This window comes from Ascaphus truei, chromosome 13, assembly GCF_040206685.1.
Source record: "Ascaphus truei isolate aAscTru1 chromosome 13, aAscTru1.hap1, whole genome shotgun sequence".
Taxonomy (NCBI): domain Eukaryota; kingdom Metazoa; phylum Chordata; class Amphibia; order Anura; family Ascaphidae; genus Ascaphus; species Ascaphus truei.
Genome location: NC_134495.1, coordinates 23,194,255 through 23,313,945, shown reverse-complemented (window position 1 = coordinate 23,313,945; position 119,691 = coordinate 23,194,255). Strand labels below are relative to the sequence as shown.

Here is a 119,691-nt window from a genome sequence, read left to right as displayed (position 1 = left end):
GAGACCACGGGACTCAAGATCCCCTTAGACCTCCGTGCTTGGCAAATCTATCGAAAACATCCCCACACCACTGGGTAGGCTGATCCCTTCGATTCTCACAGTCGGCAGATGCTCGGCAGCAGCGGCCTGGAAGCAGATAAAAGCTCCAACAAGAGGCACAGTCGTCAAAAGGGTCAATGCAGTCATGACCATGGAGAGACTCACAGCGATGCTCCATAAAAAACTGCCTCAGTTCCAAAAAACCTGGGACCCGTGGCTGGAATCTTGACCCCCGTGGCTGGCCTGGGTCCATGTCACAGGGGCTTCCCCCTCTAAACCCCCACCCCCCTTCCTCCTCCCCCCTTACACCCTTCCCTCCCTGTCTGTTTGTTTCCCCCCTCCTCCACCCCCCCCCCTCCTACTCGTTAAAAAGTTAAAATGTTTATTGGAAACTACCTGTACCAACTACAGTCATGTGCTCATGACGACCTTGTATTTTTGTTTATATATTTCCAATAAAAAAATATTGGAACAAAAAAAACACTTTCCACTCGCACAGACGAAACTAAAGTATATTTAATTCTGACCTACATGTTCCATGCTTTTCTCTGTACTAACGGTGATCCTGCCATCTTCCATTTTTTGCATTGCACGCTGATGCACAGAACTAGTTTTCATTTCTCCTATCTATACTCTGCTCACTCACAGGGTTATTATTTTTACCCTTTTATCTTTATCTTATCCTCACACATTTGTTTGTTTCATTATCTTTCCTTCTTCTGAAATGACTAAATCAAAAAGAACAAGCACTGTATTTTGCACTCTGGAGTCAGGTGTGAGTATAATGTATCAATTAAAAAGTAATGTTTAATTCAATGTCTAATGAAATATAAAGAGTTATAACAAAACAGTGTAAAAAAAAAACTTTAAAAATAGTCCTCCCAAAGGCAGTTTGGTATTATCCAAAGTGGGTGCAGCCAATGGGAACGAGACATCCCCCTCCCCAGTCATTAGATATAGTTATATGTGTCCTCGATGTACCCAGAGTTGTTAATAAGGAACTAATTATATCAATTACTCAATAAGTCACTGTTTACAGAATAAATGCTCAATTTGAATAGTCGACAGTATGTCTAAAGAGATCACAACTATAAGAGTGGAGACTAAAAGCAAATCAAGTGGATAAATAACCGAATTATTAAAAAAAAAAAAAAAACACCCCAAATACATACAAAAAATCCCCACCCCAAATAAATACAAAAAACACACCCACCTCCAAATACGTAGAACCCCCACAATCCAAATAAATACAAAAAAATCACAACCACAAATACTTGGAACCCCACCAAATACATACACAGAAAGAAAAAAACACCCCCCAAATACATACAAAACACATACTTAGGGAGATGGTCTCAAGCCCCGGCTCTCCAACACTGTGCGGGCTTCTCTCAATGTCCCAGGCCGGGCCTCTCTCCCATGCTGGTGCGTTCTGATGTTAGAGGGGGGGCCCTTCACTGGTCAGTGAGGGAGGCCCACAGCTGGGGAGAGTCAGGGCTCGGTGGCTGGACAAAGCAGTTGGGCCCGATCTCTGGCCGGGCCAAACATCTTTGTCCAGATGCCAGTCCTCTTGTTGCCGCTGGGCCCTGGCTCTTCCCAGCTGCAGGCTTCCTTAACTGTACCGCGCGAGCTGACGCCGGTGCGCACAGGGCCTCTCTCTGATGCCGGTGTGTGCCGGACCTGGGCCCAACTTCTGGCATGAGAGAGAGGCTCGGCACGCACCGGCGTCAGAGACTCCCGCGATACAGTGAGGGAGGCCTGCAGTTGGGGAGAGCCGGGGACCGGGGGCAACGAGAGGACTGGCAGCTATACAAAGAAGAACTTCCAGTGCCGGCCAGGCCCCCCGCAGCCACTGGGCCCGAGACGCTTCTCTCGGCTTCCCCCCCCCCCCCCCCATCGGTGGCCCTGCTTACTTCTTGTTGTAGTGGGCAAAATAAAGTGCTTGTGCTTTTTTGATTTAGTTGTTTTGATTCCTGTATTTATTTATAGAGAGAGAAAGTTCCTCCAGCTGTTTTTGCCCCCTTCTGGCAGTTACAACCCTGATATGAACTTTGAGGTCCTTGCATGGTGACTATCTGCAGCTCGATCAGGGTCTCTGTTCTGTAGCTGTCGGGAACACCATGTTCAATGGTGTCCGTAAACCCAAAAATATAGCACTTTGTAATTGCAGGTAACCCAAGGTGCAAGTAAGGGCGTCACAACCCTTCAGTTGTATCTTAATATATAAAATCGAATGGTTAGTGCTATCTGCGGTGAATCTGATTGGTCCTCAGCCTCTGGCCAATCAGATTGTTGGGTCTGACGTCACCCAACTGCCACTCTCTTCCCCCTAGGCCACACACACAAACACACACACACACACACACACACACACACACTCACACTCACACTCACACTCACACTCACACAAACACACTCACACACTCTCACACACACTCTCTTTCTCTCCCCGTGCTCCCTTCCACGCCCCCCCTCCCAGGTGCTGCACTCCGCTCCCCCCCCCTCCCTGGTGCTCCACTCCCCCCCTCCCCGGTGCTCCCTTCCGCTCCCCCCCTCCCCGGTGCTTCACTCCCCCCCTCCCCGGTGCACCACTCACCCCCTCCCCGGTGCTGCACTCCGCTCCCCCCCTCCCCGGTGCTGCACTCCGCTCCCCCCCTCCCCGGTGCTCCACTACCTCTCTCCCCGGTACTCCACTCCCCCCCTCCCCGGTGCTCCACTCCCCCCCTCCCCGGGGCTGCACTCCGCTCCCCCCCTCCCCGGTGCTGCACTCCGCTCCCCCCCTCTCCGGTGCTGCACTCCGCTCCACCCCTCCCCGGTGCTGCACCCCTCCCCGGTGCTGCACTCCTCCCCGGTGCTGCACTCCTCCCCGGTGCTGCACTCACCTCCGCTCCATTCACCTCCCTCCCTCCCCGGCGGGGGGACAGGCAGCCGCACGCGGCGCCTAAGATGGCGGCGCCCGGAAGGACACCCTTCCTCCCTGGCGGAGGAACTAAGATGGCGGTGCCCGGAAGGACACCCTTCCTCCCTCGCGGAGGAACTAAGATGGCGGCGGACGTAAGGAGAGATGGTGTGTGTGTGTGTGTCACTGTGTCACTGTGTCACTGTCCACTTTTTTGGTGATTTGTCGACCAGTGTGTGTGTGTGTGTGTGTGTGTGTGTGTGTGTGTGTGTGTGTGTCATCCCCCCTCCTGTCCACTGTCATCCCCCTCCTGTCCACTGTCCCCCCCCTGCTGTCTACCGTCCCCCCTCCTGTCCACTGCCCCCACCCCTCCTGTCCACTGCCCCCGCCCCTCCTGTCCACTGTCCCCCCTCCTGTCCACTGCCCCCCTCCTGTCCACTGTCACCCCCCTCCTGTCCACTGTCACCCCCCCCCTCCTGTCCACTGTCACCCCCCCTCCTGTCCACTGTCACCCCCCCTCCTGTCCACTTTCACCCCCCCTCCTGTCCACTGTCACCCTCCCCTCCTGTTCACTGTCATCCCCCCTCCTGTCCACTGTCATCCCCCCTCCTGTCCACTGTCCGCCCTCCTCCTGTCCACTGTCCCGTCCTGTCCACTGTCCCCCCCCTCCTGTCCCCCCCCTCCCCACTGTCCCCCCCCCTCCTCCCCACTGTCCACTGTACCCACCTCCCCACTGTCCCCCCACCTCCCCACTCTCCTCCCCTCCTCCACACTGTCCTCCCCTCCTCCCCACTGTCCTCCCCACTGTCCCCCCCCTCCTGTCCACTGTTCCCCCCCTCCTGTCCACTGTCCCCCCCCTCCTGTCCACTGTCCCCCCCCCTCCTGTCCACTGTCCCCCCCCCTCCTGTCCACTGTCCCCCCCCCCTCCTGTCCACTGCCGTCCGTCCCCTCCTGTTCACTGTCGTCCGTTCCCTCCTGTCCACTGCCATCCATCCCCTCCTGTTCACTGTCGTCCATTCCCTCCTGTCCACTGTCGTGTCCCCTCCTGTCCACTGTCGTCCGTCCCCTCCTGTCCACTGTCCCGTCCCCTCCTGTCCACTGTCCCCTCCTGTCCACTGTCCTCTCCTGTCCACTGTCCCGTCCCCTCCTGTCCACTGTCCCGTCCCCTCCTGTCCACTGTCCTGTCCCCTCCTGTCCACTGTCCCCGTCCCCTCCTGTCCACTGTCCCCATCCCCTCCCGTCCACTGTCCCCGTCCACTGTCCCCGTCCCCTCCTGTCCACTGTCCCCGTCCCCTCCTGTCCACTGTCCTCCGACCCCTCATGTCCACTTTCCCCCGTCCACTCCGGTCCACTGTCCCGTCCCCCTCCTGTCCACTGTCCTGTCCCCCTCCTGTCCACTGTCCCGTCCCCCTCCTGTCCACTGTCCCATCCCCCTCCTGTCCACTGTCCTGTCCCCCTCCTGTCCACTGTCCCGTCCCCCTCCTGTCCACTGTCCCGTCCCCCTCCTGTCCACTGTCCCGTCCCCCTCATGTCCACTGTCCCATCCCCCTCCTGTCCACTGTCCCGTCCCCCTCCTGTCCACTGTCCCATCCCCCTCCTGTCCACTGTCCCGTCCCCCTCCTGTCCACTGTCCCGTCCCCCTCCTGTCCACTGTCCCGTCCCCCTCCTGTCCACTGTCCCCATCCCCTCCTGTCCACTGTCCCCATCCCCTCCTTTCCACTGTCCCCGTCCCCTCCTGTCCACTGTCCCCATCCCCTCCTGTCCACTGTCCCGTCCCCTCCTGTCCACTGTCTCCCATCTCCTCCTGTCCACTGTCTCCCGTCCCCTCCTGTCCACTGTCTACCGTCCCCTCCTGTCCTCTGTCCCTTCCCCCTCCTGTCCACTGTCCCGTCCCCCTCCTGTCCACTGTCCTGTCCCCCTCCCTTCCACTGTCCCGTCCCCCTCCTGTCCACTGTCCCGTCCCCCTCCTGTCCACTGTCCACGTCCCCTCCTGTCCACTGTCCCCGACCCCTCCTGTCCACTGTCCCCATCCCCTCCTGTCCACTGTCCCCGTCCCCTCCTGTCCACTGTCCCGTCCCCTCCTGTCCACTGTCCCGTACCCTCCTGTCCACTGTCTCCATCCCCTCCTGTCCACTGTCTCCCCCCCCTCCTGTCCACTGTCCCGTCCCCCTCCTGTCCACTGTCCCGTCCCCCTCCTGTCCACTGTCCCCGTCCCCTCCTGTCCACTGTCCCCGTCCCCTCCTGTCCACTGTCCCCGTCCCCTCCTGTCCACTGTCCCGTCCCCTCCTGTCCACTGTCCCGTCCCCTCCTGTCCACTGTCTCCTGTCCCCTCCTGTCCACTGTCTCCTGTCCCCTCCTGTCCACTGTCTCCCGTCCCCTCCTGCCCACTGTCCCATCCCCCTCCTGTCCACTCTCCCGTCCCCCTCCTGTCCACTGTCCCGTCCCCCTCCTGTCCACTGTCCCGTCCCCCTCCTGTCCACTGTCCACGTCCCCTCCTGTCCACTGTCCCCATCCCCTCCTGTCCACTGTCCCGTCCCCCTCCTGTCCACTGTCCACGTCCCCTCCTGTCCACTGTCCCCGTCCCCTCCTGTCCACTGTACCCTCCTGTCCACTGTCCCGTCCCCTCCTGTCCACTGTTCCGTCCCCTCCTGTCCACTGTCTCCCCCCCTCCTGTCCACTGTCTCCCCCCCTCCTGTCCACTGTCTCCCCCCCCCTCCTGTCCACTGTCTCCCCCCTCCTGTCCACTGTCTCCCCCCCTCATGTCCACTGCCCCCCCTCCTGTCCACTTTCCCCCCCCTCCTGTCCACTGTCCCCCCCTCCTGTCCACTGCCCCACCTCCTGTCCACTGCCCCCCCTCTCCTGTCCACTGTCCCCCCCCCTCCTGTCCACTGTCCCGTCCACTGCCCCCCGTCCACTGTCCCCCCCCGTCCACTGCCCCCCCCCGTCCACTGCCCCCCCCGTCCACTGTCCCCCCCGTCCACTGCCCCCCCCGTCCACTGCCCCCCCCGTCCACTGCCCCCCCCGTCCACTGTCCCCCCCCATCCACTGCCCCCCCCCGTCCACTGCCCCCCCCCGTCCACTGTCCCCCCCGTCCACTGTCCCCCCCCGTCCACTGTCCCCCCCGTCCACTGTCCCCCCCCTGTCCACTGTCCCCCCCCCTCCCCTCCTCCTGTCCACTGTCCCCCCCCCTCCCCTCCCCCCCTTCCCCCCCCCTCTGCCCCCCCCCCCTTTCCTTAACTCACGGGCAATGCCGGGTCTCTCAGCTAGTAGTCTATAAACCCCAACCCTATAAAAATGTAGGGGTCGGGTAATGTTCAGGATAATACATTTATTTTAATAATTTTATTTCATGTAGCCCTTGTCTCCCAACGGGACTCAAAGTGCTTCACAATGACACAATTACAAATATATGTAGTGTGTAGGATTTCTACAGAGAGACCCTGGGTAGATGAGGTAACAATCTATGTTTTTGCCTGAGCTACAAGGAGATAAAGTGACTTGCCCAAGGTCACAAGGCGCTGACACTCAGGACGGCAAACAGATTTCCCGCGGCCCAGGACTAGAGTTATGCCCCCCCCCCCCCCACCCCCTGGTGTTGGCAGTACTGCGAGCCCCCTCTATTTCCCCCCCCCCCTCCTCTTTCCATGTATTTCTCTCCCCTCCGTCTCACTCCCTCTCTTCCTAACGCAACCCCTCTCACCTCTCTATCCCCCCCTCCATCAATTACCCAACTATCACTCAATCCCTTCCCCCGGCATGTATTTCTCTCCGCTGCGTCTCTCTTACTCCCTCTTTTCCTCAATCACTCCCTCATTCACCCCCTCTTACAACCCCGCTCTCCCCTCACTCTTCCCCCCCTCCATCAATTACCCCACTCCTCACTCATTCCTTCCCCCTCACCCAATCCCCCCCTACAAAATATGTATTAAAAAATCAACCCCCCCCCCTCACGAATACAAAAAAGATTCCCACCCCCGAATACATAAAAAAATCCCCCACCCCCAAAAAAACTTTTTTGACCCCCTGAGGATCCCGTAGCCGGTGAGAAGGAGTCCTTTCCCCGACGTGCCACCGTACCTGTATGCGCGCGCAGATGCGGAAGTGCAGACGAAGGCCCCATTGACCGCGAGGATCGGCTGATCTAAGTCTGAGGCGCGGGGCAGTATATCTGAGGACTTTTCCTTCTGGAGGATTTCGGGTGATCCGGAGTGGCGAGAGTGTGCCCTTAAAGCACTCAATGCTTTTGATACTTCGGAGAATGTGAGTGTGTCCTTTCCCCATTTTAGTTTCATTTGCATGTGTATTAAACTGTGTTACGCTATGTCCTCTTTACGTATTCTTTAAGAAAGAGTTGCAAGCGACCAGTTATTCTCCTGTTACGATCCATGTGAGTGATTTGTTCACTACGACACACGAGCACATTGTTCACTTGGTATTATTGGTTTTTAGTATTTATTTAGTTAGCATTATATTGCGCTTCTTTTTTCACTATAGGTACCTATACAGAAAGTGCACCAACTGTTCTTACACTTTATATAGTGGGCCGTGCGGTCACACACACTGGAGTGGGAGGCGTTATATCCTCGTGGACATCTGGGTGGTTGGGTGCCTGAGTGCCCCATCAGGTACTGTGGACACAGTGTGGGTTACACAGTGGTGGGTCATTGCCCTGCGTGGTTGGATGGTTAGCTGTAACCAGTAGTATTATTGTTATCATTGTTTGGCATTTCGTATATGTTCATAGTAAAGCTTCATTGTTCTGTTGCATCAATGTGTGTGTTGTACATATATGGTCCTGCATGGGGTGATCCCGCGCAGGTGGAGGCGCTGTTACATAACGAATCAGGTACACCCCAGGCTCCCCGTGGCGGAGGTTCAGGTCTCTTGCGAGCCACAGTTAAAACATCACACACACCGTAGACGCCTTATCTCCCAGGGGGTGGGGGAAAGTGCGCTACACACATCCCACCATACTATACAAACAAACTATGGGTAACACTGGGACAGTGAGATAGATATGATTTATGAGCCACCAAGTCTCTCCTTCCCTCTGTAGAGTGACAAAATGACTGAAGAGACCAATGGAACACCGAGTCACACAGGGATAGTCAGTGGGATCCCATAGGATGGAGGTAAAGGTAAGTAAGTATGACACATCAAGTCTGACCAACCTGGGATTAAATGGAATTGTTTGGCGTCTGTGACACAGGCTTAGTTGTTGTTTTGTGTATTATGATAGACAGGCATTCTACCAATACCCCTAGTACAGCCCTACAGCGATAGAGGTACATATACAATCTCCCATGGAGGATACAGAGTGAAGTAAACAGGTTTTTCTTCCAGTATCTCAAGTCTCCCTATAGACTTAAACCTACTGGGGTTTTTTTTTAAAGCAGTTAGATAAAAAAAAATCTGTGGCATCAAACACATAAAAGAGGATGAACCGCAACAGGAAGAGATCGCTGCATCTGGTGGTGTCGCCACAAAGGAATATACAATTAAACAGATTTCCACCGATCACCTACAAAAGACAACGAGACCCTGAGAGGCACAATTGTCCACAGTAAGTCCTGATTGCGAGAGGGTTCATGTGTTTGTGAGTTTGTCTTTTCCAATTCTTTGTGCACTCCCAGTCCCAGAACAGGGACAGTTTATTATATCTGCTAAAGCCTTGGAATAGCCAAATGAAAAAGGTCAGAGCGACATCTTTAATAGGTGACACACCTAAAAGTCAGCGACATCTATAATAGGTGACATACCTAAAAGTCAGCGACATCTATAATAGGTGACACAGCTAAAGGTCAGCGCGACATCTATAATAGGTGACACACCTAAAAGAGCGACATCAATAATAGGTGATACAGCTAAAGGTCAGAGCGACATCTATAATAGGTGATACAGCTAAAAGAGCGACATCTATAATAGGTGATACAGCTAAAAGAGCGACATCTATAATAGGTGATACAGCTAAAAGAGCGACATCTATAATAGGTGAGACATCTAAAAGTCAGAGCGACATCTATAATAGGTGATACAGCTAAAAGAGCGACATCTATAATAGGTGATACAGCTAAAAGAGCGACATCTATAATAGGTGATACAGCTAAAAGAGCGACATCTATAATAGGTGATACAGCTAAAAGTCAGAGCGACATTTATAATAGGTGATACAGCTAAAAGAGCGACATCTATAATAGGTGATACAGCTAAAAGTCAGAGCGACATTTATAATAGGTGCCACAGTTAAAGGTCAGTGCGACATCTACGTATAATAGGTGACAGATCTAGGCAACGTTTAAGATTTCTTTCTTACCTCTAGTTGGTGTTTCTTTTTATTTATATATATATAAATATATATCTATATATATAGATATATATAGAAAAAAGAGAAATTCTCTATTAGAATTCGCTGGGAGGTTGCTGACCTCAAAGAAGAAGCAGCCCAGACGTTCCAATTTCCATACAAAATCATCTATTATATATGTGAAGGAACACAAACTTCCTATCCATTTTATACACACAATTTTTATTTATATTCTGGTTTTTATTGATATACATTTTATTTTTGTGTTTTTTCATATACAATTTTCATTCTTTCTTTTTTTCTTTATTATTTTTTTCACATTTTCACACTCACCATTTTATTATTACTACCATCCGAGTTCCCAATATAATTTTGTACAATGTATTTTTACAGGTCATCTGTGCTAATTATTTTTGACCATCTGTGTGTTGTTAGGAATCTGCTGTCATAATTTACATTCAATATATATATATATATATATATATATATATATATATATATATATATATATATATATATTTATATGTGACTTTGTATTCAGATGTTGAACCTGTGGCAATGCACTAATGCCGGCACACGTTTTAACAGCTATTTTTAGGAGAGATGTGTTAAAAACCCATCTAGTTAATTCCTATAACTTATTCTATATTACTTTACGTTGGGAAACAGTGCCAGAAGTCGGCTCATTCCAGTTTCCCCCAAAATGTTGCCCTCATTAGTAGTAAAACTAAAAGCAAACGGAAAACTTTGGAACAAGAGATAAGACCCCAAGAATCCATATGTTGCTTTCCCCTACACATTTTCCTTCCCTTACATTATCTGTGGGAGTGTGCAAACACGTTTTATGTTTTTAATGACCCTATGTAATTATTCTTTCCACCCTCAAGGACGTGGTCCCTCCTTTCTGGGAGTGTTTTTCAAGAGACTTCAGCTCTGCTTTCTCAATGTGATTTAAGGAAATGAATGGGGGGAACAGAACTACTGGCGTGTCTGAGTTTGTTCTTCTGGGATTCACCGATCCCGAGGAACTTAAGATGCCCCTCTTTTTGTTGTTCTCAACAGTTTATGCTCTAACAGTCCTGGGTAACATCGGTATGGCAGTCATAATATGGACCACTCCTCGGTTTCACATTGCCATGTACATATTCCTGTTTAACTTGTCTCTGGTTGATGTCTGTTTCGCTACCACCATCAGTCCTATGATGCTGGCCAACTTGTTAAGGGAGACCGCAAGCATCTCACTGATGGGCTGCTCCTCTCAGATGTGTTTTGCGGTGGCCTTCGGGAGCTCAGAATGCTTTCTCCTTGCCTTTATGGCGTACGACAGATATGTGGCAGTATGCAGCCCATTGCATTACACCATGGTAATGAACAAGCGCCGTTGTCTTCAGCTAGTGGTTACATCACATCTCAGTGGCTTCCTTCACTCCATCATCCACACTGTGTTCACTTTCCGCTCTCCCTTCTGCCGGGCGGACATTCACCACTTCTTTTGTGACATACAACCGCTCTTAAAGCTTTCCTGCAAGGAAACATTCACCAGCGAGATTCTTCTGTTCACCTTCACTGGTTCCATCACCACTTGCTGTCTTCTGGCCATTGTCGTGTCTTACGTCTTCATCTTGGAGGCTATCTTAAAAATCCGTTCCTCAGGCGGAAGGAGCAGAACATTCTCCACCTGCAGCTCCCACCTGGTATCTGTCTCGTTGTTCTACGGCTGTGTTCTTTTCATGTATTTGAGGCCCAACTCCAGCTACCAGGATCAGGATCTGTCAGCTTCTGTGTTTTATTCACTTGTCATACCCATGTTGAACCCATTCATATACAGCCTAAGAAATAGGGACGTGAAAATGGTCCTGAGGAAAACCCTGTTCGTGAAGAAGCTTTGTAGTAGCACTTGACCCGGTAGGGACAGAATGTGAACTCTTGGCTCTCCTTCCTCCTGGAGGGGCCAGCAACTTATTGTAGAACAAACCTAAAAAGAAACTTAAAGCAGCCGTCTGCACAGAATGCCATTTTTATTTCATTTGTCACCATATTTTTTATATTTACTATAAAATATCTTATCTTCCGCTTTAAAATCAGAAACATGAGCGGTTAAAATATGAAGTATCCGGGAGGTCAAAATGGAGCTCTCTCTGGAGCACAATGCAGTCCGAGGTTACCATGGTAACCTTGGACACAACAGTATAAGAAAACCAATGATTTGCAACACTGAAAAACTAAATAAAGAGCAGAGCATGCTGGGAAGGCAAGATACTAACGTTATATGAGATAAACTCATACGGGCATCTGGGAAGGACTCTTTTAAATCTTTTAAAATTTGAAGTTTCTGTCAATCATGTTGTGTATGTCTCTGCAGAACAGTTTATTGCAGCCTCATCCTGAATAAAAGCACATGGGTGTTTCTAACAAACAATACTCTTAATCAACACCGTGAAAATTGGGTAACACGCAGTTAATGATGCAACAACATCCAAGTGTCCAACATCCAAGTGAATGAGTGTTAATACATTGGTAACTGTGCTTCCCATAGGGAGTGGTAATTCTGCTTACTAAATGTATGTATGTCCTTTATTTATATAGCGCCATTCATGTGCATTGAGCATCACAGCAGTAATACATGTGATAATCATATAAATAACAAATAATACAAGTAACACATAAAGGGAAAAAGCGCTTTCAGACATAAGTGACATTTAGGAAAAGGAGTCCCTGCCCCGAAGAGCTTACAATCTAAAAGGGGATTTTATTGTGGTGAGACGCCTTTCACTGTAAATATAGAACAGCAACGAAGAAGTGTTTACGGTACATCTATCTACAACAATACTTTTGTACCTTGTAAAGAATCTGCACATTACCTCATTAATAAATATTCCTACATGTGACCTTATAAAAAAATATTTATCACTCTTATCATTTTATCATAGTGGAGGTAGAAGAAACGGTGGTGTTATGTTTCTTCTCTTGTGTAGGATTAAGGGCCATATTTACTAAGTGATGCAAAGTCGTATCCTACCATCAAGCGCTTGTCAAAAACGAAATGATGAATATTTCCTAATAATCAATGTTATGTTTAGCTCAGTTGTGGGAGGAACACACTGAATAGGCTAAAGATACTGTAGCTTCTGTGCCTGTGTTACTGTATCACCTGTTGTTGGGAATATATGTGTTGTTGTTGTGAATTTGTGTTGTCACTGCAATTAATGGAATTTTCGTCATTGTAGCATTGGTTTATGTAGAGAAGTTGCATTGAACATGAGCTACTTCCTTCAAATCCTTGCTGAGATCAGGTGAGATCAGCTGAGATTGAGGTCTTAATAATTACCCTCAAAATGACATGGTTGGGTCTGTCCAGTAAACCTATTTTCCCAGAAGCATGGACGTTAAAACCCACAAGTTTTTTTCATCTTGATATGTTCTAGAGAGATCTAGAACCTTTCTAGAAAACCAGTGCCAATGCCAGAACAGTACATCTAGCCCTTGGTGTAAGAGTCCAGGCATTGACTCGATCTCCAGAGCAAACACAGACAGAGTTCATTTAAAACATTGGCAATGTGTTGGGCTCTGGAGTCAACCCCGGAGATACTAAAGCTGCAGCTTACTATCACTCAGGGACTATTCCCCAGTACCATTAAGATAGTGTTTGCAGCTGAGTGATCATGATGCAACAACGCCAGTTAACCTCTATAACTGTAACACTGCAGGCTCCTTACCAATGGAGATCTTTGTTCTGGAGAAAAAAAGACAATTAACTATGCAACAAATTAATGGCATGGGAAGAGCTTAAAAATACAGGTCCATATGTACCTAATCTATGTTACACCATGGCACCTTCTGGCTCTCGAATACACCTTTTGACCCATTCACTTGCATGGACTGTAAGGTTTCATCCAGCACCGCCAGGTATGTTAAGGCACCACATTGCTTAGTAAATACTTTGCAGTTCATTCATTAAGATGCCAATTGGCTTGGAAAGGTGTAGAACGTCTCCTGGCACAGAGTAAAGATTACCAGTAATTAGGAAATCTGGTAAAACTAGATCACTTGGAAACTGCAAACGTGAGTCAACAGTTTGGAAGTGCCAAAACATTCAAATCTAAAAAAATGCCATATGTCCCTATGAGGAGAAGCAAGACATGTACAATATTTTAGGCTCACTCCTTGTGCAAAAGAGGAGCATATTGAGATTATTCCCAGAAAGTGACTTCATACATTGATACAATATGGCGCACACACTACAGGCATACCCCGGTTTAAGGACACTCACTTTAAGTACACTCGCGAGTAAGGACATATCGACCAATAGGCAAACGGCAGCTCACGCATGCACCTGTCAGCACGTCCTGAACAGCAATACCAGCTCCCTACCTGTACTGAAGCTGTGCGCAAGCGGGGAGACTATAGAGCCTGTTACACATGTGTTATTTACATCAGTTATGCATGAGAGTGGGGGGGGGGGGAGAGAGGGTGGGGGAGGAAAGAGGATGGGGGAGAGGGAGGAGAGAGAGGGAGAATAGAGGAGGGAGAGGGGGAAGAGAGGATGGGGGGGAGAGGGATGATGGGGGGGAGAGGGAGGATGGGGGAGAGGGAAAAAAGCAAAAAAAAAGGGGGCGCAGTTTGATTTAATTTGTTTTCTAAATATTTTTTAATGTGTCCCAGTTTTTACATTTGAAAATCTGGTCACCCTAGTTATGATGACAAATAATACATGGTTACAAGTACATAGTTACATAAGTGAATAGGGTATATACAAGACATTGCATGCACAGTAAGAGATAATATATATTATATGCGTATATTCAGTAACAGTTACAGACCAGATTAAAATGTGAGACAGCTTTAGATTTGAAAGAACTTAAACTGGTGGTGGATGTGAGAGTCTCCGGTAGGTTGTTCCAGTTTTGGGGTGCGTGGTAAGAGAAGGAGGAGCGGCCGGATACTTTGTTGAGCCTTGGGACCATGAACAGTCTTTTGGAGTCAGATCTCAGATGATAAGTGCTGCATGTGGTAGGGGTGAGGAACTTGTTCAGATAGACGGGTAGCTTGCCCAGAAAGTATTTGAAGGCAAGACAGGAAAGGTGAACTTTGCGCCTAGACTCAAGTAATGACCAATCTAGTTCTTTGAGCATTTGCAGTGATGTGTGTTGTACAGTAGTTGCATTGGAGAACAAAACGGCATATTGAATTGCAGAGGGTATCAAGTTTGCTAAGGTGGGTTTGGGATGCCGAGCTGTATACTATGTCCCCATAGCCAATAATTGGCATTAGCATCTGGGGACCAGCTGATAGGTCTTCCCCACTGAAGTCATGTCTAGGAATGAGGAGATAGATGATGTTGAGGACAATGCAATAAATGAGGACCCCAACCATTAAACACCAAATCCGTTCCATGCACACAAAAATGATGCCTTGTTGCGTATTTACTACATATCCAAAATCGGGACGGTGTAACATGGATTTTATTAGGCAGGTGTATTATGCTCTTACACATACACATAGACTTGCATAATATGAAGTACAATTAGAAACATAATTGACACGTTTATAACATTTACTCTGATGGTAATTGAGGTGACCTGCAGTTATCACAGTGTTCCAAAGGTCTAATCAGCTGAATACACTCACCCTTTCCAATGTATTTATCATACTCAAGATATCAGAATAAACGACACCCAACTCTACCTGCTATAAATATAGAAAATACGTAATAATGAGAACTTGCATTCATGAAATAGAAGAACAACACTGAGTGAATATTAAGAACTTTATTGAACACTTAATTGGGTCAGTGGGTATGTTTTTTGGTAGCTGCGCTGTATATAAAAGGAACTTTTAGTCTCTCCCTGTCCATGGAGGGTCCCTTCCCCCCAAAGAGCCTTCCATCCCCACCTAACCCGTCTCCTGCTCCTTTCTCTTTCCTTTAAGTTTCCAGCAGGGAAGGCAGAAAAACTGAAAGTTGGAGCGTTCAAGGAGGACAGATAGTTAAAATAGTTGGTAAAATCTAAATACCTACAACATGTTAGACCAGATTACATTGAAATTTGAGAGGGTGTTGGTATGTTATGTTATTTTTCTGAATCTGAAAATCAAAGTGCTGTACCAATATGGCTTATTGAATTACCCTTGATGTCAATATATCAAGCTATTTTGCTCATATTCCATCTTATTCACATCTTGCGGAGATAAGGACACATTTGAAGGGTCACATATTATAAAGAGATCATTAACCTTTACAGTGCTGAGGGTCTGGTGGCTCCAGAGTATCGCCGGACCTTCGTCACCTCCGAGTCAGGCAATAGTTTCAAGAGTCATCACGCAACACGACCGGGGCAGAATGCCAGAAATGGAAATGGAAATGGAGAGAGCTCCAATCAGCCTGGCCATTCCATCAGAGCCTGATCTGCCCCTACGAAAACAGCAAGTCCCCCCCCGTCCCCCCCCCCCGACGTACCCGGTACATCAAAAGAGCCTCCAACGTCCCACAGCCCATGCCATATCCTGTACGTCATTAGGGCACTGGAAAGGTTAAATGATGCATCTGAAGCGTAACCAACAAAAACATATCCGGCAGTTCTGACGGGACATAAACTTGTGAAGCGTCTTATGTGTGGCAACAAATACAAGTCTGATGTGCATCTAGAACTGGGGCTGGCCAACTTCAGTCCTCAAGAGCCACCAACAGGTCAAGTTTTAAGGATATCCCTGCTTCAGCACAGGTGGCTCAATCAGGGGCTCGGGAATATCCATCAAAACTGACTTCTTGGTGGCCCTTGAGAGCTGGAGTTGGCCACCCCTGTTCTAGACACACTTGTGATGAGTTTGATAAGTACGGGAGCCACCAGTGTTAATCTCAGTGTGCGCTTTCAGAGTGCGTATCCTGAGCGTGTCACAATAAGCATTTGCTAAAAAAAAAGCTGTGTGTGCTGTGCACGCGCATAGTAAGTGAAACTTCTTTGACTTTTGTCACAGAAATTGTATTTGTATTGGTGATGTTTTAATTAAAAATCAAAATACAATTTCATTGACAAAACGCAAATACATTTGACTTATAACGCGCGTGCTCGGCACACATCCCCTGTATTAGCTATTTGCACGGAGTGTGAATATGTGTGTCAGTGTGTGTGTATGTGTGTCAGTAAGTGTGTGTGTTTGTGTGTGTATGTTTGTCAGTCAGTGTATGTGTAAGTCAGTCAGTCAGTCAGTGTGTGTGTGTCAGTCTGTGTAAGTGTGTCAGTCAGTGTGTGTGTGTGTGTGTGTGTGTGTGTGTGTGTGTGTGTGTGTGTGTGTGTGTGTGTGTGTGTGTGTGTGTGTGTCAGTCAGTCAGTCAGTCAGTGTGTGTGTGTGTGTGTGTGTGTGTATGTGTGTCAGTCAGTGTGTGTATGTGTGTCAGTCAGTGTGTGTATGTGTGTCAGTCAGTGTGTGTGTATGTGTGTCAGTCAGTGTGTGTGTATGTGAGTCTGTGTGGGGGTCTGTGTGTTGGTCAGTCAGTGTGTGAGTAGGGGTCAGTCAGTGTGTGTGTGGGGGTCAGTCAGTGTGTGTGGGGGGGTCTGTGTGGGGGCCAGTCAGTGTGTGTGTGGGGGTCTGTGTGGGGGTCAGTTAGTGTGTGTGTGGGAGTCAGTGTGTGTGTGGGGGTCAGTCAGTGTGTGTGTGGGAGTCAGTGTGTGTGTGGGGGTCTGTGTGGGGGTCAGTCAGTGTGTGTGTGGGGGTCTGTGTGGGGGTCAGTAAGTGTGTGTGTGGGAGTCAGTGTGTGTGTGGGGGTCTGTGTGGGGGTCAGTCAGTGTGTGTGTGGGAGTCAATGTGTGTGGGGGGGGTCTGTGTGGGGGTCAGCCAGTGTGTGTGTGGGAGTCAGTCAGTGTGTGTGTGGGAGTCAGTGTGTGTGTGGGGGTCTGTGTGGGGGTCAGTCAGTGTGTGTGTGGGAGTCAGTGTGTGTGGGGGTCTGTGTGGGGGTCAGTCAGTGTGTGTGTGTGGGAGTCAGTGTGTGTGTGGGGGTCTGTGTCGGGGTCAGTCAGTGTGTGTGTGGGGTCCTGTGTGGGGGTCAGTCAGTGTGTGTGTGGGAGTCAGTGTGTGTGTGGGGGTCTGTGTGGGGGTCAGTCAGTGTGTGTGTGGGAGTCAGTGTGTGTGTTGGGGTCTGTGTGCGGGTCAGTCAGTGTGTGTGTGGGAGTCAGTGTGTGTGTATGTGTGTCAGTCAGTGTGTGTATGTGAGTCTGTGTGGGGGTCTGTGTGTTGGTCAGTCAGTGTGTGAGTAGGGGTCAGTCAGTGTGTGTGTGGGGGTCAGTCAGTGTGTGTGTGGGGGTCTGTGTGGGGGTCAGTCAGTGTGTGTGTGGGAGTCAGTGTGTGTGTGGGGGTCAGTCAGTGTGTGTGTGGGAGGTAGTGTGTGTGGGGGGGTCTGTGTGGGGGTCAGTCAGTGTGTGTGTGGGAGTCAGTGTGTGTGTGGGGGTCTGTGTGGGGGTCAGTCAGTGTGTGTGTGGGAGTCAGTGTGTGTGTGGGGGTCTGTTTGGGGGTCAGTCAGTGTGTGTGTGGGGGTCAGTCAGTGTGTGTGTGGGGGTCTGTGTGGGGGTCAGTCAGTGTGTGTGTGTGGGGGTCTGTGTGGGGGTCAGTCAGTGTGTGTGTGGGAGTCAGTGTGTGTGTGGGGGTCTGTGTCGGGGTCAGTCAGTGTGTGTGTGGGAGTCAGTGTGTGTGTGGGGGTCAGCCAGTGTGTGTGGGAGTCAGTGTGTGTGTGGGGGTCAGTCAGTGTGTGTGTGGGAGTCAGTGTGTGTGGGGGGGTCTGTGTGGGGGTCAGTCAGTGTGTGTGTGGGGTCCTGTGTGGGGGTCAGTCAGTGTGTGTGGGAGTCAGTGTGTGTGTGGGGGTCTGTGTGGGGGTCAGTCAGTGTGTGTGTGGGAGTCAGTGTGTGTGGGGGGGTCTGTGTGGGGGTCAGTCAGTGTGTGTGTGGGAGTCAGTGTGTGTGTGGGAGTCAGTGTGTGTGTGGGGGTCTGTGTGGGGGTCAGTCAGTGTGTGTGTGGGAGTCAGTGTGTGTGTGGGGGTCTGTGTGGGGGTCAGTCAGTGTGTGTGTGGGAGTCAGTGTGTGTGTGGGGGTCAGTCAGTGTGTGTGTGGGAGTCAGTGTGTGTGTTGGGGGGTCTGTGTGGGGGTCAGTCAGTGTGTGTGTGGGTCTGTGTGGGGGTCAGTCAGTGTGTGTGTGTGGGGGTCAGTCAGTGTGTGTGGGGGTCAGTCAGTCAGTGTGTGTGTGTGTATGTGTGTCAGTCAGTGTGTGTGTGTATGTGTCAGTCAGTGTATGTGTGTCAATCAGTGTGTGTGTGTGTGTGTGTGTGTATGTGTGTATATGTGTGTCAGTCAGTGTGGGTGTGTGTGTCAGTGTGTATGTGAGTCAGTGTGTGTATGTGAGTCAGTGTGTGTATGTGAGTCAGTGTGTGTATGTGAGTCTGTGTGTGTATGTGAGTCTGTGTGGGGGTCTGTCAGTGTGTGTGGGGGTCTGTCAGTGTGTGTGGGGGGGTCAGTCAGTGTGTGTGTGTGGGTCAGTCAGTGTGTGTGTGGGGGTCTGTGTGGGGGTCAGTCAGTGTGTGTGGGTGGGTCAGTCAGTGTGTGTGTGGGAGTCAGTGTGTGTGTGGGGGTCTGTGTCGGGGTCAGTCAGTGTGTGTGTGGGAGTCAGTGTGTGTGGGGGGGTCAGCCAGTGTGTGTGGGAGTCAGTGTGTGTGTGGGGGTCAGTCAGTGTGTGTGTGGGAGTCAGTGTGTGTGGGGGGGTCTGTGTGGGGGTCAGTCAGTGTGTGTGTGGGGTCCTGTGTGGGGGTCAGTCAGTGTGTGTGGGAGTCAGTGTGTGTGTGGGGGTCTGTGTGGGGGTCAGTCAGTGTGTGTGTGGGAGTCAGTGTGTGTGGGGGGGTCTGTGTGGGGGTCAGTCAGTGTGTGTGTGGGAGTCAGTGTGTGTGTGGGAGTCAGTGTGTGTGTGGGGGTCTGTGTGGGGGTCAGTCAGTGTGTGTGTGGGAGTCAGTGTGTGTGTGGGGGTCTGTGTGGGGGTCAGTCAGTGTGTGTGTGGGAGTCAGTGTGTGTGTGGGGGTCAGTCAGTGTGTGTGTGGGAGTCAGTGTGTGTGTGGGGGGGTCTGTGTGGGGGTCAGTCAGTGTGTGTGTGGGTCTGTGTGGGGGTCAGTCAGTGTGTGTGTGTGGGGGTCAGTCAGTGTGTGTGGGGGTCAGTCAGTCAGTGTGTGTGTGTATGTGTGTCAGTCAGTGTGTGTGTGTATGTGTCAGTCAGTGTATGTGTGTCAATCAGTGTGTGTGTGTGTGTGTGTATGTGTGTATATGTGTGTCAGTCAGTGTGGGTGTGTGTGTCAGTGTGTATGTGAGTCAGTGTGTGTATGTGAGTCAGTGTGTGTATGTGAGTCAGTGTGTGTATGTGAGCCAGTGTGTGTATGTGAGTCTGTGTGTGTATGTGAGTCTGTGTGGGGGTCTGTCAGTGTGTGTGTGGGGGTCAGTCAGTGTGTGTGTGTGGGTCAGTCAGTGTGTGTGTGGGGGTCTGTGTGGGGGTCAGTCAGTGTGTGTGGGGTCTGTGTGGGGGTCAGTGTGTGTGTGGGGGTCTGTGTGGGGATCAGTCAGTGTGTGTGTGGGGGTCAGTCAGTGTGTGTGGGGGTGTCAGTGTGTGTGGGGGTCAGTCAGTGTGTGTGTGGGGGTCAGTCAGTGTGTGTGGGGGTCAGTCAGTGTGTGTGTGGGGGTCAGTCAGTGTGTGTGGGGGTCAGTCAGTGTGTGTGTGGGGGTCAGTCAGTGTGTGTGTGGGTCTGTGTGGGGGTCAGTCAAGGTCTGTGTGGGGGTCAGTCAGTGTGTGTGTGTGGGTCTGTGTGGGGGTCAGTCAGTGTGTGTGTGTGTCCTGCTGCAGCCAGGGGCGGGGTGTAAAATTGCGCACCACTTCTCCCCCTCCCCTTCTGCAAATTCTGCGCAACCCCCACCCCCACCTTACGCAAATTCTGCGCACCCCTCTCCCCCCCGCGGGGTACATGTGCGCGGCACGGGCATGAGTGACCGGCCGCGGGCGAGATTACCCGTCTGCTGCCCGGCCCGCCCGGGTCACCCTTTCTTCCAGCAGCAGGAGCCGGCGCCGAGCCCCTGTGCCGCGCGGGTTGCGCCGTGTGGCGCCCACGTCAGTTAGGAGCGTGTGGGGGGAACGACGCCGCTGCCAGCCGCTTCTGCGCATGTGTGGCGTCCGTCAGTGGCGCCATCACAACTGCGCATGCGCGGCATGGCAGCGGGCGGCGGAACAGCGGCCGTTAGGAGCGGCGGCAATATGTCAGCAACCGGGTGTGAGGTGTGTGGGAGGGTGAGGGGTGGGGGGTGCGGCGGCGATTTGGAGCGGCGCCGGCGGCTATCGCCGCCGCCGCCACATGTGACAAGGGACGTGTGAGTGGAGCGGCGTCCATTACGTGACGTCACTTCCGTTTCACATTTCGCCCCCCATCTATCCAGTTTTATCCCATCAGGACTAGGTGCCACGAAAGAAGTTTCACTTCAAAAAGTGCATAATACAACCAACTACAGTGGTTCCATAGTGACATTATTTTCATGACATTTTTTGATTTTTTTTCATAACAGTATTTTATTACATTTTTACAATAAATTAAAAAAATGATACATAGATCATCTTAATACATCTGACATTAAGTTATCATACATTCATGACCTTACATTACTATACAATACTTCAATCGGAAGAATGGGGGGTGCTTTTTAATGTCTCAGCTGCAAAACATTCAACGGGGTTGTCTTCTCTTTCATCCAAGGATGATTTTGAATTAAGAAGAAGATAATCCGGTGGTCTTAATAAAGAATGAAGTGTTTATTAGCACAGGATCGCTGTTTCGGCCGACCTTGGACCTGGGTCAAGATGACAATTTTTATTGCCATGAAGCACAAGATCACTTATCTACAGTACGACCTGGACCTCTCTATAAGCCTGGTGCCCCGCACAGTGCTCCTGATAATACAGATGTACCCAACCTTAGCTTCCTATATTTGGGGTATGCCCAGGCATTCTGCAGTGACGGGAACACTTCATCCGATGGAAACTCTGAGGCATACCTGGCTATGTTGAGGTATCTAGGGGGAGGATAATGGAGTTCGGCTACATCTGTATCTGCAGAACTGCTGAAAAGTATCCTGGTTGCTTTTACGCCCCCTGCCTGGCTTTAAACTCTCAATGTTAGAATGAATTGCAAAGATACTCCTACAATGATGGAAATAGCAACACAACTCCAAGTTATTGTTAAAGTTAAATGGACAGACTTTAAGATCCCTATTCAATATCATAGGAGGATGCTTCCCTGAGCTGTAGAAGACCTCAGCTCCAGATTGGCAGAGAGGAGTTATGCTGTGGATGGGTCGGGCAGGTCCCTGCAGGAAGAAATGTTTCTGTGTGTGTAATCCTACTTCGTTCTTATACCATGTTTGGTTTTGAAAATTGTTTAGGTGAAGGTGTCAACAAAGTATGTTTCCCTGTGTTACGGAGTGTCCTTTCTGGAAGTGTCCGATGGGTGGATGACCTGGACATGTAGGAATGAAGGCTGAGAAGTGAAACGCTGGTTTATGTCACCGGTCAGGAATGTGTCCCATATTTGTTAAGTGGTGCTATTGCATAAGATACCTTCTGGCATTGGCAGGCAACTCAGAGCCCATCAAGTGAATTGGCTGCCCGGTGCTGGAAAGTGCCATGTTGAATAGCACCACTTAATAAATATGGGCCTGTGTGTTCAGTTTGGCACCTTTAACCCCAAAGGGACCAGTAATTCATTGCTTTACAAACTCCCCCACATGACTCTCTGATACACATCTGGATTGAGTCTTGTTTTAGTTATAGCAACAACCTTCCAGAAAGCGTTCTCATAACATCATTTAAGGGCAGTACATATATTGAGTCTCTATCCTTGAGATGCTCTCACTGTTATATACTATTTAGTATTTAAGTTTTTGATCTTTCTGTCCGATTCACAAGGTCAGCATACAAGGATGGAACCTGTTACTTCTTCAACGATCATGGTCTATTGAACATACAACACACCAATTAAGTAATATATACAGACTGCTCAGTAATAACAGTGTTGTTGAATCTGCAGACATTACAGAACTGCCGCGTGGCCCAACAAGAAACACGAGGTGCCCCCTAGTATCTAATATGTTAGTACTATTATTTAACACAGTTACATATACTACTTCTCCCTTCTTAAAGAAAGGTTATCACATACCATTCATGCAAAAGGTTGTAACTCAACACAAGGTCATGTTAGGGACAGGAGCCTTTATTACTCGTCCACTTCTTGTAACCGTTTCTCCTATTGGGTCTCACTAGTGCTTTCATCGGTGGTTTCATTCGGTTCTTCTGTCTCACCCAGCTGTGGATCATCACGTTTATTGTTGTACTGAATGTCTTCAGATAACAGAGACTCACTGCCCCGCTGTATCAGTGATCTCTCCCTCTCTCCCTCTCTCTCTCCCTCTCCCTCGCCTGTGCCACCTTCATATGAGCAGAGACATTTTGAGGAACCTTGGGTTTCAAAACAACTGCTGATGCTGGTAAATTGGACCTGAACACACGGCGCATTAATAGTTGCGCTGGGTTGTATTTTAGACCTGTTATCTGAGCATTTCTCGGGCTCAGCAGCGCCAGATGAGGATCAGTCCCCATTTGTTTTGCTCTGATAAATGTCCCCTTTACAGTTCTAATTTTCTGTGCAGTCATTTCGGTGGACTGAGGATACCCTGGGTTTGAAAAGGTAAGCTTGAAACCCTACTTCTTGGCAAAAGTAACCACCTCATGGCTGGCCAATGGTACGGGGTCAGAGACGGTGTCTCGTGGTATACCGTACCTGGTAAGTAATGCTTTTAGTCTTGCTATGACTGACTATACTGGTTTATTTGATTGCTGAGTCGCCAGTTGTCCGAAAGGTCAGAGATGAGCAAAGATCATATGGTGTGGTAACGCGTGATGGGTATTGCTACAGAAAGAAACAGAAGACACTTGAGGCCGGATAGATTACTGATACAGCGGGGCAGTGAGTCTCCGTTATCTGAAGATATTCAGTACAACAATAAACCTGATGATCAGGTACAGTAGAAGAAACAGATTTTCATCCACAGCCAATTGAGCCAGAAGAACAGAAGCAAACAGCTATTGGAAGCACTAGTGAGACCCAACAGGAAACGGTTACAAAAAGTGGACGAGTAATAAAGGCTCCTAGTCACTACCAGGACTTTGTGTTGCGTTAAAATCTTTAATATGAAAGTTATGCAGTAATCTTTCTTTAAGAAGGGAGATGTAGTATATATAACTGTTAATACAACGTTTAAAGACATAGTTACATATACCACACTCACGAGAGATGGGTCAGGCCCAGATGGCTACGACGGCCATAATCGTGAAGCCAATGATAATGAATAGAACTTTAAGAAGTGGCTTCTCCTCGGAGTTCAGTTCCTGTGGGAGAATCTCCAAGAAGGTGACATAGACAAAGGTTCCAGAGGCAATGCCCTCCAGGATGGCCTGCACCAGGGTTACGACGGTGGTCTTTGCCAATGTAACTCCAATGCCAATGGCGATGCCAATGGGAGACATCAAGGAAAAAGCCACAATGTAGGTCAGCAGCCAGGCAGGCCGGACCATGCTCTGGACCAGCTTGAGGGACAAGCTGAAGACGATGATGCCCTTGTGGATGAGTACTGCAATACTGATCTGCAGAGCACTGGAATAGTTGGTCTGAAGTCCGATGGCCAGTCCCTCAAAGACTGAGTGGACAGACAGGGAACAGAAGAGGACAAGAGAGCGGAAGGAGGAATGGGAGTACAGATCAGGATGGACATGATTATGGGGATCCTCAAATCTCAGATTTGGCTCAGCTGGATGCTCCTGCTTCTCAGCATATCTGGTGGCCTCGGGAGACGTCAGGGTGTCCGGCAGTGCGATTACATCCTGCGGCGGGTTCTGAGGAGGACGGCAACACTGCAGCACAACTCGTTCAATGAGAAGGACCAAGAAGAAGCCCAAAGAAAGGATAAGCTCTCCCATGGGATAGTTTATCTGTGGAGAAAGCCGAGAGAATAATATTTTTGTCATGCAGCGCAGTACAAGGAAGACTATATCTGCAAGTCTTTGAAATATTTAATTGCAAACTGAAGGAGTGTCAGGAGTGTGGAGAAATGTGGAGGGGAAGGGACAGAGATTGAAGTGGGGTTCCACGAGGTGTTGTGGAGTCTACTTCTTAATTTGCAAACCCCTGAGTGCTGCTGTCTTTTTAAAGAACAAGGGGGTGTTGCGTGAAGGCAAAATAAAAAACAAAACTAACGCAAATCACATGATTTTAATCTTGCGACAATGTATCAAGGTATGTGCGCTAAGATTTGTACCATGTGCCAATCTCCACCCTGGGAAGTGTCACTAGGAGAAGTTAGGGAGGGGTTACAAGTCACGCAGATTATAATGAGACGTATCAAATTCTCCGCCTTTGCGCATCATGTTTTTGTATTTGCGTGACAAGTTGCACAAACTTTTCTGATAGTAATTTGCGTCAAATGTACAAAACACTTTCTTAAATGTGATGCAAACAGAAAATGGAGCAATGGATCAAAACAAACTTGTATTTGCACTTTATATTGCTACATCTCGCCCCTAAGTGCTTTATCTTATACTATATTAGTGAAAGCACTGTATGTTTGCCTGCCTGCCTGCATGCATGCCTGCCTGCCTGCCTGCCTGCTGGATGTCCGGTGTCCCTAGGGGAAATCTCATTGGTCCCTTGGGCCGCCCCCCGCACACCTCTCATTGGCCTGAGGCGGAGTGACGGCCCAAAGGACACACAGGGACACAAACACACACACAGGGACACACACACACAGGGACACACACACACACACACACACACACACACGGACACACACACGGACACACACACGGACACAGGGACACACACACAGGGACACACACACAGTAGGGGGGGTGTACATTAGCAGCATATATAACCCGGGGGGGGGGGCCTCACATACCCGCCGGAGCCTCCGCCTCTTCCTCCCCGAAATCAGCCTCCACACCCACGCTTTCAAACCCCCCCCCGCGCCGCTACAGTCAGCGGAGGAGCGGCCACAACAAGCTGCCTCCCGCCTCAGATCCACGTGGGAGCGGCCGGACGGGTGAGTGAGCGGCCTTCACCCACCCCTCACCCCCCTTCAAATCACCTCCCCTCCACCCCCCCCCCCCCCGGCGCCGCTACAGTCAGCGGAGCGAGCGAGCGCCCGGGACACAGCGGGGGAGCGGCCACAACAAGCTGCCTCCCGCCTCAGATCCACGTGGGAGCGGCCGGACGGGTGAGTGAGCGGCCTTCACCCACCCCTCACCCCCCTTCAAATCACCTCCCCTCCACCCCCCCCCCCCCCCCCGGCGCCGCTACAGTCAGCGGAGGAGCGGCCACAACAAGCTGCCTCCCGCCTCAGATCCACGTGGGAGCGGCCGGACGGGTGAGTGAGCGGCCTTCACCCACCCCTCACCCCCCCTTCAAATCACCTCCCCTCCACCCCCCCCCCCCCCCCCCGGCGCCGCTACAGTCAGCGGAGCGAGCGAGCGCCCGGGACACAGCGGGGGAGCGGCCACAACAAGCTGCCTCCCGCCTTAGATCCACGTGGGAGCGGCCGGACGGGTGAGTGAGCGGCCTTCACCCACCCCTCACCCCCCTTCAAATCACCTCCCCTCCAAAGGCGCCCCCCCCCGGCGCCGCTACAGTCAGCGGAGCGAGCGAGCGCCCGGGACACAGCGGGGGAGCGGCCACAACAAGCTGCCTCCCGCCTCAGATCCACGTGGGAGCGGCCGGACGGGTGAGGGAGCTGCCGGACGGGTGAGTGAGCGGCCGGACGGGTGAGGGAGCGGCCTTCACCTCCCCTCACCCCCCTTCACCTCCCCTCACCCCCCTTCACCTCCCTCACCCCCCTTCACCTCACCTCCCTTCACCTCACCTCCCCTCACCCACCCCTCACCTCCCCTCACCCCCCTTCACCTCACCTCCCCTCACTCCACTTCCCTTCCCTTCCACCTCCCTCCACCCCCCCCCCTTCACCTCCCCTCCACCCCCCCTTCACCTCCCCTCCACCTCCCCTCCACCCCCCCCCCCCCTTCACCTCCCCTCCACCCCCCCCCCTCACCTCCCCTCCACCCCCCCCCTCACCCCCCCCTTCACCTCCCCTCCCACCCCCACCCCCCCCCTTCACCTCCCCTCCACCCCCCCCCTTCACCTCCCCTCCACCCCCCCCCTTCACCTCCCCTCCACCCCCCCCTTCACCTCCCCTCCACCCCCACCCCCCCTTCACCTTCCCTTCACTCCCCCCTTACAACCTCCCACCACCTCCTCACCACCTCCACCCCCCTTCCCACCTCCCCCACCCCCCTTCCCACCTCCCCCACCCCCCCTTCCCACCTCCCCCACCCCCCTTCCCAACTCCCCACCACCTCCCCCCCCTTCCCACCACCTCCCCTTCCCCCCCCTCCTTCCCACCACCTCCCCTTCCCCCCCTCCTTCCCACCACCTCCCCTTCCCCCCCCCTCCTTCCCACCACCTCCCCTTCCCCCCCCTCCTTCCCACCACCTCCTTCCCAGGAGGCGGCCTTCACCTCCCCTCACCCCCCTTCACCTCCCTCACCCCCCTTCACCTCCCCTCACCCCCCTTCACCTCACCTCCCTTCACCTCACCTCCCCTCACCCACCCCTCACCTCCCCTCACCCCCCTTCACCTCACCTCCCCTCACTCCACTTCCCTTCCCTTCCACCTCCCTCCACCCCCCCCTTCACCTCCCTCCACCCCCCCCCCCTTCACCTCCCCTCCACCCCCCCCTTCACCTCCCCTCCACCTCCCCTCCACCCCCCCCCCTTCACCTCCCCTCCACACCCCCCCTCACCTCCCCTCCACCCCCCCCTCACCTCCCCTTCACCTCCCTCCACCCCCCCACCTTCACCTCCCCTCCACCCCCCCCTTCACCTCCCCTCCACCCCCCCCCCCTTCACCTCCCCTCCACCCCCCCCTTCACCTCCCCTCCACCCCCACCCCCCCTTCACCTTCCCTTCACTCCCCCCTTACAACCTCCCACCACCTCCTCACCACCTCCACCCCCTTCCCACCTCCCCCACCCCCCTTCCCACCTCCCCCACCCCCCTTCCCACCTCCCCCACCCCCCTTCCCAACTCCCCACCACCTCCCCCCCCCTTCCCACCACCTCCCCTTCCCCCCCCTCCTTCCCACCACCTCCCCTTCCCCCCCCTCCTTCCCACCACCTCCCCTTCCCCCCCCTCCTTCCACCACCTCCCCTTCCCCCCCCTCCTTCCCACCACCTCCTTCCCACCACCTCCCCTTCCCCCCCCTCCTTCCCACCACCTCCCCCACCCACCCCCCCCTCTTCCCTGAGGCGGAGTCACGGGCCAAAGGACACACAGGGACACAAACACACACAGACACACACACACGTAGACACACGTAGACACACACACACACACGTAGACACACACACACACACACACGTAGACACACACACACGTATACACACACACACACGTATACACAAACACACATACGTAGACACACACACACAGACACACACGTAGACACACACACACACACACGTACACACACGCGTACACACACACACGTACACACACGCACGTAGACACACACACACGTACACGTAGACACACACACATGTACACGTAGACACACACACACATGTACACGTAGACACGTACACACACACACACACACACACACACATGTACACGTACACACACACACACACACACATGTAGACGTACACACACACACATGTACACGTATACTCACACACATGGAGACGTACACACACACATGGAGACATATACACACACATGGAGACATACACACACACACATGGAGACATACACACACACACATGTACACATACACACACACGTATACACACAGGTATACATACACATAATGTATACACACACACACATGTATACACACACATGTATACACACACACACATGTATACACACACACACATGTATACACACACACACGTGTATACACACACACGTGTATACACACACACGTGTATACACACACACATGTGTATACACACACACACATGTGTATACACACACACACACATGTGTACACACACACACATACATGTGTACACACACACATACATGTGTACACACACACACACACGTGTACACACACACACACGTGTACACACACACGTGTACACACACACGTGTATCACATGTGTACACACACATGTGTACACACACACACGTATACACACACACGTGTATACACACACATGTGTACACACACACAAACACACACACACACACACACACACACTTATACACACACACACACATACAATGTATACACACAAACATGTATACACACACACAAACATGTATACACACATGTGTATACACACATGTGTATACACACACGAATACACACACACAATATATACATACACACAATGTATACACACACACACGTGTATACACACACGTGTATACACACACACACGTGTATACACACACACACGTGTATACACACACACGTGTATACACACACACGTGTATACACACACACGTACACATACACACACACACATGTATACACACACACATACAATGTATACACACAAACATGTATACACACACACACACCCCCAGCACACCACATCAGCACACCGGTATCCCATGCCCCCCCAGCACACTGCCATTCTCGGCTCCCCACCATTCCCAGCCCCCATCAACACCATCAGCACCCACACATCGCCACCTTTGCACCTCCCCCATCGGCCACACACATCATCCCGCACCCCCACATCAGCACCAAACCCTCCCAAATCAGCACACCAATACAATCACCATCAGTACAGCCACAGCAGCACTACCACCTGCACATGGGCCGCGTGGACACACTCCCCACCCAAATGCCACACCCACACCACAAACATCCCGGGCAACGCCGGGGCTCTCAGCTAGTATATATATAAGCTTAGCCTAACCCCGCCGGAAGAATAGATCAGTGTATCTCGAAAGCTCGCACAAATAAAAGCATTTTGTTATCCACAGAACGGTATCGTCTATTCGTTTTTTATTATTAAGCTCGGCTTAACACGGTAGATACCTCTACATATTTGATATATATATCATCATATATCATATCTATCTACTGATCTATCTATATACACTACAGTTTATCTCTCTCTTCTATATATATATATAGCAAAATAAAAAGATCACTTGTGAGCACATTCACGTCTTAGGTAGGTCTGCAACCCTGCTTTCACCCATTATCCCCCAGCATACAGTGCTTCCACTGCAGCAAGGGATTCTGGGAAAATGACATGCAAATGAGCACACAATGTGTCACCCTCTTTGTCTGAAAAAACATTGTTACATGGAGCCCATATAAGCTAATGCTCGCTGTTAACACAGCTTTAAAGCACAGCATGGGAATCAGATGCAAAGCCAGAGAAACCATTCACAGACATGTTTCAGCCGCAATGGGGTATCATCAGTGTGAAGTTGGTTGTACTGCTGGCTTTGCATTTTCAAGACTGTAGGGTTTTACCATATATATCTGTCTGTCTGAAGGTCCCCGTTAGACCGGCTGGGTTTAGGAGTAAGGGGCTGTGGCTCTTTAACTCACATAAGAGAGCTCCTCCGCAATGTCTGTGAGGTAATCCGCAACCACATGAAGTAGACAAGCACCCAGGAATATGCCCGCGGCGAAGGAGGTGATGAGGCAGAGGACCAAGTGATGGGTACCTGTGAAGAGAGCACGCCAGATGAGACCTCCTTCACTGGGGTGCACTCTAATTAGACACCCAGGAGAAGTTATACATGAGAAAAGATCACTCTAATGAGACATCCTGAACAGGGGTGCACTGTAATTAGACACCCAGGAGAAGTATACATGAGAAAAGATCAATCTAATGAGACATCCTGAACAGGGTGCACTGTAATTAGACACCCAGGAGAAGTACACCTTAGAAAAGGATCACTCTGAGACATTTTTAAGAGGGGCGCACTCTAATGAGACACCCAGGAGGTTGTGTACCTATGAACAGAACAGTCTAATAAGACACCCAAAGTACCAGTGAAGGAGTCTCTAATAAGACATTTAGGAGACCAGTAGAACTTCAGGGAAGAAAACTGTAGATTTGCGATGAAAGGTTTATAGTTTTGGGGATAGCTACATCATATTGGCTGCTACACATTTGATATAGTTGAATCTGACACAAACGTAACTGTCAAATTGCATCATTGTTGTACAATAATAATAATAATAATAATCTTAATGAACCGAAAAAAGAAATTAACTTTGCAATAAAGAGAAGATATTGGAAAGGAGGCAATGTGTGATCTCACTTTCCCAACCAAGGCCCCCGAGATACCACTTTGTCTCCGACTTTAAGAAGGATGCTGTGAGCCTTCGTGTGTCTACACAGGTCACATCTGCGAGTCAAGAACAGAAAAGCAACAACACAAAATACACTTTAGAACTTGGTACCTGTGGCTGCATTTTTCTGGAACCAGGCGACACGAGCAGGGATCAAGCCACACACCAACGTGAGGACCAGAAGAGCCACCAGACACCCAACCTTCACTGCTAAGAAGGTGGTCCATGGTCCACGTCTCCAATTGTGGGTTTCACAAAAAGGTTACTCAGTTGTTGACCGACAAGAGCAATGGAGAACACTTATTATCCGTCCCTGGGGATCTCAGTCTAGTTATTTCCTATGCACTCGCCCGCTTGCTGTCACCTTCTCTCACCCTCCGTCTCTCTCTGCACCTCTCTTCATACTCCAAATGCATCACCTCCTAATTTATGAGCGTCTCTTTTCCCCATTCTCTCTTCTTTCACCCTGCTGATGTTCTTCTTTCTTTTCCCTCACCTTGCTCCCATACAAATCTCTCTAAACCCCCTCTTCCCCGCACCTCTCTTCCTCACTCTATCCCTCTTTATACACTCTTACCCGGCCATTATATCCCTCCTCTGATGGCTTCTAGACAAGTGACCAGTTTGTCAGGTTCTCCCAACATTTCCGTTGACTCATTGGAATCTTGGATTAGTCTCTGAATGCCAAGTACCCGCTCTTGTGTCAATAAGCTCTCTTTGCCCATGTGATTATTGTATACTTATTGATGATAAGGAGCCCTCTTTCTGCTCCTGATGTAAAGAAGAAAAAACACTCCACAAGCCTAGTAGAGGCCAAAGGTTCATCGAAAACACTTAACTTCTACTTAGTGGTTTTTTTTCCTGTATCCCTTCGGCATTAATGCTGGTGAGGTGTATGGCAGAAAAATGCAGCTACAAAGGGGGGATATGTTTCAAGGGTCACACAAGGGTGCATTGTTCCAATTTGCAACTTTTTGACTCTGTAACTGGGTCGCTTTGCAGCAATGTGTCATGGTGCTGGTCTCCAAACCTCTCCACTCGGAGATTCTGTTCTGGCTGAGAGATTCAATCCGTCAGTGGTGACATTGGATACCGAGGCTTGAGCCTCATTACTCCAAGTTCTCTCGTTGAGTATATTGTCGCACATTTAGGAAGCTTCTTGATACTTGACACAGTTGAGTTGGTTTCACAGGGTCAACTCGGTGATGGGTAAACCTCTCCACTTGCGCCAGTGAGAGTTTTGAGGGGTCATTAAGGGGAGGTGTAAGACAAAGCCAAATTAAAATGCGGGTTGTCAAGATTTGCAACTATAACTTGTGCAGTTTTCCCTATCGGCCAGCTCTGAGCTGGCATCATTCGGTGCTCCTCAATGCTCTGGGATAAGTGATATGGAGTTAATCCTGGAGTTTAATTATAATCACATCTAATTATAAGTTATTTTTAACTGTAAACTGTAATTGGATTTCTTCTCTCCCCTTTACAGGTATGTTACATTGAACCATCTCCTCCTCCTTTTGCTGTACTGTCTGTGTCAACACCACACCTGGTCCTAATTAACATGTTAAATTGAATAATCTACACCTTTTGCTGTTCTGTTTGTGAATACACCACACCCTGCCATAATTGGTATGTTAAATTGAACCATCTGGCTCGTGTGTTGATCAGAGAGGTTTGTAGCTTCCTGTAGGTGGGAGATAACTTAGTCTTGGCCTATATTGAGTATTGGGAATATCTCTGGGGATGGTACTGCGAGGGGTTCAAGTGACCCGTGGACAAGGGATATGGAGTTAATCCTAGACGTGAACTGAGTTGGACAGAAGGACCTAGTCTATCACAGACTCAAGAGGATACAACACTCTACAATCAAGATTCTATAGCACTACCACTCATACATTGTTTTTCACATCTTGTTGTTTACCCTTATACTGACTTAATTTTAACTGCACAACCCTCAACCACCTCTCAACACTACTAGCACTGCCATGCCTCCTCTACTATTTATATTTCCTCTATCTTCTCTTCTTTCCAAACTACACTCTTCTTTCTGCCATCCTCTTAACTTCATTCATATAATCTCCATCGCTCCTTTCTTCTCCACTCCTTACAGTAGTTCACATGAACTCCCTTCTGACCCTGCACGGCTATACCCCCTGCGCTAAAACACACCCCTGCACATCTTCACACATTCTCTTTCTTGCCATATTTCTCCTCCTTGCTTATGTGAGATATATCTCCCAATCCTGGTCCCTGCCTTATTTCTACATGCTCTCGTCCTCGCCTCCTACATCCAAATTTACCGACTTGTGGTGTAAACCCCTCTAACCTCATACCTATCCAGTCAACCTCCCTCTCCTGTGCTCTTTGGGATGCTCGCTCCCTTTCCATGTTGCTCTTTGTACACGGCTTATTTTTCTCACTCTTTTTTTGCTATAACTGAGACTTGGCTCACTCAGTCTAACTTTGTACTGGAAGCTGCCCTCTCTTTCTCCCCCACTCCGCGGCCTAATGGCAGGGGTGGAGGCGTCGGGCACCTCCTCTCCTCCATCTGCCGCTACCAAACCCTCCCAATACCACCCTCTCTTTCTTACTTTGAGGCCCACCCTGTCCAGATTTGTATCCTCTCCAGCTCCACATGACAGTCATCCACCGCCCACTTACCTCTACTCATCCCCTCCTTTTCCTTGGGGATTCAACTGCCATATTAATGACCCCTCTCTCCCTTGGGCTTCTGTCTCTCTCTCTCTCTCTCTAACCTCTCTTTTAGCCTTCACCAATGAACCGCAGCCAGCACCCACAAGGATGGCCATTATCTGAACCTGGTCTTCACTAAAAACTCTGATTTCAGCATTTCCACCTTTCCTCTCTCTGACCATCATCGCAGCTCCTCTGTCACTTCTCCCCTTCCCCACCTCCATCTACCCCTCGTTTCGGCAGAGACCTGCGCTCTATTAACCTACTGCTTTTGATTCCACTTTGCGCTCCTCCCTCAGCCGCACTACAGACCGACAGCCGTGGTCAGGAACTACAACTCTGCCGTGTCCTCCTCTCTTGATCTACATGCCCCTCCTTCTCTGTGCCATTCTCGCCCTTCTAATCCCAGACCCTGGGCTAAGCTGCCACACGCGCACGCTGCGTTCCTGCACTGGAGGAAATCTCATACTTTCGCAGACTTCCTTCACTACAAATAGATCCTATCCTGTTTCAACTCTGCCCTCTCCCAGGCTAAATAAACCTACTTTTCTACACCACCCGACATTAAGAAGTCTAACCCATATGGAACACCCCTCCTAAAGGGTTACTAACAAAGCTATTGTATGCTAAGCCCCACCCTGGGTTGCTGATAACAGGTACGCAGCTCTTTGATAAATGCACCTATCGCATTGGATGATTGATTGCTTGATAAATACTGAACAAAGTGTAAGCCAGAGAACTGCTAATCGTTTTGTTGCTGAAAACATTTACTTTGAAGAACAAAGATCCGGGAGAAAGAGAGAAGAGAAGCGTTTCTCCCCTACAAATAGTTATTTTGATGCTGGATTCAGCCAGCTGCTCGGAGCGGCTGTGATGTACAATATATACAGTAGAGCTATAGGAACAGAGAAAAGACAGCATAGTACCGAGTATAGCGTAGATCTCGGGAGAAGAGACATGTACACAGTGGCGGATTTACAAACCCTCCGCCCTTAGGCACTTGCCTGTGTCTGCCGCCCTGCTTCTCCTTCAGAATCCTGCGTCAAATTACGCCGTGGACATCACCCATGTGACGTCGCACGGCGTCACATTACCATGGTGTCATTTGACATCGCTACGTCACGGTGGCCATGGCAACGAGACATCGGTTGTGGCGTCTGCGGCATCAATTGACGCTCGATTTGGAAGAAGCAGGGCGGCAGCCGGCACAGGTAAATAAGTCCCCTATGCAAATGGTAATGGAGGTTGACAATTCCCCCCCCCCCCGCACAAAGAACAGGCAGCGGCACAGGCAGCGCTCCCTTTCCCATGCACAGTCTGCGAATGCTCCGTGTGTGTATATAGGAAATATACCGCACGGGCACCAGATAACGATCCCTTTTCTCCTAAATATAAATACATGCGCATACACCGACGGCCCTGTGAAACGTCCTATTTATGCACAGAGCACATGGTGTGTGAGCAGCAGTAGTGTACGGCACACACACAAGTCTCGCCAATGTCACCATAAATAGGCATCTTATTTCTGGTCTGCACTGCATTTCCAAGGGGTGCTATAGACCAGTGGTCCTCAACTCCAAGAGCCCCCCCAACAGGTCAGGTTTTAAGGATAGCCTTGCTTCAGCACAGGTGGCTCAATCAGTTCCTGCTTCAGCATAAATGGCTCAATCAGTCCCTGCTTCAGCATAAATGCCTCAATAAGTCCCTGCTTCAGCACAAGTGGTTCAATCAGTGGCTTAACTGAGCACTGATTGAGCCACCTGTGCTGCAGCGAGGATATCTTAAAACCAGACCTGCTGAGGCAGGGGGGGTGGAGGGTTCCTGAGGGCTGGCATTGAGCCCCCCCCCCCGTTATAGACCAGCAGTTGGTGCCCATTACTGATTTAACGAGGCACTAGCCAAAATGAAGGTGCCTTGTTAAGCATTAACATCAATCTCCAAAGCTCAACAATGCCACGTTAAGTCCGGTGTTCGGGCCGACTGTTATGGACACGAGTGCTTTGGTCGGTGTAGCACCAGTGAAGGTCGGATGGATTTGACTTAACACCGCGTTACCCCCGGCTGTTACTTCTCTCTCTCCCGGGTCTGGATGGGAGCGACGCCACCTCGAGGTCAGACATGCCTGACGCCGTGGCAGTGCTAACTTGACATGGCGTCACGTCTCTGCTAAGGAGTTCAGCGCCCGTTGCTTCTGCATAGCATTAGCTTTGTGGATACGCGTTCAGCTCACTGATAAATAACGGTTGTTAGTGATTTTGAGACATTGAAACCCCGGAGTCACCGGCCCACCGCACTCTTATGTATTAGATCAGTACAGAAATAGCAGCGGGTGCAGGCGGCGCAGGCGCTGTGCTTTACATGGTTTGTACGTGATGAATGGGTAAGACTAAGGCAAGATATTGAGCCTCCTATCACAGCACTAAGCAGGAGGCCAAAACACAGGGGTGTCCAGTCTTTCTTTATTATGTGTTATCCCCAGGGGTGTTTAACCCCAGTCCTCAAGACTCAACCCCCCCAACGGGTCAGGTTTTCAGGATATCCCTGCTTCAGCACCGGTGGCTCAATCAGAGGCTCAGTTGAAGACTGAGCCCCTGATTGAGTCGCCTGTGCTGAAGCAGGGACCGATCGAGCCACCTGTGCTGAAGCAGGGATATCCTGAAAGGGGCTTGAGGACTGGAGTTGAGCACCCCTGTGTTACCCCACAGATCTTCTGCAATAGCTGGGAATTATCACATCCATAAAGTCCTTCAGCGTAATGCTTCCCATCCACTGATCCGCTCTTCCGTACTGGATCCTAGAAGATTCACTGCACTCCTCCTCTTATCCAGCCCCATGGAATGCTGGGAATTGTAGTTCTGCTCCTGGGAACCATTGCTCTTCCGGTAAATTGGCCCTGGCAAGTGGACCTAATTTACCATTCCCTGCAGTACACAGAGTGACCACTGGGTGTCAGCATTGCGCCAGCCCTCCACTATATGTCCCTTTGTCACGGGGCGGGTTCCGTCTCCCCGTTCTCCGTCTGCTCAGCATCGGGGTCAGATGTCACCGAGGAGGGCAACCCCGGCAGGCGGTCCCCCCACTCGCTGCTTCTAGCACAGCGATAGAGATCCCTGTGGGAGGCGAAAATGGGGAAAGAGAGACAAGCAGGAACATTAGTATCTGCAGGATCAGGTACTACAGTACAGTGTACGGCTTGCTGTACGAGTATACGTCATAGTTATATATTGCCAGGAGTATTAGTGGCTCTGGTAGATACCAGGGGGTTGCTTGATGCATCAAAGGCCTGTAGGAGTAGTTTAATAGAAATGTCACTGCCCTGGGAGCAAAAAGGAGCTTGTTAGCTCTGCCGGCAAAACTTCTCTGTACAGAGCTGCGTACACTGTCAGTCTTATGTTACATTAACGAATAAATGCTGCAAGGCAGAGAATGAATAAACGCTATTGTTATTACTTAGAGTATTTGTGGCAGTGCTTTCATTATTGCCGGGCTGTGGCACTGAGATTACTTCCTGTGTGGCTGCTATTTTGTGGCATATTACGGGCACTGGGAGTATTAGTGGCTGCATTATTTGTGGCATATCCGTGGATAGGGGAGTATACGTGGCGGTGTTACGTGTGGTAGTGGCAATGTATTAGCAGCTATATTATTGTGGCACATCCGTGGATAGGTATTAGTGGCTGCAGAGTTTGTGCAGTACAGGGGTGGCCAACTCCAGCCCTCAAGGGCCACCAAATGGTCAGGTTTTAAGGATATCCCTGCTTCAGCACAGATGGCTCAATCAGTGGCTCCGTCGGTGGTGGCCCTTGAGGGCTGGAGTTGGCCACTCCCGCTGTAGTGATATCCGTGGTATGAGAAGATTCGTGGCAGTGGGTGACAGATGTGGGAATTACCGCCCATGTCTGTGCGCAGTGATGACGTCGTGATGTAGCTGTCCGTCTGCGCAGCACAGGTGGCAGTGAACGTGACGTGGTCTGCGCAGAACTGGGGCAATCACACGCGGCCACTGAGCGTCAGCCTCTCCCACGGAGCCACGTGACAATATCAGGAAGGAAAACTTCTCCAAGCTCTGGGGGGGGTTCTGTGAGAAAGAGAGAGAGAGTGAGTGTGAGGGAAGGAAAATGGAGGGGGGAGGTGTGAAGGGGAGAGGGGGAGTGTGAAGGAGAGAGCGGGAGTGTGTAGAAGAGGGGGGGTGAAGGAGAGAGGGGGAGAGAAGGAGAGAGTGGGAGTGTGAAGGAGAGAGTGGGAGTGTATGAAGGGGAGAGGGGGGTGTGAAGGAGAAAGGGTGTGTGTGAAGGAGAGAGGGAGTGAGAGTGTGAAGGGGAGGGGGAGTGTGAGAGTGTGAAGGGGAGAGGGGGAGTGTGAGAGTGTGAAGGGGAGAGATGGAGTGTGAGAGTGTGAAGGGGAGTGTGAGAGTGAAGGGGAGTGTGAGGGAGAGAGGGGGGTATGAAGGAGAGAGGGGGGTGTGGAGGAGAGAGGGGTGTGTGGAGGGGAGAGGCGGGTGTGAAGGAGAGAGGCGGGTGTGGAGGAGAGAGGGGGGTGTGGAGGAGAGAGGCGGTGTGAAGGAGAGAGGGGGGTGTGGAGGAGAGCGGGGGGTGTGGAGGAGAGAGGGGGGTGTGGAGGAGAGAGGCGGGTGTGAAGGAGAGAGGCGGGTGTGAAGGAGAAGGGTGTGTGAAGGAGAAGGGTGTGTGAAGGAGAGAGGGAGTGAGAGTGTGAAGGGGAGAGGGGGAGTGTGAGAGTGTGAAGGGGAGAGGGGGAGTGTGAGAGTGTGAAGGGGAGAGGGGGAGTGTGAGAGTGTGAAGGGGAGTGTGAGAGTGAAGGGGAGTGTGAAGGAGAGAGGCGGGTGTGAAGGAGAGAGGCGGGTGTGAAGGAGAGAGGCGGGTGTGAAGGAGAGGGGGGGGTGTGAAGGAGAGAGGGGGGTGTGAAGGAGAGAGGGGGGTGTGAAGGAGAGAGGGGGGTGTGAAGGAGAGAGGGGGGTGTGAAGGGGAGAGGGGGTGAGAGTGTGAAGGGGAGAGGAAGAGTGTGAGAGTGTGAAGGGGAGAGGGAGAGTGTGAGAGTGTGAAGGGGAGAGGGAGAGTGTGAGAGTGTGAAGGGGAGTGTGAGTGTGAAGGGGAGTGTGAGAGTGTGAAGGGGAGTGTGAGTGGGAAGGGGAGTGTGAGAGTGTGAAGGGGAGAGTGAGAGTGTGAAGGGGACAGAGAGAACGAGTTGTGACAGAAGAGAAACAGAGAGAAGGAGGGAGCTGGAGAGAGAGGATATGAGGAATAGACAGTGAGGAATAAGCTCATATTCATGTCTGTGTTGCCGCCCGCCGAACATAGTCAGAGCACATCCAAGTGTGTTAGGCTGTGCGGGGCAGGACTCACCCATTTGAAGGGAAGAGGTTGGTACTGCTGAAGGAAGTTACAGGGCACCTGGAGCTTGTCAGCAAGTTTGGGACAGGACAGCTGGTGAGGACACTGGGAGAGCGAGAAAGGGAGAGTTGCAACAGGGGCTCTTAATCACTATGCTGTGAAGCTCTTCCTCCTGCTGGACTGGTCCAGGGAAGTAGGGGGGGGGGGGAGAGAGAAGAGGGGGGGGAGAGAGAAGAGGGGCAGCGAGAAGAGGGGAGAAAGAGAGGGGGGGGAGAGACAGAGGAGTAGGGAGAGAGAAGGGGAAGAAGGGAGAGATAAAGAGAGAAGAGGAGAGAGAGAGGATTAGAGAGAAGAGGGGGAGAGAGAGATGTGGGGGAGAGAGAGAAAAGAGGAAGAGAGCGGAGAAGAGGCAGAGAGAGAGAGAGGTGGGGAGAGAGAAGAAGGGGGGGGGGGGGGGAGAGAGAAAAAAGGGAGAGAGCGAGAGAGAATAGGAGTAGAGAGAGGGAGAAGAGGGGGAGAGAGAGAAAGCAGAGGTGGGGGGAAGAGAAGGAGAGGAGGGGGGAGAGAGAGGAAGGGAGAAGAGGAGAGGCACACAATGATAGAAAGGCAGGAGAAGCCGACCCACACAAAGACAATTACACACATACCGCCCAAACATACACATGGACACACAGCCAACCACACGCACAAACACACAGACAGAAACCCTGTGTTCCTCACGGGTGCAAACACGTGCGGGGGGCGAGGGTCCCAGATCTCTGTGTCCTGCCCCTGTATAGGAGGAGGAGACGCAGTCAGTCGGTGAGCCACAGAGGGAAAGTATAAAGCATTGTGTGAATCCTTCAATAACTCTTCTCTACAGCAGCCCAAGTCGTCCCAAACACCAAACGCTGTTATTGTCCTGGGTGAACCAAGATGGCCTCATCTATGTATACTGCTCACTAACTCTGAACATCCAGTTAAACAGGGCACTGGGTGTTAGGAATGAGATATTCTTGTGCTCTGCCTAAAGAACGTAGTCCCGTTTAGGTTGCAAGGGCATGTGGGAAAATCCCAGGTTCACTCACTTCCTGTGACATCATGGTGACTAACAGGAAGTAAAACTACAGTACAGGCGGTCCTCGGTTTTCCGCCCCGCAAACCACCGTGGGATTGCGAATTCCAATGTTAATCTGCCGCAGTGCGCGTTGGATAATGCGTTCTGTGGAAAGCGTTATCTGACGTCGGAAAATACGTTCGACGGATAACGGACTGTCGATAGCGAGGACCCGAGTCGGTTGATTTACCCGAAAAACTGTGTCACGAGCCTCCATTAGAAGCTGATGTCCTTCCCGGGTACCATTTTCCACCAGCACCTGCAGGTTCAGAGAGAAGAGGCTTATGGGTAGGACGCAGGGTGAGGAGGATCATGGGAAATACGGAGAGAGGTCATGGGAGAGAGGCAGAGAGGATTCTTGGGTTGGATAGTACGGGACTCAAGGCTCTAAAAGCTCCGGGGACAAGGTAAACATCAGTTAGCTGAAGTGATTATTTGGGGGGTAGGGAGGGGGGGGGGCGTTGGGGGGCTGACACTAACCAGGAAGCCCCCCGTTTTCCTCCACAGTGATTGGACGTTCTTCTCACGCTCAGATAAGCTCGCAAGTTCGTTTAGAGAGAACGCCGAGACCACCAGGTCAAACTGCACCTAGGAAAGCAGAACATCGCAGCCTGAGTGAGCACAGTTTTGCGCCCCCGAGATTATACAACCCAACATGGTTGCACTGCAGACCATCACTCTGAGAGAAAGCAGAGCCGCATGCGGGACTGCAGATCATCGCAGAGGCGGGATAAACACAACTTACCTTGGGAGACACCGGCAGAAACTGACGGAAATAAACGCCGGAAATATGCACGTTCCCCGTCTCGGAGCCCCCTAAAAAAAAAAAGAGACAGCCGCAAGGGGTAAGAAAGACAGCCGGGGAAAACAACTAGCGAGTGACAGCCACGGGAAGGAGAGAGCCCAAGGTAAATAGACCACAAGCTTGAGAGAGGACAGGTGTGGAGTGAGACAGTCAGGGATTAGTAGAAGAGAGTAGAGACAGCCAGAGAGCAGCACAAGAGAAATGATGGCACAACAGAGAGAGAAAGAGACAGAAGGAAAAGCAGGGAGAGGTTAAGGAGCCACGTTGTGTACTTGTTACTGCACCATTAGAGCAGCAAACCATGAAAAATCCTACATGTTTTTTAAATAAATCAGTTCTGTAGTATTAGATAACACTAGTTAACAGAGAAAATTGAGCGCAAATAACACTACTTTAACAAAATACAAACAAATAAAATATACACTAGCCTTAGAAAGTGCAGCTCCTGAAACAGGACTCAATCCCAATCCAAACCGCAAACGATGGAGAACAGGAGGTGTGCGCAAATTTCATCAGGACATGGAAGAAAATAAAAACACCCAGTGATCATCACGTCTAATATGCGAGTGAAAAATCTAGAGAGGCCTCATCAATACTCTATTTGTTGAACCAGACAATATTGCACTATTGGGCGTCTTTATTTTATCTTCCATGTCCTGATGAAATTTGCGCTCCTCCTGTTCTTCATCATTAGATAACACTGTCTGCATTTAAAAAAAATATCCTAATTCCATTTTTAATGATTTTTTTTTTATGCATTGATCATCCTTTGGTTGCTACAGCAACCATTTACAAAAGTCACATCCACTTCCACTTTTGAAACAGGCTCCGACACACTCCTTTTTGAGCTCTGCCCTTTGGCAACAAAGTATCACAAACAGATCTGTTGCTGTGTGCCAAACAGCAGACTTTCTATTGCCTGCTGAAAGCTGTAACAACAATGTGTTACCCTTCGTAATATAATGTTACATATCAGCTGCAGCACAAAGTTAGAAGGCGGCCATTTCGTTAGGCACACAATCTGGATTTTTTCAGATTTATAACAGGAGCACCAAACGATTACCAACTTAGGTAAGAATGTAGAATGATACATTGTCACAGGGGGGGGATGTAGCATTGCTGCTTTAACACTCAGCCCGCGGCCATAGTCAGCGCGACATCACGCACGCCGCACACAAATGCCTGGAAGGCCATGCGCACGGCCAGAGCGCGCACGTGCACGATGGCGTGGCAGATTTTCCGCAAGACAACGGGCGGGTCACGTGCGCGGTTCAGCCAACGAGGGCAAACCGTTCACGTGACGTCATGGGCACGCCCCCAAACATGGAATTATGCTGCTCTTGGTCGCGTCTCCTCCTCCAGACGCCACGGATCGTGATGTCACGCGCTCCGGCGCACTCTGTACAAGGCCTAAGCAACTGATTCAGGTCCCAAAGTGAGAGCGAGCGAGACAGACTCTTACCTCTCAGCACCAGCTCGCTGAGTCTGTTCATGGACGCCGCGCTGTCTATACACATGTACTCCCCTAGGCTGTCACCCCACAACGAGTGGGCTGCCCTGAGAGAGAGAGAGAGAGAGAGAGAGAGAGAGAGAGTGAGAGAGAGAGAGAGAGAGAGAGATGGAGAGAGAGAGAGATGGAGAGAGAGAGAGATGGAGAGAGAGAGAGAGAGAGAGAGAGAGACAGAGAGAGAGAGCGCGCAAGAGGTTACCAAAGAGAAACAGCCATTAGCATAGCAAACTCAGAGAAAGAGACAGAAGCTCAAACAAAGGGACACGCAGACATGCGGAATGGGACTTTCAGCCGCAGCCATTTAGCCGCGGAGGGAATTGGGTGCCGCCGTTTTGGCCCGAAGTAGGTGATTAGTGTTAGGTTAGAGTTGTTCGGGTAAGGTATTAACGGGTTAAGGTTTTTAGGGTAAGGGGTTAAGAAGTTAAGGTTTTTAGGGTGAGGTAAGGGGTTAAGGTTTTTAGGGTGAGGTAAGGGATTAAGGTTTTTAGGGTAAAGAGTTAAAGGGTTAAGACATTAGGGTAAGGGGTTAAGGTTATAACGGTAAGGAAATAAGGGGTTGAGGTTTTTAGGGTGAGATAAGGGGTTAAGGTTTTTAGGGTGAGATAAGGGGTTACGGTTTTTAGGCATAGATAAGGGGTTTAAGGTTTTTAGGGTGAGATTAGGGGTTAAGGTTTTTAGGGTGAGATAAGGGGTTAAGGTTTTTAGGGTGAGATAAGGGGTTACGGTTTTTAGGCATAGATAAGGGGTTTAAGGTTTTTAGGGTGAGATTAGGGGTTACGGTTTTTAGGCATAGATAAGGGGTTAAGGTTATCTGCTCGCGCACCCCCTTCCCTTGTCACCGGCGTTTCTGACCTCACGACATCATGTGACCCCCATGCATCATGCGACACGTTGCCAGAAGCTGCTGGAGACCAGGTAAGGGAGTCAAACTGAGTCCCCGGTAGTCACGGCGGTGCGCGCTACAGCGTGTGCGCCACACACCACAGCACAGCCCTCTATGGCTGTGGGGGCGCGCAAAGCGCTGTGACGCGTACGCTGGCAGAGAAGAGAAGAATATTGTCTTCCCATGCTACGATGCGGTCACATGGCAGCGCGCAGCCAATGGCAGGGCAGATATGTCCCATCATGGCCACTCCCCCGTCATGGTCCCACCCCCTGCGCTCCCCTACAGACCACCGATCGCGGCTGTTGTCGCTGCACGCACCGCCATGCGCGTGTACAGCTGGGAGGACCGGGGCCGTAGCCTTAAAGAGGCCTTGCGCGTTCCCCCGGCATTTCATTTAAATGCTTTGGGGAAGAGCGCAGGGCCTCTCTAGGCGCGCTGCCCCCCTCCCCCAGTTTGCGCACCCCTGGGTTAGAGGACACATTAGATGCGGCGGTCCAATAGCTGGCGGCTGAACGGCCGCGTCGAAGTATCCTAGACCGTGCAAACGGAGGGAGAGACGGAAATCCATACAAAGAGAGACGCCGAGCATCTACACTACAGACAGCCGGGCACCAGCACGCGAAGACTCGTCTCACCATGTGACCGATCCAACCCCGGAACCAAAGTCCAGCAGCGTCCGGGGACTGAATTCAGGGACGCGCTGACGGATCTGGCGGATGGGAAAAGCAGTGTGTTTAATAGCAGGACCCCCCAGGATGCATTGCATGCCACTTTCAACCCCTTACTTCATGTAAGGTTCCCATCCCGGCAGTAACCGCGAGGTCACCTTCTCTGCCTCTGGCTAAATCACAATGTCCCTGTGCAGCGGATGCTACATGGGGGTTATTACCTGGCCCCAAGTGGCATGTACGTATAAAGTCTAACTCAGGGGTGACCAACTACAGTCCTCAAGGGCCACCAACAGTCCAGAATATCCCTGCTTCAGCACAGGTGGCTCAATCAGGCGAAGACTGCACAACCTGTGCTGAAGCGGGGATATCTTGAAAACTGGCCTATTGGTAGCTGTGGAGGACTGTGGTTGGCTACCCGTGGTCTAACTGATCTCTTCACCACCTGCAGAGTATTACTGCCTCCTGTACCCCTGCAGAGTATCACTCCCCCGGTCCCCTGCAGAGTATTACTGCCCCACCTGCTGATATTACTGACCCCTGTCCTCCTGCAGAGTTTTCCTGCCCCCCCCCTCCCTGCAGAGTATTCCTCCCCCTCCAGAGTATTCCTACCTCCACCCGGCAAAGTATTCCTGCCCTCCCTCCCCTGCAGAGTATTACTCCTCACCTCTTGCATGGCTCTGGTTACAGCAGCGTATCCTCCATCGAAGCGAGAGGCCAGGTACAGCAAGCAGAGCTCCTCTGTGTAACTGCATGAAACACACCGTGTCCCTGAGTCTGTGTATATCACCGGCGCATGGTGTATATGCAGATAGTGGGGTGCTGTACACAGAGGGGGATGCATATGCAGATAGAAGTGCGTATGTGGGTGTATGGAACAAATATGCAGGTAGCAGTATAGTTGAAAATAATAGACTGCATTATACACCAATAATATTGTGTACAGATACCAGAGTGTATGCAGTGTGCGGCAGAGTGTATGCAGTGTGCGGCAGAGTGTATGCAGTGTGCAGCAGAATATATGCAATGTATGGCAGTGTATATGCAGTGTGCGGCAGAGTATATGCCGTGTACATGCAATGTATGGCAAAGTATATGCAGTGTGCGGCAGAGTATATGCAGTGTGCGGCAAAGTTTATGCTGTGTGCGGCAAAGTTTATGCTGTGTGCGGCAAAGTTTATGCAGTGTGCGGCAAAGTTTATGCAGTGTGCAGCAGAATATATGCAATGTATGGCAGTGTATATGCAGTGTGCGGCAGTGTATATGCAGTGTGCGGCAGAGTGTATGCAGTGTGCGGCAGAGTGTATGCAGTGTACATGCAATGTATGGCAAAGTATATACAGTGTGCGGCAGAGTGTAGGCAGTGTGGGGCAGAGTGTAGGCAGTGTGCGGCAGAGTGCAGGCAGTGTGCGGCAGGGTGCAGGCAGTGTGCGGCAGAGTGTATGCAGTGTGCGGCAGAGTGTAGGCAGTGTGCGGCAGAGTGCAGGCAGTGTGCGGCAGAGTGTAGGCAGTGTATGGCAGATAATATGCAATGTATGGTAGTGTATATGCAATGTATAGCAGAGTATTTGAGTGTATAGAAGTGTATGGCAGAGTATATGAAGTGTATAGCAGAGTATATGCAATGTATGACCGAGTATATGCAATGTATAGCAGAGTATTTGAGTGTATAGAAGTGTATGGCAGAGTATATGCAGTGTCCTGCAGAGTATTTGTCGTTTATACGCAGAGTGTATGGCAGAGTCTTTGTTGTGTATATGCAGAGTTTTATGGCAGTGTATATGCAGTGTCTGGCAGAGTATATGCAATGTATGGCAGCATATTTGCAGAGTAGATGGGTGTACAGCAGAGTATATGCAATGTATGGCACAGTATTTGCACTGTATATGCAGAGTGTATAGCAGAGTATATGCAAGGTAAGGCAGAGTATATGGTAGTGTATATGCAAAGTATATGCAATGTACGGCAGAGTATATGGTAGTGTATATGCAGAGTGTATAGCAGAGCCCATGCAATGTATGGCAGAGTATATGGTAGTGTATGGCAGAGTTTATGGTAGAGCACATGCAGTGTATGACAGAGTATATGATGTGTGCTGCAGACTATTTGCGTGTATACGTAATCTATGGCGGTGTATAGAAGAGTATATGCAGTGTATGGTAGAGTATTTGCACTGTGTATGCAGAGTGTATGGTAGACGATATGCAATGTATGGTAGAGTATTTGCAGTGTATATGGCACAATATAAGCAGTGTATACAGCGCTGCGCTCCCCACCTCAGTGGCTGCCAGTGATATATATTCTTGCGTAGAGTGTTCATTACACGTTGCTGTAACTTCTTCTCCTGCTCCTGAGAACTCCCCGGCCCTGACACAGACACACAGGGGTTAAAAGCCTGCCTTGGACAGTCTGCAGCAGCAACACATACATGTCCCCCTGTGTCACCCTGCCAGGGACTGACTGTAACATATCCATTCTGACATCGCGTCACCCTGCCGGGGACTGACTGTAACATATCCATTCTGACAACGCGTCACCCTGCCGGGGACTGACTGTAACATATCCATTCTGACAACACGTCACCCTGCCAGGGACTGACAGTAACATATCCATTCTGACAACGCGTCACCCTGCCGGGGACTGACAGTAACATATCCATTCTGACAACGCGTCACCCTGCCGGGGACTGACTGTAACATATCCATTCTGACAACACGTCACCCTGCCAGGGACTGACAGTAACATATCCATTCTGACAACGCATCACCCTGCCGGGGACTGACTGTAACATATCCATTCTGACAACGCGTCACCCTGCCAGGGACTGACAGTAACATATCCATTCTGACAACGCGTCACCCTGCCAGGGACTGACAGTAACATATCCATTCTGACAACGCGTCACCCTGCCGGGGACTGACTGTAACATATCCATTCTGACAACGCGTCACCCTGCCGGGGACTGACTGTAACATATCCATTCTGACAACACGTCACCCTGCCAGGGACTGACAGTAACATATCCATTCTGACAACGCGTCACCCTGCCGGGGACTGACTGTAACATATCCAATCTGACAACGCGTCACCCTGCCAGGGACTGACTGTAACATATCCAATCTGACAACGCGTCACCCTGCCAGGGACTGACTGTAACATATCCATTCTGACAACGCATCACCCTGCCAGGGACTGACAGTAACATATCCATTCTGACAACGCATCACCCTGCCAGGGACTGACTGTAACATATCCATTCTGACAACGCATCACCCTGCCAGGGACTGACAGTAACATATCCAATCTGACAACGCGTCACCCTGCCAGGGACTGACAGTAACATATCCATTCTGACAACGCGTCACCCTGCCAGGGACTGACAGTAACATATCCATTCTGACAACGCGTCACCCTGCCGGGGACTGACTGTAACATATCCAATCTGACATCGCGTCACCCTGCCAGGGACTGACAGTAACATATCCATTCTGACAACGCGTCACCCTGCCGGGGACTGACTGTAACATATCCAATCTGACATCGCGTCACCCTGCCAGGGACTGACAGTAACATATCCATTCTGACAACGCGTCACCCTGCCAGGGACTGACTGTAACATATCCATTCTGACAACGCGTCACCCTGCCAGGGACTGACTGTAACATATCCATTCTGACATCGCGTCACCCTGCCAGGGACTGACTGTAACATATCCATTCTGACAACGCGTCACCCTGCCAGGGACTGACTGTAACATATCCATTCTGACAACGCATCACCCTGCCGGGGACTGACTGTAACATATCCATTCTGACAACGCGTCACCCTGCCAGGGACACAAGTCTCTGTGCACTCTCAGTTGGGACTTACTTTATACCGTGTCTCCCCCACTTCCCAGTCACGGTGTGATAAATTACCTGTGGGGGGTCCCACTGGGTCCCTGAGCTCCATCTCCAGTTTTGCTGCTCGGACTCGCAGCTCTCTTTCCTCCATGGGGCGTTTCCGACTCCACAAGTAATTTTTCAGGAAACCGGCGCGCTTCTCCAGGTCTCTGATGGCGCATCCTAAAAGCAGGTACCAAATAACAGGGGGGGGGAGACAGGGAGCAGCAACATAATCCAGAGAACAGGTACAGCACAGAGCACAGCTACAGCACATAGCCCACTGCACCTCTTTATATGCTTGTACAAGGCTGCAAAACTGGCACAAATAACTGGATTTATTCAAGAAAAAAACCTTTCATACAAAGAAGTATTTTAATTTGTATAAATCTGGAGCCGTTCTCATGTTCCTTAGAAACCCAATGCCATTGGAGAGGACTACATAATGGTACAAGACTTCCTGTTCCTCAAATACAAACACACATCAATCGAAGCAAAAGCGATCGGTGCAGCAAACAGACACGTGCAGCAAACTCAAGGCACGATCCTTATTCCAAGAATCCCACGCATTCCACCAAACACAAATGTATCGTTTCGGTTTCAAACACAAACAATTTCCCACGTGATTGGCTTTTTCAATGACCATCAATAAGTCACAAGGCCAAACGTTGGATAAAATACACCTTTACCTACCTAAGCCTGTTTTGAGTCATGGACAATTATATGTTGCTCTATCAAAAATCAGATTGCTTCAATTAGTGTAGTGTCGGAAAAGAAGACTTGTGTCTTTAGAGAAATCTTTGATGAAAAAATGTTAAAGAAAAAAAACACGTGTGAAGTTTTAATTAATAACCGTTAAGATCTCCAAGATCGGCGTTTGTTATCCGTATTATTTGCACAGGACGTACCACGATTCCGGCTGTGTGCTGACACTCACCTTGCAGGAGGACCTGTGCCGCGGTCTGAGCTTCTTGCGGAAGACGGGTCAGTTTCACGCGCATGATTCCCGGGTGTTTCCGGTGAGGGAGTCGATCCAGGAAATCCGAGGAGTTATCGAGCCGAGATACCCCGGGGGCCAGCGAGCTGAGGGCCTGTGGGGGGAGGAGGGGGGTAAACAGGGCATTTGATTGACCCCTATTATTGATAGCAGGCCCTGCATGCTGGGGAGTGGAAATATGAGGCAGTAGGAGTTATAGGGAGGGGTTATATGAGGCAATAGGAGGAGTTATAGGGAGGGGTTATATGGGGGATTAGGATGAGTTATAGGGAGGGGTTATATGAGGCAATATGAGGAGTTATATGGGGGATTAGGATGAGTTATAGGGAGCGATATATGGGGCAATAGGAGTTATATGGAGCGTTTATATGAAGCAATAGGATGAGTTATAGGGAGCGGTTATATAGGGCAATAGGAGTTATATGGACCAATAGGAGGAGTTATAGGGAGCAATAGGAGTTATAGGGAGCAATAGGAGTAGTTATATGGAGCAATAGGAGGAGTTTTAGGGAGCAGTTACAGGGGTAACAGGAGGAGAAATAGGTAGCAGTTATAGGGGTAATAGGAGTTATTGGGAGCGGTTATAGGGGTAATAGGAGTTATAGGTAGCGATTATATGGGGCAATAGGAGGAGTTATAGGGATAGGGTTGCAAGGTGTCCAGTTTACAACCGGACAGGCCAGTAATTCTGATGCCTGTCCGGTAGAAAATCGGAGGTAATACCGGACACATATGTGTCTGGTATTACCATGTGGAGGCGGCAGCGAGCGCGGCTAAGAGCTGGTCTGGCGGAGCCAGATTCAGAGACGTCTGCTGGAAATAAGGCAAGGACAACATTTTGGGGCATGGGGACCATCCTGGGGGAGATTAAAATGATTTATTTATTAAATATTTTACCAGGAAGTAATACATTGAGAGTTACCTCTCGTTTTCAGGTATGTCCTGGGCACAGAGTTAATACAAATAATACATGGTTACAAATACAGTTACATAAATGAGCAGGGTATACATTATATACAAGACATTGCATGCACAGTTAAAGAAAATATATATTATGGGCGTATGAAACAGTTACAGACCAGATTAAAGTGTGAGACAGCCTTAGATTTGAAAGAATTTAAACTGGTGGTGTATGTGAGGGTCTCTGGTAGGTTGTTCCAGTTTTGGGGTGCACGGTAAGAGAAGGAGGAGCGGCCGGATACTTTGTTGAGCCTTGGGACCATCTTTTGGAGTCTGATCTCAGATGATAAGTGCTGCAAGTGGTAGGGGTGAGGAGCTTGTTCAGATAGGCGGGTAGCTTGCCCATAAAGAATTTAAAGGCAAGACAGGAAAAGTGAACTTTGCGCCTAGACTCGAGTGATGACCAATCTAGTTCTTTGAGCATTTCGCAGTGATGTGTGTTGTAGTTGCATTGGAGAACAAAACGACAAATTGAATTGTAGAGGGTGTCAAGTTTGCTAAGGTGGGTTTGAGGTGCCGAGCCGTATACTATGTCTCCATAGTCAATAATTGGCATTAGCATCTGCTGTGCGATACGCTTTCTGACCAGGACACTTAGGATTTGGCATAGGTCTTGGTTGTCAGCGTATCAATGTGCATCCCATCAATGTGAGCGGGGGATGAGATGGGGCATGGGGAGATTAAAATGATGGGGGGGGGGATAATATGGGGCATGGGGGCCAGCCTGGGGAGATTAAAATGATGGGGGGGGGGGGATAATATGGGGCATGGGGGCAAGCCTGGGGAGATTAAAATGATGGGGGGGGGGGGGATAATATGGGGCATGGGGCCATCCTGCCAAGATTAAAATGATGGGGGGGGATAATATGGGGCATGGGGCCAGCCTGCCAAGATTAAAATGATGGGAGTGGGATGGGGGATAACATGGGGAATGGGGGCCAGCCTGGGAAGATTGAAATGATGGGAGTGTGGTGGGGGATACGATGGGGCATGGGGGCCAGCCTGGGGAGATGAGATGATGGGGGCCAGGATGAGATGATGATTGGGGTATATTTTATATGTATTGGGGAGACGGGGGTATTTTTTAAATGTAGTGGGGAGGTGAGGGTATATGTTATATGTATTGAGGTGGGGATATTTTTTAAACGAATTGGGGAGGTGGGGGTATATTTTATGTGTTCGGAGTCGTGGGGGTCCAGTATTTTTGGACAAGCAACCCTATATTTATAGGGAGTGGTTATAGGGAGAAGTTATATGGATCACTATGACTTATTGGGAGAAGCTAAATGGGGCCATAGAAGGAATTATATTACTCAAATTACGTATTTAACCAATAGAATTATATTGCTGTTTTGCAGCACTATGTTCTATCATTTTAAAAAAATCGACATTTCATGAGTATTTGGAGGTTTGCATGAATCTACAAGAATTATTTGAGGTTATTCGTTGGTTAATACAATAACGCAGTTATCATTATTTGCATGAATCTTTATTCATATATGATATGAATTCTTTATTAAGAACATTTTTTATTAATAATTGTTACGATTTTTAAATAAAAGAGAGCGGTGGGAGAGTAGTCTGACTTGGGTTATGGGGCGGGCACACATCCCGTGCTCCTGCCCCACCTCAGCCATTGGACTCAGTCCCGCCAGCCGTGAGCCACTTCCAAGGCCCGGGGAGGGGGCAGCATCAGCCGGGCGGCACCACGTGAGGAGAGGGGGAGGAGCCTCAATCTCTGGGCCCCGTCCCTCCCGCGCACAGTGGGCCACCCCGCCTCTCCTGCGGGAGCCCCCAACTCGTGACGGGCCAGTCCACTCCAGCGTGGGGTCGCTGGGGACTCACTCACCCGAGGAATCAGGTGACGCCCTGCAAGGGCGGCGATTGGCTCTTGTCTCAGACCTTCCCGGAGGGGTGGAGAGAGTGACATCACACAGTGACGCACTCAGCACGTGACCTCTGCATTGAGCTTCCCTCCCGCTCGGCTCCTAAGCGCTACCAGTTGGTATATATTACCCCGATTGAGGCAAGCCTTCAAAGTAAGGGAGAGACATTGTTGTAGCTTCAAATATCTTTCATGGGAGCGCTAACATAAGCAGCCGCTAAACCCACAAAATCTATGCTGGGGAAAGGGAACAAATGAAGGTACAGTGGCAATAAAAGTGGTCCCAGAATGCCCCGCGCTAATATTATGCAAATGAGCGGGGAAGAACCGAACAACACGTGTTACTTGCACAACATCGCACTATGTTATAGGAATTGATACTCTAAATGTGTTATAGATATTGATACTAACCCGAAGTTGGTGTACCCAGAGCCTCAACGACATCATGGTTAGCCCGCTCAATGACACAGCTCGGAGTGGGCGGGGTCTGTCAATCACAGCGGTGGCAGGCGCAAGCGGCCAATCAGAGAGACTCTTAACGGCAAGGTCCGCCCTCTAGAGAGAAGTAACCACCAGATTCCAAACAAAAAGCCAACCAGTGGAGGGGGGCGTGGCCTTTGCGATGTCGCAGCCCATCAACGAATGAGCAGGTTGGCTCTCGACTCGTAGATTGGCAGCTCAGTCAGCCAATGAGCGGCGCAGGTGTAGAGCTGCCAGGGGCCTGGAGTCGGAAGGAGGCCGCCGGCGGCAGAACCAGCACCGGGGGAGATGTCGGGGCGCAGCGCTAAGCTCCCTGGGCGGGAGCGGAGACCTCGGGGTGAGACTGGGCAGGGTTAAATAATATGTCATATACAGGCCCGGGGTACGGAGTTACCTATATATAAAAAAATAATGTGTATATATATATATATATATACACCCAGTATTCGTGTAACTCCATATGTAATGTTATTATAATATCTAGTATACATATGTGTTACACTTCTATATTAATTTATATGCACATGTTATCTTTAATGTCGGTACATGTATGTATTATATAAAAAAAATCATCACATTTTAAGTTATGGTGGGTGAAAAAGGCAACAAAAAACCTCCACCGTTAGCATATAGCCAATAAAAAGATAATTTGTGAGCACATTCACATGTCTTAGCTAGGTCTGCACCCCTGCCTTTCACCATTAACACGTAGCACAGCGGTGCGCAAAGTGGGGGGGGGGGGGGCGTGAGATTCGCTGCGGGGGCGCTGGGTTTACAGAGGCCCCTGAACGCTTACCAAAGGCATTTAAATGAATGCAGGGCCTCTGTAAACTTCTACTTACCTTGGTTCAGACGTTCCTGGTCACGAATCGCCATGTATGACGCCAGGATGTCTGCAGCAAGGTAAGCAGGGGGGGTGCGAGGAGAGGGGGACAGACGGGCAAGGAGGCGCAGGGGGGAAAGATTGCGCTCCTCTGACCTAGCATACAGTGCTTCCACTGTAGCAGCAAGGGATTCTGGGAAATTCGTGTTAATGGATTTCAGGCAAAAGTTGACATAGTGTGCTCATTTGCATGTCATTTCCCAGAATCCCTTGCTGCAGTGGAAGCACTTATATAATCACACAACAACAGTCTGTCAGCCATAGCTCCAAGACAATGAAACCTAGATACATGAAACGTTGCATGCATACTAAGGGAACACTAGGGGTGTGCACCTGTGGGTTATTTCCTATTTTGAGTTACACGCATTAATTCCATGAGGGATTTAACATTTCTCTGACCTGCAAATCAGCCAGTGGGTGTTTGTGCATGGTAGGCTATGTATCAGGCATGTGACGTCATAATGCACACAGCCTGGTGGCAGATAGGGAGAGTCGGCGAGCTATAAGGTTTTAGTCCGCGTCCAGGGTAAGAGCGTGCGCGCACGTGGCTTGAGCGCTGTGCGATGAATCACATGTCAATGTGATCATCTATAGTGCGCGCACGTACTGTGAGTGTGTTCCATGGAGAGCAGCTTGAGGAGACAAATTATTTTGTATTTACCGCGTGATGGGAGGGTTACGCGAGCGGTTCGCCCAATCATGTCCTGCCCCACCCCCGCAACAGCACATTTCTACATGGCCACGAGTCGCTCCAACTTCATCAGCGCGTGACGTCACGGTGCTTGAGCGAGCACGCGCATTCAGCATGGACGCGCCCCTACCCCACGCGCGCAACTAGCTGGCCAGGAATCGCCCAGCGCCTGACGTCACGGCGCTCGAGTGCGCTCCCACCCTGGACGAGGCCTTACACAGAAAGCATACAAAGAGAGGAGAGCGAGAGAGGCGGAATGAATTGGGTACATCATAAGGTATTAAGGGAAATTGGGGGGAGAGAGTGATGGGAGTGTTGAGAGAGAAGGGGAGTAGACGAAGAAAGAAGATTCCAGTTGACATGTGAGGAGAAAACAAGAATGTTTGAGGAGAGCGCAAGAAGGGGGGAGAATTTTGGTTTAGTGGTGTTACTAATTATTTGGCGTAACTAACCAATAGGACTACTAATAATCAATGGTAACCACATTTTTACTAATATTGGTATTAACATCTATACACAGTTTTAAAAAAAAGGCAATCTATAAGAAGCCAGCTGGCCAAAAATCGACTAGCAAAGGCTGCAGCTGAGACTGCAGAGCAGCAAGTTGCAAGACAAGCAGCAGCCAGAGCCGCAAAGGCTGCAGCAAGAGCAGCGGAGACCACAGAGCAGCAACAAGTGAGACAAGCAGCAGACAGAGCAGCAAAGGCTGCAGCAAGAGCAGCAGAGACCCCAGAGCAGCAACAAGTGAGACAAGCAGCAGACAGAGCCGCAAAGGCTGCAGCAAGAGCGGCGGAAACCCCAGGGCAGCAACAAGTGAGACAAGCAGCAGACAGAGCAGCAAAGGCTGCAGCAAGAGCAGCTGAGACCCCAGGGCAGCAAGTTGCAAGACAAGCAGCAGCCAGAGCTGCAAAGGCTGCAGCCAGAGCAGCCACAACCCCAGAGCAGCACGTTGCAAGACAAGCAGCAGACAGAGCAGCAAAGGCTGCACTCAGGAACCAGCTCCGGAGGGAAGAAACGCCGTCATTCTCCTACAATCCAGCCTTTGATTCTGATCCATTCATTGCAATTGGCTCAATGTCCACTTCTTGCAGCCATGCAATGAGATGTAATAAATATTCCAATATAAATAAATAGTTTGTGTTTACAATTTACGTATTTTTTTTTTTTTAATAAATTTTAAATGTTTTACTTTCATAATTTTATATTTTTTTGCTTGATTGACAGCTCAGGGTTTCAGAGCTGTATCACACAAGTAAAATAGAGTAATTACTATACACCCTTCACAAGACAAGTCACACAATAGGAAAGGAAATCCCTGCCCCGAGGAGCTTGCAATCTAAGGGCTGTTATATACAGGGTGCGGCCGCGCGTTCCTATGCGAACGCGCGTGCACGTACTGCATGCTTTTCCTGTATATAGTGCCGGGAGCTGCAGGTAAGTGTGTGTGTGCATATTATTTAACCGTGTGTGTGTGTGTGTGTGTGTGTGTGTGTGTGTGTGTGTGTGTGTGTGTGTGTGTGTGTGTGTGTGTGTGTGTGTGTGTGTGTGTGTGTGTGTGTGTGTGTGAAATTAAGTCTTAAGTAAGATTTTTTTTTTTTACATTTTTTTATTTTTATTTGTGCAATTATTTACCCCCCCCCTCCACACACACACACATCCATGCATACACACATACACACTAATACATACATTTGAGCACAGGCAGCGGCGCGAAAAGATACATTTCTTCATCTTCGCCGCTGTCTGTCGGCTCCCCTCTCCCTGCCGTGCGCGCGCGCGGCACATCTACAGAAAGGCTGACTAACGTCAGCCAACTAAAAATCCATACGTGCTCACCACTATAAAACGGGCCTTAGTGGGCGTTGGGAGTCTTAGACAAGTGGTGACGGATTAGGTGCAGTAGTTGGTAGAACTATACAGGGGTGTTACTAAATGACCTAGATCATTGGGGCTAAATTAGATATTCCAGCGTAGCCTCGACTCTCCTCGCCTGTTTGTGTGTCTCTGTGCACCGTGGTGTTGCCCTTTCTGACACACCCACCTATCTCCCTATTTAGTGGTTTCTCAGAAGCGGAAGGCAGAGGTGGATCTCGAGGCCGCGGCGTTTATAGTGAAAAGCGAGCCTGAAGCAGAGAATAATGACATTCCAGAAGCCGGTGCGGGAGAGGTGGATGGGGAACTGGAGACACGCTGGGAGTGGCAGGGAGATGGGGACATGTGGATGCTGTACTCTCTTCAAATCAACACTCAGATCAACCTGGCGTTCGGGTGAGAGGCCGGGAAAAGCACCTGCTTTTTCTGCTGCCAGGAGGATATTGTAATGTAACTTTGGAAGTGTGAGAAGAAGTGGACACATCCATTTTCACATATAAGTTTATTTCACTCTATCTCAAGAACATGCATGTTGCAGCTGAAACGACTTTTTTTTATATATATATATTAATGGCTAAATTAAACTTTTTTTGATATGAAAACCGATGTGCCCACTCCGCACTTCTTAAGTAGTTCAGGCGACAACGGCAGGCATCCCCAGTATATATAGTAACAACTTAAATATAATTATACATCCATGTTTTGTTAGCGTTTATAACATCTGTACCATATATATATATATATATATATATATATATATATATATATATATATATATATATAGTTGCATTACCTTGGCAAACAAGGGATTGTCCGTGTAAATAATTGCACTGCATTAGCCGGAGTAGACTGCCTCAGGGGGTCTCTCCCAAGACTTGGCCTGCGGGCCACTAGTAAAACAGTCTTGCTATAGAGGTGTCTTCAGACATCCGCACACCCAGCCTGTGTGAAACCATGTGACCATTTCTCCAGCTCAAACCTAAAGAAACACTCCCACTCAAGCTCTCAGAAGTTCGTTCTTTGTAATATTGCTGGCTTCCATTGTCCCTTCTCTGATACATACACATTCATACATACATACATACAAGAAAGGGTCCTTGCCTGTTCCTGTATAGCACTTCACAGGAGCGCGGGTGGCATTCTCCCCTATACAACGAGCACGTGGCCCCTGGGGTGACCCTTTGACATAGTAGCTAAGTTGTGTGGGCTCTCTGAGGGTTATAAATATGTCTGTTATCCTTAAAGCAAATGTTTTAACGTTGTAAATAAGCCACCCGCTCACGTATTAAGTATACAGATGCAGTGTCCGTCAGCGATATGCCAGCCCTGCTCTGTACGCCGCCGCTTAATTAGCAGGAGGTGACCTACAGGTTGCAGGCGCAGCCAGCGTTGGCTCTCCCACTGTCACGTCTCTGCATGCGCCAGCGGCACGCGAGAGAATCAGGGCTAATGTGCTATTTCCTCCCGCGGGCGCTACATCTGCGTGTTTGTTTTTTGTTTTAGTGCTGGGAAGCGCTCGGTGACGGTCTCCCCTGCAGCGGGGGTCTCTCTGCAGGTGGATATGAGGAGGATGGCCCAGAAAAACACGCAGAGCGGCTACCAGAGACCGATCCGACTGGCCGTGAGAGAGCAGGATCAATGTGAGTCTCTGGCTGGCTGTTTCCGGGGGTCTCATCCCAGCTGAAAGTTTTTGTATACTGAAAAGTGGGCAAAAACCTTAAGTCTATGCTGCTCATTGAAACCAACCTCTGGTTTTCAAATAGTATTCAGAAGCACAGAGAGAGGGGAGCAGGATGGGAATTAGTGTTATTTGGTCAACTCTGTATTTTTGAGAAAACGCACGCAACCTCCAGACACGCAGGGGTTCAATCTTCTTTTAGTTATACTCTTATGCCTTCCCTCTCCCCCCTCCCTCTCCCAGTCTTTGTGTGGCAGTGGCAGTCCGACGAGGGATCCTGGATGTCGTACGACGCCCACACGTGCGTCTCTCTGGAGACCGGGCTTCGCTCCGATAACAAGTTGGTGACAGTGAGCACGGGGGGCCGCCCTTACACAATGGATCTGGGAGCCATGGTGCAAAGGAACAGCCAGACTCAGCATGAAAGACAGATCCAGCGCTGTTTATCTGGTACGTGTGCAGAAATTAGGCATGTCTCTTGGGAGCAGGGCCAAGCATTTCATTGCCAGCCCTTCCGGTTGGCGTACGGAAGTGGTTACCGGCTGTCTGGGAAGGGGAGAGGTGAACTATTACCTATGCAAATTGGTAAGATGCTATTCTGGATGTAATCTTTACGTTGTGTTTTTGCTAGTTTCTCACAACACTTCCCTGTTGTTTCCAGTGGCCGCAGATACAGGAGGCATCCAGCCTAAGCAGAGTGTCAGCAATAATAAACCCCCCAGCAGCACAAAGAGACTCCGGGGAAGCATGGGCGTGGAAAGCGAGCCGGAGGAGAGCAAAGGTATTGAGATGATGGAGGCCTTCTGCGTGTCCGTATATTTGATCATAATTACGGGTTCTGGTTTTTCCGTGTTTTATTTATTTATTGTGTTTTCATTTTATGATAAAAACAAAATCTGCGTTAACATTTAAATCTGGTGTTTTATTTCACGCATTTAACCGAAAGTGCAAGATGATCCGTGGGTGTTTCCGGTTACCCTAAATTCGGAATCCTTAATCATAGACGTACGGACAACTGAAGGTACTAACGACATTCGTGTCGTTGGTACCTTCAGTTGTTAGTACGTTTATGATTAGGGATTCCGTTTTTAACTGAAAAACACCACCAACTAATCATCTTGCACTTTCAGTTAAAACTGCTAAACTATTCATTTCCACCTCTTGTACTCGGCCTATACTTCACCTGCAAAGTTTGTCACGTTGTATAAAGATGTTACATAGTAGATGAGGTTGTAAAAAGACATACATCCGTCAAGTTCAACCTATGCTAAATTCAGACGACAGAGACTTTATCCTATATGCGTACTTGCAGTATATTGATCCAGAGGAAGGCAAACAAAAACCCCAGTAAAATATCCAATGATAACAATACGTAAAGCAAAAGAATAAACGTTATAGGTGTACAGTCCCACTGGGACTCTTCGTAATGAGAGCGTGGTCCTCCTCTCTGTCCGTTCTTTCTCTCCACACACAGGTTGCAACCCATCTCTCTCTCTATCTCCACAGAGCAGGTCAGAACCCTGGTATTCAAAGGTAAAGCTCCTATAGATCCAGAATGCTCCAGCAAGTTGGGAAAGGTAAATTGTGTGTGTGTGTATGAGGGAGGTTTACGCTGTACCTTTTGTGTAGAAGGAGGGTGTGTTTAGTAGGTGGAAAGCTTGCACTGCTGCTTCCGATGCGGCCAGTTTCCTGCGTATGAGTGGAAGGCCTGGCTGTGCCTTTGGGGCATATTGTTCTTTCTCTGCGTGAATCGAAAGGTTCCACGGCGCTGTGTAGATTTTTTGTACACTCGCGATGTCGAGGGTGGGGAGGTGGAGGGGGTAGATGCGAGGTAGGAGAACCGTTTCATGATGGAGTTAATAATCTTGTTTATCTTCCCCCTTGCTAGGCTCACGTGTTTTGCGAAGGAGACGACGTGTACGATGTGATGTTAAACCAGGTGAGAACAGCCAATATGTGCATCTTTTCTCCACTATTAACCCCTGTCCGCTCTGATCCTGCCACCACCCTCTATTGCGGTCTCTTGAAGGATTTGCCTTTCATTTGCAGAACGCGCTATGTCTGTTAGACGGTTCACCTTTTCTCTCAGGCTAGATGAATTTGATAGAGGTGATGTCTGCCTGAAAATAGTTAATCTGGGTTAGGGACAGATGTATCTGCCACCAGCTCCTCCAGGATCAGATGTTCCCGCAGAGTGTGACTAGTGGGATCATTTCCCAAATTCCCATGACACATGCACGAGTTGTTCTTGAGCTTCCTTACTTGTGGTAATAACTACCCCTGTGTGTTTAACTCTTTCCTACTCCCCCCCACTCCACCAACGTCCTCGTTTCCTCTGTGCTGTTCTTTCAGAGACAAATTCTCACGTCTCACCCCAGCCTCGTATGACATCTCTCTTAATTCATTGTATTTCGTTATAAGAAAGTCGAAACACAGTTACTGCATCCATGTTGTCCGGCGATATATCATCATGTAGAAACCACACTGCATCCTGCTATTGCCGGTCTCGTTTTAACATCCACATCCAGGAGAGTACTGACCCAGCATATAAAGAACATGCCTAGGCATGAACCATAAACAATGTGTACCCTTGCCCCTATCTCGTGCGGTGGGCAACTCCATACCTCAAGGGCCACCAGCAAGTCAGGTTTTAAGGGTAACCCTGCTTCAGCACAGGTTGCTCAGTCAACAACACCTATGCTGAAGCTGGGATGTCCTTAAAACCTGACTTGTTGGTAGGGCTGGAGTTGCCCACTCGTAACTGCTTACGTTTTCTTCTCTGAAAATGTCTCCTCCTGTGCTTTATTTTGCATTCGTTCTTACAAGTGTCCGCATCAGGGACCGTGTGTGCAGAACCCTCTATAGGCAGCTTGTCTTGTAGTTAGCCGAGTATGGACAGCTAAGATTGGGCTGCGACAGAGGCAACCAAAGGAGCAGTCTGCATCTGTGGTGGCGAGTTGCCGGCAGGGTTCTCTTTGGGGGGGGGGAAGGCGTGCTTGGTCAAAACTGAAATGATCAACAAGAAAAAGTAATTGCATCTCATGTATCCGTCCAATGTTGCACAAGGGAATACAGCAGTTGCATCTCCAGTTAACAACGTTGCCCTAAATGCCTTAAGATCCAGTTGTCCTAACTATTAGGCGACCGCAGATGTCCTAAAGCGTTGACGGTAACCACGTGTACCATGGACAGTGGCTGCCTTGCCTGCAGTGCTGGAATTCTCCAGAGGTCCCCCATAGTATCAAGCATGGCTACTGTCCAACTCGCCAGCTTTGTGGAGGCAAATCTTGAAACAAGATCCATAATATTTTGAGAAGAGGTGTCAAAAGTATGTTATGTATTAAGTCTTTTGGCTTTTTTTACTTCTTTATGCCCCACGTCTAGTATTGTGCACTTTTAACCATTGGTTGTACGTGGTGTTACTACCTATGCATACTTGTATTGCTATGGGAAGTCTGATGTTGCTGAACAATCTACTGCACAGGAAGTGTTTTGGGCATGTGTGTGGCATCATCCAGGAGCCATCTGTAATCATGGATCAGGAATCCTAATAAGGAAGTCCAGCTAGCTTGACATGCATGACGTGTATACGGTGGCCAGAGGTGCTAACTTGGTTGTGTGTGATCACCAACAGGGGGGGACAGTCCGGCACGTTCAACAACACCAGCTTGGTGAAGAATACCAACGGCAAGAGCTATGCCATCAGCCTCTCCAGCATTGCCATTCCTGGCACCCCATGCCCAGTATGGTTAGTCAGCATGGTCCTCAGACCCAGATTTCAGATCTGACCCCATCTGAACTGCTTGAGCATGGAACTGGTGACATTCTGGGGCAATCTCCAGGTTATACAGACAAGATGGCGCACACTGCTCCCAGAAGGGATAACCACGCCGCGGCCCATGTGGCCTACCCCCAAAGGAAGTCCACCGTCTGGGATTTCTTCCACCTGAAGGACCCCAGCATGGGCATCAGGAACGCCACCAGTGCCGTCTGCAACCTCTGTACCAGGGAGGTGAAGCGTGGCTCCACACCTGGTAGACTGGGTACCACTGCCATGCGCAACCACTTGGCCAAGCACCACCAAAGAGAGTGGGCAGCCACTGGCAGCGTAGTGACCTCGCCTACGGCAACAAATAACTCCCGCCACCACTGCGCCGTGGCCTCCACCTCCCAGGCTCCCCCTCCGCAGCAGGGGGTGCCGCTTTTGCGTTCTGTGCTTGACATCTGCTACTGTTTTTTCGCGACCGTCTGCACGCTGTGTGGGGCGGTGATATCGCGGGGCGAGACTGTCAGCGCCAACCGGGAGTATCTGATGTTGCAGCACATGCAGTCCGCTCACTGCAGCATCCTGCGGGTGTCTCTGAGCGAGATGCAAGGTGGCGGTTGCGCAGACGATGACAGCACCAGTTCGTCCTCCTAACCCTCCCAGGACTAACATTCACCCAATCGTGTCGGAGAAGCCAGACCTGGTGGTTCTCTTGCTCTGGGATACACCACGTTGTGGGATCAATGCTTCTCCTCTCCTGCCCCCCCCCCCCCCCCTCCCACCTTTGGCATACCCCGATTTATCTTTCGTGCCTGGCCTACTTACCCAGTTATAACTGGGTATTTGTCGCTTTTACCTCTTCAGAAGCTCTACCTTTAGGAAATGTGGGTTGTTTTTGTTAATACAGGACAGTTTATCCTTGTTAAGTACAGAGCTTCGTCTTCGTACTGTCTGGGGATAATATGGACTCTGCGCAAGTTGGCGCGACTGCTCACTGGACACTTTTTATTATGCAGCGGAGTAACCAGAATGGTGTAGAATTTGCACCTGAAAACCTGGACTTGTTGAGTGTAAGACGCTGGTTCTTAGCCCTATTCTTTTGGCTCCTCAACCAAACCATATTTTAGGAATTGGCCTCATTTACACACACACACGACATTGGTGCACATCTTCTATTTCAATCTGTATGTCTAAAAGCTGGGATAGTCTTCCCGGAGGATAGGGTGGGAAGCCACAGATTTTATAAAGGGGGCATTTTGTCAGAGAGAGAAATTGTAACATGTTCTCTGCACGCTAGAAATATACAAAGTGCTGGGACCTACCTGAGGAATATCCTGGTTTGGCAAGGTGATCAGATAAAATATACATACAGATTCCTTTTTTTATTACAGAGTGTACGGGACATGGGTTGACTGTTTTTTGGGCATACGGTTTAACCGCTATCATCATCATTTGCTTAGGAAAAATATAAAACCAAAAAAGGCGCAAAATTGAAAACAAAATCAATATAATCACATTTTATGTAAAAAAACAAGTGATGTTCACAATAATAAAAAATATACATTAAAAAGGAATCGCGTAGATTCGGTCATCCGCTCATCAAAATATCACAACCGTAGGGGGTATGATCCTGAAAAACCAGGGTCCCTCGAACGCCAAAAGTCCCAGATCTAAATAATGGATTCGGTCCTCTTGGCAGATATTGTGTGCAAAGAACTTGGCTTAGAGTCGGCGTCCTCGTGGGAGCGGATGAATGTCAGCCTCCGGATATCCGTCGTCACGGTATCCCGTGCTGCGCGATGACCTCACCACACCGCGTTTTGCGCCTTAATGATGCTTCATCAGGGGTTGGTCTAAAAGATCCAAAGGCAAGATTTAAATACCTGAAGGCACGTGCCAATCCGGATTGCATCAGGTTATTGATAGTAAGCCAACCAATCGGCGCATTGAGATATATATATATACATATATATATATATATATATATATATATACACACACACACACACACACACACACACACACACACACACACACACTGGTCGACAAATCACCAAAAAATCTACTCGCCACCTAGTACCAAACGTGTGCTGCTTGGGCCAATATTTACTCGCCCGGGGGTTAAATCCACTCGCCCGGGGCGAGCAAATGTATAGGTTTGTCGAACACTGTATATATGTATGTATGTATATATATATATATATATATTATATATCTACTTCTACTATATATTTCTGAAAGCATTGTATGTATGTTTCACTGTGTTCCCTGTCCCTAGCGGCAATCTCATTGGTCCCTTGGCCAGCCCGCCCCCGCACACCTCTCATTGGCCTAACACACTCACACCACCCCCTTGGCCCACCCCCCACACCTTTCATTGGCCTGAGGCGGAGTGACGGGCCAAAGGTCCAAAAAAAACAAACACACACCTCTCTCTCTGTCCTCTCCCCCCCCCCATCACACTCACCTCCCCCCCTCCCCGGTGCTCCACTCACCTCCCCGCCTCCCCTCCGCTCCACTCACCTCCGCTCCACTCACCTCCCTCCCGCTCCACTCACCTCCCTCCCGCTCCACTCACCTCCCTCTCCACTCACCTCCCTCCCGCTGCACTCACTCTCCACTCACCTCCCTCCACCTCCCTCCTGCTCCACTCACCTCCCTCCACCTCCCTCCCCACTCACCTCCCTCTCTACTCACCTCCCTCCCGCTCCACTCACCTCCCGCTCCACTCACCTCCCGCTCCACTCACCTCCCGCTCCACTCGCCTCCCGCTCCACTCGCCTCCCGCTCCACTCGCCTCCCGCTCCACTCACCTCCCTCCCAGGCGCGGGGACAGGCAGTGGGCAGGGCAGCCTGCCGCTGCCACGCGTCACCTAAGATGGCGGCGGACGGAAGGACCCCATTCCTCCCTCGCGGACTAAGTAACATGGCGGCGGCCAGAAGGAGAGGTGACGTGTGTGTGTCACTGTGTCACTGTGTGTGTGTGTGTGTGTGTGTGTGTGTGTGTGTGTGACACTGTGTGTGTGTGTGACACTGTGTGTGTGTGACACTTTGTGTGTGTGTGTGTGGGGGGGGACACAGTGTGTGTGCCCCCCCCCCTCCTGTCCACTCTCCTCACCCTCCTGTCCACTGTCACCCCCCTCCTGTCCACTGTCACCCCCCTCCTGTCCACTGTCACCCCCCTCCTGTCCACTGTCACCCCCCTCCTGTCCACTGTCACCCCCCTCCTGTCCACTGTCACCCCCCTCCTGTCCACTGTCACCCCCCTCATGTCCACTGCCCCCCCTCCTGTCCACTACCCCCCCCTTCTGTCCACTACCCCCCCTGCTGTCCACTGTCCACCGTCCCCTCCTGTCCACTGTCCCCGTCCCCTCCTGTCCACTGTCCCCGTCCCCTCCTCCTGTCCACTGTCCCTACCCCCACCTTTTCCTAGCGGCAAATTTAACTCACGGGCAACGCCGGGTCTCTCAGCTAGTATATATATATCTATATCTATCCTCTATATTTGTGTGTATGTGTGTATGTGTGTATGTGTGTGTGTATGTATATATATATATATATATATATATATATATATATATATATATATATATATATATATATATATATATATATATATACACACATACACACACATACACACATACACATACACATACACACATACACATACACATACACATACACATACACATACACATACACATACACATACACATACACATACACATACACACACACACACACACACACACACACCACACACAGAGGATACATACATAGCAGTACAAATGATACATATAACATTAAAAACGGCATAAATACTAAACAAAGAACAAATAACAATCACAATGAAGCATACAAATGAATATATATTGCACAAAAATATACAGGCATACCCCACATTAGCGTACGCAATGGGACCGAGCATGTATGCAAAGCGAAAATGTACTTAAAGTGAAGCACTACCTTTTTCCCACTTATCGATGCAAGTACTGTACTGCAATCGTCATATACGTGCATAACTGATGTAAATAAGGCATTTGTAAAAGGCTCTATAGTCTCCCCGCTTGCGCACACCTTCGGTACAGGTAGGGAGCCGGTATTGCTGTTCAGGATTTGCTTACTGGCGCATGCGTGAGCTGCCTATTGAGCGAGATGTATTTACTCGCGAGTGTACTTAAAGTGAGTGTACTTAAACCGGGGTATGCCTGTGTATATATATATATATATATAGGGATATATTACATATATATATATATATATATTACATAATGATAAATAAGACAACAAATAATATTTAATTAGTTAATGTAAAATAGATATAATAATTTAGTAAAGTGAAAAATAGTAAAATTAAACTAAAATCAAATATAAACTACAATATAATTATTAATATTATGATAAACATCCACAGTGAAGGATGTTGTCATGCATAACAAATGAGATCTCAAACAATAATAATAAAATAAATCAACATGAAATCTGCTCTCTCTAAACATAGCAAGCAATGAAAGTGCAAAACAGCAAACACTCAGAACACAGGATCTGGATGTCGTACAGTTATGGATTAGGCAAATTCTATTTCAGGAAGGGAACCAGTTCTTTTAGTTCATAAAGACTTCCTGGTGCCTTACTGCCAAGGGTATAAATTCCAAATAGTTCCTTTTGGGGGAGAGTGTTATTTCTATCTCCTCTCCTTAGATCTCTCGTAACAATTTCAATCCCTCTAACATGCAGTCTATCAGTTTTACCCTCTTGGGTCAAAAAAGGCTGCCCCAAGTTGTGTAACTTTTTCCCTTTTATCCAAATTGCGTTGGGCTTTCTTGATCCCATTGACATGTTCACCAATCCTTGTTTTAAGCAGTCTAATTATCTTCCCAACATACCATAGATTGCATGGACAATCTATGATATACACAACGAACGTTGCCAGACAATTAATAAGTTGTGTAATGAGTTTTTTTGCCAGTTTTTACATCACATAACGCTCTTATCACGCTCCATGTGTTTACACATAACGCATTTTCTACATATATAGTTGTTCCCCACTGGTTTAGCTAGGAAATTCCCACTTGAAGTTGCATTTAGGGATACCTTTTTTCAATGCACTGGGAGCCAAAATGTTTTTTAATGTTTCTGGCTTTTCTAAATCCTATTTTTGGTTTCATTGTGTTTTTTTATCTTGCAGAATAGGGTCCATTTGGGGGACACCCCAATGTTTCTTTAGGATCTTCCTAATCTTATTTTCCTGCTTACAAAACCCTGTGATGAATAATGGTGTGTCACCAAACTCATTTACTGTGTTTTTTGTTTGTTGGGGATCAGCAGTTGATCTCTAGGATAATCCTTGCTTTTCTGAATGGACCTAGTGTTGGATCATAACCCTTATCAGCAAATCTTTTGACATTTGGCCATATGGGATGTTATTAAGCCATTGTCTAGAATGATTGCTCTGATAGTCCAGGTATGAGTTTACATCACCTTGTTTAAAGTATGTGTTTGTGAACGATATTATTGTTCACAATTTTCAAGTTGAGGTCCAAAAAATGTATCTCAGTCCTCTGGTTCATACTGCTCAGTACAAGATTTCTATCATTTCGATTCAAATAGCTGATAAAGTTATTGAGATCTTCCAAGGTCCCTGCCCAAACAATCAAGATGATATCTATATATCCTCGATAATATTTAAGATGTTTATTAAACTCATTAATATTCCAGATGAAATCGAGCTCCCATTTTCCCATAAGTCCGGCATAATTTGGTGCAAAACGTGTCCCCATGGCCGTGCCAGTCGTCTGGAGATAGAATTGACCCTCAAATAAAAAATAATTGTGATTCAATATAAAAATAATACTATCCATTATAAATTGTTGTTGTATAATAGTAAGTGTGTTGTGCAAAAAATGTGCTATAGCCTGAACACCCTGTGAATGGCGTATACATTTTAAAGGGATGTGACATCCAAGGTAACCCAAATAAAATGTTGCTCCCAAGTGATCAATTGTAAAGAATTAAGTACATCACTGCTATCCCGTAAATAAGATGGGAGTGAAGCTGTGAGCGATGGCTAAAAAAAGTGTCAACACAATGTAATAAATTAGACGTGATTGATTCTATTCCAGACACAATGGGACGGCCAGGAGGATCCTGCGAGGTCTTGTGTATTTTGGAATATGGTGCATGATGGGAAACATGTGGGAATGCTTGGAAGATATAATTAAATCCTTTCCCACATAGAACACCTGATGTCTGGGCTTGAAATAGAAGATCTTTCAGAATTATCTGATATTTCAAAGTTGGATCTTCTACTAAAAGTTTACAAGAAGTACCATCCTCCAAAAGGCGTAGCGCCTCCTTGAGATAATCCTGCCGGTCCTGGAGGACAGTGCCCCCACCCTTATCAGCCCGGCGAATAATTAAATTACCATCTTGATTAAGTTCTTTCAGGGCTCGTCTCTCCTCTCATCTTAGGAAAATGATGATATGTATATGTGATTTCACTCTCACTTTGACATGCCGGAGTCATTTGTAAGAAGAAGAAAAAACTAACTGTATCAGCCATTAAAAAGAAAAACAATTCTGTTTATTTGTGCTCTGTTTGCGTTTCATTCGCCATCTTCAACTGCAGGTTTCTCCAAAGGGGCTAGATCGGAAAACATTTCAGATTGGAACTGCCACGCGCTTCTTTAAATGCATCCAAGATTACATTATAAGATTACTGTATTTCAACGCTTTGCCAGCATTTATAATATTTGTACTATATGAGACGCGCTGTACTGTGTGTGTGCCGCAGGAAACAGCGAGGCTTGTGTTAAAGGTCCCTCTGGCAGTGACCGTCCTGTTCTGTTTGCTTAATGCTCGCAGTTTAGAGAACATGGTTTAATATTAGGAGGCATGGGTGTCATATTTGTTATGATTACCCTCCTACCCAATTGAGCTTGGGCTTACTGGCTCTAACACACCAATTGTGGCGATCCATGTAAAGCACACATTATTTTACTGTAACGCTTTTGTTTAACCCTTTTGCTGCTAGATGTGCCTCAATGCATTGCTGGCCTCTGGCATTGAAAGGGTTAAGGCGACCTTGCCTCCCAAGGGCAAAAATAAAGCTTGTGGTGAGCAGATGGTTTCTAACAATGTTCTACCTCTGCCCTCCAGACCAACCTGCAGTTTAATAACAATAAGTACTACCTGATCCAGCTGCTGGAAGATGACCATACCAGGAGCTTCTCTGTCTGGATGCGCTGGGGGAGAGGTGAGAGTCTCTAGGCCTATCTCCCACCATTTCTAGGACAGTGCAGCGATTCAAAGCCTGCCTCTTACAGCGTAGGATGCACAGCTCAGCACGCTGGGGCTGTTCTCTCTCTTTTTTAGATGAGATTCCATGCTCTCATCTCCACAAGAGTTGCAGGGTTAAGGGACTGGTACAATGCCTGGCATCACCCAGGCTCATTTCCCCTAGTACTGGACATCTTTGTGATGGGTGCAGGTGTGTGGGTTGGAGGGGTGTGGGACAGGTACAGAGCTTGGCTGGACAGCTCGGAGAACAAGTGTGTAGATCAAGAGTGGCCACCAACGGGTCAAGTTTTCGGGCTATCCCTGCTTCAGCACAGGTGACTGTCAATGATTGAGCCCCCTGTGCTGCAGCAGGGATATCCTTGAAACCTGACCTGTCAGTGGCCCTTGAGGACTGAAGTTGGCTACCTCTGGTGTTGCTGTGCTGATTATTTTCGAGTGCTATCCACTGCCCTGACGCTGGATGCACAAGGGGAGCATACTGACCGGCCACCCTCTCTCCTTACAGTGGGGAAGGTGGGGCAGAACTCTCTTGTATCCTGCGGAGGTGACCTGCAGAAAGCAAAGGACCTCTTCCAGAAAAAGTGAGATCATGAAACTACTTTCTCTCTCTCTCCCTCTCCTCTCTCCTTCTCTCTCCTCTCTTCTTCCCTCTCTCTTCCTCTCTTCTTCTCTCTTCTCTCTCCCTCTCTCTCTTTCTCTCTCTCTTCCTCTCTCTTCTCTTCCCTAGCTCTGCCCTCTCCCAGGCTCTCCTTCCTCTTCCATCTCCCATTCTTGATTTGCGTATCCGTCTCCCCTTTCACCCATGGGCTCTATTTTTTTCCCCTGCCTTTTTGTGTGTAGGTTTTTTGATAAGACTAAAAACGCATGGTCCGAGCATGGGGATTTTGAAAAAGTTCCTGGGAAATATGACATGCTGAAGCTGGATTATAATTCAACCACCCAGGTATGTGTTCCCAGCGCAGACAGTCTGCAGTGTTTACATCACATCAGCGGTTCCTAACCTCCTTTACCCTGCGCACCCCCTGCTAGACAATATTTGCTCCCCGAACGCCTAATTAATAAATATTATTACGTTTTTATCAGACTGTTGCTAACAAACCTGTGTGACCGATCCCAATATCTTGAGCTCGTGGGGGAACACCCGCTTAAGGCGCCAAACTGCACCTCCTTGTGTGCAGGCAGCATGGGGGGGTGTAGCTGTCACTCGCTGTGGGATCTTCCAAAGCCACGCCCCACCATGCCTTGCTGCTGTGGATGCAAAGCATTGTGGGGAGCGATTTTGGAAGCAATTTGTAATTGACTGCTATACCCCCCCACCCTAAGGTGGGATCTCGCCGTACTGCCTGGGATCAGCCATTGCCTTTTTATTTCCTTGGCAATCCCCTTGGAAACACCTCACTAACCCCCCTGTTGGAAATCACTGCATTGTATGTACAGTATGTATGTATGTATGTATCTATGTATGTATCCCCAGCCAGGCACATAGCGCTTTACAATACACGTGACATAATATTATAACACACAAAGGGAATAAGCGTTTCAGACACAAATCAATAGGGAAAGGAGTCCCTGTCCCGAAGAGCTTACAATCTAAACATGTATACATATGTGCATATGGAGTTTGTAATAGGGCCGGCTTGATGGCGGTGCCAGCGGTGTGACTGCACCGACCCCCTGCTTCTACACAGGCCCCCCACTCTCCCCCGGCCTAACTTCCGTGAAAACAATTTAAATGTTTGTAGGTGTTAAACTAACCACCACAGCATTTAAACTGTGATTACTGGAGTTGGGCCAGGGGGAGAGCGCGGGGGGCCTCTTAAGTGCCGGCATCTCCTCTTGCTACCAAGCAACGTGACGCGAGGCAAGAGGCCCCGCGTGTCAAGTCGCGTGGGAGCAGGAGGAGATGCCGGCTCCAGTTGCCCTGCGCACATGGTGCACCGCTACAGTCCCAGCCGGCCCTGCCTGTATACACTCAGATGTAGCAATGTGGACATGGAACAGCGAGTAAAGATGGCTGCACTATTGCGTGGTATGTATATACACATTGCTATGATAATGTGGATACACTGACCAGGTTGTGTTGGCTTCATTCTCGCTGTTTAGTGTTTGCATAATAATCAGCACAATCCTTTACTTGTATATATCTGTGTAATGGGGGCAGTGTGCACGGTGCTGGTATAGGAACCGACGTTTCTAAATAAAGCACAGGTGAGGGATTCAGTGACACTGCCACACTTTTCGGCTACGATACAAAGATCCTGCACACGGCATATTAATAACAAGCGTCTTGTATTATATCACAGCCACCTTTTTTATGTGTCGCCCCCAGGAGGAGGAGGAGACTGAAGCCGAGAAGAAGACACCTGACCTTCCCAAACCAGAGTCCCAGCTGGACACTCGGGTGCAGGAGCTAATCCAACTGATCTGCAACCTGCAGGCCATGGAGGAGACGGTGCTGGAGATGAAATACGACACCAAGAAAGCTCCATTGGGTGAGGTGCCGGAGGACCCCCATATTGTGTGTGTGCCCGTACCCACCTTTACATTCTGAGTGCCACGAGCGTGCTAACACATTGCTTTATCCCCCGGTATGTTCCATACACACGTTAACCATCTGATCTCTGATCTCCCCCACCAGGGAAACTGACCGTGGAGCAGATCCGGGCTGGGTACTGCACCCTGCAGCGCGTAGAGAGCTGTATCAAGAAGCAGAAGTTTGGCCGGGAGCTCATAGAGGCGTGTAACGAGTTTTACACACGCATTCCCCATGACTTCGGGTCAGTAGCTGTGTGTGTGTCTCTCATGGGGAGTCACCTGTGCGTGACATCGGACAATGGTAACCTAACTACTGTGGTTCTCCTCCTCCAGGCTTCGGACTCCCCCTCTGATCAGGACACTAGAGGATTTGGCATTGAAGGTGCGCTTACTAGAGGTAAGAGACTACATTCCACTGACTCAGAGTATATACCCAGCACCAGCTTTGTGGGGTCTCTGCACCTGCTTCGGTCTGTGTATGTCTGTGTCGGCCTCCTGTTGTACACAGTGTGGCTGTAGCTCTTGCAGTATTTCACGCTCTCGTCTCCTTGCCCATCTTCTCTCCCCAGGCTTTGGGTGACATTCAGATCGCTGTGAAGCTGGCGAGCCTCGAGCTGAGCTCTCTGGAGCACCCCGTGGACAGACAGTATCGGCAGCTGCACTGCTCCCTGAAGCCCATGGATAACAAGTCCAGTGACTTCCAGGTACCAAAACCTCTGAGCCATACAAGACCATACAGTAGGTACCACAGGCTTAGAGGTGCTTGGGTTTGCACCCTTGACATAGCCTTCGGCGTTGTATGTATTCATTGCTCTGTTGTTCCTAACCCATGCCCAACCTTAGAGGTGTAGCTGCTTCTACATTTTTTTAAATTTTTCCTCTGCTCTGTACAGTCCTAGCGGTGAAAGGCTCTGCACAAGTGGTGTGTGTGTGTGTGTGTCTGAGCTGTCCAGTCCTAGAGGTAGCCAATTCATCTCCTCGGTTGTTCAGTGTTCATTTCCCTTCCCCTATCCACGTTTGGAGATGGTGACCTCTCTTCCTTTCGCCCAGATTATCGAGCGGTACCTGCAGAGCACACACGCTCCCACACACAATGATTACACCATGACCCTAATGCACGTGTTCCTGATGCAGAGGGAGGGGGAGGAGAGCAGCTTCAGAGAAGACCTCCCCAACAGGTCTGTAATCCCACCCCATGACATTTTGTATTAATACCTACTCTGCTTTAAGCAAACGTTTATGGTTAAAGTGCGATTGATGCTTAATTGCACCTTTTACAAACAATATGCACCCCTCGCTTCCCTTCCTCTCTCAGGATGCTGCTGTGGCACGGATCTCGCCTGTCTAACTGGGTTGGGATCCTGAGTCAGGGGCTGCGTGTGGCCCCCCAAGAGGCTCCAGTCACTGGGTACATGGTGAGTGACATGCTCTCCTCCTGTATTAACACCTTCGCTGCCAGAGAGCCAGGTCTCAACATCATCCTACCAAGAATTCGGCAAGGATCCTGACGTACCACCTTATAGCCACCTTTTCCTTAATGTTGTTCACACTTCCCAACCCCCCCAACAGGTCAGGTTTTAAGGATATCCTTGCTTCAATCCGAGGCTGTCGAAGACTGCAACACCTGTGCTGAATCAGGGAGTCATTGAATTGAGCCACCTGTGCTGAAGCAGGGATGTCCTTAACCTGTTGGTGGCCCTTGACGACTGGAGTTGGCCACTCCTGGCTTAGTAAAACAGTGCCAAGGCATGTTATAAAACGGCCCCCCACCGCGTAACTCCCCCTGACTCGTTTCTGTTTTTTCTCCCCCCAGTTTGGAAAAGGAATATATTTCGCTGACGTGTCTTCAAAGAGCGCGAATTACTGCTTCACGTCCCGCGACAGGAATGTGGGGATGCTGCTGCTGTCTGAGGTAACGTCCCTCGCTCCTGTCACAAAGGGTAATGCTCTGCTCGCCCCCCACATGCCCTGTAATACCTCCCATCACTTCTGCATCCCCCTGCACTGGGACGTTTCTCTCCGTGTCTCTGCAAACACCCCCTCCCCCCCACCCCCTACCACACATTGTACGCTGATACGTCTCCCCCTTCAGGTCGCCCTCGGTGAGTGTAAAGAGCTCTTTGCTGCCGATTATGACGCCCAAAAGACGCTTAAAGGGAAAAACAGCACCAAGGGTGTGGGGAGGAGCACGCCGGACCCCAAGAACCGCATCACCCAGTGAGTACCGCAAGCATAGTACAGACTCTCCCAAGCATGGCTACAGGTGCATGTCTGATATCATGAACACAGTCGTGTCCTGAGGATGTGTGATCTCCTTGTAGTCACAGGCCTTCTGTAGACGTGGCACTGGTGTGCCTCGACAGGGGTGGCCACGGACAGGCCCAGGTTTTCAGGATGTCCCTGCTTCAGCACAGGTGGCCTAACTATTGACTGAGCCACCTGTGCTGAAGCAGGGATATCGTGAAAACCTGAACTGTTGGTGGCGCTTGACTGGAGTCGGGCACCCCTGATATAGGAGCAGGGACACTGGGTGCTGATACTCTCGGGTGACAATTCCATAGTGTGTGCAAAGAGGAGAGTCTCGCTCCTGCATCGCCAACAGTTCAGTCTGATGCACTGTGCACCTCCCTCCAAGGTAAAAAGAGACCCCATAAATGAACCAATAGTGGTCCCATCCCTGGAAGTGGCAGGTATTGTATGTCTTTATTTATATAGCGCCATAAATGTACATAGCGCTTCACAGTAGTAATACATGTCATATAAATAACAAATAATATAACAGATCATGGGAATAAGTGCTTCAGACATACTGTAAAAGTAACATTTAAGGAAGGAGTCCCTGCTCCGAGGAGCTTACAATCTAATTGGTAGGTAGGGAGAACGTACAGAGACAGTAGGAGGGAATTCTAGTAAGTGCGTCTGCAGGGGGCCAAGCTTTATGTGTCATGTGTCCATGATTATCCAGTGCTACTCACATGCTTCTTTAAGCAGATGTGTCTTAAGGTGGGTCTTAAAGGTGGATAGCGAGGGGGCTAGTCGGGTATTGAGGGGAAGGGCATTCCAGAGGTGTGGGGCAGAAAGTGAGAAAGGTTTAAGGCGGGAGAGAGCTTTAGATACAAAGGGGGTAGAAAGAAGACATCCTTGAGAAGAACGCAAGAGTCGGGATGGTGCATAGCGAGAAATTAGGGCTGAGATGTAAGGAGGGGCAGAAGAATGTAAAGCTTTAAAAGTGAGGAGAATTGAGTGTGAGATACGGGATTTGATCGGAAGCCAGGAGAGGGATTTCATGAGGGGAGATGCGGAGACAGATTTAGGAAAGGGTAGAGTGATTCTGGCAGCAGCGTTTAGGATAGATTGTAGGGGAGACAGGTGAGAGGTAGGAAGGCCGGACAGCAGGAGGTTGCAGTAATCGAGACGTGAGAGAATGAGGGCCTGAGTCAGAGTTTTAGCAGTCGAGTAACAGAGGAAAGGGTGTATCTTTGTGATATTGCGAAGGAAAAAGCAACAAGTTTTAGAAACGTTTTGAATATGAGGAGAATGAGAGAGGAATCAAGTGTAACCCCTAGGCAGCGTGCGTGGGCTACTGGGTGAATGATCGTAGTTCCAACAGTAATGTGGAAGGAGGTAGTAGGGCCAGGTTTGGGAGAAAGTATGAGGAGCTCTGTTTTAGCCATGTTAAGTTTAATGTGGTGGAGGGCCATCCAGGATGATATAGCAGAGAGACATTCAGAGACTTTGGTTTGTACAGCAGGTGTAAGGTCGGGTGTCTAACATTTGTGTGTCGTCAGCATAGAGGTGATATTTAAACCCAAAAGATGTGATTAGGTCACCTAGAGAGAGTGTGTAGAGAGAAAAGAGAAGGGGTCCCAGGACAGAGCCCTGGGGTACCCCCACAGAGAGATCAATAGAGGAGGAGGAGGTGTTAGCAAAAGAGACACTGAAGGTACGATGGGAGAGGTAAGAGGAGATCCAGGATAAAGCTTTGTTCCGAATACCCAGAGTATGGAGAATGTGAAGGAGAAGAGGGTGGTCCACGGTGTCGAATGCTGCAGAGAGGTCGAGTAATATGAGCAAAGTGTAATGACCTCTGTCTTTGGCAGCGTGGAGGTCGTCAGTTATTTTAGTGAGGGCTGTTTCAGTAGACTGAGCAGTGCGGAAGCCAGATTGTAGAGGGTCTAGGACAGAATAGGTGTTGAGAAAGTGTAGCAATCGAGAGAATACAAGACGTTCAAGGAGTTTGGAGGCAAAAGGCAGGAGGGAGACAGGTCGATAGTTAGGACAGGTAGGGTCAAGCTTGCTGTTTTTGAGTAATGGTATAACGGTTGCATGCTTGAAGGATGATGGAAAGGTACCAGAGTAGAGGGAAGAGTTAAAGATCTGTGTGAGCATAGGGATTATAGAAGGAGCAAGAGGTTTTAGGAGATGGGAGGGAATGGGATCAAGAGGGCAAGTGGTAGAGGGAGAAGAGGAGATCAGCAGTGACACATCCTCCTCCGAGATAGCGGAAAAAGAGTCAAGAAAGGCAGGAGGAGAGTTGGGAAGCATTGAGGGATGGGAGGAGGCAACAGATGGGATGTTCTGCCGTATGGACTCCACCTTTTCCTTAAAGTCAGCAAAGTCCTGAGGTGAGATGGAGGAAGAAGAGGAGGCAGCTGAGGGTGGTCTGAGTAGAGAGTCAAAGACAGAAAAGAGACGGCGTGGGTTAGACTTGTGTGTGTTGATTAGTGATGAAAAGTAGGTTTGTTTAGCCTGAGAGAGGGCAGAGTTGAAACAGGATAGCATAAATTTGTAGTGAATGAAGTCTGCGAGCGTATGAGATTTCCTCCAGAGGCGTTCAGAGGAACGAGTGGAGGAACGCAGCATGCGTGTGTGGGAGTTTAGCCAGGGTCTGGGGTTAGAAGGGCAAGGACGGCAGAGAGAAAGCGGGGCATGAAGATCAAGAGAGGAAGATAAGGCAGAGTTGTAGTTCCTGACCAGGTTGTCAGGCTCTGAAGCAGAACTGAGAGAGGAGAGGGAGGAGCGTAAAGTGGAATCAAGAGCTGGTAGGTTAATAGACCGCAGGTTTCTGCAAAAACGAGGGCGTGATGGAGGTGGGGATGGAGAGAAGCGAGAGAGAGAAAATGAGATGAGGTGATGGTCAGAGAGAGGAAAAGGGGAAATGGAGAAGTCGGAGAGAGAGAAGTTTTTAGTGAAAACCAGGTCTAAGTAGTGTCCATCCTTGTGGGTGCTGGCTTCAGTCCACTGTTGAAGGCCAAAAGAAGAGGTTAGAGAAAGAAAGCGGGAAGCCCAAGGGAGAGAGGGGTCATCAATGTGGCAATTGAAGTCCCCAAGGAGAAGAACAGGGGAGTCTGAGGAGAGAAAGAAAGAGAGCCAGGATTCAAAGTGAGAGAGAAAGGCAGAAGGGGGGTGAGTAGAGGAAGGTGGGCGATAGATGACCGCCACATGGACCGGGAGAGGAGAGAAGATCTGGACTGTGTGAACCTCAAAGGAGGGAAAAGCAAGAGAGGGGGGAATAGGAACTGTTCGGTAGCGGCAGAGAGAGGAGAGCAGGAGCCCCACGCCTCCACCCCTGCCACCAGGGCGCGGAGTTTGGGAGAAGGAAAGGCCACCATAGGAGAGGGCAGCTTCCAGAGCAGAGTCAGACTGAGTGAGCCAGGTCTCAGATATGGCAAATAGGAGCAGGGAGTGAGAGAGAAAGAAGTCGTGCACAGAGAGGCACTTGTTAGAGAGGGAGCGAGCATTCCAAAGGGCACAGGAGAAAGGGAGAGAGGAGGGAGGGTGGCAGGGGATGGGTATGAGGTTGGAGGGGTTAACACCAGAAGGAGTAGAAGTTGCATGGGGAAGGCGAGGAGGAGAGCAAGTAGAAATAAGGCAGGGACCAGGATTGGGAGAGATATCCCCAGAAGCGAGGAGGAGAAGCATGGACAGAAAGAGAATGTGAGAGGATGATTTGTAGGGGTGTGTTTTAGTGCAGGAGGTATAGCTGTGTGGTGTCAGAGGGCGCAGGTAAGAGAGGAGTTCATGTGAACTGAGAAGTGGTGAAGTAAGGAGAGATGGCGAAATATGAATAGAGTTAGAGACATGATGAGGCTGGTGGAAGGAAGTGCATAATTTGAGAATAAGTGAGGTTACAGCAAATATAAAAAGTAAAGGCGGCATCACAGCAATAGTAATATGTTGAGATGTGCAGTCTGGGATGATAACCTCCTTTCCAGCGTAGATCAAATGCAGGAATCAGAAGCAGTAGATTGTGTCCACTTATTCCACTTCTTTTTGAACTTCCTTTTTTAAACTTCCATACTACTTTAAAGATTTCTACTTAAGCAGAAATGCTTTTAAGAGCAAAGGCTGCAAGCAGCAATGGCTGTTGTGAGTTTACTTATATACATTTAGAAAGTCATCTGGTTGGTACAACAAACTTAATTAGCACATGTGAGGGTAGTTAAAGCAAATGGTTTTTCAAAGGTGGGTGTTGTCTTGCACAAGTGTGAAAGATGAATTAAATTAAGACAATAGGGGGATGATTTACAGACAGACAATTTGAGATGTTTTTACCTAAATTGAACTAAATAGACAGCAGGGTATGATGATTGCAGGACAGACAATTTGAGATGTTTTTACCTAAAGACACATACAGGCCACAAAATGCTGGGACCAGTATTGGTTCATAAGCGGCAATGGGTTTTTTACCGAAAGACTAATCTCTTCCGCACTCTAATATTTCCCAGAACGTCTAGTTCTTTAAAAAAAAAAAAAAAAGATACATTTTATTTACAGCAAGACTAAAACAAAAGCGCCCAGTTTCGGGGGTAACCCATGTCAGTTGCGTTGGTGTTACCCCGAAACGTTGTGGCTTTATTTTTGTCTTCCTTTATTTACAGCATATCTTTAAAGCTGCTGCTGCTGCGTGTGGGAAATACGAGTGCGGAGGAGATTAGTCTCTTGTAATGACATGGGAAGTAGTGGGGGTCCCGGCCTATCACAAGAGAATGAAAGTGGTACAGCGGGCGAGTGCAGTATTACCATTGTTATTTGGGCTTTGTTTTTACCATGGGGTTGCACGGTGTTGGACCGAAGCACTGGCGTGTTTGCCAGGTATTTCTCTTGTTGCAAGCGAACATTAACACCACTCCCAATAATCCTCGCAATTTAGGGGCTTCTTCTATATCCCCCACGGCGGCCGATCCATGCCCCGTTTTGACGTCGGGGAAATTGTGGCCAAGAACAGCCCTATGGGCCACTTCGGCGGATATAGAAAAAGCCCCTTAACCTGTTATCTGGTGGAGAAGACTGCACCCCATTGCAGATTGTGTAATGATTTGCTTATACCCAAACCAAACGTTGTTCTTGTCAGCGACAGGAAAATATCTCCACTCAAAGCGCTGACTGTGTATGCAGCACTGTACATAGGGTTTCTTTGCATGCATAATGCTCCCTGCCCCCAGGCTGGGGTGTCTGAGGCACAGTGACTTGCCCAAGGTCACTAGGAGAGCGGACATTGATTTGAACCAAGTTCACCCACTTCAAAGGCAAGTAACATTATCTCTGAGCTGTTCCACCAAATTGACGGTCCATGACCACATGTAGCCGACATGGAAGAGCTGCCCGTGTAAGATTGTTGCGGTCCAACGCGCTTGCACAAATCATGTTTGACATTTTGGGTATTGCACCTGTCTTGTGGTCTCCGGAGCAGGTTGGGACACGGGCGCAGACAGATCTAATATACAGAACTCTCTTTCATTGCAGTGATGGGGCGCTGGTTCCTTTGGGCCCGCTGACAGACACCGGAGGAGACAGTACCGCGGGTTACACACTGAATTACAACGAGTACATCGTGTATGACCCCCGGCAGGTCCGGATGAAATACCTGCTGCAGGTGCGCTTCGACTATCCCTCGCTCTGGTGAAGATCTTTTGACACGTTGGTGGAACTGAACACACAGGTGTTGGGGACAAGTAGGAGAGTGACTTTGGTGTATTTTAAGGAGCAGCTGGGACTAAGGCTGCACTTATGGGGACCGCGATGCCGCGGCAAGACAAATGCATTGCAGCCGTCGCGTGCGCTTATAGTAAGCGCGGCGCGACGGATTGGTCGCGATCGCTGGAAGTCATCTATTTGATTTTTCCAGCGACCATCGCTGTCACTAAAGCCTTTTGGATTACAGGCCACCGCGCCAGAAGAAAGCGCACGTATTTTTATGGCTACCTTGGTTTCTCGCAGTGAAAAAGCAAAGAAGTTTCTCTCTTTGGTGTAACCCACATCCCTCAACCCCCGTTGCTGTGATTGGAAGAAGAGTTTAACCGAGCAATTGTAGGATAAATGGGTGAAGCCTCCATCCTGTGAGATGGTTATAGTTGTGTTTTAGTTCAATAAATGCAGAAAGTAATCTTGTTTGTACTGGAGTATGCTTTATTTTATCATGCAAACGTCATTTTTGTATAATCACAGAATAGAGCGCAATCAGTGGATATAAATCATTTCACCGGTATAGTGCTTTATTATATAGCTTTATTACCTGTGCAATATAACCTACGCATCCATAATACAGCAAGAACACAAGTGCTTAACTAAAACTAACGTCACTCATTTTAAACGGACACTGGGACTGAGAGCCCTACTCATAAGTTAGACCTCAGAATTTAGCAGGAGTTGGATATGTTACCCCTGCTTTCTCAATTTGGAAAAAAATAAATGTAAAAAAATATTTGGGACGGGAAAGAGAAATAAATGTTGCAGGTGTCTTTGAAACCTTCATTTGGGTGTGTTTCTTATTTTAAAGCAGCAAGCCAAGCGAGCAATTTTAGCAGGATTGAAGCACGGGGTCTCTGGAGCTGAACCCAACTAATTTCAGCTCCGGGTACACTCTGCATTGGGAGATACCGCAGTAGGGGGTGCTGGGAGCCGCTCCAGCACTAGCTGGGGTTCATGTAATGGCCACTGTTTAAAGCTCCCGAAGCTGTGACATCCGGTGCAGCTTCCTACTGGCCCATGTGACGCAGGAGCTATTTGCACCCCCTTCATCTCGAAGCGGGCGGTTCCCAGTGCTGAAGTTAATGGGGTTCAGCTCTGGAGACCCCCAACTTCAATACTATGCGGGTTAAACAATAAACAATTTGCCCGTTTGGATTGCTCTTTCAAGCAGTTCCCTGTCCTGTTTAACATGTACACATTAAGGCGCAGGTTGTCCTGTTTTCACAGGCTACGGAAGACTCATGTAGTGTCACAGGCAGGTCAGCAGGTACACATTTCCATACTGGTCCCCACAGGCAAGGCGACGCACTCCTTGAGCTGGGTCGCTCTGTAGCTTAGGGGAGGGAGAGGGTGACAAGCAGGTTACAGCTCCCTCGCAGCGGAAGAGTCCAACCTGAGAACACACACGGGGTGTCACTACCACTCGGAGAAGCCAATTACTGGTTGATAGGTGAGTGGTATAGTGGGGGGAGGAGAGGGGGGGGGGACTGTACCTGTCTGAAAGGGCTGCACTCCCAAACCTTCACCGTCTGGTCGGCGGACGATGTAATAATGAGGTCATCTGTCACATGGAGAGATGAGATGGAAGCGGAGTGTATCTGAGAGATGGGACAAGGAGAGACGGCTGAGACTTGGCCCATCTCAAGTGAATAGAATTGATGGAGCACCAAAGCATAACGGTAAGAGGTAGAGAGGCAAATGTGTTAACACGGCACAGGTTTGCTTTTTTACATTTGACAAAATAAAAAAATATTTTTTAAATATTTATAAGTTTCAGCAATTTCTCCATTTTTTTTTTTAAGATTATCAAATATTAAATGCAAAAAGCTCTATTTCCACCCATCTCCAATAAAAAAAAAGCCCCACTTTCATCTGTCTGACACGGAGAACGTCACAGAGAATGAGGGGGGGAGGGGGAGTTGAGAGAGAGAAGCTAGAGAGCAAATATATTGTGTGTGGCCCGCAAAACTTATTAATGCTCGTGGAGTGGGCCGCCAGACACAATTACCCACCCCTGCTGCAGCGAAAGTGAGAGCACAGAAGGATAATGTGACCATTCAAAAAGTACTGGATCACACCAAATCGGGAGTATGAAATCGAGCCGGGTATTCCTCTGACTCGTACGCAAGAATATGTATCTAATGGACCCAAATGAAAAATGTGGGCTTTGGTGCAACTTGGTCTCACAGACATTATGAGCCAGTACTTTGTGCATTAGAAGTGATGATGCGACTGGCCCAGAGTGCTTCCTAGAGCAGCAACGGGGCATCTTGGTACCTGTTTTCTTTCCCACTTGACAGTCTTTATGCCTTTGGAACCTCCCACGTCTGAGGTTTGTAACCACAGTCCCCCACTGGAGTCCGAGGCGCCTGCATGAAAGATGGACGCAGATCAGGGACTGAGACGGAACAAGCACAGTGCAGTAACCATTGGATGCTGACAACTATTAAGTGGCTTTGTTGCAAGTTCAAGTGAATAGATGCTCAGAAAGAACACAGATTTCTGCCATTCTTAATAAGTGCTTGTGAGTCCTTTCTATGGTAAGCACCTTCCCTGGTGAGAGATTTCTGTGCGTGTGCATATACAAGTAGTGGGCTAGGTGGTCACGGATTTGTATTTGGAGGGGGTCTGTTAAATGGAAAGCAGAACAGGGTTGTGCCTTACCAAACCCAGGCTGGGATGCAGTGATGATGCTGTCAGAATGCAGCAGTTCCCGGGGAGGCAGGAGCGCGGGTTCCGTCGCTCTGTCTGCGGGGAGTGAGGGACGCAGGAGTGCGGGTTCCGTCGCTCTGTCTGCGGGGAGTGAGGGACGCTGGGGTGGGAGGGGGGAGAGAGAACAATCCAAGTCAAACACCCCAGGGCTGAACACTCTCTGTCTCTCTCGCAATCCAGTACCCATAAACAGTATATAGAGCGATCCGGTCTCCGTAACAAACAGTACCTGCAGCGATCCAGTCTTTGGTTCCAGGAGAAAATCCTCTCCATACACTGTGTGCAGCTGCAGCTGGCTCTGTGAGGGGGCGAGGGCTGCACGGACCACCAGGGACCCCACTTCCAGGGTGAACGCTTTCTTGGCTCTGCAGGGAGAGAGCGTTGTCATGTGGCCCCCTGTGCAACACGCACACACACACACACACACACACACACACACACACACACACACACACACACGCCTCCCCTTCCTCTCACACTCACCTTACGTCACCTCCCTTGCACGGAAGTAGGACCCAGCGGGAAACTTTCGTATCGTTGGTAACTGCACAAAACGTGCGTGGAGAGGTGAAGAGAAGCGAGGAGACACACAGCTCACTGCACTGTAACACAGAGAAACAACATTACACACTGCTCACTGCACTGTAACACAGAGACACAACATTACACACTGCTCACTGCACTGTAACACAGAGACACAACATTACTCACTGCTCACTGCACTGTAACACAGAGACACAACATTACACACTGCTCACTGCACTGTAACACAGAGAAACAACATTACACACTGCTCACTGCACTGTAACACAGAGACACAACATTACTCACTGCTCACTGCACTGTAACACAGAGACACAACATTACACACTGCTCACTGCACTGTAACACAGAGACAACATTACACACTGCTCACTGCACTGTAACACAGAGACACAACATTACACACTGCTCACTGCACTGTAACACAGAGACAACATTACACACTGCTCACTGCACTGTAACACAGAGACACAACATTACTCACTGCACTGTAACACAGAGACACAACATTACACACTGCTCACTGCACTGTAACACAGAGACAACATTACACACTGCTCACTGCACTGTAACACAGAGACACAACATTACACACTGCTCACTGCACTGTAACACAGAGACAACATTACACACTGCTCACTGCACTGTAACACAGAGACACAACATTACACACTGCTCACTGCACTGTAACACAGAGACACAACATTACTCACTGCACTGTAACACAGACAACATTACACACTGCTCACTGCACTGTAACACAGAGACACAACATTACACACTGCTCACTGCACTGTAACAGACAACATTACACACTGCTCACTGCACTAACACAGAGACAACATTACACACTGCACTGGAACAGAAACAAACTACGCAGACATCTTGCTGCACTGTAGCCCAGACACTACACAACATATTGTAACAGACACACATTACATAGTTCACTGTAACACAGCCACATTACACACATCGAGCCACTTGGGAAGAGCGTCTGCGTTACCTGCAGTGTCAGCACAGCCACCCTCTGCTTCCACTTCCACACGATCACATCCCCCGTCTCTCCGCCTGACACCACCAGCTCTGTGTCCGGAGACCATGTGACTGCGGTGACTGCGCCGGCGTGACGGGTCTCCGCGAGACGCCCTGCCGAGTGTCAACCACGCAGGTTAACAACACACAGGATCCCCTATGCAGCAGCCGTCACTCTGCGTAGCACATCCCTTCCCCCACCCTGTGTCCCCATGCCCCCTATCCATACCGTCCCTGTGTGGCGCCCCCCACAGGTTAACCGAGCCGTCCTGTGCAGCTGTGACAAGGACCTCGCACCCGGGATCTGCTGCTGCAGACGACGTCACCGCCGCTCCGTGTCCGAGTAATGTCTGCACCTGATCCATCTAAGAGGGGGAGGGGGATTGAGTGACCCTGCCATGCTATAAATACCCTGCACCCCAAGGACCCCCACCAGCCTGCGCTGCAAGTGTCTCACCTGCAGAGGGCTCCACTTTAACACTGACCCATCAGCGCCGGCTGTGAATACCACGAGATCATCGTCACCTGCAACAGGACAGTCAGGGACGCTATTAAACACAAGTCTCTCACGGCCCCTCGGTCTGGCAGATTATTGGCAGGACTCCAGGAGCCCACGCTCATATAGTAGTATGAAACGTGGCAGCAGGAATCGCTGTCTCTGAGGTCGGGCCACTGATGTGTGATCGTTATCAATCGTGAACATTCAATTGAATGTCCATTAATGATCAATGGTGATTCTTGCACCTTTCCGTTGCTCTCTTTATTTATCAGTCTCTCACGCGCAAACACACAGTGACACAAACACACAGTGACACACACACACAGTGGCACACACACACTGTGGCACACACACACTGTGACACACACACACTGTGACACACACACTGTGACACACACACACTGTGACACACACACACTGTGACACACACACTGTGACACAGTGTCACACACACACTTTCATAAACATCACCACATCAGTCTGTCTCTCACATCACACACGCTAACCCAGAAGTCTCACCGCGGCTGTCTCTTGGTTCCCAGTGCGCCGCACACTGATTTAAAGGGCCGGAGTGGGCTGTGATGCTGGCGATCTCGAGACCTGCGAGACTCCAAACCTTCAGACAACCGCTCCTGCTGACAGTCAGCACGCGCTCCCCCTGTCAGCAGCAAAGAGAGACAGACGGCGGTCACGCTGAGGCTGCCGAGAATTACCGAGCACGGGATCGTACAGCAGGGGTCACAGAGACAGAAGGGAAGGTCAGAGACCGCAGAGCATACCATGCAGAGAGCGCTGCTGACCGCACCCTGATGTCCTACAAACTCTAAGAGACGCTCCTCTCGCTGAATGTCCCAGAGACACACAGAGCCGTCTCCCGAGCACGAGACCTGCAGAGAGAGAGAGACAGTCATTTATACAAATAGAGTGCGAGATCCTGTGAGAGATAGAGACAACCTGTGACATACAGACAGAGTAACATCCAGTGAGATAGACAGAGACATGTATCATGTGAGACATCTGCAGGTTTTCTGTGCGAGACAGTTTACACAGAGACATGCAGAGATGCCCTTTAAGACACATAGAGAAGAGGTCCCTGTATTTCCGTGTCTCACCAGCAGAGCAGCGTCAGTCCAGGCGCAGCCCGTTACCCAGTCTCTGTGGCAGGACAGCAGCGAGTGCGCGAGAGTGGCAGGGTTCGAGGAGACATCCCAACACAGCACAGACTGAGAGACAGTGAGAGAGGGGTCACAGAAAATGACAAGTCACTGTGTGTTACCAAGTCTGGAACAGTGTGTCAGTTTGTGTGAATGGGGAATGGCTCCGCCATGTCTCACCCAGTCCCTCCCCCCATTCTCTCTCTTTCTAACGCGCCACCCCCTCTCTCACCCAGTCCTTCCCAGCTCTCTTCTCCCACCTCAACCCCCATCCCATCCCTCACTCCTCACCTAGTCCTTCTCTCTCCCCCCTCCCTCTCTTACTCAGTGCCTCCCCACCTCTCACCCGTTCCTTCCCTGCCCTCTCCCCCAGCTCTTCCCCCCCATTCCTCACCAGTTCCTTCTCTCTCCCATCCCTTCTCTTACCCAGCTCCTCCCCACCTGTCCCCCTCCTCCATCCCCCACCCTCTCTCTCATGGTCCCTCTGTCTGTCTCTCCCTCCCTACCCCTCCCCCCACTCACCCAGTTCCTCTCTTACTCATCTCTTCCCCCCTCTGTCACCCAGTCCCTCTCCTACCGTCCTCACCCAGCCCTTCTCACTTGGTCCCTCTCTCTCTCTTCTCTGTCCCTCTTCCCCCTCCCCTCCTCTTCTCTCTCCCGGTCTATCCCCTCTCCCCCTTCCACTCGGTTCCTCCCCCCCCTCTCTCTCACCCGATCCTGCCCCCCTGTAGCGAGCAGCCTCCCATCCAGACTGAAGGAGCAGCATGTGACTGCAGCCGTGTGACCTCGGAGAACAGAGACAGGGGAGGGAGGCGAGACAGCCGAGAGCAGCTCACACAGTGACCAGAGACAGACCGAGACATCCTCTGAAACAAGAGAGAGAGTGTGAGAAACGAGAGAGTGAGAGATCTGCTGAAACCCGATACAGACTCAAATATCCTCTGAAACTGGAGCATCCTCTGTCTGTCTCTGGTATCAGGGAGTGTCAGAGACACTGAAGGAGACAGACACAGAGAGTTCTCACCAGACGCTGAAGCCAGAAGTTGGGAAGAGACAGCCAAGGCCTGCACGGAGCGCTGGTGTGCATTAAGAGACAGCCGACAGCGAGTCTGGCCTGAAGAGACTTCCCAGATCCGCACCAAGTTATCTGAGCTTCCAGTGACCAGAACCTCTTCCGAGAGCCAAGCAACACTAATCACAGCCACATCTGCAAGGTTACATTCTGCCACAAGAGCGCCTGTGAGAGAGGGAGGGAAGAGACGGCCCATGAGAGGGAGGGAAGAGACGGCCCATGAGAGGGAGGGCGTGAAGAGACGGCCCATGAGAGGGAGTGAAGAGACGGCCCATGAGAGGGAGGGAGTGAGGAGACGGCCCATGAGAGGGAGGGAGGGAAGAGACGACCCATGAGAGGGAGGGCGTGAAGAGACGGCCCATGAGAGGGAGGGAGGGAGTGAAGAGACGGCCCATGAGAGGGAGGGAGTGAGGAGACGGCCCATGAGAGGGAGGGAGGGAAGAGACAACCCATGAGAGGAAGGAAAACGATGACCCATGAGAGGGACAAAGAGATGACCATGAGAGGGAGAAAAGACAGTGAATAAGCAACACTTAGCTAGTTTCCTACCTTCTGTTAAGACCCCATTTGATTTGCAAGCTTAATAGTTAGGATCCCCTTGTATGTATCCTAAGTCATTTGCTGTATTAACCGCCACCACTTCTGCTAGGAGGATGTTCCATGGATCCAACACCCTTTCAGTGAAGGACTTCCCCCGACTTCCCATCACTTCAGAGCAGGACTTCTAGCTCTAACACTTCTCTCTCTGGAGAACTGAACACTGGATCTAGCAGAGGTCTGGCCACTGGTCTGTAATGTGGTATCAGCAGCTCCCCCCTTTTCTGCTGGTGATACCTCTCCCAACACACCCCAGAATCCTGCAGCAGTGGTAAGGTCAACCAACGGTCACCCCACCCCTGCTCTGCCTGGCTAGTCCTCACCAGTAGACGTGCTGTAGACACAGACAGGATCCGAGTGATACCCAACAGCCAGACGATGTCCATTTGGCGAGACGGCGAGAGAGAGCGCAGGGGAGCATGCGGTCTCGGCACATACTCGCCTATTCAACCTTCCCAGACCCCCCGACCAGATCTGCACCTGTGGGGGAGGAGAAAATGCAGAGTTATACTCTGGCTCTACGTGCGCCTGCGCTCTGCCACTGCCTCTAAGCGCGCTCTCTTCCTGAGCTCTGCCACTGCCTCTAAGCGCGCTCTCACCTTGCCATCCTCTCCCCCGGTTAGAAGATTTTCTCCGTGCCACAGAAAGCTGGTGGTCAGCGCAGAGCCGCTGTGCGCTCTAAAGCGAGAGAGCTGAACCTGCATTTCCCACCCCCAGAGAGTGACCCAACCATCGAGACTCCCCGAGACCACTGTACTGCCCCCTGGCGAGAAAGAGACTGCTCTGACCGACGAGCCTCCACAGAGAACCTGAAAGGAAAGGAAAGAGAAGAGGAGAGAGAGAGAGAGCAGCACTGTCAGGGATAGTGTGGCAGTGAGCGTGAATGGTAGGGTAAATGTGAGTGTGAGTGGTGGGAGGAGAGTGTGAATGTGAGTGGTGGCGGGAGTGTAATTGGTAGGGTGTGTGGCAATGGGTGCGAGTGGTGGGGGGCGTGACAATGAGTGTGAGTGGTTGGGTGTGTGTGTGTGAGAGATGGGTATACAGTCGTCTCACAGCACTTCGCTTCCAGTTGTCCAATCTGAGCACCGTTATCCGCCCGTCCCAGGACCCCACCGCAATCACATGACCTCTGGGGTGGAATGTTGCACAGTTCAGAGGGCTGGGGAAGGAGTTGGTACCCAGGACAGAACCGCGGCTGGTGTCCCAGAGCTGAGAAGAGAGAGAAGAGAGAAACACAGTGACTAGGAGTGGGCATGGAGAGGGAAGGAGTCGGAGGCAGAGAGTGTGTGTAGCAGGAAGATAGAATAGAAGAGGGATACCCAGTGAATGGGAGAGGGTGAGAAAGAGCCAGGAAAGGCAGTGGAGAGTGCAGGAGGGAGAGTTACACTCACTTTGAGCTGGGAGTCCAGAGAGCACGTGAGGAGCTGCCTGCGATCAGCACTAACACAGCACCCGGTGACCTGCCGCCGGTGAGCCCGAGACCGGTGCATGCTGGGAAACAGAAGGGAAAAAACATACAATATATCATGTGCCCCCAGAGGAGCCAAAACGTCACAACACATATGTAGAAATGCTTCCGTATGCACCCAGCCCAGCCACCAGCCTGTGTGGGGCCGCCACCAGCCTGTATGGGGCCGCCACCAGCCTGTGTGGGGCCTGGGACACAAATATAACCCATGGCCATAAGTTATTGAGGTGGGGGTGCCCTTGTTTCTGGGATTTACTGTTGGCTCTGGCAGAGGAAGGGACCCGAGCAATCCTGGAAGTCACAACCAACTTCCTGTCAGGCCCCCTTCTGTTCCCAGCTTGGGACAGTTGCCTTGGCCCTACCTCCATGATGGTTGCCCTGTGTGTGCATCTGGATGTACACACACACACACACACACACAAAAGCATGACAGGACACATATACATATGCCGTTGTATGACCCCCATTACCGGCAGCCATCAGGGATGTTCCACATCTCCAGCATCCCGTCGTACGAAGTGACGCAGAGCAAATGGTCCGAGATAAACGCGCAGGCGGAGACTCCATCACAGCCACTGTGCAGCGTCCTCACTTCCTGTGCCGGGGGAGAGGGGAAAGGGACCGTTCCATCATCCCAACAAAAGATCCCTGCTAGATCATGTACCGCAACGATATGTTCCACAACGGACACTGTAGATCTTTGGGTTGTAAGGACATTCATTGGAATAATGAGGGAGGCTGCAGAACGTTGAGATTCATTACTAATCACGGTAAAGACCATGCTTGGAGTAACTGGCCGAGGCTGGAATTGAACCCACAACAAAAAGCACGCCCCATTCAGTGCTAAAAAGGCTAGGGGAGGCACGGGTATATTTGCTCACTCACCTCTCCGCTGTCTGTGTTGAGGAGGTGCAGGGACCCATCGCTGGTGCCCACTGCTGCCAGCCGACCCCCGGGGCACAGACTGACACATCCCGGGACAGACAGGTACTCCAACGATTTGCTGCTTATACCCAGAGCCGGGGGAGAGTAAGAGGAGAATATGATCCCATACGCAAAAGTCGGAGAATCCTATGGGGGCTGCGTGATATTCGGAGTTATGTTGAGAGACGTGTTATCCCGGAAGAATGTCACGTACCACGTCTGTATCTCTACCATGGGCAGCCCCCCCCCACATCTCTACCATGGGCAGCCCCCCCCCCACATCTCTACCATGGGCAGCCCTCACCCCACATCTCTACCATGGGCAGCCCCCCCCCCCCACATCTCTACCATGGGCAGCCCCCCCCCACATCTCTACCATGGGCAGCCCCCCCCCCCCCACATCTCTACCATGGGCAGCCCCCCCCCCCACATCTCTACCATGGGCAGCCCCCCCCCCACATCTCTACCATGGGCAGACCTCACACCCCACATCTCTACCATGGGCAGCCCTCACCCCCCACATCTCTACCATGGGCAGCCCTCACCCCCCACATCTCTACCATGGGCAGCCCTCCCCCCACATCTCTACCATGGGCAGCCCTCCCCCCCACCACATCTCTACCATGGGCAGCCCTCACCCCCACATCTCTACCATGGGCAGCCCTCCCCCCCACATCTCTACCATGGGCAGCCCTCCCCCCCACATCTCTACCATGGGCAGCCCCCCCCACACATCTCTACCATGGGCAGCCCTCCCCCCCACATCTAAACCATGGGGAGCCCTCCCCCCCCACATCTCTACCATGGGCTGCCCCCCCACCCACATCTCTACCATGGGCAGCCCTAACCCCCACATCTCTACCATGGGCAACCCTCCCCCCCCACATCTCTACCATGGGCAGCCCCCCCACCCACATCTCTACCATGGGCAGCCCTCCCCCCCCACATCTCTACCATGGGCAGCCCTCCCCCCCACATCTCTACCATGGGCAGCCCTCCCCCCAAATCTCTACCATGGGCAGCCCCCCCCCACATCTCTACCATGGGCAGCCCTCCCCCCCCATCTCTACCATGGGCAGCCCCTCCCCCACAACTCTACCATGGGCAGCCCTCCCCCCACAACTCTACCATGGGCAACCCTCCCCCCCACATCTCTACCATGGGCAGCCCTCACCCCCCACATTTCTACCACGGGCAGCCCTCACCCCCCACATCTCTACCATGGGCAGCCCTCACCCCCCACATCTCTACCATGGACAGCCCTCCCCCCCACCACATCTCTACCATGGGCAGCCCTCCCCCCACATCTCTACCATGGGCAGCCCTCCCCCCCAAATCTCTACCATGGGCAGCCCTCCCCCCCCACATCTCTACCATGGGCAGCCCCCCCACCCACATCTCTACCATGGGCAGCCCTCCCCCCCCACATCTCTACCATGGGCAGCCCCCCCCCCCACATCTCTACCATGGGCAGCCCTCCCCCCCACATCTCAACCATGGGCAGCCCTAACCCTCACATCTCTACCATGGGCAGCCCCCCCCCCACATCTCTACCATGGGCAGCCCTCCCCCCACATCTCTACCATGGGCAGCCCTCCCCCCCACATCTCTACCATGGGCAGCCCTCCCCCCCAAATCTCTACCATGGGCAGCCCTCCCCCCCACATCTCTACCATGGGCAGCCCCCCCCCCACATCTCTACCATGGGCAGCCCCCCCACCCACATCTCTACCATGGGCAGCCCTCCCCCCCCCACATCTCTACCATGGGCAGCCCTCCCCCCCACATCTCTACCATGGGCAGCCCTCCCCACACATCTCTACCATGGGCAGCCCTAACCCTCACATCTCTACCATGGGCAGCCCCCCCCACATCTCTACCATGGGCAGCCCTCCCCCCCACATCTCTACCATGGGCAGCCCTCCCCCCCACATCTCTACCATGGGCAGCCCCCCCCCCCACATCTCTACCATGGGCAGCCCCCCCCCCACATCTCTACCATGGGCAGCCCCTCCCCCACATCTCTACCATGGGCAACCCTCCCCCCCACATCTCTACCATGGGCAGCCCTCACCCCCCACATCTCTACCATGGGCAGCCCTCCCCCCCACATCTCTACCATGGGCAGCCCTCACCCCCCACATCTCTACCATGGGCAGCCCTCCCCCCCACCACATCTCTACCATGGGCAGCCCTCCCCCACATCTCTACCATGGGCAGCCCTCCCCCCACATCTCTACCATGGGCAGCCCCCCCCCCCACATCTCTACCATGGGCAGCCCTCCCCCCCACATCTCTACCATGGGCAGCCCCCCTCTCACATCTCTACCATGGGCAGCCCCCCCCCCACATCTCTACCATGGGCAGCCCCCCCCCCACATCTCTACCATGGGCAGCCCTCCCCCCCACATCTCTACCATGGGCAGCCCTCCCCCCCCACATCTCTACCATGGGCAGCCCTCCCCCCCCACATCTCTACCATGGGCAGCCCCCCCACCCACATCTCTACCATGGGCAGCCCTCCCCCCCCCACATCTCTACCATGGGCGGGCAGCCCCCCCCCCCACGTCTCTACCATGGGCAGGCAGCCCTCCCCCCCACATCTCTACCATGGGCAGCTCCCCCCACATCTCTACCATGGGTGGGCAGCCCCCCCCCCCCACATCTCCACCATGGGCAGCCCCCCCGCCACATCTCTACCATGGGCAGCCCTCCCCCCCACATCTCTACCATGGGCAGCCCTCCCCCCCCACATCTCTACCATGGGCAGCCCCCCCCACATCTCTACCATGGGCAGCCCTCCCCCCCACATCTCTACCATGGGCAGCCCTCCCCCCACATCTCTACCATGGGCAGCCCTCCCCCCACATCTCTACCATGGGCAGCCCTCCCCCCCACATCTCTACCATGGGCAGCCCTCCCCCCACATCTCTACCATGGGCAGCCCTCCCCCCCACATCTCTACCATGGGCAGCCCTCCCCCCCACATCTCTACCATGGGCAGCCCTCCCCCCCACATCTCTACCATGGGCAGCCCTCCCCCCACATCTCTACCATGGGCAGCCCTCCCCCCCACATCTCTACCATGGGCAGCCCTCCCCCCACATCTCTACCATGGGCAGCCCTCCCCCCCACATCTCTACCATGGGCAGGCCTCCCCCCCACAGCTCTACCATGGGCAGCCCTCCCCCCCCACATCTCTACCATGGGCAGCCCTCCCCCCCCCACATCTCTACCATGGGCAGCCCTCCCCCCCCCACATCTCTACCATGGGCAGGCCTCCCCCCCACAGCTCTACCATGGGCAGCCCTCCCCCCCACATCTCTACCATGGGCAGCCCTCCCCCCCCCACATCTCTACCATGGGCAGCCCCCCCCACACATCTCTACCATGGGGAGCCCTCCCCCCCACATCTCTACCATGGGCAGCCCTCCCCCCCACATCTCTACCATGGGCAGCCCCCCCCACACATCTCTACCATGGGCAGCCCTCCCCCCCCCACATCTCTACCATGGGCAGCCCTCCCCCCCACATCTCTACCATGGGCAGCCCTCCCCCCCACATCTCTACCATGGGCAGCCCTCCCCCCACATCTCTACCATGGGCAGCCCTCCCCCCCACATCTCTACCATGGGCAGCCCTCCCCCCACATCTCTACCATGGGCAGCCCTCCCCCCCACATCTCTACCATGGGCAGGCCTCCCCCCCACAGCTCTACCATGGGCAGCCCTCCCCCCCCACATCTCTACCATGGGCAGCCCTCCCCCCCCCACATCTCTACCATGGGCAGCCCCCCCCACACATCTCTACCATGGGGAGCCCTCCCCCCCACATCTCTACCATGGGGAGCCCTCCCCCCCACATCTCTACATTGGGCAGCCCTCCCCCCCACATCTCTACCATGGGCAGCCCTCCCCCCCACATCTCTACCATGGGCAGCCCTCCCCCCACATCTCTACCATGGGCAGCCCTCCCCCCCACATCTCTACCATGGGCAGCCCCCCCCCCCCCACATCTCTACCATGGGCAGCCCTCCCCCCCACATCTCTACCATGGGCAGCCCCCCCCCCCCACATCTCTACCATGGGCAGCCCTCCCCCCCACATCTCTACCATGGGCAGCCCTCCCCCCCACATCTCTACCATGGGCAGCCCTCCCCCCCCACATCTCTACCATGGGCAGCCCTCCCCCCCCACATCTCTACCATGGGCAGCCCCCCCACCCACATCTCTACCATGGGCAGCCCCCCCCCCCACATCTCTACCATGGGCGGGCAGCTCTCCCCCCCACATCTCTACCATGGGCAGCTCCCCCCACATCTCTACCATGGGCGGGCAGCCCCCCCCCACATCTCTACCATGGGCAGCCCTCCCCCCCACATCTCTACCATGGGCAGCCCTCCCCCCCCACATCTCTACCATGGGCAGCCCCCCCCACACATCTCTACCATGGGCAGCCCTCCCCCCCACTTCTCTACCATGGGCAGCCCTTCCCCCACATCTCTACCATGGGCAGCCCCCCCCCCCCACATCTCTACCGTGGGCAGCCCTCCCCCCCACATCTCTACCATGGGCGGGCAGCCCCCCCCCACATCTCTACCATGGGCAGCCCTCCCCCCCACATCTCTACCATGGGCAGCCCTCCACCCCCACATCTCTACCATGCGCAGCCCCCCCCCCACATCTCTACCATGGGGAGCCCTCCCCCCCACATCTCTACCATGGGCAGCCCTCCCCCCCCACATCTCTACCATGGGCAGCCCCCCCACCCACATCTCTACCATGGGCAGCCCTCCCCCCCCACATCTCTACCATGGGCAGCCCTCCCCCCCCACATCTCTACCATGGGCAGCCCTCCCCCCCACATCTCTACCATGCGCAGCCCCCCCCCACATCTCTACCATGGGGAGCCCTCCCCCCCACATCTCTACCATGGGCAGCCCTCCCCCCACATCTCTACCATGGGGAGCCCTCCCCCCCACATCTCTACAATGGGCAGCCCCCCCCCACATCTCTACCATGGGGAGCCCTCCCCCCCACATCTCTACCATGGGCAGCCCCCCCCCCACATCTCTACCATGGGCAGCCCCCCCCCCACATCTCTACCATGGGCAGCCCCCCCCCCACATCTCTACCATGGGCAGCCCTCCCCCCCACATCTCTAACATGGGCAGCCCCCCCCCCCCACATCTCTACCGTGGGCAGCCCTCCCCCCCCCACATCTCTACCATGGGCAGCCCTCCCCCCCACATCTCTACCATGGGCAGCCCCCCCCCACATCTCTACCATGGGCAGCCCTCCCCCCCACATCTCTACCATGGGCAGCCCCCCCCCACATCTCTACCATGGGCAGCCCCCCCCCCCCCACATCTCTACCATGGGTAGCCACCCCCCCACATCTTTACCATGGGGAGCCCCCCCCCCCACATCTCTACCATGGGGAGCCCTCCCCCCCACATCTCTACATTGGGCAGCCCTCCCCCCCCCCACATCTCTACCATGGGCAGCCCTCCCCCCCACATCTCTACCATGGGCAGCCCTCCCCCCCACATCTCTACCATGGGCAGCCCTCCCCCTCCCACATCTCTACCATGGGCAGCCCTCCCCCCCACATCTCTACCATGGGCAGCCCTCCCCCCCACATCTCTACCATGGGCAGCCCTCCCCCCCACATCTCTACCATGGGCAGCCCTCCCCCCCCACATCTCTACCATGGGCAGCCCTCCCCCCCACATCTCTACCATGGGCAGCCCCTCCCCCACATCTCTACCATGGGCAGCCCTCCCCCCCCACATCTCTACCATGGGCAGCCCTCCCCCCCACATCTCTACCATGGGCAGCCCTCCCCCCCCACATCTCTACCATGGGCAGCCCTCCCGCCCACATCTCTACCATGGGCAGCCCTCCCCCCCACCACATCTCTACCATGGGCAGCCCTCCCCCCCACATCTCTACCATGGGCAGCCCTCCCCCCCCACATCTCTACCATGGGCAGCCCTCCCCCCCACATCTCTACCATGGGCAGCCCTCCCCCCCACATCTCTACCATGGGCAGCCCTCCCCCCACATCTCTACCATGGGCAGCCCTCCCCCCCACATCTCTACCATGGGCAGCCCTCCCCCCCACATCTCTACCATGGGCAGCCCTCCCCCCCACATCTCTACCATGGGCAGCCCTCCCCCCCACAGTCAGTGCTAAATAATAATATATAGTACGCTTTTGTCATGCAGCGTTGCGAACTGAATTTAGCAGTATGAGTCTCTGCCTTGAAGAGCTAACGATCTAAAGATATAGCGACATTCGAGGTCCCATGGGGAGCTGGCAGTGGGATTCAAACCAATTCATTACCACCATGTTTATCCTTCAACCCTATACACTGTATATATACTGTACATACTGTAAATATCTATATACTGCAAATACACTCCGTATTCTGTGCATACCTAAACACTATGTATACGGTACATACACCGTGCATAGCTATACACTGCATGTATACTGCAAATACACCATGTGTATTGTACATACCTACACACTGTATGTACACTGTACATATTTGCAATGAAAATGGAACATCCCCTTTACCCTGAGCCCCAGCCGCAGACTGATCACTGACCTAGAGGAGGCGCTCGCCGTTGCTGGTTTGTTGTTCCATACTATTGTCCGCATGGCTCCAGTTCCCTTCCCGTTACCCACAATCTCCTGGGCTTGGGTGCATACTGGGGACCCGTCGGGCTCATTCAGAGCCTGCTGGTAGAAAAGTGAAGGATTCTGGGAGAGGACGGGGAGGGAGCGGTGGATAAACTCCCGGAAGGCCGATGGGTCAGGTGCCTGGGGTATCGCGGACCAGTGGACAGGCTGAGGGGTCGGGGAGACTCTTCTCCTCCTCAGACAGGACGGCAGCTGGAAAAGGAAATATTAACCCCCCCCCCCCTAAAAATCATGCCGAGTGTAACTGGCCCAGGCTGGAATTGAACCCCTGATAAAGCCTGCCATTGCAATCCAACCCGTTTCCCACTCATGACTCCCTGTTTTTCTTTCGTTTGGCTTCTGTGCTTCACTGGCAGCCATTTTATTTTATCCCGAGACCAAAATTAGATTGTAAGTTCTACGGGGCAGAGACTCCTTGTGCCAGCAAAATTCTACTTGCAGCGCTGTGTACACTGTCAGCACTATATACAGTGGCGGATTTAAAACGTTGCCGCCTATAGGCACTTAACCTAGGCCGCATCCACCTGCTGTGCCGCCCTTCTCCTCCTGCAGCGTTGTGGCGTCAAATGACGCCGCAACGTCACAAAACGTTTCCAGGACAACGCGATGCCATGCAACGTCACGTTATCATGGCAACGCAACACCATGTGACGTCGCAGCGTCATTTGACGCCGCTATCCTGCAGAAGGAGGAGAGCGACACGAAGGAGAAGGTAAAAAGACATTTACAGAGGCCCCACGCTCTCCCCCAGCAATCAGTGGGGAAGAGAGCGGGGTCTCTGTGTGCCGCACCAAAATTTTGACATCCTTGGCTAGGGCAAGATGGGAAATCCGTCACTGGCTATATAAGAGAAAGCACACCATTCAGAGCCGCCCCGTGCGGATTGCTGCTCTAATTAACTCTGGGGTGTCTGCCCCAACCTCAGGCCTGTGAAATCAGTAGCAGGTCCTCATACATGTTGTATAGGGCCCTCAAAAAGGTACAGAGGGAGAAATGTTGAAATCCCATGTGGTTTAACACCTATGGGGGTTTCCGTTGGCGTTACATCTGGAGGGGTGTTACTGGAAAGTTGACGTGTTGGGTTTATGGTCTTGTACTCACAATGGCGGCTGTAAATCTGGCACAGGTGCGGTAAGAGGCCCAGGGCTGCGTGTGCGCGCAGGAAGGGAAGGTGTGCGAGGAGCTTGCCCAGGCGGTGTAACTGCTCACTGCACAACTGAGAAGTAACAAAATGCGTCATTAAAAACAACATTACCACAACAGTTTCAACAGGACAAAGCACGTGCACAGGCATATCAACATTAGCATGACAGTGTGCCGAGAATACACCAGGTCAGCACAATGCCACGTTATCATCACAACATTGACACGCAGCTGCAACAAATTACGTCATCAACGTGACCTCACAGAATCAACACGAACGTATCAGTACGTCATCACCGTGACAATCTATTAGGTCAACACCAGTGCAACACATGGTCAGTCCACCGTGATACTCAGAACAGAAACCCCTGCGCAGAGCCGGATGAAAAAGGTATTTTTGTCCCTAGGCATTACACCACACACGCAGATACATAGGCGTATACACACACACAGATAGATACATAAGCATATACAGATACAGATACATAGGCTTATACACACAGAGACACACATCCCTACACAATGCAGGCATACACAGACACACACACACACTCCCTCCCGTGTCCTGTCAGGCCACAGAGTTCTGTCGCTCTGATCTGGAATCACACAGGACCCGTCTGTGACCCCCAGCTGAATTGGAGAGGGAGAGCTGCTGGAGGGTCACGGAGAGCTTGGGTCTCATCTTACAGATCAGTGCAGGGGTGGTTTAGGCATGTAGCGAGGCTCCTCTGTGACCCTCAGTCCTCCTCGTGGCCAAAGGCAGGCACCTAACCCGCCTCCTGATTAGTCTGGCCCCGCTCTTCAGCAACAAAGGGGACTTCAAATGTAATTACTGAAGTAAAATCCCAAACCAGCATTATTACAACAACGAATGAGTAGTGAAACCCTAACCCAGCTGGTGGCCCTTGAGGACTGGAGTTGGCCACCCCTGCCCTACCTAACCCAATAACCCACACAACACAAAGTGCCGGCAGAACTCACCAGGTGGTGAGAGAGCTCACTCAGAGACTCAGAGTCCAGCACAGGCACAGAGTCCGGGTCTTCTGGAACTGTTACTGTCCAGAAATGAGCTGCAAAACATGTGAGAGAGAGTCAGAGGCCCAGTGGGGACGTCCATAAAAACTGGCCCCGAGAATCTCAATGTCAGAGACGCACAGAGACTGCTCCTCACCAGCCATCAGACGATGAGCTGCTATAGGCACCTCCGGCCTGCCAAAATATCGCTTGTCCACAGCATCTCTAAGGAGACCGCTTGGGAGGTGGAGCCTGGGGTCAGAGGTCAAAGTAGGGGTCCACAGACCGAGAACACTGCAAAAATGGACACAGCAGTTAGTAAGGGACAGGGAGGGAGAAGAAAGCCCAGGCTACCGTGTGACAGACACAAAAAGTGACCTGTGGCTCATCCTTCTTTCCACAGTGATGTTAGAGGTCACCCTCAGAGGGAGCTTCTCACCTTCTCAGTCCCCTGAGGAGCAGAGAGAACGTGGCCATGGGAAGGCTCCCTGTGTGAGCAGCCGCGGTGAGCAGCTGATCCCACCCTGCGGAGTACACACAGCTCACACGCTGCAGCAGACTCAGGATCCTGAGCAGATCTCTCTCCCTCAGCCCTGCAAACAAGATCACCAGAGATTTAATCATCCCCCCATTTGCTGCCAGGTACCCAAACTAATGAAAGACAAGATGATGGTTCAGGGACGCTGCAAAGATAGTTGGCCGATTTGACCTTTCTGTGAGACGCAGATGGGCGGGTCAGCGTCATGGTCACCATGGTCACTCCGTGTTCCTGCTCCAGGCTCCCGAGCATGCGCTGTATGAGGGGCGGGAGGGTGGCGGGTAACTGCTGTATATCATCGGAAAGCTGCAGAAACATGAAGGAGAAGAGGGGGGAGAGAGAGGTTAGGACTGAAGAGGGACTGTTCCCGTCTGTCATCAACCCACCAGAGCCTGTGACAAAGTGGAAGTTAGCAGACGGGAATGGGGTGTAACCAAGTCCATCCCTGCCCTCAAATAGTGACATAGTAGCCCAGAGAAAGTGGGCCTTCCGACTGGAGATGTGTTAATGTGTCCTAAAGTGGCTCGTGACATTTAACACAAATTTTATCCATACATTTCTCAAAATTTGCATTGCTAGAAAATGATCAAACATTGTGAGGGAGAGGGAGGGGGGGCATAAAGAGAGGGGGGGAGAGAGAGGGGGAGAGGAGAGAGAGAGGGGGAGAGGAGAAAGAGAAGGGGGGAAGGAGAGAGAGAAGGGGGGAAAGAGAGAAGAGGGGAAGGAGAGAGGGGGGGGGAAGGAGAGAGAGGGGGGGAGAGGGGGAGGAGAGGAGGGGGGGGAGGAAAGGAGAGGAGGGGGGGGAGGAGGAGAGAGAGGGGTGGGGAGGAGAGAGGGGGGGAGGAGAGAGAGGGGGGGGGAGGAGAGAGGGGGGGAGGAGAGAGAGGGGGGGGGAGGAGAGAGAGAGGGGGGGGGAGGAGAGAGAGGGGGGGGAGAGAGAGAGGGGGGGAGAGAGAGCGGGGAGAGTATTTGCATATTCAAATTATCTTTTTCCCTTAGGTATCTCAAGTGTGTTCCCCGGTATCTCTCCAACTCAATAGCTACTTTCTCTTTCACAGAAGATAAAAAGGCACATTTTGAGTGGCTCGCAAACTCCTGCGAAAGCGAGGAACAAGATTTGGATCAGAGTGTCCAGCACTGTATTTAAAGTTCTGACATGAAAGGTGCCTCCCTCCCTGACTCTGTACAAGTGTCCGTACGTCCTGTGCCTAAGATATGAAAGACACCCTGACCCTTCTCATATACGGCATTCGCACGCAGTTCCTCGCACACACCAGCGTCAGGTACAAGGGGGTCCCGGCAGCCTTTCTTAATCAGCAGAAGACGCATCTGGAGAGGGGCAGGGGAGGTGTAAGAGAGACGGTAGGTACATGTGTGCGGCGAGCCCTGACAAACACGCACAGCACACGCGCCACACCTGGTTATTGAAGGCAGTCTCGTCCAGCTTCTTCCCGTGAATGGCCAGCCGCTGCCTCACTAGCTCCGCCCGGTCCGACGGTTCGAGTCCCCCCAGGGGGACGAGCACTGCGTCCTTACGTCTGCGCAGGGAGCAGCAGAGAGAGGAGCCCCTCGGTCACACTCAGAACCAGGTTCACTCGCTGGGGGTTTAAAGAGCACACTTTGACGGAGATGCACGGAGACTCAGTGTAACACGTGTGCGGAAGCAGTACACGCCTAGGAGAGACACTAATGTACACAGTACACACACAGGCTCTCAGATTGCTACAGGCTCATTAACTATCCGGCGTAAGTATCAATAGTGCAAAAGAAGGGTACCGGCACAAACTAGTAGGATAAATAAATATACTCAATTGAAAAGTGGCCACCACAAGTATTACAAATCAATATTGTTGGAGGATGTTCCCCACAAACCAAATTTTATACACTGTATTTGCTACAGTTGAAAAACTGCAAACGATTCCTGATGGTGTCCTTGGGGTAGGTTTCCTCAGGGGTTGTGAAGTACGACGAAACGCGTTGGGAAGTGTCACTCGGACGACTCTACCGTAGGAACAGCGTCACCAACCAATCACCAGCCTTCCTGAGGTCCTTCTGCTTCCCCCAATTTCGAAGCGGGAGGTGAGCGGCAGTGCACGTGCAGGTTGGAGCTGGGACGTGACCGGGACGTATGCGAGAGGGTGAGAGCGTTCCCCAAACACTTGCTGCTCTCACTAAAAATCGGGAAAGTGCGAGTGCATTTCCTGTCCCTGTTTTGTCAGTATTATACTATTTGGATGTTATCCGTCTTTCTGTGAGGAAACCTACCCCAAGGACACCATTAGCAATTGTTTGCGGATTTTCAACTGTAGCAAATAAGGTGTATAAAACTGGTTTGTGGGGAACATCCTCCAACGTTATTGATTTGTAACACATGTGGGGCTCCCTTTTTAATTGGGCACATTTATTTCTCCTACTAGTTTGCACCCTTCTTTTGCCCTATCCACAACACGGTTTAGAAAGACCGTTAGGTACAGGCTGTATCTATAATCGGAGTCATATTCTCGTGGTTTATTATACATTGCACTGATTTTATGATCACTATTGGTAGCGCCTTTTTTGTGGCGTTTTGTAAATATCAATGAACCAATACGAATATGGATAAGTGCTGCACACCAAAAAATGGCATAAAAAACAAATGATGCAATTACCGGTGCTCCCGTCAATGAACGATAGGCTGCATCCAATCCTAGAATACGTAGTGACAGCTGGCGGACAGGGCATACGGATTTGAAGTATAACCAATTCATTTATTGAGCGAAACACTTGCACTTGTGACCATTGCGGTCGAAACGTTGTGTTTAGCTCAATAAATTAATTGGTTTATACTTCAAATCTGTGTGCCCTGTCTTCCATCTGTCACCTTGTAAAGGTCAATGAACACACAAAACTGCATTGTATATCCAAGATCTTGGCCCATGTTAACGAAGCGATGCTACATCTTGCAGCCCATTCACTTAGGGAGCCATATTTACTAAGCAGTGCCGGAAGGCGTCTTATGGAGTAGCACGGCTTAGTAAAAAATGGGCCCATGTGTCTTAAAGCACCCCCATCCCTTGCTGCATTTAATGCAGATGGGACCTTTGGCTCAGAATGGAAGATTTGGCGAGAAGAGTCTCTGCCTCCCAGTACCCTCCTGCTCCAACTCTCTTCGTCCCCTGTACCCCTCCAGCACCTCTCTCCCCTGCCTCTGCCTGGACAAGGAAACAGCTGTGATTGAGCAGCGCCGGTGTGTCAGGTACCTGTGGGAGGTGCTCAGGCAGCCAGTCAGAAGTGAGTTTCCCCGCGTGGCCACACAAGAGGTCGGCTCCATCTATCAGCAGCGTCAACGTGTCGCTCCGTCTCAGAGAACGAGAGGTTAACAGGAGCAGAGACTGAAACTCAGCAAGAAGAACCCTGCAGAGAGAGGGGGGTGTAATGGAGGAGGAAATAGCATGGAGAATAGACGGAGAGATGGAGACAGAGAGACGGAGACAGAGAGACGGAGACAGAGAGAAAGAGACAGAGAGAAAGAGACAGAGAGAAAGAGACAGAGAGAAAGAGACAGAGAGAAAGAGACAGAGAGAAAGAGACAGAGAGACGGAGACAGAGAGATAGAGAGAAAGAGACAGAGAGACGGAGACAGAGAGACAGAGAGACGGAGACAGAGAGACGGAGACAGAGAGACGGAGACAGAGAGACGGAGACAGAGACAGAGGGAGACAGAGAGACGGAGACAGAGACAGAGACAGAGAGAGACAGGGGGAGACAGAGACAGAGAGACAGAGACAGAGGGAGACAGAGACAGAGAGACGCAGACAGAGAGACGGAGACAGAGAGACGGAGACAGAGAGACGGAGACAGAGAGACGGAGACAGAGACAGAGAGACGGAGACAGAGAGACGGAGACAGAGAGACGGAGACAGAGAGACGGAGACAGAGAGACGGAGACAGAGAGACGGAGACAGAGAGACGGAGACAGAGAGACGGAGACAGAGAGACGGAGACAGAGAGACGGAGACAGAGAGACGGAGACAGAGAGACGGAGACCGAGAGACGGAGACCGAGAGACGGAGACCGAGAGACGGAGACCGAGAGACGGAGACCGAGAGGACCGGAGACCGAGAGACGGAGACCGAGAGACGGAGACCGAGAGACGAAGACCGAGAGACGGAGACAGAGAGACGGAGACAGAGAGACGGAGACAGAGAGACGGAGACAGACAGAGACAGACAGAGAGACAGACAGAGACAGACAGAGACAGACAGAGAGACGGAGACAGACAGAGACGGAGACAGACAGACAGAGACGGAGACAGACAGAGGGGAAGAGGGGGGAGAAACAGAGAGGGGGGGGACACGAAGAGAAAGATGGAGAGAGGGAAGGAAAGAAAGATACCATGAGACAGACTGGAAGACAAAGAGACTTTGATCTTCAGAGCCGCTAACCTGTATGAGGTCAAGTCGCTGGTCTCGCTTTGCAGACGCAGACTCAGGTGTTTGCACACACGTGTTAACATGTTCTCTGCTTCCTGCGCCCCCGGGGTAGCACCACAGAAATGATAGATGACAGAGGAGGCGGCTGCCAGGTTCAGCTCCTTCACGAGAGCAGCCTGCAGGAACAGTTCAAGTACAAAGCATGAAAACACCTTCATTCAGCCAAACCAGCATATCCCGGGATTCTGCTCTACCATCCTTGGACAGAACTGGATTTAACTCTAAATATACTTCCCCTTAACTCTGCTACACTCAACCCATTTGTACACACCAGCTTTCACCACGCAGTCCTGTTTTTGTCCCATTACTGAGGTATATAATTCTTCAACCGACCCCAATATACACCCAATTCCTAGCACACCAACCTGATGCTACCCAACACATTTCTGTATTACACCAAAATGAATTCCTACTTTATCCTACACCTTACAGCATCACTCACACTCTACCCAACCCCACTCAAGATAAAGCTTCGCAATTCTTACTCTGCCCAGTATTATGTTGGTCATTGCAGGTCTTTTAAAACCTCCCCAAACTCATCCCAATGCCACCCAACCAACCTAACCTGCCCCGCACTGCAGTGCTGAGGTCGGCCCAACCGTGTCCTAACACGCACACAAACCTACCATGAAGACTGTCTTCCCCTGGCTGGGCTCGCCACACACCAGGAACACTCGCCCCTTTCCTGGGGTTCCCCGCGTTCTCTCCAGGATCTGGGCACATGTGCTCGAGACCAGCTTGTGCCTGGCACATGACTGGCGCTCCTGCCACTCCTGGAATCCTCCTGTGCCAGCTGTTCTTCATCGTCATGGACGCCCCTGGCCCCTTCTAAACACAAGAGATAGAAGGCACATAAAGATAGCTGTGCACGATCCAGCACAATTGGAGATAGCTGTGCATTTACGGCTCAAGAAGCCGCATAAGATAGCCTTTAATAATGAGAAAGTCACAATTAATTAAGGGTGAATAGGTTCTAGGTTCTACAGGAAAGCGGGTGAATGAAGAGGGGCAGAACGTGAGATGGGACAAGACGAGGAAGTTATGTTCGTGGTACCCACCTTAATAAAGTCTCTCTCTATGACCTGCCAAATATCTTCCAAAACTCGAGCCCCAAAGTCCTCGAGTCCTGTCACGAGCGGCTTCCCGTGAAGCTCACCGCCCCACTGACAGCTGTACCTGTGAAACACAGCCTGTGAGATCAGCACTGAGCGATCCCTCCTTCCTTCTACACTTACTTAGCCTCAGTCTGGGCCACTTACCTGTAGCTCCTGGCAGCTGGGTGCTGGGGTTAGTCTGCTCTTAAGGTCAGCCACTCGGATCTCCGCGTCACGGGATTCAGATGCAAAGTCCGAGAGCCAATTACTGGGCACAGAGCTGAGGGACAAGAGGCGTTACTGAGTATCACAGCTGAGAGAGGAGACCAGAGGAGTGACAGAGAGAGAGACACAGAGAGAGAGAGAGACACAGAGAGAGAGAGGGACAGAGAGAGAGAGAGAGAGGGACAGAGAGAGAGGGACAGAGAGAGAGGGAGGGACAGAGAGAGAGAGAGAGGAACAGAGAGAGAGGGACAGAGAGAGAGAGAGAGGGACAGAGAGAGAGGGACAGAGAGAGAGAGAGAGGGACAGAGAGAGAGAGAGAGGGACAGAGAGAGAGAGGGACAGAGAGAGAGAGGGACAGAGAGAGAGGGGGGACAGAGAGAGAGAGGGACAGAGAGAGAGACACAGAGAGAGAGGGACAGAGAGAGAGACACAGAGAGAGAGAGACACAGAGAGAGAGAGAAAGAGACACAGAGGAGAGAGAGAGAGAGAGAGAGAGAGAGAGAGGGACAGAGAGAGAGAGAGGGACAGAGAGAGAGAGAGAGAGAGAGAGGGACAGAGAGAGGGACAGAGAGAGAGAGAGAGGGGGACAGAGAGAGAGGGGGGGGAAGAGAGAGAGAGGGGGGGGAAGAGAGAGAGGGGGGGAAGAGAGAGAGAGGGGGGGGAAGAGAAGAGAGAGGGGGGGGAAGAGAGAGAGAGAGAGGGGGGGGGAGAGAGAGAGGGGGGGGAGAGAGAGGGGGGAGAGAGAGGGGGACAGAGAGAGAGGGACAGAGAGGGGGACACACTGGTGTGTACACAGACAATGATATATAGACACCCACATACACATAACTTGCAGATATATATAGATATGTAGAGAGAGAGTAAGATGATAGACCAGCTTTATACCGTAGGAACTCTGGCTCTCTGAGATAGAAGAAGCCGTTGGTGTTTCCGGGATCACAGCTCTGCAGGAACTGCATGGCCTCCAGCTCGGTGATGGAGCGTCCTGGGGGATACATCTCAATCTGCCAGACACATGCAATGCCAGCTAATTACACACGTACACAGCGGGGTGAGGCGGGCACACAGAGCTGCACAGGACTACAGTACGGCGAGGGTCCCTGTTTTCTGCCGGCAAGATGGGGGGGCTTACCCATTTGTACTCAGGTAGGAGGGGGTACAGAGTACGTTCCAGGGATGTGTCCATATCTCTCTCCCAGGATCCCGATGAAGATTTGACACCGAGACACCTCTGAGAGGCACAGAGACAGCTGCCTAATGTCAGATGAGACAGTCATGAGCAGGACACAGGCCGCGGTCATTGGGTTCTCAAATTCACTGACATTCCTTATGTTTCTCTTTATCCGCCTTCCCCTCTCTTCTGTTAAACATCTCCCAAATCTGCCTGTTACCTGTCTTGCTCTCCTTTCTCTCCCCCCCCCACCCCCCCCCCCCCCCCCTCTCCATTTCCTCCCTCTCGGTCTCTCCCTCTCACCTGTCTCCCTTAGCTTCTTCCTCTGTGATCCCCCATCGCAGATCCACTTCCTCCAGTGACAGGAAGTGACACGCAGCCCGGGCACGCAGCTCAGGCATCACGCGGCCAATCAGCAGGTCCCGCTCTGCGTGCATGTCACGGAACGTGGAGGAAATGAAGACACGGATGCTGCGCCACCTGCAAGAAGCATGGGAGAAAGAGAGAGATCAGGGGACACAACATACTGCTCTGACCAAATATGGGCCTGCAGGCATTAAATGCCATCATATGAACCCAAATCACTCATCATGTGACCCAAGGGGAGCCAACCACCCGTCATGTGACCCAAGGGGTGACAACCACACGTCATGTGACCCAAGGGGAGCCAACCCCCCGTCATGTGACCCAAGGGGAGCCAACCACACGTCATGTGACCCAAGGGGAGCCAACCCCCCGTCATGTGACCCAAGGGGAGCCAACCACACATCATGTGACCCAAGGGGAGCCAACCACACATCATGTGACCCAAGGGGAGCCAACCACACATCATGTGACCCAAGGGGAGCCAACCACACATCATGTGACCCAAGGGGTGCCAACCACACATCATGTGACCCAAGGGGAGCAAACCACACGTCACGTGACCCAAGGGTAGCCAATCACCCAACACTACCATTCCCCATCATGTGTCTCCGGGCCCTGAGCTTCGGTAGTATGTCACAGGACTGACCTCTGTCTGGGAGTGAGGGGGAAGCCATCTTTCATTGTCACATGGCTTCTTCTCACGCTCTCTGGGTCTTCAGGGACCTCAAACCTCTCGTTCACTTTCCCACGTGATCCAAGAGACGGGCCGTGCCTCGCTCCGACACATACCTAAGAAAAAGAGAACCTTCAGGAACCGACCAGAGAGGGTGTCGAGAGAGGCCCAAGAGAGGCAGCCCTGAGACAGACGGCTTACCGCAGCACTTGTTCAGTGAATCCACAGAGCGTTACGTCATTACAGTGCACGGGACCGTCACCATCATTACTGCAAGAGATGCACGGGGTCAGCAACATGGGAGAAAGAGGCGGGGGGCCTTGGGGATGTCGAAGAAGACAGACATGTGAGATCATGAACGCTCGTCTACAACTCCATGAAGGCCGCTCATGTTGGTTCACTGAACTCTCACACCGAAAACCTTTTACCACTCACAGCCTGCTGCCTCCCGAAGTCTCCGGCCTTCAGTAAACTCCAAGCACCGTATCTCACCAGTTTAAAGTCCGATCTGAATGAAGCATTTCAATAACAACTACAGGTACTCCACATGTTCACGGCTGCTCGTACCCACCCCCGTGGATCCAATTGTACCCTCTCTGCGAGTCTCCCAACATAACACTTAGATTGTAAGCTCTCCGGAGCAGGTATTTCTTTCCCTACCGTGTGCATTTTGTGTTTGAGGCACTCATGGTGTTAGAAGTCCCTGCATTATAATGTCCATTCCTTGAAGAGCTGTATACATTGTTAGCATTACATAAATAAAATATACAGACGTATATTTAGCGCAGGGGCGGCCAACTCCAATCCTCAAGGGCTACCAACAGGTAAGGTTTTCAGGATTTTCCTGCTTCGGCACAGGTGGCTCATCGACTGAGCTACCTGTGCTGAAGCAGGGATATCATGAAAACCTGACCTGTTGATGGCAATTGACTGGAGTTGGCCACGCCCGATTTAGACGTATTACAGCTTGTAGAAAAATCCCGGGGGGGAAAAAAAAAAAAGAAAGGGAGAGAGCAAGTGAGCGCGAGAGGACGAGGGAGATCCCCAGGGGATGCGGGCGTGTTGGAGGCCACACTTACCCCGTGAAACCCGCGGGCAGCACACTCACACACAGACACCCTGCGTTCACCTCCCGGCGGTAATGCTGCAGCGCCGACTTGAACTCTGCATCCGGCGGGCACGGCCCGAATACCAGCAGCGTGTCCACCTGTGCGAGGGGGCCAGGTTACACAGCGGGTCCCCTTCCCAAAAAATAAACACGGGGCAATGGTACCAGAATAGATACTCTCGCTCAATGCCACGCACGTGCAGGGGGTACTCAACACCATTATATAAAGTTTCTAGACATAATAATAATATCATTTTACAGAACATGAACTTCTAACCTCCGTGGTACCAGAAGGGACAGCTCAATAGGGTTAAGAGGTGCGTTGCGGGCCCCTCTAGCAGCGCAGGGGGTTAAAGGTCAAAGGTGAGCGATGGCTCCTCTTACCTTGGTTCTCCTTGCGAGCAGCTCTAGCAGGAACTCCCCCGTGGAGCTTCTCTCTTGCAGGGGGAGGCTGGATGAATCGGAGGCCTCCTGCAGGCACACGGGGGGGGGGGAGGATTACACACAGACTCACTTCCCCCGAGCGTACCATTTGGTAGGCATCTCTGTATGAAAGATTGAAGTGCGGTGTATACTGTCGGCACCACACCGTACAAATACATGCACACGCTGAACCGTGAACCAGCAGCACGTACGCTGGGGACAGGGCGAGGCGCGGTCGATAAAGGGTTAGTCTTAGTGGGGGAACCTGGTTTAGACCCCAGTGTCTGGTCCCTGTGCCTCAGACACCAGATTGTAAGCTCTGCGCGCCAGTGACTCACTCTGCCTGGGAGATTACGGGCGGCGTTCACCGAGCCGTGCTACTCTGCCCACTTGTAATAGCCGTAATGGGGCATTTGTTAGCAATGCCGGAGGCTGGGACACCCCACATGGCCGGTTATATTAAAGCGATAGTTTAGCAAATTAAACAAGAAAAAAAAAAAGTTGGTGATACTCGGCACCACTCTGTATGCTGCGCCCGTCTCTCTTACCTGGGCCCGCTGCTTCAGATCGCTCACATTGTGCAGCAGGGAGTCGGAGGAGGTCTCGGCGGGGAAGGCGGAGTTCTCGTCGTACAGAACAAGCTGAGCGCTCTCTGCGGTGTCTCTCACCATGAGACTGAGCAAGAGACCCACCTCCAGGAGCTGAAGAGACAGGCGAGAGGAAGAGGGAAGACGTGGGGAGAGAGCGAGAAAGAGAGAGAGAGAGAGAGAAAGAGAGAGAAAGAGAGAGAGGGAGGGGAGTGAGTGCGGTAGTTAGGAGGTCTCACAGTAGGAGGGGAGTGAGTGGGGTAGTTAGGAGGCCTAACAGTAGGAGAGGTGTGAGTGGGGTAGTTAGGTCTTACTAGGAGGGGAGTGAGTGGGGTAGTTAGGAGGTCTCACAGTAGGAGGGGAGTTTGGTAGTTAGGAGGTCTCACAGTAGGAGGGGAGTGGGGTAGTTAGGAGGTCTCACAGTATTAGGGGAGTGGGGTAGATAGGTCTCACAGTAGGAAGGGAGTGAGTGGGGTAGTTAGGTCTCAGAGTAGGAGGGGAGTGAGTGGGGTAGTTATGTCTCACAGTAGGAGCAGAGTGAGTGGGGTAGTTAGGAGGCCTCACAGTAGGAGGGGAGTGAGTGGGGTAGTTAGGTCTCACAGTAGGAGCAGAGTGAGCGGGGTAGTTAGGAGGCCTCACAGTAGGAGGGGAGTGAGTGGGGTAGTTAGGTCTCCTCACAGTAGGAGGGGAGTGAGTGGGGTAGTTAGGTCTCACAGTAGGAGGGGAGTGAGTGGGGTAGTTAGGTCTCCTCACAGTAGGAGGGGAGTGAGTGGGGTAGTTAGGCCTCACAGTAGGAGGGGAGTGAGTGGGGTAGTTAGGTCTCCTCACAGTAGGAGGGGAGTGAGTGGGGTAGTTAGGTCTCACAGTAGGAGGGGAGTGAGTGGGGTAGTTAGGGCTCCTCACATTGGGTGGGGGTTTTTTGCCGACACGCTGCGAGTCTCCAGGTTCCACTCTCAGGTCTTTGGCTCCGTGGCACGGCTGGGACATGGACGCGCCGACACAGCACAGGATCACCGTGCGCCCCGGCAGGGGGGGGATGTTGTGACGAGCAGCGATCCGCACAGCCTCTTCCAGCGCCCGTTTATATTTCTGCAGGACTCCGATGTCCAACAGCACCGCCCTGGGGAAAAGGTGGGGGGGGGGGGGGGGAGAAACACCCTGAACTCACTGCACCCCCAAACACCAGACAAAGAGAAGACTCTACCCCCACTGGCACGGGAAGAGCCTACCCCCACCAGATGCTCTCTTCCTTCTTACACGCCCTTCCCTTACACACCACACCTGATGTCCCTCCTCACCTGGCTTTCCTCAACGCCTCTTTCTCTATCTTCAGCAGCTGGAACAGTACTGGCACTGCCAGGCAGGCTCTCAGCTTGTGCCGGTTCCAGCGGTGGTAACCCAGCTCGGGAATAGCTTTTCCCTCCCGCTTGAGGATGCGCTGGAGGAGGGTCGAGTTGGTGGGGAATGGCTCATCTGCACGGGGTGAGGGGGGGGGGAGAATAGAAAACAAAGTAAACATAGGGAGACTCAATCCACAGCTACGTAGGCCTGGAACGGTGGCATGTAATGCTGCCCATATAGATTTATATCAAGGGCAGCCAACTCCAGCCCTCAAGAGTTACACAGATCAGGTTTTCAGGATAGCCCTGCTTCAGCACAGATGGCACAATCGGTCCCTGCTAAAGCACAGGTGGCTCAGTCTTTGATTGAACCACTGATTAAGCCACCTGTGCTGGAGTAGGGATATCCTGAAAACCTGACCTGTTGGTAGACCTTGAAGACTGGGGCTGTCTACCCCTGATTTATATAGTAGGAACGTTGATACACTCCTGAATTACATAGTATCAAACAGAGTCGTTCTGGTTGAAAAAGAGACCTCTGTGCAGTGGTGTTATAGGGTGTGATTTCAGTGCTGGGATCGTACTACATAAATAACACACATTGGGGGAGGGGGAGAACATTCCTGATGCCCTGCGAGTGTCCCTCGTATACAGGGAATAACACCTACCTGCTAATCCCCTGTGAGTGTCTCTCGTATACAGGGAATATCACCTACCTGCTAATCCCCTGTGAGTGTCTCTCGTATACAGGGAATATCACCTACCTGCTAATCCCCTGTGAGTGGCCCTCGTATACAGGGAATAACACGTACCTGCTAATCCCCTGTGAGTTTCCCTCGTATACAGGGAATAACACCTACCTGCTAATCCCCTGTGAGTGTCCCTCGTATATAGGGAATATCACCTACCTGCTAATCCCCTGTGAGTGTCCCTCGTATATAGGGAATATCACCTACCTGCTAATCCCACGAGTGTCCCTCGTATACAGGGAACAACCTACCTGCTAATCCCCTGTGAGTGTTCCTCGTATACAGCGAATAACACCTACCTGCTAATCCCCTGTGAGTATCCCTCATATACAGGGAATAACACCTACCTGCTAATCCCCTGTGATTGTCCCTCGTATACAGGGAATAACACCTACCTGCTAATCCCCTGTGAGTGTCCCTCGTATACAGGGAATAACACCTACCTGCTAATCCCGTGTGAGTGTCCCTCGTATACAGGGAATAACACCTACTTGCTAATACCGTGTGAGTGTCCCTCGTATAAAGGGAACAACACCTACCTGCTAATCCCCTGTGAGTGTCCCTCGTATACAGGGAATATCACCTACCTGCTAATCCCCTGTGAGTGTCCCTCGTATACAGGGAATAACACCTACCTGCTAATCCCCTGTGAGTGTCCCTCGTATACAGGGAATAACACCTACCTGCTAATCCCCTGTGAGTGTCCCTCGTATACAGGGAATATCACCTACCTGCCAATCCCGCGTGAGTGTCCCTCGTATACAGGGAATAACAACCTACCTGATCGCAGGCTCTGAGATTCTAAATCCAGAATCACTTTGTAAGCGGAGAGGAACCGGAAGGGAAAGAGACGGCTTTTAATCACAGCGTTCTACGAGACAACCAGGGAGACAGTCAGACCAACGAGACAGTGTGTGTATGTATATAGATATAGATATATATGATATAGATATAGAGAGAGAGACAGAGTTGCTGATAGAAAGACAAGAAGAGAAACCAAGTGATAGACAGAGAGTACCTGGTTGGAGAGACGCGCTGTCACTTCCCCGTGATGCCTGTCGCTGACACCCGCTCGGATCACACTTCGCAGGTTCCTCAGTAATGCCATGAAGGGGACCTGGTGACCGTCTGTGTGTGGGACAGAAAGAGGAGAAGAGACCGCTTCATTAGGTGACAGTGAAGGTCAGAAAGGCCCGATAGCTCACCTTGCCACCCCCTCCCACACGGGGCCCTGTCACTCACCCAGTAGCCCCTCCCACACGGGGCCCTGTCACTCACCCAGTAGCCCCTCCCACACGGGGCCCTGTCACTCACCCAGTAGCCCATCCCACACGGGGCCCTGTCACTCACCCAGTAGCCCCTCCCACACGGGGTCCTATCACTCACCCAGTGGCCCCTCCCACACGGGGCCCTGTCACTCACCCAGTAGCCCCTCCCACACGGGGCCCTGTCACTCACCCAGTAGCCCTTCCCACACGGGGTCCTGTCACTCACCCAGTAGCCCCTCCCACACGGGGCCCCGTCACTCACCCAGTAGCCCCTCCCACACGGGGCCCTGTCACTCACCCAGTAGCCCCTCCCACACGGGGCCCTGTCACTCACCCAGTAGCCCCTCCCACACGGGGCCCCGTCACTCACCCAGTAGCCCCTCCCACACGGGGCCCTGTCACTCACCCAGTAGCCCCTCCCACACGGGGGCCGTGTTCCCTCTCCGGCTCAGCTCTCGTTCCCACGTCTCCGGCTGCTTCAGCTTCATCCTCTTACCCGAGAGATGAGACTGCCAGGGACCCTCGAGACCACTGCGAGAGAACGAGCTCAGGTCCGGGGGGTACCTGAGAGAGACAGTCAAACATGAGAGGCAAGGAGGGACACACCAATGACTGCCACGGGGACACACAGAGAGGCCGTCACCTGCAGCCGAGCAGACTCATGACGTGATTGGCCGGCTTGGAGATGTGTAATCTCTGAATCAGACTCTTCAGAGAGAAGCTGTCTTTTGTCTTCTTGCTAGGGGGAGTGGCAGGGGGAGCATCAAACTACAGGGAGAGACAGAGATCAGGGGGGTGACAATCATACTGTGAGAGAATACAGCGCGGCAGATTTAGTTAGCAGTGTTAAGCCGTAAGGCACCTTATGGTCACTTCATTTGAATGGTCTGTAAAGTGCCTCAGAGCTTAGCACCGTTTAGTAAATGTGCCCTAGATTTGCTGCGACACTCACCTGCTTCTGGAGAGCCTGTATAAAAGGTGCTACCTCTTTCAGATGTTTGCTGATTTTCACATTGCGGGGAACCTGACAGAGAGACGAGGGACGGTGTGAGACCAACAGGGGGCGCAGGCAGAAGGTCGCAGGTAGGGGGGAAAAATGGAAGGGAAATAAGAGGAACACAAGGAGAGAGAACACAAAAAAAGTAGGCAAGAGATGAGATGAGAAAAACAGGGAGAGAAAATAAGCACAAAATAACCCCAGAAAGTCATTCCCATAAGGATTTTGTCCTCCTCACCCCTGGTTTCCTGACTCTCCGGGGCCCGGATCCGTGTTTCCCGCGCTGTCTCCGTGTGTTGTATTTCGCCAGCTGGTATTCGCTGAACTCTCTGAACTTGAGGGCGAGGGCCCTGCGCAGGCAGCAGGGCAGCGGGGCCAGCTTCTCTCCTCGCCCCGCCAGGCTCTGCACAGGGGGAACACACAGCTGTGAGCTCACCGACATTAACCCCTTCACTCAAAGACAGGCAGCTGCTCAGAGATATAGTGTGTGGTATATATCAGACCTGCCTAAGACATGCAAATGAGCATACAGTAATATTTTCATTTGCTGTATGCTTTACTGTGGAGGGTTTTGTCACTTGTTTTACCCTCCATAACATACATACATACACATATATTTCCACAGATAGCATTCCAAGATGCACTGTTTTAAAGTAAAACCCTTGCTTGCTTTATTCATTGTAACACCACCGGAAGAAGAGATCACTGTATCTCGAAAGCTCGCTCAATAAAAGCCTTTCGTTATCCACAGAACGGTATGAGATACACACACACACACACACACACACACACACACCTATAAATAAAACACAATTGCTCATACAGTATACGCACGGCTAATGCTGCTGTGTTCTGTGCCACCTGCTGGCAGATTTAATACTGCAGTTGGGCGCAGGCAGAGGGCATGTTACCCTTCTCTTACAGTACGTACCTCGTACAGCCGAGGCACCTCCATCCAATCAGAGGGGAGCTGGACAGCGGCACAGAAGTACCTGCGCAGGTGCGGGCGGCAGGGGGGGAGGAGAGCGGACAGGGCCAGCAAGAAGTTGGCGGTGCTACGGATATTGAGCTCCTGACGCGTGTAGAGCGCGACCTGCAAAGGCAGAGACAGCGGCGGCGGGAACACTATGAATATTTATTTATGTACAAGCCGTGTATTTCAGAAGGAGCACTCCGGGAAATCAGCCTCTGGCAGAGAAGGGTCTAGAACAGGGGTTTGCAACTCCAGTCCTCAAGGGCCACCAACAGGTCAGGTTGCGGATATCCCTGCTTCAGCACAGGTGGCTCAATCAGTGGCTTAGTCAAAGATTGAGCCACCTGTGCTGAAGCAGGGATATCCTTAAAACCTGACCAGTTTCTGGCCCTTGATGACTGGATGGAGTTGCCCCCACCTGATCTATATAACCATAACCTCGCCGACTGGCTGATAATTTCCAGCAGGGGCCAATCCCTGGGTCAGATTGGCCCCTCTCTCGCTCTCACCTTCAACACGAACTCCGGTTCCAGCCCGGCCAGCTCCTCGCACAGGCTTCGGATCTCAGCCCGGGTCAGGTCTGACGGGTCCGAGAACTTTGGTCCATTCACCAGTGAGCAGCAGACGGCCGATACCAGCGCCATCTGCAAGACGTGCGTGCAATAGATTTCTAATTATTTATCTTTTGAGTCTAGGATTTCTTTATATTAGCATTATCCTAAATAATGTACGTCCGCGGGGGGGTGTACTGTATATGGTGTTGACTGGGTGATGTGCAGTGTTGGACTCGCGCAGGACGTAATGCTTGGAATTTAGACCTCAAAGTTAGACTTTTGTCTCGTCTGACCACAAAACCTTTTTCCACATGTCTGCATTATCTGCACTATATGCTTTTTCCCAAACTCTATATATAATAGATATATATATGTACAGTAGTTTGCAGAAGTATAAACCCCCTACCAATAATGTCACATTTGAATTACAAATAAGTTGAATTACAAATAATGTATGCACAGTTTTTCAAAGCTGTAGTGGTTAAAGGGAACATACATACATACATACATACACACATTTTATATATATATATATATATATATATACACACACACACACACACACACACACATATATATATATATACACACACACACACATATATATACACACACACACACACACACACGTGATGCTGGATTGACCTCTGACCTTTTTCTGACGGAGCTGTGTTTCTGTCTCTTGCTTCGGAGGCTGCAGCTTGTCCTCTGTATGGGGTGACTTTATGAGAGGTGGAGGAGGGGGCGACAGCCAGAGCTCTGAGATTTCCTGTGGGGACAAAGAAATAAGCCCGATAACCACCGGTGATGTCAGAGGTCGTGGTCCAGGATGATCATATGTTGCAACGTTATGTCATACCTACCTCTGATGCAAGAGGTGATGCCATACCACCATGCAGTGGTGACTCTTCCTCAAGTGATGTAGAAGGCGACATCAAACTCTCCTGTGATGTCATATCTTCCTGTGATCCAAGATCTCTTGGTTCTTCCTGGCTGTCCCCCACACTGGATTCCAAGTTCAAGGTCACACAGGGGTGAAAGGTCGTCTGGAGGGTCACACACTTGTTGGGATCAAAACTAGTGTTTATGGTTGCTGAAGGGCTAAAGGTTAAATTTGGGGTCAGAGCAGGGTTGGAGGTCAAAGTGAGCTGAGAGGGTACAGCAAGTTTAGAAGTCACGGAGGAGATAGAGTTCACAGAAGGGTCAGAAGTTAAAGAGGGGTGAGAGGTTACTGCAAGCTTTGGGGTCAGAGAAAATTCAGAGGTCAGAATGGGGCGAGAGAGATTTGAGGTCAGCGTTGGGCAAGAAGTCAGCATGGATTCGGAGGTCAGAGTCGGGCGAGATAGGTCAGAGGTCAAAGTAGGCTGAGACAGTTTAGAATTGAGAGTAGGGTGTGAGGTTAGAGAGAGTTCAGAGATCAGTAGAGGGTTGGAGGTCAGAGAGAGTTTAGAAGTCAGCATGGAGCGAGAGGTGAGCTTCAGGTCAGAGGGCACAAAGGGGCGAGATGTCACAGCAAGACCGGATGACCCTCGCTCCCAGGATGGCTGGAGTGAAAGGCTTTGAGGTCTGTTGGACTCTGTGGGGGGGTGACGCAGGGGTGTAGTGTTGAGCCAGTCAGAGCCAGGCAGGGTCAGGGCGAGTCTGCGGCGAGTCTGGGTTTGCTCTCTCCCACCGTGAAGGCCAGTGTTCTCCAAAGAGAGGCCAGCGGGCCGAGGGAGGCAGGAGGTGGTAGGGGAGGGCATCTTTAGATCTTTGAGTCCTGAACTAGAAGAGAAGAGGAGAGGGGGAAGAGATTAGCATAGCCAGAACATCCCCAGTCTGCAACTCTCCGGCGTCACTCTGCAGCAGAGACAATGGTTAATAGAGCAGCGCTCGCAATATGTGGAAGTGATGATCTGCTTCTGACTTTCCCTCTGTCAGATTAAACACACACACACACACCTGTGTGACACTGCACCCTATTCCTGCTACACACACCCACCTCTCTGTGACACTGCACACTATCCCTGCAGCACACACCCCTCTCGGTGTGACAGTATATCCTATTCCTGCTGCACACACCCACCTCTCTGTGTGACAGTGTACCCTATTCCTGCTGCACACCCACCTCTCTGTGTGACAGTGTACCCTATTCCTGCTGCACACCCACCTCTCTGTGTGACAGTGTACCCTATTCCTGCTGCACACCCACCTCTCTGTGTGATAGTGTACCCTATTCCTGCTGCACACCCACCTCTCTGTGTGATAGTGTACCCTATTCCTGCTGCACACCCACCTCTGTGTGACAGTGTACCCTATTCCTGCTGCGCACACACCCACCTCTGTGTGTGACAGTGTACCCTATTCCTGCTGCGCACACACCCACCTCTGTGTGACAGTGTACCCTATTCCTGCTGCGCACACACCCACCTCTGTGTGACAGTGTACCCTATTCCTGCTGCGCACACACCCACCTCTGTGTGACAGTGTACCCTATTCCTGCTGCGCACACACCCACCTCTGTGTGACAGTGTACCCTATTCCTGCTGCGCACACACCCACCTCTGTGTGACAGTGTACCCTATTCCTGCTACACACCCACCTCTGTGTGACAGTGTACCCTATTCCTGCTACACACCCACCACTGTGTGACAGTGTACCCTATTCCTGCTGCACATCCCCCTCTCTGTGTGACAGTGTACCTAGGCTATTCCTGCTGCACACACCCACCTCTGTGTGACAGTGTACCCTATTCCTGCTGCACACACCTCTGTGTGACAGTGTACCCTATTCCTGATGCACACCCACCTCTGTGTGACAGTGTACCCTATTCCTGCTGCACACCCACCTCTCTGCGTGACAGTGTACCGTATTCCTGCTGCACACACCTACCTCTCTTTGTGACAGTATACACTATTCCTGCTGCGCACACACCCACCTCTCTGCATGACAGTGTACCGTATTCCTGCTGCACACACACCCACCTCTCTGTGTGATAGTGTACCGTATCCCTGCTGCACACCCACCTCTCTGTGTGACAGTGTACCCTATTCCTGCTGCACACCCACCTCTCTGTGTGATAGTGTACCCTTTTCCTGCTGCACACCCACCTCTGTGTGACAATGTACCCTATTCCTGCTGCACACACACCTCTCTGTGTGACAGTGTACCCTATTCCTGCTACACACCCACCTCTGTGTGACAGTGTACCCTATTCCTGCTGCGCACACACCCACCTCTGTGTGACAGTGTACCCTATTCCTGCTGCGCACACACCCACCTCTGTGTGACAGTGTACCCTATTCCTGCTGCGCACACACCCACCTCTGTGTGACAGTGTACCCTATTCCTGCTGCGCACACAACCACCTCTGTGTGACAGTGTACCCTATTCCTGCTACACACCCACCTCTGTGTGACAGTGTACCCTATTCCTGCTACACACCCACCTCTGTGTGACAGTGTACCCTATTCCTGCTGCACACACCTCTGTGTGACAGTGTACCCTATTCCTGATGCACACACACACCCACCTCTCTGTGCGACAGTGTACCCTATTCCCGCTGCACACCCACCTCTCGGTGTGACAGTGTACCCTATTCCTGCTGCACACCCACCTCTCTGTGTGACAGTGTACCCTATTCCCGCTGCACACACACACCCACCTCTCGGTGTGACAGTGTACCCTATTCCTGCTGAACACACCCACCTCTCTGTGTGACAGTGTACCATATTCCTGCTGCTCACACACACACACACACCTCTCTGTGCGACAGTGTACCCTATTCCCGCTGCACACCCACCTCTCGGTGTGACAGTGTACCCCATTCCTGCTGCAAACACACCCACCTCTCGGTGTGACAGTGTACACTATTCCTGCTGCACACACCCACCTCTCTGTGTGACAGTGTACCCTATTCCTGCTGCACACACACACACACCCACCTCTCTGTGTGACAGTGTAGCCTATTCCTGCTGCACACACACACACACACACACACCTCTCTGTGTGACAGTGAAGCCTATTCCTGCTGCACACACACACCCACCTCTCTGTGTGACAGTGTGCCCTATTCCTGCTGCACACACACACACACACACCTCTCTGTGTGACAGTGTACCCTATTCCTGCTGCATACACCCACCTCTCGGTGTGACAGTGTGCCCTATTCCTGCTGCACACACACACCTCTCGGTGTGACAGTGTACCCTATTCCTGCTGCATACACCCACCTCTCGGTGTGACAGTGTACCCTATTCCTGCTGCACACCCACCTTTCTGTGTGATAGTGTACCCTATTCCTGCTGCACACCCACCTCTCGGTGTGACAGTGTGCCCTATTCCTGCTGCACACACACACACACACACCTCTCGGTGTGACAGTGTACCCTATTCCTGCTGCATACACCCTCCTCTCGGTGTGACAGTGTACCCTATTCCTGCTGCACACCCACCTTTCTGTGTGATAGTGTACCCTATTCCTGCTGCACACCCACCTCTCGGTGTGACAGTGTGCCCTATTCCTGCTGCACACACACCTCTCGGTGTGACAGTGTACCCTATTCCTGCTGCACACACACACACACCTCTCGGTGTGACAGTGTACCCTATTCCTGCTGCACACCCACCTTTCTGTGTGACAGTGTACCCTATTCCTGCTGCACACCCACCTCTGTGTGTGACAGTGTACCCTATTCCTGCTGCACACACACACACACACACACACCCACCTCTCGGTGTGACAGTGTACCCTATTCCTGCTGCACACACACACACCCACCTCTCTGTGTGACAGTGTATCCTATTCCTGCTGCATACAGCTGAGTTCTGATTTCCTGGTTATGAGAAACCGACCAATCAGAGAGCAGAACACATATTTACACCCAGTCAGAGCTGCGCTGCTATTGGATAAAACCCTGCACCTGATAAAAACAAATACAGTCATCAGTGTATATGTATATAATATATAATATACAAATATCACTATATAAACATATACATATCATTAGTATATAGACTTGTGTGGGTCTGTGTGGACATGTGCAAATCTGTGTATACCCCTGAACATATTACTGTGTCAGGGTTTAGACCATGTGTTCATTTTATTTATCAAATGTTTTCCCAGGGTTGACACTTGACAGAGTTAGGCTGCGGCCAGGGTGGCGCTGAGCATGCAGGCGCTCAGTGCGGAAGATTCAAATTTGCTTGCTTGGCAAGCAGCTGAGCGCCGCGCATGTTCAAGGGCTTGCTCACGCTGACCACACACATTGCCGCAATGTGTTTCATCGCAGCCAACGTGAGCACGCCCGCCCGCTCAGCACCACCCTGGCCGAGGCCTTATGATGACAAATACATGTGTAGTGCACTTTCCCCCACCCCCTTGGAGGATGTGTGGCTACGCTGTGTGTGGTGCAATACCTGTGGCTCACAGGAGGTCTGAGCCTCCGCTGCAGGGAGCCTGGGGTATATCCTGGCATGGTGTTCTTCAGCGCCTCCACCTGTAACGGATTCTACTGTGTGGAATTACCCGTTACAGGACATATATATATATATATATGTAGCCCCGAGGTAAATTTAAAATCCCTGGCCCCTCTCCGCGAGTGTCGTGGGGTCGCGGGTGCCGCCGGAGGCAGCGGTGGACCCGCCGGCACTTCGCGAGGGTGGGGGCCAGAGCAGGGAGCAGATCGGAACTGTGGTTGCCGGGGACGCGATCGGGCCG

The 119,691-nt window shown here is 51.2% G+C and overlaps 5 protein-coding genes across 6 annotated transcripts; 2 read left to right on the top strand and 3 right to left on the bottom strand.

Moving 5' to 3' along the window:
- Positions 1–10,201: 10,201 nt before the first annotated feature.
- Positions 10,202–11,143, top strand: LOC142464584 (olfactory receptor 5T7-like). Its single transcript, XM_075567955.1, has one exon. The coding sequence runs from the start codon at positions 10,202–10,204 to the stop codon at positions 11,141–11,143; it is 942 nt and encodes a 313-aa protein (XP_075424070.1).
- Positions 11,144–20,759: 9,616 nt separating this feature from the next.
- On the bottom strand, positions 20,760–30,937 carry SLC39A2 (solute carrier family 39 member 2; the record flags this gene model as incomplete). Its single annotated transcript, XM_075568947.1, has 3 exons — positions 20,760–24,287; positions 29,929–30,047; positions 30,793–30,937. Coding segments are annotated over 3 exons (954 nt in total), but the record flags the coding sequence as incomplete, so codon positions are not given.
- A 3,181-nt stretch (positions 30,938–34,118) lies between these two features.
- On the bottom strand, positions 34,119–51,971 carry METTL17 (methyltransferase like 17). Its single transcript, XM_075568946.1, has 14 exons — positions 51,820–51,971; positions 48,504–48,657; positions 47,603–47,749; positions 45,962–46,052; positions 44,353–44,434; positions 43,653–43,726; positions 42,084–42,178; positions 40,562–40,632; positions 40,297–40,404; positions 40,007–40,075; positions 39,441–39,491; positions 38,733–38,825; positions 37,263–37,450; positions 34,119–36,482 (listed from the first exon to the last, which is right to left on the bottom strand). The coding sequence occupies exons 1-14, from the start codon at positions 51,853–51,855 to the stop codon at positions 36,359–36,361; spliced, it is 1,383 nt and encodes a 460-aa protein (XP_075425061.1). The 5' UTR covers positions 51,856–51,971; the 3' UTR covers positions 34,119–36,358.
- A 25-nt stretch (positions 51,972–51,996) lies between these two features.
- PARP2 (poly(ADP-ribose) polymerase 2) lies at positions 51,997–79,001 on the top strand. Of its 2 annotated transcripts, XM_075568944.1 has the most exons (20): positions 51,997–52,225; positions 53,983–54,567; positions 55,520–55,730; positions 56,838–56,974; positions 57,256–57,462; positions 57,674–57,793; positions 58,519–58,589; positions 58,901–58,951; positions 67,940–68,036; positions 68,586–68,661; positions 68,921–69,023; positions 70,410–70,572; positions 70,719–70,857; positions 70,949–71,012; positions 71,185–71,319; positions 71,666–71,793; positions 71,931–72,030; positions 72,429–72,527; positions 72,708–72,832; positions 78,362–79,001. In XM_075568944.1, exons 1-20 carry the CDS (start codon positions 52,177–52,179, stop codon positions 78,519–78,521), a joined length of 2,820 nt encoding a protein of 939 aa, XP_075425059.1. In that variant the 5' UTR covers positions 51,997–52,176; the 3' UTR covers positions 78,522–79,001. The 2 variants fall into 2 exon arrangements, with proteins under 2 accessions (XP_075425059.1, XP_075425060.1); XM_075568945.1 differs by lacking the exon at positions 53,983–54,567 and having other exon boundaries at positions 52,013–52,225.
- Positions 79,002–79,003: 2 nt separating this feature from the next.
- Positions 79,004–118,810, bottom strand: LOC142465060 (telomerase protein component 1-like). Its single transcript, XM_075568949.1, is given in 60 exon segments — positions 79,004–79,979; positions 80,080–80,184; positions 80,864–80,955; positions 81,251–81,398; positions 81,528–81,663; positions 81,782–81,900; positions 82,845–82,987; positions 83,103–83,238; positions 83,331–83,398; positions 83,892–84,030; positions 84,152–84,259; positions 84,485–84,595; positions 85,238–85,392; positions 85,551–85,763; positions 86,519–86,675; positions 86,795–87,004; positions 87,249–87,404; positions 87,587–87,686; positions 88,134–88,258; positions 88,549–88,666; positions 95,204–95,462; positions 96,361–96,514; positions 97,423–97,511; positions 97,613–97,749; positions 97,895–98,048; positions 98,165–98,186; positions 98,189–98,299; positions 99,218–99,322; positions 99,411–99,560; positions 99,562–99,591; positions 101,233–101,386; positions 102,418–102,581; positions 103,092–103,249; positions 103,252–103,293; positions 103,520–103,641; positions 103,725–103,750; positions 103,752–103,839; positions 104,670–104,788; positions 104,917–104,934; positions 104,936–105,038; positions 105,259–105,435; positions 105,968–106,067; positions 106,070–106,110; positions 106,196–106,264; positions 107,074–107,201; positions 107,487–107,573; positions 108,074–108,226; positions 109,016–109,232; positions 109,411–109,585; positions 110,982–111,072; positions 111,220–111,329; positions 111,876–112,033; positions 112,113–112,237; positions 112,422–112,493; positions 112,705–112,869; positions 113,398–113,559; positions 113,949–114,083; positions 114,646–114,762; positions 114,857–115,757; positions 118,753–118,810. Coding segments are annotated over 59 exon segments (8,049 nt in total). The 5' UTR covers positions 115,736–115,757; positions 118,753–118,810; the 3' UTR covers positions 79,004–79,835.
- Between the last annotated feature and the right edge of the window lie 881 nt (positions 118,811–119,691).

Excerpts from the sequence above, each read along its gene's own strand:
- PARP2 (XM_075568944.1), top strand. The coding sequence starts at position 52,177 with ATGTCGGGGCGCAGCGCTAAGCTCCCTGGGCGGGAGCGGAGACCTCGG. Across the intron at positions 54,568-55,519 it reads TTGCAGCCATGCAATGAGAT|TGGTTTCTCAGAAGCGGAAG; the intron begins GTAATAAATATT and ends CTCCCTATTTAG. Across the intron at positions 72,833-78,361 it reads CCCAAGAACCGCATCACCCA|TGATGGGGCGCTGGTTCCTT; the intron begins GTGAGTACCGCA and ends CTTTCATTGCAG.
- LOC142464584 (XM_075567955.1), top strand. The coding sequence starts at position 10,202 with ATGAATGGGGGGAACAGAACTACTGGCGTGTCTGAGTTTGTTCTTCTG.
- METTL17 (XM_075568946.1), bottom strand. The coding sequence starts at position 51,855 with ATGATGTCGTTGAGGCTCTGGGTACACCAACTTCGG. Across the intron at positions 42,179-43,652 it reads GGGGTTGGATCGGTCACATG|GGCAGCCCACTCGTTGTGGG; the intron begins GTGAGACGAGTC and ends TCTCTCTCTCAG. Across the intron at positions 40,633-42,083 it reads CAGCGAGCTGGTGCTGAGAG|GGGGCTCCGAGACGGGGAAC; the intron begins GTAAGAGTCTGT and ends TTTTTTTTTTAG.